This window comes from Oncorhynchus nerka, linkage group LG9a, assembly GCF_034236695.1.
Source record: "Oncorhynchus nerka isolate Pitt River linkage group LG9a, Oner_Uvic_2.0, whole genome shotgun sequence".
Lineage (NCBI taxonomy): Eukaryota > Metazoa > Chordata > Actinopteri > Salmoniformes > Salmonidae > Oncorhynchus > Oncorhynchus nerka.
In genome coordinates, this window is record NC_088404.1 from 32,975,152 (window position 1) to 33,119,330 (window position 144,179).

Below are 144,179 nucleotides of genomic sequence, written 5' to 3' on the forward strand. Positions count from 1 at the left end.
CTGTTTTAAACTTCTTCAGGCTAGGGTCTATTTTCCTCCACTTCCTGTCTGACTGACGTGACCAAAGTAAACTGCCTGTTACTCAGGCCCAGAAGCCAGGATATGCATATAATTGGTACCATTAGATAGAAAACATGAGACTATAACACAATTGAAATGCTAGGAGAAAATCCAAAGAAATACCAAGCAGTATTTATTTTTAGAGAGAGCCCATGCTCTTACAATGGAAAGCTATGGGTCATATGCAATTCCAGCTCCCAGATTGCAATTCCTATGGCTTCCACTAGATAACAACAGTCATTGTTCAAGGTTTCAGGCTTGCTTCTTCCCAAACGAGGAAGAATTTGGAGTTTTGGAACTGGGAGTCAGAGTTTGAAATCAGTCTGTGTGAGCGTGACGAAGAGGACATACACATGCTAATTTTACTTTCCTATTGAACATACTTCTTTCCGTATGAAATATTATAGTTTAATTAAATTTTAGAGTACCTGAGGATTAGATAGAAACACATTTTTACTTGTTTTAACAAAGTTTAGCGGTACCTTTTTGGATTCCTTTCTCTGCATGTTGAACGAGTGGATTACTCAAATCGATGGCACCAACTAAACTGACTTTTTGGGATATAAAGAAGGATTTTATCTAACAAAACGACCATGCATGTTGTAGCTGGGACCCTTTGGATTGCAAATCAGAGGAAGATTTTCAAAAAAGTAAGTGAATATTGTAACGGCATTCAGAGGTGGAAGAAGGATTGGACCAAAGCGCAGCGTGGTAAGTGTTCATGATGTAATATTTAATGAAACAAACTGAACACTGAAATACAAACCATACTAAAACAAAGAATAAACAACAGAACTATGGTCAGAACGTGACAAATATTTAATCAATATCTGTGATTTTATGAAGCCTGTGCTGGTTGATTTGGGGTGCCGTCCTCAAACAATCGCATGGCATGCTTTTGCTGTAAAGCCTATTGTAAATCGGGCAATGCAGTTCGATTAACAAGAATTTAAGCTTTTAACCAATATGACACTTGTATGTACCTAGATGTTTAATATCCATAGTTTTTATGATTATTTATTTTAATAATTTTATTCCAATTTATTTGAAAATATTCAAATTTCTCCGGAAGTTGTCGACAGGTGTCCCGCTATCCCAGAGAGGTTTTAAGCCATATACTGTTTTTATCTAGAGCTGCCACTTTCAAGGTGCGGGACTCTAACCCAAAAGCTTACAAGAAATCCTGCTATGCCCTGCAACGAACCATCAAACAGGCAAAGCGTCAATACAGGGCTAAGATTGAATCATACTACACCGGCTCCGATGCTCGTCTTATGTGGCAGGGTTTGCAAACTATTACAGACTACAAAGGGAAGCACAGCCGCGAGCTGCCCAGTGACACGAACCTACCAGACGAGCTAAATCACTTCTATGCTCACTTCGAGGCAAGCAACACTGAGGCATGCATGAGAGCATCAGCTGTTCCGGGCGACTGTGTGATCACGCTCTCCGTAGCTGACGTGAGTAAGACCTTTAAACAGGTCAAAATACACAAGGCTGCGGGACCAGACGGATTACCAGGACATGTGCTCCGGGCATGTGCTGACAAACTGGCAGGTGTCTTCACTGACATTTTCAACATGTCCCTGATTGAGTCTGTAATATCAACATGTTTCAAGCAGACCACCATAGTCCATGTGCCCAAAAACACAAAGGCATCCTGCCTAAATGACTACAGATGCGTATCACTCACGTCCGTAGCCATGAAGTGCTTTGAAAGGTTGGTAATGGCTCACATCAACACCATTATCCCAGAAACCCTAGACCCACTCCAATTTGCATACCGCCCAAACAGATCCACAGATGATGCCATTTCTATTACACTCCACACTGCCCTTTCCCACCTGGACAAAAGGAACACCTATGTGAAAATGCAATTCATTGACTACAGCTCAGCGTTCAACACCATAGTACCCTCAAAGCTCATCACTAAACTAAGGATCCTGGGACTGAACACCTCCCTCTGCAGTTGGACTTCCTGACGGGCCGTCCCCAGGCGGTGAGGGTAGGTAGCAACACATCTGCCACGCTGATCCTCAACACTGAAGCTCCCCAGGGGTGCGTGCTCAGCCCCCTCCTGTACTCCCTGTTCACCCACGACTGCATGGCCAGGTACTACTCCAACACCATCTTTAAGTTTGCAGATGACACAACAGTGATAGGCCTGATCACCGACTACGATGAGACAGCCTATAGGGAGGAGGTCAGAGACCTGCCAGAATAACAACCTATCCCTCAAGAAGTCAGGTGCAGGAGAGCAGAGTATGATTAAATAAAGCACACTTTATTATAGTTCCAAACCGGGAGCACAACAAAACAAACGCGCTCAAAAAACTGAACAATAAAGTAAAGCGCTAAAGGAACTTCACTTGACATGAAAATAATTACACACAAAACATGATGGAAAACAGAGGGTTAAATACAAGTAGATTGATTGGGGAAATGAAAACCAGGTGTGCATGAAAACAAGACAAGACAAATGGATATATGAAAAATGGAGCGGCGATGGCTAGAAAGCCAGTGACGTCGATCACTGAACGCCGCCCAAACAAGGAGAGGAGCCGCCTTCGGCGGGAGTCGTGACAACTACAGGAAAATGAGGACTGAGCATGCCCCCATTCTCGACGGGGCTGTAGTGGAGTAGGTTGAGAGCCTCAAGTTCCTTGGTGTCCACATCAACAACAAACTAGAATGGTTCAAACACACCAAGACAGTTGTGAAGAGGGCACGACAAAGCCTATTCCCCCTCAGGAAACTAAAAAGTTTTGGCATTGGTCCTGAGATCCTCAAAAGGTTCTACAGCTGCAACATCGTGAGCATCTTGACTGGTTGCAATCACTGCCTAGTATGGCAACTGCTCGGCCTCTGACCGCAAGGCACAACAGAGGGTAGTTCGTACAGCCCAGTACATCACTGGGGCTAAGCTGCCTGCTATCCAGGACCTCTACACCAGACTGTGTCAGAGGAAGGCCCTAAAAATTGTCAAAGATCCCAGCCACCCCAGTCATAGACTGTTCTCTCTATTACCGCATGGCAAGCGCTACCAGAGTGCCAAGTCTAGCACAAAAAGGCTTCTCGACAGTTTTTACCCCAAAGCCATAATCAAATGGCTACCCGGACTATTTGCATTGTGTGCCCCTCCAACCCCTCTATTATGCTGCTGCTACTCTCTGTTCATCATATATGCATAGTCACTTTAACTATACATTCATGTACATACTCCCTCAATCAGCCTGTCTAACTGGTGTCTGTATATAGCCTCGCTACTTTTATAGCCTCCCTACTGTATATAGCCTGTCTTTTTACTGTTGTTTTATTTCTTTACTTACCTATTGTTCACCTAATACCTTTTTGCACTATTGGTTAGAGCCTGTAAGTAAGCATTTCACTATATTCGGCGCATGTGACAAATAAACTTTGATTTGATCTGTGATTGAAATTCACTGTATACTACAAACAAAAAAACATCGTTTTTTTGTGTGCCTGTCACGAATTTCCTATAATTTCACAGTAATCTGTGATACTGTGTTGATAGTCTACCCACTGGACACACACTGGTTGAATCAACATTGTTTCCACATAGAAATTGTGTTGAACCAACGTGAAATAGAAGTTGATATGATGTCTGTGCCCAGTTGGTAGGCCTACTGGCTACCGCTGGTCAATGAGGAGAGTTTGCGCTGCCGGAAACACAAGGTGCACAGTCCTTATGCCCGAGCTTGCTGAGCACTGCTGTCCTGTAATAACCCACTGGGCAAAAACTGGTTCAATCAACGTTGTTTGCACGTAATTTCAACAACCCCAAAATATGTGATCACCTTGAACCAACGTGGAAAATTGAATGGATTTGAAAAAAGTTAGCAATATAAGGTAATTTCGTCTAATTTCACCCAACTTTTAACCTACATCCAATGACATGGTGATTTTTAAAATTGGTTTTATGTTGAATTCACGTTAGTTGACAACTCAACCAAATGTAAATCAAAACTAGACATTGATATGAAGTCTGTGCCCAGTGGGTAGCTAGATAGATAATACCAAGCCAGTGTGACAGCTAAAGCACATTTGTTGCTTTTGAAGTCTGATAAAATCTACATGATTCTGAACACTCTCAAGTCCTGACTTCGGCAGACAAGTTTCAAATTCTAGCCTCAAGCATAAACTAGTATAACTACCTAGCTGTGGATGGCTCATTAGGACGTCTGACTAAACTGACTAAACCGAATCCGTTCGTCCCCACTCAACTGGTATAGACCAGGCGTGTCCGTATAGCCTCCCCGGAGATAGAGAGCCTGCCTGCATCCAGATGTTTCGTGTTTCTGTGACGCGCATCGCTCGTTGACATCGGGGAAGAAGAGCTGAAGTCCGGGTGGACGCAGTTCAGATAGACCGTGTTGGAAATAAGGACATAACTTGTTGGCGCTTCTTTGTTTGTCAAATTAACGTTTCAAATGAATCGATTTGAATGTCAAATTATCGCATTTAACTAGGCTATTTAAATTCCTTGTCACTACTATGGAGTAACTTTTCAAGCGGATTTGAGGCGCGCAAAGTGTGAACCGAAGGGGAACTTTCTTTCTGCGGAGGTGTTCACACACTCACAACCAGCCGTGTGGGAATGGAGGTCCGCTGGCTGAAGACCCTGCTGTGTGTGTGGTTGAGTGTGTGTTCGTCCCTTCGAGCACACCCTATAGATACAAACCATGAGAACGGTATGTGTTTACGATATTGACTCCCGCAAAACTGTTTCTCAGAACAATGGTTAGGTTGCACGGTGTATGTGTGTGCGTGTGTGTGTATGTGTGTAACATGATTTGATGATAATATTAAAAGTATGTCTGCCAGGATCTGTTAGTCATTGTATCTAATCAATCAGTGACTGTGTTGAAATGTTAGACTACTTTTTGCATTAATTTAGGGTCAGTTACATCATTGGAACATTGACACTGTGTGTAGACCGCACAGTCTCTCTTTCTCTCTTTCTCTCTCTCTCTTTCTCTCTCTCTCTCTCCCTCTCTCTCTCTCTCTCTCTCTCTCTCTCTCTCTCATGACTTAGTGAGGTAAAACTATGGGTCCTATCGTAGGCTATGAAAAACAAGTATTATTTTAGATAGCGTCCCTTTTCATCTGTGCTATGACTATAGGACAGGGGGTTTTCTTGTTGGGTTATGTGAATTGGAAACACTCCTGGCCTCAGGTGGATGAAACCCTTTCAAACTACCAGAAACCTTGTTATTATTCATTCTGAATCTGATATCAAAAGAGCCAGAGACAACCACTTCAATAGACAACATACAGTACTCTGTAGTTTAGTGAACTACTTAGCAGGGTTGAATGTTATGCAAAGAATGGTTATAATGTCACATTAACTCTATACACTGTGCTTCTCTGCAATTATTCATTATGTAAGCTTTATGTGAGAAAGGGTTACATGTAACACTACACACAGTGGACTCTGTAACAAGGCAGGGTTACATGTAACACTTTACACAGTGGACTCTGTAACAAGGCAGGGTTACATGTAACACTTTACACAGTGGACTCTGTAACAAGGCAGGGTTACATGTAACACTACACACAGTGGACTCTGTAACAAGGCAGGGTTACATGTAACACTTTACACAGTGGACTCTGTAACAAGGCAGGGTTACATGTAACACTACACACAGTGGACTATGTAACAAGGCAGGGTTACATGTAACACTTTACACAGTGGACTCTGTAACAAGGCAGGGTTACATGTAACACTTTACACAGTGGACTCTGTAACAAGGCAGGGTTACATGTAACACTACACACAGTGGACTATGTAACAAGGCAGGGTTACATGTAACACTTTACACAGTGGACTCTGTAACAAGGCAGGGTTACATGTAACACTTTACACAGTGGACTCTGTAACAAGGCAGGGTTACATGTAACACTTTACACAGTGGACTCTGTAACAAGGCAGGGTTACATGTAACACTTTACACAGTGGACTCTGTAACAAGGCAGGATTACATGTAACACTACACACAGTGGACTCTGTAACAAGGCAGGGTTACATGTAACACTACACACAGTGGACTCTGTAACAAGGCAGGGTTACATGTAACACTTTACACAGTGGACTCTGTAACAAGGCAGGGTTACATGTAACACTTTACACAGTGGACTCTGTAACAAGGCAGGATTACATGTAACACTACACACAGTGGACTCTGTAACAAGGCAGGGTTACATGTAACACTTTACACAGTGGACTCTGTAACAAGGCAGGATTACATGTAACACTACACACAGTGGACTCTGTAACAATGCAGGATTACATGTAACACTACACACAGTGGACTCTGTAACAAGGCAGGATTACATGTAACACTTTACACAGTGGACTCTGTAACAAGGCAGGGTTACATGTAACACTTTACACAGTGGACTCTGTAACAAGGCAGGATTACATGTAACACTACACACAGTGGACTCTGTAACAAGGCAGGGTTACATGTAACACTTTACACAGTGGACTCTGTAACAAGGCAGGATTACATGTAACACTACACACAGTATGTGCAAGTCATAAAACCACTAACTTTGTGTTGTTGTCCTGGTCTCCATTTGGCCGCAGATTATCCATTATATTGACCAGATACTCTAGTGGCCACTCTAACAATGAAAATACATTTCTTAATAAATGGAAGGCAGTCAGGAGGAGGCTAGATCAGGTGGGACCATTTTAGCCAATGTGTCCTATTTATATTAGTATACTCGTAACAATCTAAACATTACAAAACTTACATTCGATCAAATAAGGCACGCATAGCAATAAGGTACACATTTACAAATGCTGTTTTGAATTAAAATACAATTTTACCTAAACACTGAAGAAGGCTGTAAAGCTGTAAAGTCTGAGAATGCTATCCCTGATGCGGGGAAAATAGTTAAAAACATTGAATAATGAAGTAAGCTTTATGCAACATCTTTTTGATTGCGAACCCATTAAGTGGTTAGAGCGTTGGGCCAGTAACCGAAAGGTTGCTGGATCGAATCCCTGAGCTTACAAGGTAAGTATCTGTCGTTCTGCACCTGAGCTAGGCAGTTAACCCACTGTTCCCCGGGCGCCGAAGACGTGGATGTGGATTATGGCAGCCCCCCGCACCTCTCTGCTTCAGAGGGGTTGGGTTAAATTCGGAAGACACATTTCAGTTGAAGGCATTCAGTTGTACAACTGACTAGGTATCCCCAGTTCATTACACCACTTCCTTTGTCTGAATTTGCAGTATTTACACACAGAGTGCAATGGTTCTCTTGATTACACATAGCAAATAAGCCATTCCATATTTTGTTAACCAAATTCGACACTCATTGACCATCACAAAAAAACTCCTCGCTTGGTGAAAGAAAAAAATGAATAAAATGCCAACAGCTGGAGTAGACAGATTTTGGGCCCAGTTATCTCTCTCGCTTCACCTCTTCCTCTCTGATTTGGCCCACCAGATTCCCTGGCGCTCACTGTAGGAACTGATTGCCTGTCAAATCCATATATTTAATCAGTCTGTTTGTCCCCACTTCCTTCAAGATGTCCTACATGGTTCCTGTACACAAAAAAAGCTAAGGTAACTGAACTAAATGACTATCACCCCGTAGGAGCTCATGTAACAGTATGACTTTAGACCGTCCCCTCACCCATACACGGGCGCGAACCAGGGACCCTCTGCACACATCAACAACAGTCACCCACGAAGCATCGTTACCCATCGCTCCACAAAAGCCACGGCCCTTGCAGAACAAGGGGAACCACTACTTCAAGGTCTCAGAGCAAGTGAAGTCACCGATTGAAACACAATTTAGCGCGAACCACCGCTAACTAAGCTAGCGTTTCACATCCGTTACACTCACATCTGTCATCATGATGTGCGTTGAGAGGATATTTAAGGACCATATCACCTCCACCTTAGCCAACAACCTAGACCCACTACAATTCGCATACCATCCCAACAGATCCAAGGATGAAGCAATCGTCATTGCACTGCACACTGCCCTATCCCACCTGGACAAGACAAATACCTATGTAATGTTCATCACTAAGCTCAGGCCCTAGGTCATAACCCCTCCCTGTGCAACTAGGCCCTGAACATCCTGATGGGCTGACCCCAAGTGGTAAAGGTGGTCAACAACACCTGCACCACGTTGATGCTCAACGCGGGTGCCCCACAGGGTGCCCCTGTTCATCTATAAGTGCGTGGCCACGCACATCTCCAACTCAATCATCAAGTTTGCAGATGACACAGCAGTGGTAGGCCTGATTATCAACAATGACGAGACAGCCTACAGGGAGGAGGTGAGAGCCATTGTGGAGTGGTGCCAGGAAAATAACCTCTACCTCAACGTCAACAAAATAAAGGAGCTGATCGTGGACTACAGGACACAGCAGAGAGAGAGAGCACCCCTGCATCCACAACGACGTGCCACAGTGGAAACGGTCAAAAGCTTTATGTTCCTCCGCGTGCACATAACTGATGACCTAATGGTCCCTTCACATAGACAACTACAGGGCACTCCAGAGGGTGGTGTGGTCAGCCCACAACATCATTAGGGGCACACTGCTTGCCCTCCATGACATCTACAACACCTGGTGTCACAGGAAGGCCAAGAAGTTCAAAGACTGACACCATTATGGCTGTCTCTCTATATATGGGAAAGTTATGGTGGTGCTAGAAAATAAATGATCTCTTTCTGCATTAGCCATCAATCTGTTATGGTTGGACAAATGCGTTTATATTGTCTGTGTAGACTGCTCTGTGGCGGAAGTTTTACGTTTTTGACTTTTAAGACAGTGAAATGTGCACCACAAACATTTGTAAAAGAAAAAAAAGACAAGTATTGGAAATAAAATAATATATCAACAAACATTACTGGACTAACAAACTGGCTGACTAACCTTTTCAGGAACTTCAGTATTCCTTGGCCTTGGGTAGCAGCAGCAGATCGTTTCATCTTCTTTATCCTGGGCCAAATACATTTATTCAGTGAGTCTAAATTATTAACATTAGCAGCTGGCTGCATGATTGTTTCAATCTAGCTGCTAATGTTAGCTAGCTATCTAGCTAGGCTACTCTAAAGCTAACATTAGAAGTTGTGTTAGCTAGCTATATGGGGCGGCGGGGTAGCCTAGTGGTTAGAGCGTTGGACTAGTAACCGGAAGGTTGCAAGTTCAAACCCTCGAGCTGACAAGGTACAAATATGTTGTTCTGCCCCTGAACAGGCAGTTAACCCGCTGTCATTGAAAATAAGAATTTGTTCTTAACTGACTTGCCTAGTTAAATAAAATAGACTAATAGCTAGTTTTAGAGGATGATTAAAATGCTTTTATTAACTGCAATTTTCCATTAAAATTTGTGTTTGCTCTCTCATAAGGCAGGCAACCAGGCATGCAGGATAGAAGGGTTTCTTCCACTAGATAACACACAGCTGATTCCACAGACCGGAGAGGAGCGTGATCGAAGAAAGAAACCAAGTGCAGAGTTAAACAACGAGGTGCTGGTGCAACCAAACAGCTGTTTAAAGGCGTAGTTGATGAGGCTCTGTATAGGGTGTAGCTAGGAGACCATTGTGAATCCACCTGTCGCAACGAGCGTGTGGGTTAACTGCTTTCTTTTCTATTGCAAAACGTTTTTCTATGATGTGAACTAATTCATGTCTGATAAACGCATTCGGGGATGCTGCTTTGAAATTGGTGTGGAGTTGCCCCACCAGATTGAAAAGTACAAGGGCAAAATCTGTCTCGCCACATGTTTTCTGGTGGCTCTGTCTCTTTCAGACCCAGAAATCTGTTTATCATGTTGTATCAGACATGGTCTGAAGCATGAGTGTGTATTAGCCAACCTGACAGTGTGTGTGTGTGTGTGTGTATACGTTTGTGTATATTTTGATTGGCTTGCTTGTTGATCTTTCTGTCAATTCTCATTCATTGTCTTGTCTGTCCCTCAGTGATCAATCTACTGGAGGCTCTCAACATGTCCCGCCCCTTAAAGGGTGTATCCAAAGTCCAGGGGGAGTGGCCTGGAACCCAGGCCTACAAACTCCGCCCCCGCTCACCTCACCTGACCCTTCCCGAACAATACTCCCACTACCTTGTTTCCTCACTGCAAGGCAGTCTGGGAATTCACCTGATGGCACGTCAGGGTGCAGACTCCAGTGGCACTCTGCTCTCTTTCTCCTCCTCCTCCTCTTCCTCGCCCCTCCTCCAACTCTACTCCTCTACCCGCTCCAAATCTCTGCGTCTGGACCACCAGGCTGGCTTGGAAGGCCAGGGACTTGCCAGTGTCCTGTTCCCAGGAGGAAGTCCCTTCTCTGGGGGAGGCTGGGTGCGGTTGGCCCTGGCCCTGGAGGCTGGCCGTGTGTCTCTGTTTGTGGACTGTAGAGAGGCAGTGGTTATACAGAGAGACAAAGAGGAGAGAGTCAAACTACAGCTGCCCCCAGATCTAGTCATCACACTGGCCAGCACACAGGGTGACATGGAGAGCAAGTTCACTGTGAGTAAACACACTCACACACATATATTCACATGTACACACATGCAAGTATGCACTCGATAACTGTTTCTCTTTCTCTCTCTCCCCTTCTATTGCTCCATCACTGTCTCTCTGTAGGGTTATGTGCAGACAGCTGAGATCTCTACCAGAGCGTATCAGAGGCGTCCGTGGCAATGTGACAACATTACAGGTACAGGTTTTTTAATCTGGCTTTTGGTTTTATGGCTACTTTGCCATTAAGACAAGTCCATGTCATTCTCTACGAATGAGGAACTGAGTGTACTAATCTATTACTGTAGTATTAGCCCTCCTTCAGCTTCTCACACTCCCTGTCATATAATAATCCAACCATTATGATTGGCTGGAACAGGGTCATGAATTTTGACCTCTTTGACCTCTAGTCCTCTCTGACCTCACTCTGACAGGACCACCCTGAGGCCAGACCACCCAATCACAGAAAGATGTGTGTGTGTGTAGGGGGGGATTGTATTACTATCCTTGTGGAAATCCCCAAAAGTCCCCACAAGAATAGTAAAACAAGGAAAATTCTCCCTCGTGGGACATTTACCAGGTTCCCACAAGGACAAAGGATATTTTAGGCTTAGGGGTTAGGTTTAGGGTTACAATTAGAGTTAGGGTTAGAATTAGGGTTAGGAGTTAGGGTTATAGGAAAATAGTGTTTTGAATGGAAATAAATGTTAGGTCTCCACAAGGATAGTAAAACATATGCTGTGTGTGTGTGGGCATGTGTGCTCGTGTGTGTGTCCTCTTGTACATGCTCGTGCGTGTGTGTGCACTGTGGGGCTCTGGGGACTAGTGTAGATATTATACGTGGTCCCCCGGCTACTTCCTATAGGTTGTATATTTATGAATTCTAAGTTTAGAGTCTAACTGTTAATTCACATTTTCAGACAGATTAACTACTGTTTTTGTATTATATCAACTGATTACTGGCTTCCTCCTCTCCCTCCCTCTTTCACTCTCGCTCCCCTTTCCCCTCATCCCCCCTCACTCACTCTCTTTCTCTGTTCTTCTCCCCTCACCCTTCCCCTCTTTCTCAGATTCTCTGCAAGGCCCTCCCCATGCCCAGCTCAATAACTCTGCTCCAGTAAACAGGGTTGACAGTGGACCTGGGCTGGAACCTCAGCATGATATAGCCAACTACCAGCCACATAACCCCTCTCTCCACCCCCATCATCCCCAGGGCGACCAGCCCCAGAGGGGTGGGGTGCTTCTGGGTCCTCCATCACCCCATGGGGTGAAACCTGTGTCTCAGTCCCAGGGCGAGGACTGGCTGAGGGGGTTGGAGGAGAGGCTAGAGGGCCTGGAGCGCATGCTGGACATGGTCAAGGCCCAGGTAGCCACAGCAAAGTCATGTATTATAATGTGATGTTTTTTTAAAGATTTCAATGGGCAATTGAGGTATACTCATCCTTATTCACGCAAGACTGACTATTGGCTATTTATTTCTGTGTGTGTGTGTCTCTGTGTGTGTGTGTAGAATGTGGACCTGCAGGCGCGTGTGCAGTATCTGGAGGGGTGTGAGTGTGTGAGGCGTGGGTGTGTGTGGGAGGGGAGACAGGTGGAGGAGGGGCATCGCTGGGAGACGCACCGGAACACATTCTGTACCTGCACCTCTGGACAGGTCACCTGCTCTGCTCCTACTGACGGTCGGTACCGTACTGCACACACACAAACACAGGCATACCAGTGTTTCCCACTAACATTTGTTTCAGCAGCAGTGGCAAAGTAAGTGCGGGTGGTGGGGAATATACACATTTAGCCATGGGGCAGAGATACATTTTCACAGTTTTAATGCTAGTTTCTTGCAATTCTACACATTTTGCCATGGTTTCACACTGGGCACAGACATCAATTCAATGTATTTCCACATTGGTTCAATGTCATTTCATTAAAATGATGTGGAATCAACGTTGATTCAACCACCGTGTGGATTTTGCCGTGTTCTTATGTTATCTGAGTCACTCAAACACATAACAAAATCAATGGGGGCCCCATGCCAGGACATTTTTGGTTTGTTTTTATTTTGGTGATTGTTAGGTCTCAAAGATGATCCTATTTAAAATATGTAGCTCCATTATATACTTAACAGTTCCTTCAGAAAGTATTCAGACCTATTGACTTTTTCCACACTTTGTTACGTGTCAGCCTTATTCTAAAATGGATAGAAAATAAAATGGTCCTCAGCAATCTACATACAATACCCCATAATGACAAAGGCAAAAACATAAAAACTGAAATAGCTTATTTACATAAGTATTCAGACCCTTTGCTATGAGACACGAAATTGAGCGCAAGGTGCATCCTGTTTCCATTGATCATTCTTGAGATGTTGATTGCAGTCCACCTGTTGTAAATTCAATTGATTAGAGATTACTTGGAAAGTGCATGTCAGAGCAAAAACCAAGCTATGAAGTCAAAGGAACGGTCCGTAGAGCTCAGAGACAGTATTGTGTCGAGGCGCAGATTTGGGGAAGGGTACCAAAAAATTTTCCAAGGTTCCCAAGAACACAGTGGCCTCCATCATTCTTAAATCGAAGAAGTTTGGAACCATCAACACTCTTCCTAAAGCTGGAGCAATCGGGGGAGAAGGGACTTGGTCAGGGAGGTGACCAAGAACCCAATGGTCACTCTGTCAGAGCTTTAGAGTTCCTCTGTGGAGATGGGAGAACATTCCAGAAGGACAAACACCAATCAGGCCTTTATGTTAGAGTGGCGAGACAGAAGCCACTCCTCAGTAAAAGGCCCAAAAGGCACCTAAAGAGTTTGCCAAAAGGCACCTAAATACTCTCAAACCATAAGAAACCAAATTCTCTGGTCTGATGAAACCAATATAGAACTCTGTGGCCTGAATGCCAAGCGTCACGTCTGGAGGAAACCTGGCACCATCCCTACTGGGAAGTATGGTGGTATCAGCATCACTTTGTGGAGATGTTTTTCAGTGGCAGGGACTGGTACTAGTCAGAGGCAAACATTAAAGGAGAAAAGTACAGAGAGATCCTTGATGAAAACCTGCACCAGAGCGCTCAGAACCTCAGACTGGGGTGAAGGTTCACTTTCCAACAGGACAACGACCCTAAGCACACAGCCAAGACAACGCAGGAGTGGCTTCGGAACAAGTCTCTGAATGTCCTTGAGTATCCCAGCGAGAGCTCGGACTTGAACCCGATCAAACATCTCTGGAGAGACCTGAAAATAGCTGTGCAGCAATGCTCCCCATCCAACCTGACAGAGCTTGAGAGGATCTACAGAGAAGAATAGGAGAAACTCTCCAAATACAGGTGTGCCAAACTTGTAAAAACATCATATCCAAGAAGACTCTAGGCTGTAATAGCTGCCAAAAGTGCTTAAGCAAAGTACTGAGTAAAAGGTCTGAATACATTTACATTTAATGTAAATGGTGATATTTCATTTTTATTTTTATTTATAAATTAACAAAAATGTATAAAAAAACGTTTTTGCTTTGTCATTATGGGGTATTGTGTTTGGATTGAAGAGGGGGAAAAATGATTTAATCAATTGTAGAATAAGGCTGTAACCTAACATAATGTGGAAAAGGTCAAGCGGTCTGAATACTTTCCTAAGGCACTGTACCGTATATCTGGTTTAAGTATCAGATTTTTTGGGAGTGGCGGCAACGATTTATGAATATGGGTAAACACTGCACACACGCACGCACAAGACACAAACAACACTCACCCACACAAGCATCCAATGTGTGAAACAAACAGAGGCATACATTGCTGCCCCCCCAGAATCCCGCCCCTGTCGTAATGGGGGTGTGTGTGTCTCTTTGACCTCTGACCTTGCTGGGTTCCGCTGCCTCTGCCCCCCCTATACCACCGGGACATACTGTGAAACACAGCTAACACAGGTACTACCACATAGAATAGACATTTAAACTATTCTAGATGAGTGTATTAGACTAGACAAAACTTGACCATACTAGTGGAGTGTGTTGGTGTGATCCTTGTGGCTGTTTGGTTTATCTGACAGGTCAGCAGAACATTTGACAGGCTTGAGGTGGGTCAGAACTCTGACAGGTTTGGACACCACTTTATAGAGTTTTGTGTTTTCTAGAGTTGTGTGTGTCATAGAGTTTTCTTGTGTCCTGCAGAGCTGTGTGTTTTCTAGAGTTGTGTGTGTCGTAGAGTTTTCTTGTGTCCTGCAGAGCTGTGTGTTTTCTAGAGATGTGTGTGAGTACTGTAGAGCAGCGATTCACAACTTTTTCCTTTCCAGGGAAATCACTGTCAAAAGCTCTTGAGGACCACCATTAACAGTCGCAATTTTTTTTTTACATAAAATATCTTAGCGGTCGAATTTAGAGTACATTTTTACAGCGAATGTAACAGATTAAACATGACCCCACTAAGCCACCCTTCTTCTTGACAGACTGCTTGCTTAATCCGGAAGCCAGCCGCACCAATCTGTCGTACAGCTGGCGACCGAAGTCAGCGTGCATTCGCCCAGCCGGCCAAACCCTCCCCTAACCCAGACGATGCTGGGCCAATTGTGCGCCACCTCATGGGTCTTCCGGTCGCGGCTGGCTGCGACACAGCCCGGGACACAAACCCGGATCTGTAGCGACGCCTCTAGCACTGCGAAGCAGTGCCTTAGACCGCTGTGCCACTCTGTATAGGCCCCAAAATGGATGTTTGTTAAACAATTTGCGAAATTGTTTATAACATCATTATGTTATTATTTTTGGAAGAAAAACAAATTAAAACAATTGAGGCCCACCTGCAGTACCTCCGCATACCACAAGTTAAAAACCACTGCTGTAGAGTTGTGTTGTAGAGTTGCGTGTGAGCTGCAGAGCTGTGTTTTCTAGAGTTTTGCTTCGCTGTAGAATTGCATGCTGAGTAGTTCGTTTTGTAGATTTTTCCTGAGATGTAAATAGCGTGTAGTGATCTGCTGTGGGGTAGTGCTGTGTTGGTAAACAATCTGGGTTGAGTTTCCCAAAGCCTTCATAGCTAAAGTTGTACTTATCTCTCAAGGACTGAGACCCAAATTACTCTGAAAGTCAATTTATGGTCAATCCGAGATCTGCAGTGGCCATATAGCATTTACAGCAATGCGGCCTCTGCAGAAGTCAGAACATTCATACTTCTTGCGCTTCGGGGAGCTGTCATACGCATCCAATAAATTGGTCTGCACCACACCACTCGTAGTGATTCAGATATAATCTCTTTAGCCATCCAGCTAATTACGAGCAACTGCCTAAACGAAAAGACAAAACATTAGCTCTTCTGAGATGTTGGAGTCCGTTTCCCAGCACTTGACATAGGAGCTCAGCCAAGATAGCATGAGGGTAAAAGGCTGCACAGTTTTCCCACCTGCATCTCCATCCCGAATCTCACAATTGCCCCCCAGCAAAAAATAGCATAGATTTAGGCTATTGTTTATATGTGTATTTCACACTATGTTGAGGTAACAATCAGAGTATAATGCTTGAGTGTATGTCAACCCCAACACATGTTCATGTCATCGTTATCAATCAACTGCATTACTGTTAAAACCGACTTTGACTGCCACCACCACTTTTTACAAACCTGAAAAGGGACAACTTCTAAATGTTATGCAGTGAAAACAGCCAAATATATCCAAATGGGATTTTGGTAACCATATACTGGGCCTGTTACAATATATCAATCATGATGGATTTGACAAATATCCACTTTGTTAGATCAGATTTGTTGAATGTGTGCCAATCCAGCATCCTTCTATCCCCCACTATCTGCTCTCCATTGACCTCTTTGCCACATCTATCCCCATTATCTCCCCGATCTCTTTCAGGCGTTCAAACTCATGTTGGTGTCTTTTAAATCCCTACACGAGGTATCATAAAGATGTATTTTATTTGTGAACTTGTTCTTAACAGTGGTGAGAGGAGGACGGCTCATAATAATGTCTGGAACAGTGTGAATGGAATGGCATTAAAGACATGGAAACCATGTGTTTGATACAATTCCACTGATTCCACTCCAGCCATTACCAGGGGCCTGTTCTCCCAATTAAGGTGCCACTAACCTCTTGTGGTTCTGATAGCCTTTCATAAAAGTTCTCCATGTTTTTTGTCAAGGAAGTTGTCAAGGAAGTGAGTTTGTGTTTATACAGGATGTACCACCCCCACCAACCATCAACCAATCATTTCAATGCGGCGCTATACGGAGCTATGCAGGGCCCTCTGCATTGTTGCTACATTTGGGAGGTGCACGGTGTCACCGTATGGAGCTCGATTTGGCCTCTGTAATCCTCTGGAATCTTAGCAATTGCAAATCACACCCGCCGTACGGAAACCTCCTGACCGCATTGCTGGATCAAGTACAAATCGTCTTTTAAACAAAGTGCTTCATTCATTGTCAAAAATACATTTCTCAATTGTTACTCCCTCAGGCCTGGTGCGGCTAGGTTGTTGAGAGAAAAACTCCACTTTATCTACGAGGTTTTCTGGAAACTCACACTGCTTTGTAGTACTTAATGCCTAACATTAGACTAGCATTGTCCTGATGTTTGATGGAGAATGCTGCACTGAGTTAGGGAGGGTTAAAGGCGCTGTGTGTGTGTGTGTGTGTGTGTGTGTGTGTGTGTGTGTGTGTGTGTGTGTGTGTGTGTGTGTGTGTGTGTGTGTGTGTGTGTGTGTGTGTGTGTGTGTGTGTGTAGGCATGCTGGCAGCCCCGTCCAGAGGGCAGCTGTAGAGGTCAGAGTTTGCCTCAGCGTCGCTGGTCCTTCAGCCCCGCCCATGGCCGCTGTGACCACTTCCTGTTCTGCACAGGAAACAGCAACAACAACTTCCTCTCCCTCGAGGCCTGCCAGGAGCAGTGCATGATGGGAGCCTGCTGCTTCCGCCTGCCCAAATGGAGCCCTCTCATTGGCTACGACAGCCAGGGCAATGGTCGCCATGGATACAACACAACCTCCAACCAGGAGCAGAGTGGAAGGGGCCAAAAGGAGGAAGAGGCATGGTTTGGAGAAATAACTGACAAGAGGACATTGGAGGAGGACGGATCTGATCACTTTGGTTACCAGTGGTTCAACCTGACCAGGCCAGACCAGCAGAGAGAAAGAAAGGAGGAGAGAGGGAGAGAGAAAAATGCTAGTGGGTTTGACGGGACAGATGCTGATTTCATCTACAGCTGTGAGTACCTGTCTGTGTCAGCCTGTCAGGCCAGGGTCAGGGACCTGCAGGGAGAGGGAGAGGCTGTGAGTTTCTCCCCCGGCCAGCGCTGCTCTGAGGTGGGTTGCGTCCACGCCTGTGGCTGCCTCTACCATAGCCTGCCACGGAGCTACGGGGAGAGGTTCAGGCATGGCTGTGAAGAGTGTTTGTGTGATCAAAGCGGAGCGGTGCAGTGTGGGTGTAGTCAACTGACACAGCGGAAGGAGATACGAGACCTGACCCTGAAAGAGAGGCGCCAGTACCAACGAGCCATCAGGAGGCTCTACGCACAGCCAGGTACACCTGTGTGCAGCTAAATCCCAACTAGATAGTTACACCTGTGTACAGCTAACTCCCAACCAGCTAGGTACACCTGTGTACAACTAACTCCCAACTAGCTAGGTACACCTGTGTACAGCTAACTCCCAACCAGCTAGGTACACCTGTGTACAGCTAACTCCCAACCAGCCAGGTACACCTGTGTGCAGCTAACTCCCAACTAGATAGTTACACCTGTGTACAGCTAACTCCCAACTAGCAAGGTACACCTGCGTACAGCTAACTCCCAACCAGCTAGGTACACCTGTGTACAGCTAACTCCCAACTAGCTAGGTACACCTGTGTACAGCTAACTCCCAACCAGCTAGGTACACCTGTGTACAGCTAACTCCCAACCAGCTAGGTACACCTGTGTACAGCTAACTCCCAACCAGCTAGGTACACCTGTGTACAGCTAACTCCCAACCAGCTAGGTACACCTGTGTACAGCTAACTCCCAACCAGCTAGGTACACCTGTGTACAGCTAACTCCCAACCAGCTAGGTACACCTGTGTACAGCTAACTCCCAACCAGCTAGGTACACCTGTGTACAGCTAACTCCCAACCAGCTAGGTACACCTATGTACAGCTAACTCCCAACCAGCTAGGTACACCTGTGTACAGCTAACTCCCAACCAGCTAGGTACACCTGTGTACAGCTAACTCCCAACCAGCTAGGTACACCTGTGTACAGCTAACTCCCAACCAGCTAGGTACACCTATGTACAGCTAACTCCCAACCAGCTAGGTACACCTGTGTACAGCTAACTCCCAACTAGCTAGGTACACCTGTGTACAACTAACTCCCAACCAGTCAGGTACCCATGTGTACAACTAACTCCCAACTAGCTAGGTACACCTGTGTACCGCTAACTCCCAACCAGCTAGGTACACCTGTGTACAACTAACTCCCAACCAGCTAGGTACACCTGTGTACAACTAACTCCCAACCAGTCAGGTACACATGTGTACAACTAACTCCCAACTAGCTAGGTACACCTGTGTACAACTAACTCTCAACTAGCTAGGTACACAATTGTTGCTGTTTTGGCTCTGTACTCCATCACTTTGGATTTACATTTACATTTACATTTAAGTCATTTAGCAGACGCTCTTATCCAGAGCGACTTACAAATTGGTGCATTCACCTTATGACATCCAGTGGAGCAGCCACTTACAATAGTGCATCTAAATCTTTTAAGGGGGGGTGAGAAGGATTACTTTATCCTATCCTAGGTATTCCTTAAAGAGGTGGGGTTTCAGGTGTCTCCGGAAGGTGGTGATTGACTCCGCTGTCCTGGCGTCGTGAGGGAGTTTGTTCCACCATTGGGGGGCCAGAGCAGCGAACAGTTTTGACTGGGCTGAGCGGGAACTGTACTTCCTCAGTGGTAGGGAGGCGAGCAGGCCAGAGGTGGATGAACGCAGTGCCCTTGTTTGGGTGTAGGGCCTGATCAGAGCCTGGAGGTACTGAGGTGCCGTTCCCCTCACAGCTCCGTAGGCAAGCACCATGGTCTTGTAGCGGATGCGAGCTTCAACTGGAAGCCAGTGGAGAGAGTGGAGGAGCGGGGTGACGTGAGAGAACTTGGGAAGGTTGAACACCAGACGGGCTGCGGCGTTCTGGATGAGTTGTAGGGGTTTAATGGCACAGGCAGGGAGCCCAGCCAACAGCGAGTTGCAGTAATCCAGACGGGAGATGACAAGTGCCTGGATTAGGACCTGCGCCGCTTCCTGTGTGAGGCAGGGTCGTACTCTGCGGATGTTGTAGAGCATGAACCTACAGGAACGGTCCACCGCCTTGATGTTAGTTGAGAACGACAGGGTGTTGTCCAGGATCACGCCAAGGTTCTTAGCGCTCTGGGAGGAGGACACAGTGGAGTTGTCAACCGTGATGGCGAGATCATGGAACGGGCAGTCCTTCCCCGGGAGGAAGAGCAGCTCCGTCTTGCCGAGGTTCAGCTTGAGGTGGTGATCCGTCATCCACACTGATATGTCTGCCAGACATGCAGAGATGCGATTCGCCACCTTGTCATCAGGTGATACAAGTGATACAATGACTATGAGGTTAAAGTGCAGACTGTCAGTTTTAATTTGAGGTTATTTTCATCCATATCGGTACACCGTGTAGAAATTACTGCACTTTTTGTGTCATGATGAGTGATCATGTAACAGGGGAGGTTAGCATATTTGTGGGAGTATGATATTCGTGTGTCTAACTTCGTCACTCATCATTATCCACGATTATTGTAGGATTATCCGTAATCATGGTAGCATCCACATTAATGTAGAAGTGTTTAGAAACATATTCTATTGTTATTTACAATAAAAGTTACTCCAAAATGACACAATACCATTTATCATTCACTTCTATAGGGCACAAAATAATCTGAAACATGACCAAAACAAAAAGCAAATGGATCCAACAAATTTGTAGAGTCACAAGCTTGATGTGGCTTTGCGTGCTATGAAAATGGGACCAAATACTTTTTACTTCATTAATACACATGTAAATGAATTTGTGCTAATACTTTTGGTCTAAAAGTAGTTTTTTCTAAACGGTTCAACCGATATGGTTGAAAATACCTTCAAACTAAAGCTGTCAGTCTGCACTTTAACCTCTTAGTCGTTGTATAATTTCAAATCCAAAGTGCCGGAGTACAGAGCCAACTACAAAAATTCACTGTCCCAATACCTCAGGATTTCCGTTAGCTAGTAATAGCCGGCTTTTGGCCCCCCAAAAAATAATGAAAAGCCGATTAAATAAAACTGCCGCCAGTCAATTGGCCGGGAGAAAAAAAATGTTGCATTACTAAATAATAATTTTTAGCCTAATCATTGATGGAAATACCAGTCGATGGAAATACATTTAACTGGTCATGCTTATCAGTCTATAGGTTCATTTACATAATTTAGTGGAATTAAATTGGTGCTTGTGTATTTTTGTTAGTCGTTATGTTTATCACACATGCACAGCATACAGCTACAGAGCCTATTCTGTCAGACAGTGCGAGCTGCTGCTACAGCTCCTCAAAAAGCTAATTTGTTACTGCAAGAGTGAAACATTGTTTTATAAGCCCAATCATTGCGCAACAATTATAAATTCAATCGTATGTTAAAAACTGCTTTGATGGCCACGATTAAAAAGCGCTGCTATTTAAATTTCTCAACTGATAATTCCAATTCGTAATTAAGTATATGTGTTCAAAATGCATACTGCCTCCAGCTCATTTCCAATTCGCTATTCAAGTGCATAGGCAACGGTAGGCAGGCTTCATCACGTCACACACCAACTTACAATGAGCTGGAGGCAGTATGCATTTTGAACACATATACTTAATTGTTTGAAACCTGAACATTTTAATGAATATAATGAGGCACGTCTTGCTTTGCTTCAAAGTAAAATCTGACCTTAAAAAAATACTTCCATATGCTATTGACACCAGAGCTTATTTGTGTCATGTTCTATTGGTTTTCAAATCAACTTTCTTTCATTGTCCAGTAGCCATAGGCACGATCCTAGCCATGCTAGTTGTTGCATCTTTAGATCTCCCCTCTTTCTAAATTTCGAACAGATATTTTCATCTCTCTCACATAAAACCTCTCGCATGTGCAGTGAGCTTTTGACAACAGTGTGTTCCCGCTAATTGCATTATGCAAAGAACTTTTGCGACTAAAAACAACAAGGTAACTAATGTAAAATATACTGTGTCTGTAAAATGTATATACTGTAGGTTCAGAACTTTTGTGAAACAACAGAGATAGATGGGAGGGGTTGAGGGTAGCTGAAGAATGAGATTCAAAACAAACAAAATATAAATATTGTAAATACTACTACTAATGTAACGGATGTGAAACGGCTAGCTTAGTTAGCCGTGCGCGCTAAATAGCGTTTCAATCGGTGACGTCACTTGCTCTGAGACCTTGAAGTAGTAGTTCCCCTTGCTCTGCAAGGGCCGCGGCTTTTGTGGAGCGATGGGTAACGATGCTTCGTGGGTGACTGTTGTTGATGTGTGCAGAGGGTCCCTGGTTCGCGCCCGGGTATGGGCGAGGGGACGGTCTAAAGGTCTAAAGTTATACTGTTACACTAAGATAAATACTACATTGTGTCTGTAAAATGTATATAGTATGTACAGTAGAAGCTGGAAGTAAAAGCCTAAGTGTTGTTGTCCATGAGTTAACTCCAATTAGGGGAGGGGTGGTAGGGTTCTGGGAAAATAATAACGGAAAATATATTTAAAAAAATATATATAATAATATATATATATACAGTTGAAGTCAGAAGTTTACATACACCTTAGCCAAACACATTTAAACTTCACAATTCCTGACGTTTAGGTCAGTTAGGATCACCACTTTATTTTAAGAATGTGAAATGTCAGAATAATAGTAGAGAGAATTACTTATTTCAGATTTTATTTATTTCATCACATTCCCAGTGGTTCAGAAGTTTACATACACTCAATTAGTATTTGGTAGCATTGCCTTTAAATTGTTTAACTTGGTCAAACGTTTCGGGTAGCCTTCCACAAGCTTCCCACAATACGTTGGGTGAATTTTGTCCCATTCCTCCTGACAGAGCTGGTGTAACTGAGTCAGGTGTGTAGGCCTCCTTGCTCGCACAGGCTTTTTCAGTTCTGCCCACAAATTTTCTATAGGATTGAGGTCAGGGCTTTGTGATGGCCACTCCAATACCTTGACTTTGTTGTCCTTAAGCCATTTTGCCACAACTTTGGAAGAATGCTTGGGGTCATTATCTATTTGGAAGACCCATTTGTGACCAAGCTTTAACTTCCTGACTGATGTCCTGAGATGTTGCTTCAATATATCCACGTACTTTTCCTCCCTCGTGATCCCATCTATTTTGTGAAGTGCACCAGTCCCTCCTGCAGCAAAGCACCCCCACAACATGATGCTGCCACCCCAGTGCTTCACGGTTGGGATGGTGTTCCACAGCTTGCAGGCCTCCCCTTTTTTCCTCCAAACACAACGATGGTCATTATGGCCAAACAGTTCTATTTTTGTTTCATCAGACAAGAGGACATTTCTCCAAAAAGTACGATCTTTGTCCCCATGTCCAGTTGCAAACCGTAGTCTGGCTTTTTTATGGCAGTTTTGGAGCAGTGGCTTCTTCCTTGCTTTCAGGTGATGTCGATATAGGTCTCATTTTACTGTGGGTATAGATACTTTTGTACCTGTTTCCTCCAGAATCTTCACATGGTCCTTTGTTGTTGTTCTGGTATTGATTTGCACTTTTCACACCCAAGTACGTTCATCTCTAGGAGACAGAACGTGTCTCCTTCCTGAGCAGTATGACGGCTGCGTGGTCCCATGGTGTTTATACTTGTGTACTATTATTTGTACAGATGAACGTGGTACCTTCATGCGTTTGGAAATTGCTCCCAAGGATAAACCAGACTTTTGGAGGTCTACAATTTTTTTTCTGAGGTCTTGGCTGATTTCTATTTCATTTTCCCATGATGTCAAGCAAAGAGGCACTGAGTTTGAAGGTAGGCCTTGAAATACATCCACACCGCCAATTGACTCAAATTATGTCAATTAGCCTATCAGAAGCCTGGAATTTTCCAGGCTGTTTAAAGGCACAGTCAATTTAGTGTATGACCCACTGGCATTGTGATACAGTGAAATAATCTGTCTGTAAACAATTGTTGGAAAAAGTACATGTGTCATGCACAAAGTAGATGTCCTAACCGACTTGCCAGAACTGTAGTTTCTTAACAAGAAATTTGTGGAGTGGTTGAAAAGTGAGTTTTAATGACTCCAACCTAAGTGAATGTAAACTTCCGACTTCAACTGTATATACAATACCAGTCAAAAGTTTGGACACACCTACTCATTCCAGGGTTTTTCTTTATTTTTACTATGTTCTACATTGTAGAATAATGCGTGTAACGTACTGCCTTGTGTGCGTTGCTGCACTTAAAATATGAAGAAATAATAGTTTGTCAACATTTTAAGCTAAACGATCTGATCTGTTGCATCAGCCTCATTTCTTTTCATGTAGCCTAGGCCTACTGGTTGCATAATTTTGGGATCTATCGTCCCACAACTGTCCCAGAGTCTGTTTGGAATAGGCTATTTTTTCTTACACAGAACAACAAGCTGACCAATAGAATAGGTAAACTTTTCTCCTATGGGGGATATTATATTGACATAGGCTAGTGATTTTGCTGTTCGTTACCCATCTTGTTGGCTGAGAAAAAGTAAATGTGGCAGTTATTTTAACATCTTCAAAGTGCGCACGCGAATTCGGACACCGCCGTTGCATCTTCTAGCTGCATATTCTGTTAAGATGAATAAACATAAATGTGATTTCTGTCATTCTAAGCATCGTGGGTGGACGCCCTAATCAGGTTAATGTATCAAATGTCCGTTAAATTAAAAGACTGACGGTCAAATGTCCGGCGCCACATCTTCCTAACGGAAACCCTGGATACCTGTACAGCTAACTCCCTAGCTAGCTAGATACACCTGTACAGCTAACTCCCTAGCTAGCTAGATACACCTGTATAGCTAACTCCCTAGCTAGCTAGATACACCTGTACAGCTAACTCCCTAGCTAGCTAGATACACCTGTATAGCTAACTCCCTAGCTAGCTAGATACACATGTACAGCTAGCTAGATACACTTGTACAGCTAACTCCCTAGCTAGCTAGATACACCTGTACAGCTAACTCCCTAGCTAGCTAGATACACCTGTACAGCTAACTACCTAGCTAGCTAGATACACCTGTTACGGCTAACTCCCTAGCTAGCTAGATACACCTGTACGGCTAACTCCCTAGCTAGCTAGATACACCTGTACAGCTAACTCCCTAGCTAGCTAGATACACCTGTACAGCTAACTCCCTAGCTAGCTAGATGCACTTGTACAGCTAACTCCATAGCTAGCTAGATACACCTGTACAGCTAACTCCCTAGCTAGCTAGATACATCTGTACAGCTAACTCCCTAGCTAGCTAGATACACTTGTACAGCTAACTCCCTAGCTAGCTAGATACACCTGTACAGCTAACTCCCTAGCCAGCTAGATACACCTGTATAGCTAACTCCCTAGCTAGCTAGATACACCTATACAGCTAACTCCCTAGCTAGCTAGATACACTTGTACAGCTAACTCCCTAGCTAGCTAGATACATCTGTACAGCTAACTCCCTAGCTAGCTAGATACACCTATACAGCTAACTCCCTAGCTAGCTAGATACACCTGTACAGCTAACTTCCTAGCTAGCTAGATACACCTGTATAACTAACTCCCTACTAGCTAGGTACACCTGTATAGCTAACTCCCTACTAGCTAGGTACACCTGTATAGCTAACTCCCTACTGGCGAGGTACACCTTATATATCTAACTCCGTACTACTCTATTATCCGTTTACAGCTTTAACTTAAAATGCTGGCAGTGAAATGTCCCTAACGCAATCCCTGGTACACCTGTATAGCTAACTCCCTAGCTAGCTAGGCACATCTGTATAGCAAACTCCCTACTAGCTAGGTACACTTGTACAGCTAACTCTACTAGCTAGGTACTCTGTACAGCTTACTTTACTAGCTAGATACACTTTTACAGCTAACTCTACTAGCCAGGTACTCATGTACAGCTAACTCTTTACTACCCAAGTGTATAGCTAACTGACATTTGTTCTCTATTATACCTTGGATCAGTCTTGTTTTCATGTTGGATTTTGTGTAGGTGTATGGGATGGTTTCACCAAGCTGAGAGCTGAGTTCTCCCCTCAGGCTGGTGGCCACACCTACTTCCTGCCCTGGCAGCGCTACTTCCTGCGGGTGGTGGAGCAGGAGCTCCAGACTGTGTCGTCATGCCAACTGGGTGTTCCGTACTTCGAGTGGACGGTCGACTCTGGTGATCTTTTGACCTCAGCTGTCTGGCAGCCCGAGATGTTTGGAGGGGACGGAGAGAGAGAGAGGAATGGCGAGAGGGAAAGGGATGAAGAGAGGGATAGAGCGAGTGAGGGGGATGGAGAGCAAGAGAGCAACTATGTCTCAGGCTGTGTCCCCCACCACTCCTTCCAGGGCTTGTCTGCACGGTTCCACTGGTCCCCCTGTCTACGACGGAGCTTCAACACCTCGGTTAGCCTCATGATTTTACAATTTTCCTCATGTTTTGAAGCTGTATACACTATGAAATGATTACTGTATGTCATTGCTAAAGGTCAATAAAGTGATCTTTATTTGTCTGTCATGTTTTCCTCTGACGTTGTCCCTTGGTCTCAGCAGGTGTCTGTGCCTGACGCGGTGAGCGTCCAGAAGCTACTGTCCCAGGGAAACTTCCTGTTGTTCTCCCAGGCTCTGCAGGGGCTGTCTGGGCTATTTAGGCTCTGGGTGGGGGGCCACATGGCTTCTCCTCTGGCCGCCTATGACCCCCTCTACCTCTCACACGCCGCTTTCATCGACAAGCTCTGGACACACTGGCAGGACAGGCACAGAGACGTGCACACTCATGAAGAAGCTCATGGGCACACTCACCTACACACCAAGTACCCGGTGAGGCAGCGTCTCGTCAAGATGAAGCCGTTCGGCATTGCTCCTGATGATGTGATGTCTTCACGGGAACAACTGTGTGTGGTGTATGTACCCATAACCCTCGGAGCTCCCTGCAATGTGACATCATCACTCTATGCCGAAAGAGGGAAGGGCCGCCACAGAGGAGCGAAAGACACTGCCAGCTATCACAGAAAGAGACAAGATACACAAAACAACCATAAACACAGCACCTATGATTACAATGCACAAGGCTATGATGGCTTTGACCACAGTGGTTACAATCGCAATGGATATGACAGACAAGGTTTCAACCGCATGGGCTGGGACCTGCTTGGTTACAGTAAGGATGGTTTGGACCGTGACCACATCGACAGAGAGGGCTATGACATTTCTGGATACAACCGCTATGGGTTTAACCGCCACAATGTTACATGGTTCGGGATGCGCTGGGATGGATTGTTTATGAGGGAGGAGGAGAGAGAAGAGGAGACTCAGGGGGAGAAAGAGAAGGAGAGTGAGGTGAGAGAGGAGAGTAGAGAGGAGGAGGAGAGAGAAAGAGAGAAGGTTATGTCAGAGCTCTTTAGCGACAGTGGCTACAGTGTTTATGGTTTCGACCCCTTTGGTTTGGACCGGGGTGGTTTTGATGCATTTGGATTTCGACCAGACGGATACGATAAGGACAGCTGTAACTGGTTCTACAACGGACCGCACTACCTACGGTTCTACTACCACACCCAACAGCAGCTAATTTCAACCAATCAACACACTCTTAACCACATTACAAGAACCTGCTCTCCAATCACAGCCCTGCCTCAGCACTGGCCTTTGCAGGATTGGATGGCTCTGGATCAAGAGGAGAGCCAAGCCCTGATTGGTCAGCTGGAGCGGGAGTGGGCGGGACAGAAGCATTCTGATGACTACTACACCCACAAGGTGATGTTACAGAGGGGACGGGGCATTTGGCTGCCAATCACCCCAGACAGCAGGTAACCATCAGTCAATTAGAGAGGGGGTGTAAACAGTAGCCAGTGAGTCGTGAATATATCTCTTTAGAGTAGAAGTTGTTATTGTATCTTCTCATTGGTTTGTGTGTGTGTTGTAGGTTTTGTTTTGAACTACACTGGTTTTCCGGTTGTCCTCTTGGCTCTGCCCCCATGACCTGCCCTGACCTCTGCCGTGAAGCACGTTGTCTTGGTAACCCGATGGCTGAGTGTCGTTTGCGGAACTGTGGCTCCTGCTTTACTGAGTGGCTTGACCCAACCACCGGAGCGTACGTCATCTGCCAGGGCTGGTAACCAGTGCTGACCGGCGCCCATATCATTCAGCGTAGTGGAAGATGACTAGAAAATGCTTTTTTTATCATGAAAAACGAATGCATTTCGACTTCAGAGCTTTCATTACCAAGGCTGGTTACCAAGTCTGGAGATAGGACACTTTTCTCTTTCTGGAATACACTTTGATGATGGGTTGGAATGAAAGTCTGCACACCCTGTAGCACTTCCTTTGAATATTTAACTGAAGTAGGAGATATTTAGACATTATGAGGTGTAATCAATGTACCACACTGTATTAGATAAAGGGAGTGAATGTTTCTAGTGTTCTTTGTTGCTGCTTTTACTCTTCATCTATTAAGCTGTTTACCCACCACATGATATTCACCACACACACACACACACCCTGGCATTTGTAAAATGTGTCTTTGTTCTGTCATGTTCCCTATAGAAATGAAAAGGTTACTTACTTTTAAAGCAAGTTCCATCTCCACACACACATATACACACAGTAGGCCGGTATATGTCGAATGGGTCTCTCTGTTCTGTCATGTTCCCTATAGAAACGACCCTGTTGGAATGTACTGTAAACATGATATTATGCCTTCAATCTCTCTCTCTCCCTCTCCCTCGCTCTCTCTCTCTCTCCCTCTATCTCTCTCCGTCTTCTCTTCATTTCTCTCTCCATCCCTCACACTCTCTCATTCCTACCTCTCTCTCTCTTATCTTCTGTCTTAATCAGTTTTTCTTTCTCTTTCCCCATTCTCTCTGTCTACTGTCTTTGTCTCCTCTTGTTTTTTTATGTCCATCTTTCTTTCTGTCCGGCTTTTCTCTCTTAATTGTTTCTGATGGCATCCAGCCGACACACACACACACACACACACACACAGTCAGTCACTCTTATGCAGACACAAACACGCACTCATACACTCTTTGATCTTTCTGCATTGGCCTGCATGCTCGGATGAGTGGCGGAAATGCTTCCTGGCATTGGTGGACAGCCTCACACACACACACACACAAACTGTTGCTCTGACAAGTAAATGGTGTGTTAATGTACTCACCGGGGCAGTCTCTAACTCTGTACCACCGCAGGCATCTCTGTTTATGGTTACAGCTGTAAAACATCTCTCTCTGTGGGTGTGTGTGTGTGTTTGTGCGCGTGCGCATGTGTGTGCGTGTGTGTGTTTGTGCGCATGTGTGTATGTGTGTGTGTTATATGAGCAGTATGCTGTTGTGTCATTACTAAAGAGGAAAGCCAGATGTTCTGGAGAGAGACAGAGAGAGAGTTAGAGGGAGAGAGAGGGAGAGAGAGGGAGAGAGACGGAGAGAGAGAGGGAGAGTGAGTTGGAGGGAGAAAGAGGGAGGGAGGGATATCACGCAGAAACACACATTCCAATTACCAGGGTATTATTTATTCTTAGGTCTGATTGTTTGTCAGATGAGTACATACTGCTGACAACTAGACACCCCCCCTCCTCAGCTCACTACCCCAGTATACCTTAATTAAACACATCCAACATATACACACACATACTTGCTAGCATGCGGACATGGACAGATACGAGTACACAGAACAAACATACACACCTCCCTAACCTCTCTCTCATTCTGTCTGTAGGGTGTAAGTTGGATGGTCATCCCTATAATTCCTCTGTCAACACCATCGACGGCTGCCAGACCTGCACCTGCAAGGTGAATATGCCATACACTGACACATACACTACGTACCAACATACACTTCAACACTTACATACATTGACTAAATTATGATTCTTTGCTCTTTCCTTCTGTGGGTTGTGCTAGGAGGGTAGTATGGTGTGTTCCCCACCTTCCTGCCCCCCCCTCGACTGCTCTGAACAGGAGACACTTCATGGAGAGTGCTGCCCTCGCTGTAGAGGTTTGTATAATTCCTACTCTGACAGAAGCAATCATGTGTTCTTATTACTGACATATGCATTTATTTGTAATGGGTGTCTGTAGGTTGTATCCATACAGGCATCCATTACCACCACAGAGCTAAATGGAGACCATCAGAAAACCCCTGTAGTCTCTGTTACTGTCTGGTGAGTCTCTCTCTCACTTGCTTCCTTTCTTTCTCCTTTTTTCTCTCTCTCTTTTGTTCTTTCTATTTCTCATAATCCACTAGAGATGGCTTCATGTGCTGACAGGAATTTACTTTTACTATAGATTAATTTCCTGACCTTTAACTTTTGCCAGGAGGGTGTTGTTAAATGTGAGACAGAGAGGTGTAGCCCTCCATGTCGGAACCCTTCCTCCCCTCCACCCAATACCTGCTGCCCAGTCTGCCATGGTGAGACACCCTGTCTGCGTTTGCGTGTGTCTGTCTCTGTGTGTCTGCGTGTGCGTGTCTGTGTGTGTGTGCGTAGAATTGAGTATACAGTGACAGTGTGTGATTATGTGTGTTTCAGGTTGTGGAATGAACGGCCAGGACTTCCTGAATGGAGCCCAGGTCCCTAGTGTAGACCGCTGTCAGGAGTGTGTGTGTATGGTAAGACTCAGAGAGAGCTCTGTGTCTCTGTATGTCAAATATTTGTGCATACAGGATGTGTCTAAAACAGACCCTGACGTGTGTGTGTGTTTCTCCTCTCTCTCCTCAGAATGGAGATGTCCTCTGCTCGCCTAGACCCTGCCCTGCGGTTTCCTGCCCCAACTCTGTCCGTCGCCCCGGAGACTGTTGCCCACGGTAACACACACATAAAACCTCCAGTATCATAGCTGTAGTAGCACATGTAGTTAAATATGCATCATCTTTCGCCTGTGTGTGTGTGTGTCCTAGGTGTGAGCAGTGTGAGTATGACTCTCAGGTGTTGATGTTCCCCTCCAGGACAGATCCCTGTCTCCGCTGCCATTGCTCTGTGAGTACTGACTATGTGTGTGGACGTGTTCAAGGCGGGAATCAGTATTGCCACAACAAAAAAGTGACATATTGGGAAGTCTATGAATAGGCTGTTGAGGTGTCATTTGATGCGTTTCTCTCTCTCCTATAGGCTGGAAAGTTGTCATGTGATGTGTATCTCTCTTACCAATAGGATGGAGAGGTGTCATGTGAGCGTATGGATGCATCATGTCCACCTCTGCGTTGTAGCCACCCTGCGACGCCTAGAGGACAGTGCTGTCCCACCTGTGATCGTGAGTTCAGCCTGCTGCAGTCCTTACACTCTAACTTCTAACCTTCACCACTATCTATCCATCCCACCTCTGTGTGTGTGTCTGTCTCTGCAGAGTGTGAATACGAGAGGAGAGTCTACGTTAATGGTAACGTTTTTAACCCAGCTGGAAGTGGACCCTGTGTCCAGTGCAGCTGCAAGGTGGGTCTGAACTCACACACATAGATAGACATACACACATTGATGCACATACTAACAAACAATACAGAAGTTCTGAGTGTGTGTGTGTGTGCATCAGGATGGAAATGTGGGGTGCCAAGAGGAGAGGTGTCCTCCGGTCCAATGTTCCAACCTCATCAACAACCCCCAGTTCTGCTGCCCCATCTGCAAAGGTACCACATATTATTTTGCAACAATGATAACATCCTATACATACAGAGATAAAGACAGGAATATATCTTTACATAATCAAGCCTACACCCACCCTCTCTCTGTCTCTGTTTCTCTCTCTCTCTTTTTCTATAGTGTGTGTGTTGGAGGGGTTGAAGTATGAGGAGGGTTCTCAGTGGCAGGTCAAGGGCTGCACCAACTGTACCTGTCTAAACGGAGAAGTGGTGTGCACACACACACACTGTCCCCCCACTGCCTGCACACACCCCACCAAGACCACCGGTAAGACTGTGTGAGTGTGCATGTCTGTCTGAGGGTATGTATTTGAAATGGCTATCTTTTTCCTTTCTCTCTAGGTTTGTGCTGTGCAGAGTGTGAGCGCTGTACCTTCGATCAGCGTATCTATAGCAACAGACAAACCTTTACACACCCCGATCAACCCTGTCATACCTGCACCTGTCTGGTGAGAGGACACACACACAGCCAAACATACACACACACACATAACATACTGCAACATAAAATTGCATAACATGGTCCTACCCCCCACTCCCCAGGAGGGTACGGTGCAGTGTGTGAGGAGAGCCTGTCCCCCCCTGAACTGTTCCAACACACACACACCACACGGAGAGTGCTGCCCTAAATGCCCAGGTACTCTTCGCCTAAAACACACACACATATATTAACACACATATATATTAACCTTGCAAATGCAAACGCCTGTGTGTTCTAAGTGTATTTTTGCCTGTGTGTTTGTTCCAGACTGTTCCTTTGAGAACCGTGTGTTTGTGGACGGCGAGGTGTTCCCCAGCCCGGTGAGTGTGTGTGAGGAGTGTGTCTGTGTGTCAGGGAGGGTTGACTGCCACGCATCAGAATGTCCCCGGCCTCACTGCACCACCCCCCTTCCAGGGACCTGCTGCCAGAACAACTGTAACGGTACACATACACACACATGTAGGCACACACACACACACACACACACATATGTATAGTGTCAAACCATGTCTAAGTAATGAACACCTTTTTGCAGGGTGTAGCTACGCTGGGAAAGAGTACCCCAATGGACAAGAGTTCCTCCATCCCACTGACAACTGCAGGACCTGCCACTGTATCGTAAGAACACACACATGAGCGCCAATGTTGAGGGTTAGCTGTAATCCCGTGTTTTGCCCATTCTAAAATGACCATCCGACTGTAGCTCAAGGTTTGAGTGACAGTCCCATATGCCTACAACCATGAACCTGTTAGGCCCATACCTTGTGTGTGTTGTAGAATGGTAACGTCCAGTGCTTGATGAGGAGGTGTCCACCACTGGCGTGCTCCATCCCCAACCTGTTGCCTGGAGAATGCTGCCCCCAATGCCCAAGTACGCAACTACAGCCAGGGACAAAGATTGACCAATTGAAATTAAAAGTAAATGTATTATTTGGTGTCATAAATTATGTGTCTGTGCAGTCCCCCCTGCTGACTGTGTGTATGAGGGTCGGCCCTACAGACACACTGAGCGTTTCTACGACCCCACTGACCCCTGTCGATCATGCCTCTGCACCAATGGGACGTCTCGATGTCAGCGCAAGCCCTGCCCCCTCGCTCACTGCTCACACCCCATACAGCAGGAGTGCTGCAGGACCTGTGACGGTACGACACTTCATAGAGTTTACATAACATGACATTATACTTCATACAGCCTGCATTGCATGACATTACATTTCATACAGCCTGCATGGCATGACATTACACTTCATACAGCCTACATAACATGACATTGCACTTCATACAGCCTACATAACATGACATTACTCTTCATACAGCCTACATAACATGATATTACACATATAGCCCACATGTGTGTGTTTCAGGCTGTCTGTATGAGGGTCGGGATCGGGCCAATGGGGAGTCGTGGGGTGATGTGTCGGACCCGTGTGGAGTGTGTGTGTGTCGCGAGGGTTCTGTCCACTGTGAGAGGAAACGCTGCCCTGCTGTCAGCTGTCCCTACCCAATACAGAGAGAGTGCTGCCTAGCCTGTGATGGTGAGACACCTTGTGGGATATTGTGTGTGTGTCTAAATCAGTCCCTGATTAGAGGGGAAGGACTAAATCCTTCTCTCCCCCTTCTCTCGCTCTCTCTCTGCAGGCTGTATGTATGGGGGTACGGAGTATCCTGATGGCTATGAGTTTCTCAGTGGGCAGGACCCGTGTCGAGTGTGTACATGTTACGTAGGTGATGTGGTGTGTAGCCAGCTACCCTGCTACCAGGACTGCACACACCCCTACAAGCCACCCGGCCAGTGCTGCGGAGAGTGTAACCGTGCGTACATACACACACCGTATGTCATTGTTCCTCTAAGTAACAGATTTGCAATGTTTCTCCTTTAGACATGGTTTCTATCCAATTTCTTCCTGTGACAGGTTGTTCCCATGGCAATGTGGTCCTCATCAGTGGCCAGTCAATCCTTGACCCTACTGACCCCTGCTCAGAATGTAGCTGCCAGGTAACACACACACACTATTTAGTGTTTAATACACAATGGAAAGAAAGTATACCCAAACAAGCATCAGCTAAGCTTGAACAAAAACGGAATCAGGTGCTCAACTGAGGGTCTTTAAAATCCCCCCAAAATGATTACCCCAGGACACTTCGACAGGTGACTGCCCAGGAAAATAAAGAAAAATGATCACTCTGCATAGATCTGATTATTTATTGACGGGACATACATTCAGGCTTACATTTCGGCGTAATCGCCTTCATCAGACACCTATTTCTACTTTGTATGTGTAACTTTATTTAAATATGTTTCTCTCTCTCCCACTCTCTCCTCTCTATATCTCTCTCCCTGTCTGTAGGGTGGATCAGTGAGGTGTGTGAAGAAGTTGTGTCCTCCAGCCTCCTGCTCTCATCCTGCCAACAGCCCCTGTGGCTGCCCCTTGTGTGACGGTACTCTACCCACTATAACATATCTGTCTGTCTTTATTTCTTTCTGTCTGACACTGACGTGTGTGTGTGTGTGTGTGTGTAGGCTGTGTGTTCCAGGGCGGGGCTTACGTTGATGGACAGGTCTTCCCTGGAACGAGAGGAACCTGTGAAACCTGCACATGCTCAGTGAGTGGTCAAGTATTAGGGTCAGAGTTCAGGGTGGGGTCAAGGTTAAGTGGCTGCATTTGCAATCCTGTTTCTGCGCATGTGCGAGATTCTCTACTTTACAACTCCCTCCCATATCAAACACAAGCAGGACTCAGACAGGCAGTCTAAATAGCAATGTGATGCTCTTTTAAAAAAATCATAATTGCTAACATTGGCTAAGCAGGAAGCAGACAGGGAGTATTAGTGTTCTTTTTTTCTTTTTTTAACAGTTGTATGTTATTTGTGGTTAAAACTCTGATTGTTTTTGCCCCAAAGCAATGTGTAGACTGTACTGTAAAACCGGATAAATTCTGGCTACTCAAACATTTTTAGGAAACCTATGACCTAAAAATTGACTGGTTAAGAAGGATAAATAGCTGAAGTGAGCAGTACTACCTTCATATGAGTAATACAAATGTCATTTTTTGATTAAGGTATACTTACATTTAATGCCCTCACTAAGCCACGACTCCAATAATTTACCAATGTGCCTTGCCTTTTCGATTGAATTGTAGAGTTACCACCCATGACTGTATTTGTTATTGACAGACATGGTTGTTGAATTTGTTCATTTAGTCTGGTGGCCTTCACCAAGTGAGTTCCTAGGTGAATTATTATCAGTATAATTGAACCATTACATACAGTACTTATACAGTGGCCTGAAACTCATAGTTCACAGGGCACATCAGGCCTGCAAAATTCCACAAACTTTCCCCAAAACAATTCCAGTAATCTTCCAATCAGGATTTCTGGAAAACCTGGGAAATTTACCAGAATTTTACAGCCCTAACTATAAATCACATTATGCTGGCTTGCAAATTGATGTGTAATTCCTAAGTTATATTCACCTGCAACCTGCATCCATAATGACTGCCAGGGTTAAGAACAGTGGGAGGAAACTACCTAAGCCATTTAAACTAGATTTCAGTAATGGGTGCAAAAATGTAATGATTGGATTCATTTAGGAAAAAAATATTTATCTTAACATTTAATTAATCAATCACTCAATGTACATGCAAAAACAAAGATGTAATAAATTATTCAAAAATAATCTACCTCCAGCTGAGCATGCTGGGGAAAAAGTTCATTTGTTATCATATCTTTAAAAAATGTAGTTGGTGTGACTTCTCATTTAGTTTTGAGTCAGTACCACATAAACATTTGAAGTAATAATGACTTTTCATTGACTTTTGAGTACAACTTACTAGAAGTATTTGAGTTAAAAATTCCTTGGGGTTTACAGTGTGCTACAACAGAAAGAGAAGGTTGCCTACAGAATATATATATATATTCTGGTACGTTCATTCAAATCGCTGTTCATGTCGGCTGTTCATAAATATGAGTCAGAGATGTAGGCTACATCAAGGTTTTCCAATCTCGGTCCTTGGCCCCCCCCCCTGGGTGCATGTTTTGTTTTTTGCCCTAGCACTACACAGCTGATTCAATTAACCCCCTCATCATCATCAAGCTTTGATTATTTGAATCAGCTCTGTATTGCTAGGGCAAAAACAAAAACGTGCACCCAGGGGGGGTCCTAGGACGAGTTTGGGAAACCCTGGGCTACATCATCATGTCCATCAAATTGGTTTATAGGAAGGATCCAGAAGAGGGTGAGAAACGTGAGAAACGTGAAGGGAGGGTGATGTGTGCGTAAAGTAACATGCGCAGCCTCCGTCAAACAAGTTACCGTGTGAAAAAAATACAAATAATTGCTCCATGTCAGTTAGACATCTGATCCAATTAAGTATTTGTGTGTTCATGTTTGCATTTATATGTTGTGTGTGACGGATGTCGGTGTGTTTTCTTGTGTTTGTGTGCGTTTACATTTGTGTGGATGTGTGTGTGTAGAGAGGAGAGGTAGTGTGTGTGAAGCGGAGGTGTCCTGCTGTGTCCTGTCCACACCCTGCGCTGGACGGTTGTGCGTGCGGTGTGTGTGACGGCTGTCGCTTCAACGGACGAGACTGTTCCAATGGAGAGCGCTTCCCACACCCCTCAGACCACTGTCAACGCTGCACATGCCTGGTACACACATACACACTTCATACACACATACACTGTATCTGTATGTGACCAACCTTCGATACTCCACTGAGATAAAACGTAAGGCTTTAGACAGGCTAACACAAATCTTCAGGTCTCTGGCGAGACACAATGTTATTACTATATTTGCTCTAGTTTTGGTCCATTTTTCCATGTGACTGTGTGTAGAACGGTGGTGTGGTGTGTGTGTCTGGGCCGTGCCCGCCCGTGGTGTGTGCGCGTCCTGTGGTCCCTCCAGGGGAGTGCTGCCCCATCTGCAGAGGGGTGTGCCTTTACCAGGGGGAGGAGTTTCAGTCTGGGGCCTCCTTCACCCCACCCATTGACCCCTGCTCCACCTGCAGCTGTCTGGTGAGAATACAGCTTTATCTCATCCCCTATCCCTCCCTCTAGCTCTGTGAAGTCTGTCTATCCTCTTATATCACTGTTTCCGTTCCATATTTGTTCTATCCCACATCCCTGTCCCATCTTTTTCTCCCTCCGTCTTTCTTGCCCCCCCCCTCTCTCTAGAACGAGGTGGTGACGTGTCATAAAAAGCTGTGTCCTGTTCAATGTTCTCACCCCCTCCCCTTTGAATCATCCAATGGCTGCTGTCCACTCTGTGAGGCCTGCCTCTACGGGGGTGTGGTCTACTCTAACAGGTAGGTCTAATTCCACACACCTTCACTGTTATGTCTAGGCCCTGTGACAAGCTGGATGTCTGTAAACACTCTCCTCACTCCCCTAACAGACAAACCTTCACCCCAGCAGCCACACCCCTCACCCCAGAGCTAGCCAATCCCTGTCAGCGCTGTACCTGTGTGAAGGGGAGTGTCTCTTGCATGCCTCTCTTCTGCCCCCCCACCTCCTGCCCCCAACCAATCACACTGCCAGGAGACTGCTGCCCCCAGTGTGCAGGTAAACCCACAAACTGAATGAAAACATGGAATATTTCATGTTTTCCAAAAATGAAATGAAATTTTATTGTTCACATACACATGGTTAGCAGATGTTATTGCGAGTGTAGCGAAATGCTTGTGCTTCTAGTTCCGACAGTGCAGCAATATCTAACATGTAATCTAACAATTCCACAGCAACTACCTAGTACCCACAAATCTAAGTAAAAGAATTGAATATATACATATAAATATATGGATGAGCAATGACAGAGCGGCATAGGCAAGATGCAATAGATGGTATAAAATACAGTATATACATATGAGATGAGTAATGCAATATATGTAAACATGATTAAAGTGGCATTATTAAAGTGACTAGTGATCCATTTATTAAAGTGGCCAATGATTTCAAGTATATATGTAGGCAGCAGCCTCTATCTTAGCGATGGCTGTTTAACAGTCTGATGGCCTTGAGATAGAATCTGTTTTTCAGTTTCTCGGTCCCAGCTTTGATGCACCTGTACTGACCTCACCTTATGGATGGTAGCAGGGTGAACAGGCAGTGGCTCGGGTGGTTGTTGTCCCTGATGATCTTTTTGGCCTTCCTGTGACATCGGGTGCTGTGGGTGTCCTGGAGGGCAGGTAGTTTGCCCCCGGTGATGCATTGTGCAGACTGCACCACCCTCTGGAGAGCCTTGCAGTTGTGGGCGGTGTAGTTGCCGTACCAGGCCGTGATGCAGCCCGACAGGATACTCTGTTGTGCATCTGTAAAAGTTTGTGAGGGTTTTAGGTGACAAGCCAAATTTCTTCAGCCTCCTGAGGTTGAAGAGGCACTGTTGCTGTTGCTCTTTCTTCACCACACTGTCTGTGTGGGTGGACCATTTCAGTTTCAGTGATGTGGATAGGGGGCTGCTCCCTCTGCTGTTTCCTGAAGTCCACAATCATCTCCATTGTTTTGTTGATGTTGAGTGAGAGGTTGTTTCCTGACACCACACTCCGAGTGCCCTCACATCCTCACTGAAGGCTATCTCGTCGTTGTTGGTAATCAAGCCTACTACTGCTGTGTCGTCTGCAAGCTTGATGATTGAGCTGGAGGAGTGCATGGCCACGCAGTCATGGAGAACAGGAAGTACTGGAGGGGGTTGAGCACGCAACCTTGTGGGGCCACAGTGATGAGGATCAGTGAAGTGGAGATGTTGTTTCCTACCTTCACCACCTGGGGGCGGCCCGTCAGGAAGGCCAGGACCCAATTGCACAGGGCGGGGTTGAGACCCAGGGCCTCAAGCTTAATGATGAGCTTGGAGGGTACCATGGTGTTGAATGCTGAGTGCTGTCAATCTACAGCATTCTTACATAGGTATTCCTCTTGTCCAGATGGGATAGGGCAGTGTGCAGTGTTATGGCGATTGCATCATCTGTGGACCTATTGGGGCGGTAAACAAATTGAAGTGGGCCTAGGGTGACAGGTAAGGTGGAGGTGATATGATCCTTGACTAGCCTCTCAAAGCACTTCATGATGGCAGATGTGAGTGCTACTGGGCGAAAGTTATTTAGTTCAGTTACATTTGCCTTCTTGGATACAGGAACAATGGTGGCCATCTAGTAGCATGTGGGGACAGCAGTCTGGGATAGGGAGTGATTGAATATGTCCATAAACACACCATCCAACTGGTCTGCGCATGCTCTGAGGACATGGCTAGGGATGCCGTCTGGGCCAGCAGCCTTGCGAGGGTTAACACGTTTAAATGTCTTACTCACGTTGGCCACGGAGAAGGAGAGGGGGGGACAGCAGTCCTTGGTAGCTGGCCGTGTCGGTGGCACTATTATCCTCAAAGCAGGCAAAGAAGGTGTTTAGTTTGTCTGGAAGCAAGACGTCAGTGTCCGTGAAGTGGCTGGTTTTCTTTTTGTAGTCTGTGATTTCCTGTAGACCATGCCACATACATCTTGTGTTGGAGCCGTTGAATTGCGACTCCACTTGGTCTCTAGACTGACATTTCGCTTGTTTGATTGCCTTGAAGAGGGAATAACTACACTGTTTGTATTCGGCCATATTCCCAGTCACCTTAACATGGTTAAATGCGGTGGTTTGCGCTATCAGTTTTGTGCAAATGCCGCCATCTATCCACGGCTTCTGGTTAGGGTAGGTTTTAATATTCATGGTGGGTACAACATCTCCTATGCACTTCCTTATAAACTCACTCACTGAATCAGCGTATTCGTCGATATTATTCTCTGAGGCTACCCGGAACATGTCCCAGTCCACGTGACCAAAACTATCTTGAAGCGTGGATTCTGATTGGTCAGACCAGTGTTGAATAGTTCTTAACATGGGTACATCCTGTTTGAGTTTCTGCCTATAGGAAGGAGGATCAAAATGGAGTCATGGTCAGATTTGCCAAAAGGAGGGCGGGGAGAGCCTTATATGCATCGCGGAAGTTAGAGTAGCAGTGATCCAGAGTTTTGCCAGCACAAGTACTACAGTCAATTTGCTGATATAAATTAGGTAGCCTTGTTCTCAAATGTGCTTTGTTGAAATCCCCAGCTACAATAAATGCAGCCTCAGGATATATGGTTTCCAGTTTGCATAAAGTCCAGTGAAGTTCCTTGAGGTCCGTCGTGGTATCGGCTTGAGGGGGGATATACACGCTGGTTCAATAACAGAGGATAATTCTCTTGGGTGATAATACGGTCGGCATTTGATTGTGAGGAATTCTAGGTCAGGTCAACAAAAGGACTTGAGTTCCTGTATGATGTTACAATTACACCATGTAACTATTTTGCAGGTTACGGTGCATTAGAAAACTTTCCTGTTAAACTCCCTATGTGTTTGTTTCTCTCAGTGTGTGTATACCAGGGTGAGGAGTACAGTGACAGACAGCAGTGGAATCCCAGCTCCAACCTCTGCACAGCATGTACTTGTCAGGTTAGACTATATCTCCTCTATCTTTCTTGCGTGTGTCTGCGGCGTATGTGTGTGTATAATGTGTGTTTGTTCCAGGCAGGGAAGGTGCAGTGTGTGGGTCCAGATTGTCCTAAGCTGACCTGTATGCACCAGCTGACAGAACCAGGAACGTGCTGTCCTCGCTGCAGAGGTAAAACACCAGCTTGGGCTTTGTATTTGCCTCCCATATATTTTAACAAGTTATTGGTCAGGTTTACACAATTTAGCTCACTCTGTGGATGTAAAATGTTGTGGGTGCGTGTATCTCAGGGTGTGTGTATGACGGAGAGGAGCATGCTGAGGGCAGTAGCTGGTTTGCAGACTCTACTCCCTGTATGAGCTGTATGTGTGTGGACGGAGTGACCACCTGCTCGGAGGTCCGCTGTCTGTCCCCCTGCATCAACACCATCACTGTACCTGGGGAGTGCTGCCCTGTGTGTGCAGGTAACTATAATAGACACCCTGTTTACCTTCTCTGTGCCTCTGTTTAGGTCAATATCTCTGTGTGTGTTTGGTCAGACTGTGATCAGTGTCTCTCTTTGTGCTTGGTCAGACTGTGTGTTTGAGGGCAGAGTGTACGGTCCAGGAGACAGCTTCCACCCTGCAGATGACCCCTGTCACATCTGCACCTGCGAGGTACCACACACACACACACACACAGCATGTCTAGATACAGTATTGTAGCAGGTGATGTCATTGTTTCCTGTGTCCAGGTGATGCCAGATGGAGAGCAGCACCTGAGGTGTTACCGTAAGCAGTGTCCCAGCCTGGTGGACTGTGTTAAAAGCAACATCCTGTTCTCTGGACCAGACTCCTGCTGCCCTGTCTGCGCACGTCAGTACACATACACACCAGTTTAACACACGCACACAAACACACTCTTTTTCTCTCTCTCTCTCTCCCTCACTCTAAAACTTCCAGTAACCTATGTTAATGAGGCGGGGGTTGACTTATAACGGATTTAGGATCATGAAATATTGTGTGGATGAAGGGTGGATGGCGGGCTGGTTGAATAAAGAGAAACAATTCTTTTAAAAAATCTAAACATTTATCAAATGTATATACATTATATGCTTCTACACCTGCATTGCTTGCTGTTTGGGGTTTTAGGCTGGGTTTCTGTACAGCACTTTGAGATATCAGCTGATGTACGAAGGGCTATATAAATAAATTTGATTTGATTTTAAATTTGATTTACTGTATAGACTACATTGAGGTTTTTCTTTCATTATTTTAGGCTTCTGGCATTAGGACGTAAGCCTAAGATTTAGGCCTAACTGTACGAGCGCCAAAGGACAATGTTCAATAAGAGAAAAGCTGCGAAATGAAGAGATGAAAATAAAGAGAAGGAAGGGCCAGAAAAGTATTGTTTTAGAAAGATTTGGTGAAATGGTAAAAGAGGGTGATGGCAGTGCCGGGCTACAGTATGTGATGATTGTGAGGCGATATACAAATTTGACAGTTTCAAAAAGGGGACTTTAAATGGGCCTATGGCACATCAAGGGAACTGCCTACTGATGGGTTAAATGGAAACTGAAATCTGGACACTGACTGTGGGTCTATAACCTCTCACATAGCCTTAATATTAACTTCTGCAGAATTAAGCATTTCTTGCTGTAAAATTCTAAGACAACTTTTACTCAGGAACAGGAGTGGAGAATTCTGATTTATTTATTTCAGCGTCGAGAGAATGTGAATGCACAGTTAGATACTGTCTGTAGAGATGCTATTTTTATCAGCATCATAAAAGCTAATAGTATTTCAACCACAGAAAATATTCACCCAAGCCAAACTGAAATCTTATCCAAAACATGTTGGGTTGTTTTCACAGCTTTCTATTTCCTGACAACCGGTCAAACTGATGTCATTTGGAAATGTTCCACCTAATTATTTTTTTGTTATTGCATGTTCTCCCTGGTCCCTAAACGTTTTTGCTCCACTTAAGAAGCAGATGATAGAGAACTTTATCGATGTCAACTAGATTGAAGCATTCATTCTATCAATTCATGACATTATTCTGGTGAGCAAAGGTTTATTTAGTCTACAAGGGCAACATACTTATATAATGACAGAAGAGAAGCTGCATGTATCTAATTAAGTTAACTAACAAATAGCCTACCAATATGTTGTAAATTATAAGCAGACATAGATCTATATCAGCCCAAAAAAATCATCCACTCTGTCAAAATATTGTTCCGCCGTCTCTGACTGTAGCCTGCAGGACATGTTTCTATCATATTAACGAGTTAGGGTTGGGTTCGGGCCTCAGAATTTCACTTTATCACATATAGTTGGGCAGTTGCGGATGGGTTATTAGCAATTGCGGACCGGTGAACAAACAGATGACCCGCGCACCACTAACCTGTGTGTTTGTGCACGCATGTGTGTAGAGCCCCTCAGTAACTGCACGGCCACTCTGATCGGTAACGAGGTCCTGGCTACAGACGACCCCTGCTTCACCTGCCAGTGCAAGGTACCATGGCAACAACCCCTGACCTGTGTTTGTCTGTTTAAAGCCGTATATTGTCTGTAGGAGTAGTGATATAATAATATAAAGCTGTGTATTGTGTGTTGGACTAGTGATATATAACCTGTATTCCTGTGTGTTATTGATCAGGACCTGACGTGGACGTGTCTACACCAGAGCTGCCCCCCTCTCAGCTGCCGCCCTGAAGAACACCACACACCCCCTGACTCCTGCTGCCCCGTCTGTGACGGTACACGCTCAACCCTACCCCATTTTTGTACACCCTAAACCCCATCTCTTAAACACCCAACCTTAACCTCCAAACACTATGTTGTCAAGTGTGTGTGTGTTTCTTTCAGAGTGTGTTATGGAGGGTGAGAAGAGGCATGTGTCTAATGGTGAGAGCTGGACAGACAGTGAGGATGAGTGCGTCACATGCACCTGTAATGTAAGTTACACAAACACACATGCACACGCACGCTAACGCACTCACAGAATTGCACGAATGGCACAAATTTCCATTGTTGTATGTGTGTGTATTCTAGCTGGGTTACATTGAGTGCAGTATAGAGGAGTGTGTTCCTGTGGAGTGTGAGCAGGGCCTGGTCAGAATGAAGACTCCTGGAAAATGCTGTTACGAGTGCCAAGGTACCACTTCTACAGTTCTCACTAACCACTAATATATATAACTATGCAATGGCCTCCCAAGTGGCGCAGTGGTCTAAAAGCACTGCATCGCATTGCTAGCTGTGCCGCTAGAGATTCTGGGTTTGATTCCAGGGCCTGTTGCAACTGGCTGCGCCCGGGAGACACATTTGGCCTAGTGTCGTCTGGGTTAGGGGAGGGTTTGGCCGGCAGGGATGTCCTTTTCCCATCACGCACTAGCGACTCCTGTGGCGGGCCGGGCGCAGTGCACTCTGACACGGTCGCCAGGTGTACGGTGTTTTCTCCGACACATTGGTGCGGCTGGCTTCCGGGTTAAGTGGGCATTGTGTGAAGAAACAGTGCGGCTTGGTTGGGTTGTGTTTCGGAGGACGCACGGCTCCCGACATTCGCTTCTCCCAAGTCCATACGGGAGTTGCAGCGATGAGACAAGACTGTAACTACCAATTGAATACCACAAAATTGGGGAGAAAAAGGGGTAAAAAAAACTATGCAATATCACCACTACGCAGCTAAACTGTTAACATACCGCTACATAATGTGTGTGTGTGTGTGTTTCAGACTCGGGGGCGCAGTGTGTCTACCAGGGCTCTGTGTACCAGTCTAATGAACAGTGGGAAGTGGATGAGTGTACCAGCTGTACCTGTGTGTTTGGAGACGTACACTGTTACAGCCAACGCTGTCCTCCACTAGGCTGTGCAGCGGTCAATATAACACACACTTGTCTCTCAGTGTTCTGTCAAGTCTCTCACTGCTCGGTCTGGTCTCTCAGTGTTGTGTCTGACTCAGTGTTCCGTATATTCTTTCTGTGTTCCGTCTGGTCTCGTGTTCTTTTTGTCTTTTAGTGTTCTGTCTGGCCTTAGTGTTCTGTCTGGTCTGTCAGTGTTCCGTCTGACTCCGTGTTCTGTCTAACTATGTGTTCCGTTTGACTCTTGTGTGTAACAGGATGAGACTCCTGCTGTGATCCCAGGTGTGTGTTGTCCCCACTGCATACCACGGCCAGCCACCTGTGTTGCGTTTGGGGATCCCCACTACAGGACCTTCGATGGCCGCATGCTCCACTTTCAGGGGGCCTGCACTTACATACTGTCCCAGGACTGTGACGGAGGGGACTTCAGGTACAAAGCAATGCTTTTTCTGTTACCAAACCTTGCATGAATCTTGTTATTTGGTTGATTTGAACTAATTTGTCTACACCTGCGCGTGTCCAGTATCCATGCGACCAATGATGACCGTGGTCGAAAGGGAGTGTCCTGGACCAAAGAAGTGACTGTTTTCATAGGAGATGTGGTAGTGCAGCTACTCCAGGACTGGGTCGTTAGGGTGAGTGGGTTTCTGGTTCTGGATGTTCTAGCCGCGAGCCAATCAGAACATGTTTATAAGAGGTGAGAGCCAATCTGAGCGGAGGTGTGTTTTTATTCCAGGTGGACTACAAGGTTGTCACCCTGCCTTTCCTCAAAGAACCATACATCTACCTGGAGCGCCAGACAAATACCATCCTACTCAACACTAATATAGGACTAAAGGTACTAAAACTACTATCTATTTACTCTAAGTTGTCTAAACCCTTACCTGTGTTAACTCTTACATGTCTGAACTCCTCAGGTGTTGTGGAGTGGGCGGTCACACCTGGAAGTGAGTATTCCGGGGTCGTATAAAGGTCACACTTGTGGTCTCTGTGGCAACTTCAACAACTACCCCCAGGACGACCTACGAACCCCTGCAGGAAAAGTCAGTCAATCAGAGGCCGACTTTGGAAACAGCTGGAAGGTGAGTGTGCGTCTGTCTACTTTGTAGGTAGAGTGTTAACCAAAACTCCTGTAGTTGTGTAAAATGACGCCGGAGAGGAAGGCAGACGTTTTACGTGTCCCCAACCGATTGTGTTTTTTTGTTTGTAACTTATTTTTTACTTATTTTGTACATAATGTTGCCGCTACCGTCTCTTACAACCAAAAATAACTTCTAGACATCAGGACTGTGAATATTCACCACGGACTAGCAGAATCCTTTTTTCCTTTCACGAGTCTGAAGAGCCCAACGAGAAGGATATACTGCTTTTTCAGGAACAGGCCCCAATCCCCGTGAAGAGGTAGAGAAAAGGGGGCCAAAGGGCGGGCTGCCTTCTGATTGGTAGGCGATCGAATAAACCCCCACTTCCTTACATTCTGCTAGCAAACGTGCAATCTTTCAAGAATAAAATCGATGACCTACGCGGAAGAGTAAACTACCAACGGGACATTAAAAACTGTAATATCTTATGCTTCACGGAGTCGTGGCTGAACGACAACACTATCAACATACAGCTGGCTGGTTATACGCTGTACCAGCAGGATAGAACAGCGGTGTCTGGTAAGACGAGGGGCTGGTGCACGATATCTAAGGAAGTCTCAAGCTATTGCTCGCCTGAGGTAGATTATCTCATGATAAGCTGTAGACCACACTACCTACCTAGAGAGTTGTCATCTGTATTTTTCGTAGCTGTTTACATACCACCACAGTCAGAGGCTGGCACTAAGACAGCATTTAATGAGCTGTATTCTGCCATAAGCAAACAAGAAATCCTAGTAGCCGGGGACTTTAATACAGGGAAACTTAAATCTGTTTTGCCAAATTTCTATCTGCATGTTAAATGTGCAACCAGAGGGGGAAAGAAATTCTGGACCACCTCTACTCCTCACACAGAGACGCATACAAAGCTCTCCCTCCATTTGGAAAATCTGACCATAATTCTATCTTTCTGATTCCTGCTTACAAATTAAAAGCAAGAAGCACCAGTGACTAGATCAATAAAAAAGTGGTGAAGCTGATGCTAAGCTACAGGACTGGAATATGTTCCGGGATTCCTCCGATGGCATTGAGGAGTACACCACATCAGTCATTGGCTTCATCAATAAGTGCATCAAAGACGTCATCCCCACAGTGACCGTACGTACATACCACCAACCAGAAGCCATGGATTACATGCAGCATCGGCACTGAGCTGAAGGCTAGAGCTGCTGCTTTCAAGGAGCGGGACTCTAACCCGGAAGCTTATAAGAATTCCCGCTATGCCTTCCGACGAACCATCAAACAAACAAAGCGTCAATACAGGATAAAGATAGAATCATACTACACCGGCTCTGACATTCATCGGATGTGGCAGAGCTTGCAAACCATTACAGACTACAAAGGGAAGCACAGCCGAGAGCTGGCCAGTGACACAAGCCTACCAGACGAGCTAAACTACTTTGATGATCGCTTCGAGGCAAATAACACTGAAACATGCATGGGAGCACCATCTGTTCCGGGAGACTGTGTGATCACGCTCTCCGCAGCAGATGTGAGTAAGACCTTTTAAACAGGTCAACATTCACAAGGCCGCGGGGCCAGATGGATTACCAGGACGTGTACTGCGAGCATGCGCTGACCAACTGACATGTGTCTTCACTGACATTTTCAACCTCTCCCTGTTTGAGTCTGTAATACCAATGTTTTAAGCAGACCACCATAGTGCCTGTGCCCACAAACACTAAGGTAACCTGCCTAAATGACTACAGACCCGTAGCACTCATGTCTGTAGCCATGAAGGTCTTTGAAAGGCTGGTCATGGCTCACATCAACACAATCATACCAGATACCCTAGACCCACTCCAATTTGCATACCGCCCCAACAAATCCACAGATGATGTCATCTCTATTGCACTCCACACTATCCTTTCCCACCTGGACAAAAGGAACACTTATGTGAGAATGCTATTCATTGACTACAGCTCAGCGTTCAACACCATAGTGCCCTCAAAGCTCATCAATAAGCTAAGGACCCTGGGACTAAAACACTTCCTTCTGCAACTGGATCCTGGACCTCCTGACAGGCCGCCCCCAGGTGGTAAGGGTTGGTAACAACACATCCGCCGCTCTGATCCTCAACACAGGCCCCTTAGGGGTGCGTGCTCAGTCCCCTCCTGTACTCCCTGTTCACGGTCAGGCACGACTCCAACACCATCATTCATTTTGCCGATGACACAACAGTGGTAGGCCTGATCAACAACGAGACAGCCTATAGGGTGGAGGTCAGAGACCTGGCCGTGTGGTGCCAGGACAACAACCTCTCCCTCAACTTGATCAAGACAATGAGATGATTGTGGCCTACAGGAAAAAGAGGACAGAGCATGCCCCCATTCTCATTGACGGGGCTGCAGTGGAGCAGGTTGGGAGCTTCAAGTTCCTTGGTGTCCACATCACCAACAAACTAACATGGTCCAAGCACACCAAGGCAGTCGTGAAGAGGACACGACAAAACCTATTGCCCCTCAGGAGACTGAAAGGATTTGGCATGGGTCCTCAGATCCTGAAAAAGTTCTACAGCTGCATCATCGAGAGTATCCTGACTGGTTGCATCACTGCCTGGTATGGCAACCGCTCAGCCTCCGACCGCAAGGCACTACAGAGGGTCGTGCGAACGGCCCAGTACATCACTGGGGCCAAGCTTCCTGCCATCCAGGACCTCTATACCAGGCGGTGTCAGAGGAAGGCCCTAAAAATGGTCAGACTCCAACCACCCTAGTCATAGACTGTTTTGTCTGCTACCACAGAGGCAAGCGGTACTGGAGCGCCAAGTCTAGGTCAGAAAGGCTTCTTAATAGCTTCTACCTCTAAGCCAGAAGACTCATGAACATCTAATCAAATGGCTACCCAGACTATTTGCATTGCCACCCCCCTTTTTTCAATGCTGCTACTCTGTTATCATCTATGTAGTCACTTTGATAACTCTACCTACATGTGCATACTACCTCAACTAACCGGTGCCCCCGCACATTGACTCTGCACCGGTACCCCCCTGTATATAGTCTCACTATTGTTATTTTACTGCTGTTCTTAATTACTTGTTAGTTTTATTTCTTATTCTTATTTGTATTTTTTAAACTGCATTGTTGGTTAGGGGCTCTTAGGTAAGCATTTCACTGTAAGGTATGTTGTATTCGGCACATGTGACTTATAAAATTTGATTTGATTTGTCAGAGCAGCCATACACAGACCCTAATATCGCTATCTCCCCCTGTAGGTGGGTAGTGGTAACGGCAGCCTGTCATGTCAGCCTGGGGAGGATATTGACCCCTGTAAAGCAGCAGGCTACCAGGCCAGGAAGTCGGCTAATGCACGCTGCAGGTAACACACACACCAGACTTTTCAAAAACATTAACTGCGCTTGAGCTTGCTAGATTGATTGACCTTTGTTCCTCAGGGTTCTGAAGTCTGCAGTGTTCCATACCTGCCACCACTTGGTGGCTCCAGAGCCCTGGTATGCAGCATGTGTCTATGACCTGTGTGCCTGCGGAGCCAACGCTGACGAGTGTCTGTGTGATGCCCTGGAGGCCTACGCAGCGCAGTGCAGAGAGGCTGGGGCTAGACTGTCCTGGAGGAGCTCCTCACTGTGTGGTAAATACAAACACAAAACCACAGTATAAAACATTATTTTACCACAGTAAAAGGCCCCATCTCTCTGTGTTGACATAATCTCTCCCTCTCTCCCTGCCCATTTCTCTCTCTCGATCTAGCGGTGGGCTGTCCAGTGGAGCGTGGTTTCGTGTTTGATGAATGTGGTCCCCCATGTCCAGTGACCTGTGTTAACCGTGACGTGCCACTAGGGGTGATAGAGAGTCACTGTTTTAAACCCTGTGTGCCCGGCTGCCAGTGTCCTGCTGGACTGGTATTACACAACAACCACTGTGTACCACCAGAGACATGCCCCAAGATCATACATGGCAAGTCCTAACACACACCCACACACATTCCTAAGGACTGCATGGACCTCTCCCAACTCTGACAGTGTGAATGAACTGTCTGAGGTGTCTCACTCACCTGTGGACTTTGTTGTTTTATATGAACATTCTGTGAAGTTGAATTCATTTTTATCAACATTGTAATGAATGCTCTGTATTTTATGACTCTACTGTTAAGTGTTTGTGATGTGACCATTCTGTGCCTCTAACGCTCAGGATAGGGCTGCTGATACACTATTGTGCTCTGCAGGGATGTAGTGGGAAAACACTGTTGAGAAAATAAAAAGGTGGGTTAACAGTGTTAGCATGTTGTTACACTCCACTACATCCCAGGTGCTTTTACTGTATAAACCTCATTCTCGGTTGTATCCACAGGGAATTATTACTGTATAAACCTCATTCTCGGTTGTATCCACAGGGAATTATTACTGTATAAACCTCATTCTTGGTTGTATCCACAGGGAATTATTTGAATATATTATGTTTCTTTGTCCCTTAAATGTAGGTATGTGTTATGCCAGATTACACAGACTTACAATATTGGACACATTCCCTCTGCCATTTCACAACAAATAAAGATAACTATCCAACGTGTGGTTTTGGGGTGTGTTTTACTACATTGTAAAGGCCAGAGGAACTAATTGCTCCTAGGTGAGACCAGTAACATGGTCAGGTGTCACCTGTCTGAGGCTGACAGACAACTTTCACTGTTGTTTCCTGGTAAACAAATCCATCTGTTGTCGGGGCGACTGATGTAACCATGCCAAGAGTGTGTATAATTCATCAGTCAATGGCGTAAACATGGAACAGCTAAGACACTGGCTGAGAATGTTTATTTTCCCCAGTACTGTCTTATTCGTGTTGTGTGTGTGTGTGTGTGTGTGTGTATCCATGTGTGCAATGTTTGATGTGTAAGCCAGTGTGTTCTCTCCAGGGTGTGATGGAGCAGTGTGTAGGTAGGCTTCACCAGTTTTTAGGTTGTTCTCTGGGAGGACAGCTTTCTCAGGATGTGTGTGTTCTGTTCCACAAGCTGTTGAATGAACATACTAGCATGGAGGACACACACAGCTATACAGAATTTGACACAAACACAAAAAGGTATAAAGTTAGGTTGTGTTTGTGTATAGTCCACTCTTGTTTCAATTCAATAGGTTTGACAGGCAAATCTGTTATTATTGCCAAGCTGTATTGTAAAAACCTCCCCTCTTTTTTGTTGATAAGCTATATGAGCAAAAAAATAATTGTAATGGACTGTTATCCTTTCCTGGGGGCAGAAACATAAAAGGCTACGCTAAACTGAACTAGCTGACTAAGCAGAACACTACCTCTTAATAATGCTTAATCATAAAATAAGAGTTAGCTAGCTAGGTCTCACATAGGCCAGTGAATAAGAAAATTATAACTTGCGTGGAGCCCCAGATCGAGGGAGATTGTCAGTGGTCTTGTATGTCTTCCATTTCCTAATAATTGCTCCCACAATTGATTTCTTCAAACCAAGCTGCTTACCTATTGCAGATTCAGTCTTCCCAGCCTGGTGCAGGTCTACAATTTTGTTTCTGGTGTCCTTTGACAGCTCTTTAGTCTTGGCCATAGTGGAGTTTGGAGTGTGACTGTTTGAGGTTGTGGACAGGTGTCTTTTATACTGATAACAATTTCAAAAACAGGTGCCATTAATACAGGTAACGAGTGAAGGACAGATGAGCCTCTTAAAGAAGAAGTTACAGGTCTGTGAGAGCCAGAAATCTTGCTTGTTTGTAGTTGACCAAATACTTAATTTTCCACCGTAATTTGCAAATAAATTCATTAAAAATCCTACAATGTGATTTTCTGGATTTTTTCCCCCTCATTTTGTCTGTCATAATTGAAGTGTACCTATGATGAAAATTACAGTCCTCTCATCTTTTTAAGTGGGAGAACTTGCACAATTGGTGGCTGATTAAATACTTTTTTGCCCCACTGTAGATCTAGGCTCCGAAACACCAAAATCACACAGATCTGAACTCTGTATTCTTTGTGTGTGTTGTGGTTCTGTACGTCATGTCTACTGCAGCAAAGGAACAGGAAGTCAGTGTGCAGGATGAGAGTGGTCACTGTGACACACACACTGCAACGACACAGCTGGAGACAGACAGTGTGAGGACACAGTCAGAGAGAGACCAAGTGGAGGTTTTGGACTCCGTCTCTGTTCCAGTCCAGCTCGGAGGTTGACCAGCGCCCCACCACTGGCCAGGGCGTCTACTATGTCTGGCTCTCTTAAGGTTTTGTCTGATAATACTGTAACTGTATGATAACTCTGGCTGCATTCCAAACACTTAAAATACACCCTCAGCCCTCAAATTAAGTGGACACTTCTGACGAGTTTACACTTGCAGGGCAAGGGGCGAGGGAGGAAGTAATTTTAAATGGACCGCACTTGCCCGGAAATTCATCCCTCGACGTTTGTTTTCAGCCACCGGTAGCTTGTGGGTGCTTTATATGCGCTACAGTCAGTCATTATGATTGCATGTCTACTTGTATTAACAATACAATTATTATATACATCTACCATATATTAGCTAACAAATTAATTAGCTAACTAACAGCCTGTCTAGCTGGAACTTCTGAAGGACATTAAAAAAAAAAAAAATCCAAAAGCTAACCAAACAAAAACATCCATACTTTTACGAGACGTGTTTGTGCCACCATGTGGATTAGCAGCACCATTTCTAATTTATTTACATTTGTTTTTACTTACACGTTGTGTATGTTAACTTATCCATATTGACGTTGAGGTTTTGGCTGACTTTTTTTAGCGGATGTACAATCATCGCAAATTGAATTATAGGGCGTTTCAGGGTGACGTGAACATAATTGTACACTCGCAATCTCGATCAAAAACAAGAGCTGGGGGCTTACGTTGCGAACTTCCTTTGCTTGGCTAATCGTTTGGACGATTCCCCAAGGGCATAAGGTTAGGGTGTGTCTTTTATGATTTGCAACGCAGCCTCTGTGTGTTGCAGAAGGAGCTAGTGATGGAGCAATCGGAGCGTTGGACTAGTTACCGGAAGGTTGAAAGTTCAAATCCCCGAGCTGACAAGGTACAAATCTGTCGTTCTGCCCCTGAACAGGCAGTTAACCCACTGTTCCTAGGCCGTCATTGAAAATAAGAATATGTTCTTAACTGACTTGCCTAGTTAAATAAAAGGTAATATATATATATATTTAAAAGACACCTGTCACACACACTGAGGACTCCAACATGGAGCATAGCCCAGTAGGAGGCTGAGGGGGCAGGGCAGTCCTCCTTTCAATGAGGAACACACTGATGACTTCACTGCTGTGGGAGCCAATGAGAGTGCTTACCTGGGCTCTGTGGGAGCCAATGAGAGCGCCTACCAGGGATTTGTGGAAGGAAGTGAGAGACAGAGCACTGGGCCATGAGTGGACTTGCTCCTCCTACATCAGACCAGGAGACCCACAAAACCCCACATGCTACTCTAGAGGGAGACAGAACGATGCGGAGTGTGATGGAGAGGACATTGGAGCCGTTCTCTGCAATGGAGAGAGAGAATGATGCGCAGCCTGTTGGACCTGCAGAGGAAACAAAAGAGAGACAGAGACTACTTGGGCGGCCGGTAGCCTAGCTGTTAAGAGTATGGGACAGTACCTGAAAGGTCACTAGTTCAAATCCCCAATCCGACAGGGTGAAAAGTCTGTGCCCTTTTCCAATTCACACATATAAATAATTGTACATGTATAAAATAGGAGAACACAATTTACATTACTGAGACAGGGGGTGAGAGACAACCACTGAGGGTGGGAGAGAGACATACTCTTGTGTTTTTTAGGAAGAGAGGCACAAGGGGGGAAAAAGGAGAGCAGCTTAGTTATTAAGAGATACTTCCTGTGTTAGGTCCAGGAGCGGCTGTCAATAATCCGGAACAGGAATTCCCATGAGGACCTAATGGGCCTGAGACTGATAAGACACCGCACACGCATAACCTACCACATCTAATATACCCTTTTGTTAGGCATTGGAGGTTGGTGCATAATTCTGGGCTGTATGAGTCTCTCTCAGGAGGATAAGAAGATCAGACAGAAACTGGAACAGCTGAAGAGGGAACACTCCTATGTCATGCAGTCTAAATGAGACAGTTAACACACAAGTAATATGTAAGAGATACAGGTAACAAGACAGGTGTAAATTTCCACCTCTTGCTCATTCTCCCTCCTCCCAGGAATACAGCAGGCTATAAGGAGCTGCTGGGTCCAGTGGAACTCCACAGCGCAGACAGTTGACACTGCTGACTCACTCAGGCTAGCCACCAACACTAACTAATATACTATCACTACCCTTTCCTTTAATTAAATACAGTGTACTTCAAAGAGCTATACTTTTTTTATTAAACTGTCTGTCATCGGCTTAAATACTGTAGCATGCTGGTAAGTGGATGAACAGAGGCAGAGAGCTGATGGTGACATGGTTTATTATACAGTTCAATTGTCATCCTGACAAATATGAGCATCAACAATAATATCACTTACTAAATAAAGCCTGTCTGTTGGTCTGAAGCATGTCCCTCCAGTGGCCTATTTCATATTTACAGTGACAGTCACATGACTACATCTCTACAGTCTAAAGCAGCCTCCTATCCTCTCCATCTGCACTGATCTCACAGAACTGGACAGGAAAAGGAAATAGGGCAGACTGTAGCTAAATATTTTGAAACTGGAAATTAAAGTGTTTTTTTAGGTTGTGATCAAAACATTTTCTAATTTGTGCCAACTAAACATGACCCTGCTGTTTTGTCCCATTAGTGCAGATGAAGGACAGGAATTTGGATTGGAAGGGAGGAGGCAGCTGAAGAGTACTGATATGCAACTGTGCACAGGGGATGGGGTTGCGGCTAGTATTTACAGAGCTGGAGATGGCATGTGACAGTTCTACTGGCATGGAGAGTTGTGTATAATACAGAGGTTTGGGGTCGAGGGTTAAAAGGTGACATGGTCAAGGTGTGACAAGTTCAACAAATTCAGATGTTTTTATCTTAAATTGAGCATAAACATGACTCACACTGCCACTACACACAGGATACATACTGCTATGAGTAGAGAAGCCAGCATCACACACACACACGCACACACGCCTTGCCTGAGTTTAGAAAGAGGAATAGAGTATGCTACTCAGACAAAAGCTCTGTGGTCACACACACAGATGCGCAAAAGCACACAATCCGCACGCAGAAGAAACATTTTTTTCTGACTGAAAGGTAAATAAGCCTAAAGATTCAAGCTATGTGATTGGTGGAGATAAATCTAAGCCAGGAAGTCCTCAGGTAACTCAGTGATGAGAGGAGTTTGAGCTTACAGAATGTGATGTAATCACTTCCTGTGTGGCTCAGCAGGCTGCCGTATAGGCCAGGGGCTATGGTAGGCCTGTGTTAAATGTCTTTTCAGCATGCGCTGATGTGACAGACTAGACTACGACACTGAAGAAGATAAATGAATGTATTTTTAAAGACAATATTTTCATTTTATACACAAGGTTCGCAAATGACGTTTCCAAAGACAGCTGTAGAGCCTAGAATCCTAGGATGTCAAATGGCCACCACACATCCAGCATAGCCTGCTGACCACACCCACACACTCTGATTGTGGAATGAAGAGGATGGAGGGTCCTGATGGGACCTGGGGCAGGGTGCAGTAGGGAGGTGCCCTTCCCTCACAACAGATGGGCACACAGACTGGAGAGAGAGGGTAGTCGGGGTGTGTATTCAGTCTACTGGTGGGCACACTGTACCCCTGGGCCGTGCGGCCCCCCCTCCTCATCAGAGCTATCATTGTAGGCCTCCCTTCTGGCCCCCGCTGACCCCTGACCTCTGACCTCACAGTCCTGGAGGTCAACCTCCTCTGCCTCCGACGAGATGACTGGTCCATCTGCACGCGCAGGCAGCAGGTCCTCCAACTCCTAAACACACACATGTAAAACACACATTCTGTAAATTACGTACACAAAGTAAAGGTTAAGACAATGTGTGATGCACCAGACACCTTAGGCGGGCTATTTGGTTCTCAGGGGTACTCACGGTGAGTTTCTCAGGGCTGATCCAGTTGTTGTCAGGGAACAGGACATCAAACTTGATGAACAGATCACCTTTCTCAAATGGGTTCCTGTACTGAGGCATACCCTCTCCCTTCACCACCCGGATACAACCTGACACACACGTAATGATACAAGGCAAGCAAAATAGATCAAGTTAAAGAGCGACTGCCCCTACAAAGCAACTTCTCGTTTTGAAAACGTCCTATTTGGCATCGATAGGAGTCAGAATTATCATGTCAAAATGTACTACAAAGTAGTATGATCATAAAGTCATTCTCCAAAAAATGGTATGTCACGGAATGAAGGGTACCGTAAGTGTTCCTTTGGTTGGGTTTATTTCAATCCTGCCCACAGCTGGCAGCACACAAGTAATCATGAATTCGGACCGCAGCTGCATGCGACCCGATCATAATGACCAAGGTCAATTTCTATTTGACATCCCTATGGGGCAAGTTAGGGACTATAAGTAAATTGCAGTGTACATGGGACAATATTTTAAAATGTCAATAGCTCCCAATTTCAATTATTTAAACACCTCAAACCATCTAGAAATTGTAGAAATATCGAAAGCATTTAAAAAGGTGTGCACCATGACAATATTGTCCCATTTTGCTATTTATTGACGGTCATTAACTAGCCCCAGAGTTAGGCTATCCGATGTCAAACCAACTTTGTCACGGTGGCACACCAGCCAGCTGAAGCTAATTGGCGAAAGAAGTTGGCTAGCACTAGCAAGCCTAAACGACTTCAAGACACAAGACCTGGTTAGACTGTTTCAAGTTATAAGCGTGAGTGAATACTGTGTGCTGTACAAACGCTTGCCACATCTGAACATACAGAGACGACCACATTAAACCACACCCCCAAAATATCTCTTGTTTGGCTTCAGTCATGGCTGCTGCATTTCTTAATGACCAAGCCAAAAAACTAGGCCACATGAGGAAGTTCAGGCCCCCTTTAAACTTGAAGCGGTGTGTGTGTTGTGGAGTGGTGAGTGTTTACCTGGGTCTATGACCTTGCCAGGGGGATATTTGACAGCGAGCTGGCGTCCGTCGAGGTGTGTGACCGCCAACTGAAAGCCACACAGAGCTTCCACCAGGCCGATACGCTGGGTCATGTGGAGGTCATGGCCATCACGACGGAACTCCTACAGAACACACTCAATAATTAACATTTTATCAGTACTTTGACTCAACCTCTCTGGTCGGCAAGAGCGTTTAAGGATTGTCTCAAACTCAGGAGATGGGAATTGAGGGCCACCTTCAGGTGTTACGACCATGATGTTTAATCAGCTTCTTGATATGCCACACCTGTCAGCTCGATAGGCTAATCTGGCAAAGGAGAAATGCTCACTAACAGGGACGTAAACACATTTGGGCACCACATTTGAGAGGAAGAATATTGTGTGAATATGGACAATTTCTGGGATCTTTTATTTCAGCTCATGAAACCAACCTTTTACATGTTGCATTTATATTTTTGTACAAGCACACACCAAAAGTTTGGGCACACCTACTCATTCCAAAGGTTTTCTTTATTTGTACTATTTTCTACATTGTAGAATCATAGTGAACACAAACTATGAAATGACACACGTGGAACATTGTGGTAACCCACAAATTGTTAAACAAATCCAAATATATTTTTATATTTGAGATTCTTCAAAGTAGCCATCCTTTGCCTTGATGACAGCTTAGCACACTCTTGGCATTCTCTCAACCAGCATCAAGAGTATCAACCTGGAATGCATTTCAATTAACAGGTGTGCCTTGTTAAAAGTTAAAGTGGAATTTCTTTCCTTCTTAATGTATTTGAGCCAATCAGTTGTGTTGTGACAAGGTAGGGTTGGTATACAGAAGATAGCCCTATTTGGTAAAAGACCAAGTCCATATTATGGCAAGAACAACTCAAATAAGCAAAGAGAAACAACAGTCCATCATTACTTTAAGACATAAAGGTCAGTCAATATGGAAAATTAAGAACTTTGAAAGTTTATTCAAGTGCAGTCGCAAAAGCCATAAAGCGCTATGATGAAACTGGCTCCCTCATGAGGATCGCAGCAGTTACCTCTGCTGCAGAGGATAAGTTCATTAGAATTACCAACCTCAGAAATTGCAGCCAAAATAAATGTTTCAGAGTTCAAGTAACAGACATCAACTGTTCAGAGGAGACTGTGTGAGACTTGCTTGAGTCAAGAAACACAAGCAATGAACATTAGATTGGTGGAAATCTGTCCTTTGGTCTGATTAGAGATTTTTGGAGCCAACGGCCATGTCTTTGTAAGATGCAGAGTAGGTGAACGGATGATCTCTGCATGTGTGGTTCCCACCGTGAAGCATGGAAGAGGTGGTGTGGGGGTGCTTTGCTGGTGACACTATCAGGGATTTATTTAGAATTCAAGGCACACTTATCGAGCATGGCTACAACAGCATTCTGCAGCGATATGCCATTCCATCTGTTTTTTGCTTAAATGGGACTATCATTTGTTTTAACAGGACAAATGATCCAACACACCTCCAGGCTATGTAAGAGCTATTCGACCTCAACCCAACAGATGGTTTGGGATGAGTTGGACCGCAAAGTGAAGGAAAAGCAGCCAATGAGTGCTCAGCATATGTGGTTGAGATAATGCCAAGAGTGTACAAAGCTGTCAAGGCAAAGGGTGGCTACTTTGAACAATCGCAAATATATTTTGATTTGTTTAACAGTTTTTGGGTTACTATATGACTCCATATGTGTTATTTCAGAGTTTGTCTTCACTATTAATTCAACAATGTAGAAAATAGTACAAAATAAAGAATGAGTAGGTGTGTCCAAACTTTTGACTGATACTGTAATATAAATACACTACTCAAAAAAATAAAGGGAACACTAAAATAACACATCCTAGATCTGAATGAATGAAATATTCTTATTAAATACTTTTTTCTTTACATAGTTGAATGTGCTGACAACAAAATCACACAAAAATGATCAATGGAAATCAAATTTATCAACCCATGGAGGTCTGGATTTGGAGTCACACTCAAAATTAAAGTGGAAAACCACACTACAGGCTGATCCAACTTTGATGTAATGTCCTTAAAACAAGTCAAAATGAGGCTCAGTAGTGTGTGTGGCCTCCACGTGCCTGTATTACCTCCCTACAACGCCTGGGCATACTCCTGATGAGGTGGCGGATGGTCTCCTGAGGGATCTCCTCCCAGACCTGGACTAAAGCATCCGCCAACTCCTGGACATTCTGTGGTGCAACGTGGCGTTGGTGGATGGAGCGAGACATGATGTCCCAGATGTGCTCAATTGGATTCAGGTCTGGGGAACGAGCGGGCCAGTCCATAACATCAATGCCTTCCTCTTGCAGGAACTGCTGACACTCCAGCCACATGAAGTCTAGCATTGTCTTGCATTAGGAGGAACCCAGGGCCAACCGCACCAGCATATGGTCTCACAAGGAGTCTGAGGATCTCATCTCGGTACCTAATGGCAGTCAGGCTACCTCTGGCAAGCACATGGAGGGCTGTGCGGCCCCCCAAAGAAATGCCAACCCACACCATGACTGACCCACCGCCAAATCGGTCATGCTGGAGGATGTTGCAGGCAGCAGAACGTTCTCCACGGCGTCTCCAGACTCTGTCACGTGCTCAGTGTGAACCTGCTTTAATCTGTGAAGAGCACAGGGCGCCAGTGGCGAATTTGCCAATCTTGGTGTTCTCTGGCAAATGCCAAACGTCCTGCACGGTGTTGGGCTTTAAGCCAACCCTCACCTGTGGACGTCAGGCCCTCATACCACCCTCATGGAGTCTGTTTCTGACCGTTTGAGCAGCACATTTGTGGCCTGCTGGAGGTCATTTTGCGGGGCTCTGGCAGTGCTCCTCCCGCTCCTCCTTGCACAAAGGCGGAGGTAGCGGTCCTGCTGCTGGGTTGTTGCCCTCCTACGGCCTCCTCCACGTCTCCTGAGGTACTGGCCTGTCTCCTGGTAGCGCCTCCATGCTCTGGACACTACGCTGACAGACACAGCAAACCTTCTTGCCACAGCTCACATTGATGTGCCATCCTAGATGAGCTGCACTACCGGAGCCACTTGTGTGGGTTGTATAATTTTTTATATATATAATTTTTGGGGATGTGTGTATTGTTACTGCACTGTTGGAACTAGAAACATAAGCATTTAGCTGAAACTGCAATATCTGCTAAATGTGTTTGCAACCAACAAAATTAGATTGAGAATTTCTGAACACTGGGTGGTTTCCTGAGCAGTTTATTTAAATCTTTGAGTACTCTCTGCTACAGTGTGTGTGCATTTTACCTCATGCTCCTTCTCCTGCAGGACCAGTAGGATGTCTCCAGGCTCAGTGCCTGGGGCTTGGTCAGCCTCTCCAGTGAAGCTTATTTTCTGGCCATGCCTCATGCCTTTATCAACATGGACCTCCAACAGCTTGGTCTCCTTGTTCACCTTACGACCCTCACACTTCTTACAGCGGTCCTTCTCACTGATCACCTCCCCTATACAAAACACAAACAGATTAGTTTCCTAACAAAAAAAATATTTTTATAGTGTATTCATTATTGCAGACCATGTGTGTGTGTGTGGTCCTACCCTCTCCGTTGCAGTCTGTGCAGACTGACTGCATCTGTTGGACCATGCCAGGAGCCAGCTGTCTGATCATGATCCTCATGCCTCTCCCTCTGCAGGCCACGCACTTCTGCACCGCCCCCGCCTTACCCCCGGCACTGGAGACCAGAGAGAGGAGAGTCAAGTATCACATTAAACAATATATATCTCATGTTAAAGGGGCAATCAGCAATCACACCTACATTCATTTTTGGACTTGTACCCATTGATTCTAAAATATTATAACTTATAAATTAACTTTGTTCAATTGTCATATCCCATCGCAACCCAAAATATAACCTTGTTTTACAAACAAAGTAAACAAACGGTATACAGCTTCAAAATATGGTAAAAACTATACATTTTTATATCATGAATGTTTAGTCCTGCATCCATATCTCTGTCCACTAAAGATATTTATACAGAACAAAAATAAAACGGAACGTGTTGGTCCCATGTTTCAAAACCTTTCCAGGTGCATAAAAAGCTTACCTCTCTCAATTTTTTTGAAGAAATGTGTTTACATCCTTGTTAGTGAGCATTTCTCCTTTTCCAAGATAATCCATCCTGACAGGTGTGGCATATCAAGAAGCTGATTAAACAGCCTGATCATTACACATGTGCACCTTGTGCTGGGTACAATAAAATACCACAAAAAATGTGCATTTTTGTCACACAACACAATGCCACAGATGTCTCAAGTTGATGGAGCTTGCAATTGGCATGCTACTGCAGGAATATCCACCATAGCTGTTGCCAGATAAATGAACATTAAATTATCTACCATAAGCTACCAACGTCATTTTAGATAATTTGACAGTACGTCCAACTGGCCTCACAACCGCAGACCACATGTAACCACGTCAGCCCAGGACGTCCACAACCGGCTTCTTCACCTGCGGGATTGTCTGAGACCAGCCAACCAGACATCTGATGAAGAAACAGGGTTTGAACAACCAAAGAATTTCTGCACAAATTGTCAGAAACAGTCTCAAGGAAGCTCATCGTCCTCACCAGGGTCTTGACCCGATTGCAGTTCGGCGGCGTAACCAACATCTATGGGTAAATGCTCATCTTCGATAGCCACTGGAGAAGTCTGCTCTTCACAGATCAATCCCGGTTTCAACTGGTACCATGCAAATGGCACACAGCGTGTACGATGTCATGTGGGCGAGCGGTTTGCTGATGTCAGCGTCGTGAACAGAGTGCCTCATGTTGATGGTGGGTTTATGGTATGGGCAAGCATAAGCTGCGGACAACGAACACAACTGCCTTTTTTATTGATGACATTTTGAATGCACAGAGATATCGTGACAAAATCCTAAGGCCCATTGTCATGTCATTCACCCGCCACCATCACCTCATGTTTCAGCATGATAATGCACGGCCCCATGTCGCAAGTATCTGCACACAATTCCTGGAAGCTGGAAATGTCCCAGTTCTTCTATGGCCTGCATACACACCCATTGAGCATGTTTGGGATGCTCTAGATTGACGTGTATGACAGCGTATCCAGTTCCCACCAATATCCATCAAATCCGCACAACCATTGAAGAGGAGTGGGACAACGTTCCACAGGCCACAAACAACAGCCTGATCAACTCTATGCGACAGAGATGTGTCGCGCTGAATAAGGCAAATGGTGGTCACACCAGATACAGACTGGTTTTCTGATCCACGCCCCTACCAACCCACTTGATATCTGTGACCAACAGATACATATGTCTGAGTATGTGAGCGGAATTGAAAATGGAAATGCCACTCATGGGGGGCCGCACCACGTCCTTTCCAACTGCTCTGACAAAAACCGCTCCGAGCTCAAAAAAAAAAAAAATTGCAGGTCCAAATCCAATCCCTTCATTAAAAATCACAATTTATCCAACACCCATCTATTTCTGTGACTACCTGGACCTTTCATTTATTTTTTAAGTATTGAAAACAAACCATATGATTTGAATGAAAAGTATTTTAATAAACATTAAAAGGTGAATGTAAGTGCTCAGAACTTCAAATAGGCTACATGTCATTAAAACAGCATAAAACACTAAATAGGTCAGGAGCCAGACAAGCCTAAGAAGGAACTAAAATGAATTATTTAAGTTATATCCTACAAAGAAACACATTGTGATGAATTGTGTACAGATGAAGCAGATGCTAAACTATCAGACTGTTTTGCTAGCACAGACTGGAATATGTTCCGGGATCCTTCCGATGGCATTGAGGAGTACACCACATCACTCATTGGCTCCATCAATAAGTGCATCAATGATGTCGTCCCCACAGTGACCAGTACGTACATACCACCAACCAGAAGCCATGGATTATAGGCAACATCTGCACTGAGCTAAAGGGTAGAGTTGCCGCTTTCAAGGAGCGGGACACTAACCCGGAAGCATGCTCTGGTCAACTGCAAAGTGTGTTCACTGACATTTTCAACCGATCCCTGACTGAGTCTAATACCAACATGTTACAAGCAGACCACCATAGTCCCTGTGCCAAAGAACACGAAGGTAACCTGCCTAAATGACTACCAACCCGTAGCACTCACGTCTATAGCCATGAAGTGCTTTGAAAGGCTGGTCATGGCTCACAACACCATTATCCCAGAAACGCTAGACACACTCCAATTTGCATACCGCCTCAACAGATCCACAGGTGATGCAATCTCTATTGCACTCCACACTGCCCTTTCCCACCTGGACAAAAGGAACACCTACGTGAGAATGCTATTCATTGACTACAGCTCAGCGTTAAAAACCATAGTGTCCTCAAAGCTTATCACTAAGCTAAGGACCCTGGGAATAAACACCTCCCTCTGCAACTGGATCCTGGACTTCCTGACAGGCCGCAACCAGGTGGTAAGGGTAGGTAACAACACATCCGCCACACTGATCCTCAACACAGGGGCCCCTCAGGGGTGCGTGCTCAGTCCCCTCCTGTACTCCCTGTTCACTCATGACTGCACAGCCAGGCACGACTCCAACACCATCATTAAGTTTGCCTATGACAACAGTGGTAGGCCTGATCACCGACAACGAGACAGCCTATAGGGAGGAGGTCAGAGACCTGGCAGTATAGTGCCAGGACAACAACCTCTCACTCAATGTGATGATTGTGGACTACAGGAAAAGGAGGACCGAGCACACCCCTATTCTCATCGATGAGACTGTAATGGAGCAAGCGGAGAGCTTCAAGTTCCTTGGTGTCCACATCACCAACAAGCCAACATGGTCCAAGCACACCAAACAGTCGTGAGGAGGGCACAACAAAACCTATTCTCCCCTCAGGAAACTGAAAAGATTTGGCATGGGTCCTCAGATCCTCAAAAGGTTCTACAGCTGCACCATTGAGAGCATCCTGACTGGTTGCATCACTGCCTGGTATGGTAACTGCTCGGCCTCCGACCGCAAAGGCACTACAGAGTGTAGTGCGAACGGCCCTGTACATCACTGGGGCAAAGCTTCCTGCCACCCAGGACCTCTATACCAGGCAGTGTCAGGGGAAGGCCCTAAAAATGGTTATGGACTCCACCCACCCTAGTCATAGACTGTTCTCTCTGCTACTGCACAGCAAGCAGTACCGGAGCGCCAAATCTAGGTCCAAGAGGCTTCTAAACAGCTCCTACCCCCAAGCCATAAGACTCCTGAACATCTAATCAAATGGCTACTCAGACCATTTGCATTGCCCCACTCTACCCAACTGTACATATTACCCCAACTAACCAGTGCCCCCGCACATTGACTCGGTACCCACGTGTAGTGTCACGCCATTGTTATTTTACAGCTGCTCTTTAATTACTTGTTACTTTTATTCCTTATTCTTACTCATTTTTTTCAACTGCATTCGTTTTGTTATACATTTTTATTTAATACATTTTGTTGTATTAAATCATTTGTACATATACAGTGCATTTGGAAAGTATTCAGACTCCTTGACCTTTTCAACATTTGGTTACATTACAGCCTTATTCTAAAAACTGATTAAATATTTTTTTTATCCCCTCCATCTTCACACACTACCTCATAATGACAAAGCCAACAGTTCATACATTTTTTGCAAATGTATTTAAAAAAAAACATTTTTTAAATACCTTGTTCATTAAAAAGTATTCAGACCCTTTGGTATGAGACTTGAAATTGAGCTCAGGTGAATCCAGTTTCCATTGGTCATCTTTGAGATGTTTCTACAACTTGATTGGAGTCCACCTGAGGTAAATTCAATTGACTGGACATGATTTGGAAAAGCACACACCTGTCTATATAAAAAGGTCCCACAGTTTACAGTGCATGTCAGAGCAAAAACCAAGTCATGAGGTCAAAGGAATTGTCCGTAGAGTGCCGAGACAGGATTGTGTCGAGGCACAGATTTGGGAAGGGTACCAAAAAATGTCTGCAGCATTGAAGGTCCCTGAGAACACAGTGGCCTCCATCCAAACTTCTTCTATTTCAGAAGGAACCACCAAGACTCTTCCTAGAGCTGGCCACCTGGCCAAACTGAGCAATCAGGGGAGGAAGGCCTTGGTTAGGGAGGCAACCAAGAACCCGATGGTCACTGACAGTGCTCCAGAGTTCCTCTGTGGAGATGGTTGTCCTCCTGGAAGGTTCTCCCATCTCTGCAGCACACCACCAATCCAGCTTTTATGGTAGAGTGACCAAACAGAAGCCACTCCCCAGTAAAAAGGCACATGACAGCCAACTTAGATGTTCCAAAAGGCACCTAAAGGACTCTCAGACCATGAGAAACAAGATTCTCTGGTCTGATGAAACCAAGATTGAACTCTTTGGCATGAATGTCAACGGTCACGTCTGGAGGAAACCCGTCACCATCCCTTCGGTGAAGCATGGTAGTGGTAGCATCATGCTGTGGGGAAGTTTTTCAGCAGCAGAGACTGGGAGACTAGTCAGGATCAAGGGAAAGATGAACGTAGCAAAGTACAGAGAGATCCTAGATGAAAACCTGCTCCAGAGCACCCAGGACCTCAGACTGGGGTGAATGTTCACCTTCCAACAGGACAACAACCCTAAGGACACAGCCAAGACTATGCAGGTGTGGCTTCGCGACTATAATCCATTTTAGAATAAGGCTGTAACGTAACAAAGTGGAAAAGGTCAAGGGGTCTGAATACACAATAGGCTGTGACATATAATTAAATACAAATTAAACAAAAAATGCCTTATTAGTGCCTTTGAATTCATTTTTAGAAAGAAGAGTTTAGCCAGTCTGACTTCAGGCTCATGCGATGGTGCCTAGAGAGCAGGCCAGCAGCGATGCATGTCTTTTCAAATGATTCTTTAGTTGTGGACACTACATCACCGCACTCGCTCTCTTGGTCCTCATCTTTGTAAATTACCTTCATTTTGCAAGTGTGTGTTTTTATCCGTTTCTTTATGAAAATATTTAGCAAACTCAATGACAGTAGTTAAAGAAAGAGGCTATAGCAGCACTTTTATTTAACCTTTATTTAACCAGGTAGGCTAGTTGAGAACAAGTTCTCATTTGCAACTGCGACCTGGCCAAGATTAAGCATAGCAGTGTGAACAGACAACAACACAGAGTTACACAAGGAGTAAACAATAAACAAGTCAATAACATAGTAGAAAAAATAAATAATCTATATACATTGTGTGCAAAAGGCATGAGGAGGTAGGCAATAAATAGGCCATAGGAGTGAATAATTACAATTTAGCAGATTAACACTGGAGTGATAAATGATCAGATGAACATGTGCAGGTAGAGATACTGGTATGCAAAAGAGCAGAAAAGTAAATAAAATAAAAACAGTATGGGGATGAGGTAGGTAAATTGGGTGGGCTATATACCGATGTTGGCTGACTTGTTGGCTGACCCTCATTACATATTCGTCACCAAACCCACTGGCTCCAGGTCATCTAAAAGTCTTTGCTAGGTAAAGCCCCATATTATCTCAGCTCACTGGTCACCATAGCAACCCCACCCGTAGCACGTGCTCCAGCAGGTATATTTCACTGGTCATCTCCAAAAGCCAACACTTCCTTCGGCCACCTTTCCTTCCAGTTCTCTGTTGCCAATGACTGGAACAAATCACTGAAGCTGGATGGAGTCTTATATCTCACTCTCTAACTTTTAGCATCAGCTGTCAGAGCAGCTTACCGATCATTGCTCTTGTACACAGCCCATCTGTAAATAATAGCCCACTCAACTACCTCATCATCTGCACATATATCACTCCAGTGTTAATGCTAAATTGTAATTATTTCACCTCTATGGCCTATTTATTGCCTACCTCCCTGCATTTGCACACACTGTACATTGATTTTTCTATTGTGTTATTGACAGCACGTTTGTTTATTGACAGCACGTTTGTCACACTGCTTTGCTTTATCTTGGCCAGGTCGCAGTTGTAAATGAGAACTTGTTCTCAACTAGCCTACCTGGTTAAATAAACGTGAAAAAAAACCACAAAAAAACAAGTAGACTACAAATGCATGGTGAGCCAGGCATGCCCTGACCTCGTGAAGTGAGCACTACTGGAGCCAAATTGGTGCGAGCGAAAAGGTTGACGCTCCAGCTCGGCTCACATACTCGGGGCGGCAGGGTAGCCTAGTGGTTAGAGCGTTGGACTAGTAACCGAAGGTTGCAAGTTCATATCCCCGAGCTGACAAGGTACAAATCTGTCGTTTGAAAATCTGGACGTCATTGAAAATAAGAATTTGTTCTTAACTGGTAAAATAAAAAAATACTCTTATCTGTATTCCAAGACATGTAAACTCCATAGATAGGTCCTAATGAATTCAATTGACTGATTTCCTTTTATGAACTGTAAATCAGTAAAATATTTGAAATTGTTGCATTTATATTTTTGTTCAGTGCATTTCAAAAAGTGTAGTAGCTCAGCAACTACCAACATTGATCTCCATGCGAATTATATTATTTTAAAGTGTGTGTGTAGACTCACCCATTGCAGGAAGCACACAGGACATTCTTGCTGAGTTGTAGTTTGGTTGTTTTACCATTGTAGAGGTCTTCCAGTGAAACTCTGTTAGACAGGTAGGCAGGGTAAGGAATAACTAAAATAATATGTCTGGATGAGGACCATAGATGTGAAGGGAGAATAACTGTCACTCACTTGAGGGGATGCACCATGTCCTCGCCTCTCCTGCGCCCTCCATTGCGTCCTCCCCCTCCGCGTCCCTGCCCCCCCATGAAGCCAAACAGCCCCCCTCCAAAGATGTGGGAGAAGATGTCATCCATGCCAGCCCCTCCACCACCTCCCTCCCGCAGCCCCTGCTCTCCATAGCGGTCATAAAGCTCCTTCTTTTCTGGATTGGTCAACACCTCATACGCAAAACTTATCTCTTTAAACTGGGAGAGATGGGGGGGGGGGGTCATTAGGGAGGAACCTGACATTGTCCATCATAACTACCTCCCACAGACATTCTACATAATCAGGTGACATTTTTCATACTGTTAACTTTAAATCCACATGAACAATCATCACGTTGTTGTCTCACAGATCCTCTCATCTCAATAGTCTAGGTTTCCTCTCATTCATCTGCACTGATGTTACACAGGTCAGATGATAGCGATGAAGAAGAAGATGCTGGTTGGGGCAGTGCTGCAGATGAACCAAAGGAGACCAGGAAAGAGGGTGCCTCAACAGACTAGCTGGTGCATTCTTGCTATGGAGAGGAGGCCATTTGAGTAATACCAAAAGTGATTGATACCAGCCTCTGTTACTGCACAATACAGATAGGCCCATGTGATGGTACTACCATGACTAGTGGTCATGATGTGGCTTGATCAGTGTTATGTGCTGCTGTGAATCGTTTTGTGTGTACTGTGTCATGTTTTGATTGTGTTATTTGTGTAACTGCCCGTCTCTTACCTTGTCCCCTGCATCTGGGTTCTTATCAGGGTGAAACTCTTTGGCCAATTTGCGGTATGCCTGAACACAAGAGAGACAGACCTACATTATCAGTCACTGTCTGGGAGTGGGCTGTTGTAGGGCCAACATTTTCTAACTGCGTAGCTTTACCCTGCTGCTGCGGCAAGAGAAACACTTGGTGAATCTGAAAACATTCTAACGTTAGCTAGCTAGCATGCTTAACATAATCATCCTCCTCATGACAATCCCTAGTAAAATAGCAATCTGTAGTATCTGTCAAAAACATGACGACAGAGTAACTAACTTTAGACCATATTAGCTAACAATAATATATGTAGTTAGCAAACATTACCAGACAAATGAGATACATCCCGAGCTCATTATGTACTAACTGGCTATAACTAGCAAATAACATACCTAGTACCTCTATATGGTTTTACTCTGTCAGCTTTGTTTTACTCACGCCAGCTAGCGCAGCATCTTACGCTAATGTTAGCTAGCTCCTGCAGCTAACTTCGCGCAGCAGTCTGCACTGCCTAGCAACGATCGGCCGCTGCCTGTGCTACGTTTCTATGCGTAAGGACGGTAGCCCTAGTTTCTCATGTATAAAATACATATAACCAAATTTCCAACAGGTAGTTAACTAACTAGTTAACTAGCTGTCTTAAATCGCGCTTTTCAAATCAGAGAAATACTTACTTTTCATTAGATATTTGCCCCAGAATATGCACTGGCTAGCTCGCATGATTAGCTAGCTAACGTTAACTAGCGATAGTTTAACTAGCTGGGTTAGCTTAGCATCTGAATAGTGTTGGTAAGGCCACATCAACCCTGTTTTGCGGTCATATAATTTCCTGTAGGCGCTGATTGTGTATTATTTATTTACATAACACCAGTCACTTACCTTCTTTAGGTCGTTTTCTGAGGCGGAGGGTGAAACTCCGAGGATGTCGTATAGCTTGGTATCCACAACGTTGGCCATAATGCTAGCTAACGTTAGTCAACTACAGACAGAAATACCTTCTGCCGAGGAAAGGAAACGAGAGAAGATAAACAAGCCGGGTGGGAACGTCATAAGCAATGCGTCAATATGGGTCAGTGCTGACAGTCAGCTGATAGGCTACAGAGAGCAGCAGAGATTATGGAGGCATGTAGCTACAAATATTCATATTTATTTGTATAAACCTATCTCTAGGCTAGTTGCAGTTTTGAATAACGCCGGCTCGTCAATGTTGGAAGTACCCTTCTGACTGGGCCACCTAGTTAGCATTTTAATAATCTCCTGTTATTTTTTTACTAGGGGCATGCAGTCTGTGCTATGTTTTAAGGGTGCTACACATTTTGGAGGGACTTGTCAAGAATATTCAAGAAGCGCAGTATCTTTGGCACACCAATAAACCACACATGCTCGGCGTAGATTTGATTGCTCGTTCCCGCAATAGTGTCCGCCATTTTGATTTAAAATATGTGAGAATCCTTTTCTTTCTTGCTCCAATCTCCAGGATAAAAGCGACAACTAATTTACTGAACCTGGGATTGTCCTATACACAGTTGGAAGGGTCAGCCAGCTGCTGGTGAGTTGACAAGGAAACACTCGACAGATAACTGATATATTTGGTTAAATAACCTGGACTTGCATCACCAGTTGACTGGTTTGGAACATAAACAAATTGCTCAGCTAGCAAGTTAACAACACTGACGCACTGAAGCTAATGTCAAGGTAGGTGCTTGTCGTAGCTTAGCTGAGAATTCTCAACCCCACGATATCGTGGAGATGATAGTTCCCAGAGTCGTAGCTGTGACATGGCAAGATTGCAATAATCAGCCTGGCTATATACGCAGTCTAACGTTAATTAGCAGCGCGTAAACTAGCAACAACATCCGGATTCTACTAGCTAGCTAATATATGCTCAGACATTTGACAGTCATGGATAGCTAGCCACCTTGTTACGCAGCACTGCATCCTAAAGATGAGGAGAGTCAGCTGTGTGTGCTGGAACGCACTAATTACTGTTCTCTCTCTATCACTTTCAGGTTGCAGAGGTAGTGATGGCTTGTGTGTGAGGGAGTGTGTGTGTGTAATCATCCATACAGATTCATGACCGTTCCTACCTGCATATTTGAAATAAATGACTGAAGAGGTCTGACCTAGGACACACATTTTACTAAGGTAAGAAGAAAACACACTCACACCTGACACATTATGCTCAGTCTAGATTATATCTTTAAGTATCTGTTCACTTCAGGTTTAAAGTGCTTCCCCTGTAAACTGAGAGTGTGTGTCTGACTGTCACTCCCACCCCCCCCAATCATACCCCCTCCTTGCATCCTTCTTTAGTAAGACAATGGGAAACCTCATAAAACACAAGACCAAACAGAAAAATTAAAGTTGCAAAACCTATGATACACAGTGAAGTTGGTGTTTTCTATTCACTGTGTCTCTCCTCCCAGCAGTAGCAGCCATGTTCTGGAAGTTTGACCTGCACACGTCGTCCCAGCTGGAGGCCCTGCTTGAGAAAGACGATGTCACGCTCACTGAGCTCATGGAGGAGGAGGACGTACTGCAGGAGTGTAAGGCCCAGAACCGCAGGTTAGCCTTTAACATTAGCCCCTGCACACTTTTTATTAGCATTAGCTTTAGCATTTCCAATGCTAACAAGTGTCTGTTGGCTCCTCTCTGGGCCCCAGGTTGCTGGTCTTCCTGTCCCAGGACACCTGCATGCAAGAGCTGCTGCACCTCATCACCACAGAGCCACCTGCTGGTCTGGAAGAGATCAAACGCTTCAAGTGAGTCGATACACACACATGCACGTACGTCCAGTCAGTCACTGGGATGCTTCAATGAGCGTGTGTGTGTTCCAGGCATCCTAACATAGCATGTGAGCTGCTGACGAGTGATGTAGGGGTGATAAATGATAAGCTGGGGGGAGAGAAGCCCCTTCTGGACATCCTGTACTCCTTCCTGGAGCAGCCCCCTCCCCTCAACCCCCTCCTCGCATCCTTCTTCAGCAAGACCATTGGAAACCTCATCACACGCAAGACTGAACAGGTACAGTAATAAACACATCTTACACACAGTTAAAGGGATACTTCGGGGTTTAGGCAATTAAGCCTTATTTCCTACTTACCCAGAGTCAGATGAACTCATGGATACCATTTTTATGTCTGTGTGTGCATTTTGAAGGTAGTATATCGTTAGCTTAGTGCTTTTGTTGGAAGTCTCCACAAACTACTAGCCAGCTCCTCTCAAAAGCAGAGAAATGGACCTAACTACTCCAAAGCTTGGTGGTTGGTCATTTATATTCTTACAAAGCTATACATAGTAATCAATATTTTATAAATTCGTACATTTTTCTGATAATCACAAGAAACAAGGATCTATCCACTTCCTCATTCTGTCCCCTTGTCACATAGAGATTGCAATTTTGAATCTGTCTGTGTCACTACCCATGCGCTCACAGGCGCAATAATGGGACAGATACAGCATTGCGATCTCTGTGACAACGGAGCAGGATGAGGAATTTGATATAATCTTGTTTCTTATGATAATCAGTCAAATGAACACATAAAACATAAAAATGGTATCCATGAGTTTGTCTGACTCTCGGCAAGTAGGGGGGAAAAGGCTTAATTGCCTAAACCCTGAAGCATCCCTTTAATGGTTCTAATCTGGTTGTTGTGTTCATTTCCTGCAGAGCAAGGAGATTTCGTCTCTCCAATGTAGATTAATACATTTGGTTATAATAATTTATATTGTTGAAATATAGGTTTTCAGTTGATCTGGGTGACCGGTGGTTGTGTTGTGGTCTCTGTAGGTGATCTCCTTCTTGCGGGGAAAGGAGGGTTTCCTGGGTCTGGTTCTTAAACACATCAACACATCGGCCATGATGGACCTCCTGCTACGCCTCATCAGCTGTGTAGATCCTGCTCCTCTCCGACAAGACACACTCAATGTATGTCTCACACACACACACACACACACACACCCTCAGTGAGACTTAAAATATGTAATGGTGTGTTTGTGTTCTCTCTGCAGTGGTTGAATGAAGAGCGGCTGGCCCAGAGGCTCATAGAACTCATTCACCCTGGGAAAGACACGGAGGTGAGACACACACACACACACACAATCTACTGATGACTAGAGTGCTGTCAGAGGAGTAATGTAGCCAAATGTGTTTCAGAGACAGTCGAATGCGTCCCAGACTGTGTGTGACATCATCCGTTTGAGCAGAGACCAGACCAATCAGCTCCAAGAGAACTCTGAGGCTGACCCTCTGCTTGCCGTGCTGGAGTCGTAAGTCACTCTCTCACACTCTCTCGCTCTCTCACACACACCTACCTGTAATTCCCTCTGTCCTGTGTGTTCCTGCAGGCAGGAGTGTGTGAGTCAGCTGCTGGACAACATGTTTGTGGGAGAGAGCACAGAGAGCTGCATCGTCTACGGAACTCAAGTCCTTCTCACCTTACTGGAGATCAGGAGGCCGGGGTTGGTGTTCCATTCTCACATTCCTATAAAGCCTACCGAATAGGATGTATAGGAATTTGGTCATAGGCTAGCCCCTCTTTGACTCACAGATTTTCACAAATCCTAACTGTGTCTTTGGTGTGTGTGTGTGTTCCAGAGTGGAAGGTGTGCTGGATGTGTGTGTTCTGGAATATGAAAGGTGTGTCGTCAGCAGCATCCTGCAGGCTGTCCAACCCCACCTCAAACACTACCACCAACTACTGCTGGATCCTCCCAGGGTAAACTCGCAAACACACACACAGGGTTGGGTGGTATCCAGATTTTCATATTGTCCTTTTCTCATCCTGGGATTTACGGTATTAGTGCACAAGGTGGCACCAAAAAAACGTTTTAAAAAGCCCATCGGGTGTCTATTACCAGAATGCTACCAAAATTAGCACAAGTAATAGTGAACGAGCACAAATGAAAATAAAAAATTGCAAAGACGACTATCCAGCTCATAAAGTTATAGATGTGTGTGTGTGTGTAGGCGCTACCGAATGTCCTTTTTGGTGAGTTTGGACATTACAAAGCGAATGTGAACAGGAGACATTGTGCAAAGGAACAAAGTTTTGATGCGTACTTGTCTGAAGGAAGGACAGTACTGGCTCTGGAGCAGCATGTGAACAAGCTGTGTTTGTGTGGTATCTGGAGTCGCTAGGGCAACTGGGCCTGCCTGCTCTGCCCGGTGAAGAGGGGGGGAGCAGACAGGCCTAGAATGGAGAGGAGAAAAAATTGCAAGGACATTAAGATGGCACTGGCAGCTGTACAGATAACCCATCCAAAGGGCTTTGACTTCTCAAACATGGCAGAAAGCTAACACGATATGATGCCCCAATACCTTATTAATTCAGCCACTTACTTACATAACTAGCAAGTTAGACTTAGGGGTTGCTATCAAATCAAAGTTTATTTGTCATGTGTGCTGAATACAACGGGTATTACAGTGAAATGCTTGCTTACAAGCCCTAACCAACAGTGCAATTTCTAAGTAAAAAATAGGTACTGGGTAAATAATAGACCAGTGGAGAAAAAAAGGAAATGGCCAGTGAAAATAACAGTAGCGAATCTTTATACAGGTGGTACCGGTACAAAGTCGATGTGCGCAGGCACCGGTTAGTCGGGCTAATTGAGGTAATATGTGGGTGTATAGTTAAAGTGACAATGCATAGATGATAAACAGAGTAGCAGCAGTGTAAAATAGGGTGTTTTTCATGCAGGAAAAAAAGATACAACGCAGAAATATCTTGCTGCGTTTTTTCGACGCAGATCTAAAATTCTTCTTATTGTAATTTCTGCATCAGTTGTACTTCTCCACTCGGATGAGAGTTCACGAATGAACTGGAATTCTATCACCAGACTGCGCTCTGACTGATGTGTAGCTACATTTACCGGTACCTTTCTCTGTAGCCAGCTAAATTTTCTCAGGTAAAATGCTAGATTAACTTAAAACAAAACATTAGGAAATGTAGCTGGCTACATTCTTTCTATAAATAAACTTTAGAAATATGGCAGCCATGCATTGTTTTTGCAAAAAAAAATACCATGCTTTTTCATTGTAAGCTCATTTATTACTTATGCGGCTGCCAGCCAAATAGAGTAGCACTTCTGTTGTCATCTGATGAAAATTAAGCTATTTTCTGCCGAATGTGTTGCACTAATGTATTTTCTGTGATGGGTAACTTTAGTTGCATGTCCCTGATCACTCTATTGAAGCAAAAAAACACAACTTTCAATATAAAACACGACCCCTGTCAATACACAGCTGGACTCAACCTGCTCCCGCTTTCTCCCATTGTGCTATTTACAAACAAACAGGATATGGCTCAACTGTTCTGTGGAACTAAGGTAAGCTTCATAATGTAATGTGACCGGTGAAATGAAGAACGAGATCTGCTTTATCTCTTAACATATTGCACAAGTTGACTGCAGGTATTTACTTAAGTATATATAAAAATGTATTGGAAAAACTTCCAATAAATAGTTGTAATGTTGACGCTATTGAAAAACCATTCTGTGGCTATTTCCAAGTACCTCAGTATACCGTGCAAGCCTACACACACATGCACACCTTCAACATACACACATCCTGTATTCTCTATGTCACCCTTCCAGTCTTGCGGTGTTATACATTCTTGGAGCTGTAATGTCAGCTATTCATCACACCATAAAACTAAATTACACCGGTCTATGTGCGTGTGTTTCTAGCGGACCCCCATGCTGACCAGTCTAGGTGTGTTGGAGGTGCCACTGGGTAACTGTCGTCTCCATGTGGCCAGACTAATGGCCTCCCTACTACAGACCACTAACATGAGTTATTACACCTGTTTTGACGACACGATTTATAACAACACCGTCACACTGGAGCTCTGCAGACTCCAGACCATAAGCCTCCTACTGGTGAGTATACTCGCACACAGCATGTCCTGGTTTGTATACATATTTTTATCTGTTAACCTGTTTGTGTTGTCTGTTGCAGGACCTGTTCTTTAAGTACACCTGGAACAACTTCCTGCACTTCCAAGTGGAACTGTGTGTGGCAGCCATTCTCAGCCACTCTGCTCAGGAGGAGAGGCCCCAGGTTAGCCTGGTTATCCAGGAAAGGCCCTTGGTTCCCCTGGAGGACATTCCCCAGGCCAGCTTTGTGGCCCAGGAAAAACCCATGTTTCCCCAGAAGGAGAATCCTCAGGGCAGCCTCCCGAACCAGGAAAAGCCCAGGCTTCAGCAGGAGCCCCAGGAAAACCATGCCTTGCCTGGCCCCAAACCACCACTGCCCTCTGTTCCTCCTGACATCTCCACACATAACCCACTGGTGACTCATGTACGTGTTTCTGTCTGCCTGTGTTTCTCTGTAACATATTCTCTCTCAAGGTCTCCCTCTCCTCACTCTCTTTCTTTCTCTCTCTCTCCATCTGTAGTTGTTTCAGGACTGTCGTCTGGTTCAGAGGATATTGGAGGCCTGGGAGGAGAATGATAAGACTCAGTAAGACACTCCGTGCCGGAGAAAATAGAGCCCTAAGGAGGCGCAAGTGTGAAACGCACATTAGTTTGCAATTTTGTAATCTAAATACTGGTGCGGTGGCATTTTCCAGCCCTAACGCCAGGTTCGGCAATTTACCTGTCTAATATTAGCGCGAGGAGGGGTGGCAATATTTGAGGTGTGTCATTAAAAACAAGCGCAAAAGTGAAAGCTTCATGCAGCGCTAATGGGAAGTTTTAAGACTCACAAAAAGCATGTCTTAACGGTAATGCAATTAATACTGACATGAATGTTGAGAATGGAAGTGCAGCCTTACCAGCCATAATGCACAGTGCCCATGGATGTGCCCGTGAATCTCGTATTTACAAACATTTAATAAACAGATTGCTTTTTTTGTTTGATATCAAGCCCTCAATAGGCTGCCTTTACCCGAGGCTACTAAGGCTGGTTCAACAGCAATGCGTTGTGTTTTTTATCCTGGCATTGCAAAGTAGCTCTCCATGAAAGGTGTTTAAATGGTCTATTCGTTCGGAGTTAATTTTGCTTGTTCGAGTATCCATCTCCAAAGAGTGCCTCATCTGGTTACCAAAGACGCACTCCTCTAGACTTAATTAAATTATTCTGTCCTATAATGCAATATCAACAGTATGCCTAGGCTATATTGAGAACATGCCTCACACATACAATTTATGGGAGCCTAGTATTTTTTTTATTTTAGGAGAAGTGCAATGCGTAAGGACATGTAGGTGTGGTTAGGCACGTTGAAGAGAATTGCAACGTTGACCAGCAACACTCCAAACAGGCTATTGAGCAAACACTGGATTTAAAATTAAAACATTTCTGTTGCTAATTGTTACTGTAGCCTATGCTATTTAAAAACTGTAGGTTCAATCCACAATGGACCAGAATGAGAATATTCTGTACTCCAAGACGAATTGGTGTTGATGACAATGCAAATACTGTCAATAACCTACAGAACTTGAAACAAAACTCATTCAGTATTAAGCCATGGAACATGTTGATTCATCAAAACCCAGCCATTTCATGCCACTGCCAGCTATTGCGCTCATATTTCCCTCTGTGAAAATATAACAAATATTTCTGGCACACCCTGAACCTATTAAGCTCTGCCAGCGCTTAGATTTACCACTGCGTTAGGTTTGTTAATAGAGCCCTCAAACTGTTGAAGTTAAACAGATTCAACAGTTCAGCTGTTTTTGCTCTTGTTTTGTCATCTGTGATTGGTGTGTAATAGTGTGTCACGAGTGTAGGTTGTTAACGTTTCTAAATGTAATTGTGCATGTTACATTTTCTCATGAACGTGTGTGTTCTCAGGGCAGAGGGGGGTATGAGGAGAGGCTACATGGGTCACCTGACAAGAATCGCTAATACTGTAGTCTGTAACATGGAGAAAGGACCAGTCCGCATCCAGATCAGCAGCCTTATTACAGGTAGGGCTGTGTGTGTTACTTAGGCCTACGGACATAGCAAGCTTATTGTAGAGTAAATGTATGTGTGAAGCTCTACTGTCTGTGTTGCAGAGCTGCCTAAGGATTGCAGGGGGCGCTGGGAGAGCTTTGTAGACCAGGCCCTGACAGAGACCAACAGGAAGAACACTGTAGACCTGGTAAACATACCTGCTCACACAAATGCACACCAGTGTTTCCCATAGCATTTTCTTCAGGAGTGGTGGCAAGGGTAGCCGGGGGGTGTGCATTGGTACAAGCAGGGGACTTTGCCAATAAGCCAACGACTATCCATTTAAGTGCGCGTCTCGTCATTAAAATATATATATATAGTGTGTAGATTGAGGAACAACAACAAACTTAATCCATTTTAGTATAAGGCTGTAGCGTAACTTTTTCCACATTTTATGTTACAGCCTTATTCTAAAATGTATTAAATAGTTTCTCAATCGATGCACAATACTCCATAATGACAAAGCTAACACAGGTTTTTTTTATGTTTGCAAAAATGTTTTTTTTTTTTTATACTGAAATATGACATTTACATTAGCATTCAGACCCTTTACTCAGTACTTTGTTGAAGCACCTTTGGCAGTGATTACAGCCTTGAGTCTTCTTGGGTATAAGCTTGGCACATCTGTATTTGGGGAGTTTATCCCTTTGCAGATTCTGTCAAGCGCTGTCGGGTTGGATGGGGAGCGTCGCTGCACAGTTATTTTCAGGGCTCTTGATCGGGTTCAAGTCTGGGCTCTGGCTGGGCCACTCAAAGACATTCAGAGACTTGTCCTGAAGCCACTCCTGTGTTGTCTTTGCTGTGTGCATAGTGTCATTGTCCTGTTGGAAGATGAACCCAGTCTGAGGTCCTGAGCTTTCTGGAGCATATTTTCATCAAAGATCTCTGTACTTTGCTCCATTCATCTTTCCCTCGATCCTGACTAGTTTCTCCAGTCTCTTCCGCTGAAAAACACCCCCCGAGCTTGATGCTTGGAGTGGCTTCCGTCTGGCCACTCTACCATAAAGGCCTGAGTGGTGGAGTGCTGCAGAGATGGTTGTCCTTCTGGAAGGTTCTACCATCTCCACAGAGGAACTCTGGATTTCTGTCAGTGACCATCGGGTTCTTGTTCACCTCCCTGACCAAGGCCTTCCTCCCCTGATTGCTCTGTTTGGCTGGGTGTCCAGCTCTAGGAAGAGTCTTGGTGGTTCCAAACAACTTCCATTTAAGGATGGAGGCCACTGTCTTCTTGGGGACCTTCAATGCTGCTGAAATGTTTTGCTACTGTTTGCCAGATCTGTGCCTCGACACAATCCTGTCTCGGAGCTCTACGGTCAATTCCGTCGACCTCATGGCTTGGTTTTTGCTCTGACATGCACTGTCAACTGTGGGACCTTATTATATAGACAGGTGTGTGCTTTTCCAAATCATGTCCAATCAATTGAATTTACCAGAGGTGGACTCAAAGTTGTAGAAACATCTCAAGGATGATCAATGGAAACAGGATGCACCTGAGCTCAATTTCTAGCCTCATAGTAAAGGTTCTGAATACTTATGTAAATAAGGTATTTTTATCAATTTACAAAAACATTTAACCTGTTTTCGCTTTGTCATTATGGGGTATTGTGTGTAGATTGTTTTTAAAAACATTTAATTAATTTTAGAATAAGGCTGTAACGTAACATTTTGGAAAAAGTCTAGGGGTCGGAATACTTTCCGAACACTGTTTTTTATTTTTTTTATTTGATATATAATATTTTATTTTGCAACAGTTTAGCAGCTAAATGAATATAGGGGGGAACTCTGCATACCACAAATATAAACGCAACCATTTCCAAGATTTTACTGAGTTTCAGTTCATATAAGGAAATCAGTCAATTTAAATAAATACATTTGGTCCTAATCAATGGATTTCACATGACTGGGCAGGAGCGCAGCCATTGGTGGGCCTGGGAGTGCATACACCCACCCACTGGGGAGCCAGGCCCAAGCAATCCAAATTAGTTTTTCCCCACAAAACAGCTTTATTACATACAGAAATACTCCTCAGTTTCATCAGCTGTCCGGGTGGCTGGTCTGAGAGGATCCAGCTGGTGAAGAATCCAGATGTGGAGGTCCTGGGCTGGCGTGGTTACACGTGGTCTGCGGTTGTGAGGCCGGTTCACCAGATTCTCTAAAATGACGTTGGAAGCGGCTTATGGTAGAGAAATGGCTTATGGTAGAGAAATGATCATTCAATTCTCTGGAAACAGCTCTGGTGGACATTCCTGAAGTAAGCATGCCAATTGCACGCTCCCACCAAACTTGAGACATCTGTGGCGTTGTGTGACAAAACTGCACATTTTACTGGCTTTTATTGTCCCCAGCACAAGATGTACCTGTGTAATGATCATGCTGTTTAATCAGCTTCTTGATATGCCACACCTGTCAGGTGGATAGATTATCTTGGTAAAGGAGAAATGTTCACTTGCAGGGATGTAAACACATTTGTGCACCAAATTTGAGAAATAAGAAATAAAATAAAAAATTCTAGGATCTTTTCAGCTCGTGAAACATAGGACCAACACTTTACAACTTACGTTTAGTTTTTTGTTCAGTGTATATACACGTGTAAAACCCCTGGCTTCTGTATGTTCCAGGTGTCTCACAACCTGCGCTCCTCCAGTGAAGACGATGACCGACAGAGTCCCTTCCCCAAAGAGCTGTCACTGCAACAGGTACACGAATTTAGAGAGTCATCTACTGCTCCTACTCTGTCCTGGTAGCTACCATGATCTAGGTCTGTTTTATATGACTGATATCTTACAGACATTCTCAGACTACCAAATCCAGCAGATGACTGCTAACTTTGTGGATCAGTTTGGCTTCAATGACGACGAGTTCTCTGAACACGGCGACAACATCAGGTAAGACGCACAAACGTGACATCAAGTAAGTTCAATCAAACAAATGTATTTGTCACATACACATGGTTCGCAGGTGTTAATGCAAGTGTAGCGAAATGCTTGTGCTTCTAGTTCCGACCATGCAGTAATATCTAACAAGTAATAAATAAATAAAAGTTGCTGGAGATGAGTCAGTATGTTGGCAGCAGCCACTCAATGTTAGTGGTGGCTGTTTAACTGTCTGATGGCCTTGAGATAGAAGCTGTTTTTCAGTCTCTCGGTCCCAGCTTTGATGCACCTGTATTGACCTTGCCTTCTGGATGATAGCGGGGTGAACAGGCAGTGGCTCGGGTGGTTGTTGTCCTTGATGATCTTTTTGGCCTTCCTGTGACATCGGGTGGTGTAGGTGTCCTGGAGGGCAGGTAGTTTGCCCCCGGTGATGCGTTGTGCAGACCTCACTACCCTCTGGAGAGCCTTCCGGTTATGGGCGGAGCAGCTGCCGTACCAGGCGGTGATACAGCCCGCCAGGATGCTCTCGATTGTGCATCTGTAGAAGTTTGAGTGTTTTTGGTGACGAGCCAAATTTCTTCATCCTCTTGAGGTTGAAGAGGCGCTGCTGCACCTTCTTCACCACGCTGTCTGTGTGGGTGGACCATTTCAGATTGTCCGTGATGTGTACGCCGAGGAACTTAACTTAACTTCCTTAAGTGGTTCTGACTTGATTATGACTGAGTGTGTATGTTCTGTGCTGCAGCGCCACCTTTGACCGGATCAAAGAGATCAACTTCAACGTGGACACAGAGGACACTGTGAGTGACTGAGTCAATAGTATCTACCTCATACGAGCTTCCAGTTTTGAAATTGACTGTCTGTCATTACCTAAAATGCTCTTGGAGTACAGTCATGCAGGGAATCTATACGTATACATTGTTGTGTTTGCGTTCGCTCACAGGCTAAGACTGCAGCATTTGAGGCCTGCACTAAAGAGAAGATCCAGTTGTTTGATGACAGCGAGGAAGAAGACATCTGGGAAGAGAGAGAGATCAACTATACTATGCACACCAAGTCTAGGACCAGGTACACAGAAACGCATTAACAATACAACACACCAGGACTTTGTACACACACACACAGGCCTACATATATGCTATCTTAATTTGAGCCTGCTTCTCACGGCAGGAAAATAATCCTTCAACAGGGAATGTGGATTATAGTTAATGGAAATGTTTGTGTGGGGTTAATGCATCTTTTTTGTTAGGGAAAATCAAATCTGATATTTTAAAGTTACAAACTTTAGGAGCCTTTTAAACCTTGAATATACTAGAGATATTCTTTGAAAACAGAGTGATCCAATTTAGACCGGAGATCTACACACACACACACACACACAAGTAATGCTCTCTCTTGGTTTCTCAGGTTTGGGGGGCCACAGACGTCTGTTGGATCGGTTCAGAGTGATGGGATGAGCGATACTCCTGATAAGTCAACAGGTTCTGACACAGAGGGGGAGGTGCCTAATGAGGTCCCAGGTCAGACTGAACACAGCAAGAACATCAGCCAGACTGAGACTGCACAGAGTAAGGATGACTATTTGACCCCAGGTTTGCTTGTGGGGGTATTTCATGGGTTTGCTGTGGAGTGTTTTTGTTTGTGGGGTGTTTTTGTGGTTGTGTGTGGTTCTAGTTTTCTTTGGTTGTGTGTTGCTGTGGTAGTATAAGTTTTTGTGGTTCTGGTGCTTTTTTTGAGTTGTCGTTTCTCTCAGGCCCTGGCTGGGCGGCTAGTTTCGGGGAGGTGAACTTTAACTCCCCCTCATCTGGAGTGGACCCATGGGGTAGCCCCGCCCCCAAGCCTGGAGTGGGCGTGGACCCATGGGGTAGCCCCGCCCCCAAGCCTGGAGTGGGCGTGGACCCATGGGGTAGCCCCGCCCCCAAGCCTGGAGTGGGCGTAGACCCATGGGACAGCCATGCCCCCAAGCACGGAGTGGCCGTAGACGCATGGGGAAGTCCCGCCCCACAGCCTGTAACTACAGAGGCTGAGAAGGGCTGGGCCAAGTTCACTGACTTTCAGCCCTTTTGCTGGTGAGTGCAGCCATGTTTCAGCCCATCTTTTTTAACCTTCTGCTGCTTATGTATAGGATTATGTTATGACACGTGTGTTTGTGTGTGTTCAGTTCAGAGACAGGTTTGAGATGCACTTCTCCAGTGGACTCGGAGATCTGTGGGTCAGACAAAACTAAACCCAGCCAGGGAATGAACCGTAAGTCTGTGTGTACTCTCCCTGCATTGTGAGTTGTGTTTGTGTACACTGAGTGTACAAAATATTAGGAACACCTTCCTAATATTGAGTTGCACCCCCTTTTGTCCTCAGAACCGCCTCAATTCGTCGGGGCGTGGACTCTACAAGGTGTCGAAAGTGTTCCACAGGGATGCTGGCCCATGTTGACTCCAATGCTACACACAGTTGTCAAGTTTACTGGATGTCCTTTGGGTGGTGGATCATTCTTGATACACACAGGAATTGTTGAAAAACCCAGCAGTGTTGCAGTTCTTAACACACTCAAACCGGTGTGCTTGGCACCTACTACCATACCCAGTTCAAAGGCACTTCAATCTTTTGTCTTGCCCATTCACACTCTGAATGGCACACGTACACAATCCATGTCTCAGTTGTCTCAAGATGTAAAAATCCTTATTTAACCTGTCTCCTCCCCTTCATTTACACTGATTGAAGTGAATTTAACAAGTGACATCAATGAGGGATCATAGCTGGTCAGTCTGTCATGGAAAGAGCAGGTGTTCCTAATGCAAAGTGTGTTCACTTTGCAGAGCATGTGTGTATAATTGTGTGTTTTCTCTGCAGCATGTGTATGGAGTGTGTGTGTGGCGAGGAAGGCTCCCCTGGTAGCATCAGACACCTCTTCATCAGGAGGCTCAGACAGCGAGGAAGAGGAAGAAAAGACTGAATCTGTTACTATGGAGATAGTATCCAAGGAAATGGTCACTACAGAGACCATCGTCACAACCGCCGGACTGGAGACCATCAGACTTAACATGAATGTCAAGAACGAGAGAGCTGGCTTCAACAGGTATATACAGTGCATTTGGAAAGAATTCAGACCCCTTCACCTTTTCCGCATTTTGTTACGTGACGGTCCCTCGTTAATCTACACACAATACACCATAATGACAAAGCAAAAACAGGTTTTAGACATTTTTGCAAATATTTTTTTAAACTGATCACAATTACATAAGTATTCAGACCTTTTACTCAGTACTTTGTTGAATCACCTTTTGGCAGCGATTACAGCGTTGTCTTCTTGGGTATGATGCTACAAACTTGGCACACCTGTATTTGGGGAGTTTCTCCCTTCTCTGCTGATCCTCTCAAACTCTTGTCAGGTTGGAGGCTGCCACCACCATGCTTCACCGTAGGGATGGTGCCAGGTTTCGTCCAGACATGACGCTTGGCATTCAGGCCGAAGAGTTCAGACCAGAGATTCTTGTTTTTCATAGTCCGAGTCCTTAAGGTGCCTTTTAGCAAACTACAAGTGGGCTGTTTAGTCAATTCAAATTGTATTTGTCACATGCCAAATATAACCGTACAGTGAAATGCTTACTTACAAGCCCTTAACCAACAATTAATTTTTAAGAAAATACCCCCCCCCAAAAAAAAAGTAAGAATAACAAATAATTAAAGAGCAGCAGTAAATAACAGTAGCGGTGCTATAAACAGGGGGTACCGGTGCGGAAGCAGGTAGGTAGAGTTATTAAAGTGAGGGGTGGCTTCCGTCTGGCCACGCTACAATGTATGCCTGATTGGTGGAGTGCTGCAGAGATGATTGTCCTTCTGGAAGGTTCTCCCATCTCCACAGAGGAGCTCTCTGAGTGACCATTGGCTTCTAGGTCACCTCCCTGACCCAAGGCCCTTCTCCCCCGATTGCTCAGTTTGGCCAGGCGTCCAGCTCTAGGAGTCTTGGTGGTTCCAAATGGAGGTCTACCGGAAGGGACGATTTCAAGTTTTTTTATATATATATATTTTTTTACACCTTTATTTAACTAGGCATGTCAGTTAACCTCTCTGAACCACCCATCTGGGATAATTGGCATCAGCAATGCTGAATAGCATAGCGCAACAGTCAAATAATATTACTAGAAAATATTCATATTCATGAAATCACAAGTGCAATATTTTGAAACACAGCTTAGCCTTTTGTTAATCACCCTGTCGTCTCAGATTTTGAAATTATGCTTTACAGCGACAGCAATCCAAGCGTTTGTGTAAGTTTATCGATACCGTAGCATTATGTACACTTAGCATCAGGAAGCTTGGTCACGAAAATCAGAAAAGCAATCAAATGAACCATTTACCTTTGATCTTTGGATGTTTTCACTCACGAGACTCCCAGTTACACAGCAACTGTTCCTTTTGTTCCATAAAGATTATTTTTATACCCAAAATACCGACGTTTGTTTGTCGCGTTATGTTCAGAAATCCACAGGAAGGAGCGGTCATGACAACGCAGACGGAAATTCCAAATAGTCTTCATAATGTCCACAGAAACATGTCAAACATTTTTTATAATCATTCCTCAGGTAGTTTTTAAAATATATATTTGATAATATATCAACAGTGTGTAGCTTTTTCCATAACAGCGGGAGGAACAATGGCCGTTTTACTCAATTGAGCACCAACTCACTCTGAGAGTGAGTTGTGATCCTTCACGCTCATTTTTTCAAAATAAAAGCCTGAAACTATGTATTAAATGAAGAACAGGCACGCATAGGAACAGAAGTTTCAAAATAAGAGGCACTTCCTGATTGGATTATCCTCAGGCTTTCACCTGCAATATCAGTTCTGTTATACTCACAGACAATATGTTTACAGTTTTGGAAACTTTAGTGTTTTCTATCCTAATCTGTCAATTATATGCATATTCTAACATCTGGTCATGAGAAATAAATAGGCTGTTTACTTTAGGAACGTTATTTTTCCAAATGTAAAAATAGTGCCCCCTAGCTTCAAGAGGTTAAGAACACATTCTTATTTTCAATGACGGCCTAGGAACGGTGGGTTAACTGCCTTGTTCAGGGGCAGAACGACAAAATTTTACCTTGTCAGCTCGGGGATTTGTTTTTGCAACCTTCCGGTTACTAGTCCAATGCTCCAACCACCTGCCTTACATTGCACTCCACGCGGAGCCTGCATGGCATGCTGACTACCTGCTACGTGAGGGCAGCAAGAAGCCAAGGTAAGTGGCTAGCTAGCATTAAACTTATCATATAAAAAAAACAATCTAATCATAATCACTAGTTAACTACACATGGTTGATGATATTACTAGTTTATCTAGCGTGTCCTGCGTTGCATATAATTGATGCGGTGCCTGTTAGTTTCTCATCATAATCACAGCCTACTTCGCCAAACGTGCGATTTAGCACTGTCATTGCACCAAACCTAACCATAAACATCAATGCCTTTCTTTAAAATCAATACACAAGTATATATTTCTAAACCTGCATATTTAGTTAATATTGCCTGCTAACATGAATTTCTTATAATTAGGGAAATTGTGTCAGTTCTCTTGCGTTCCGTGCAAGCAGTCAGGGTATATGCAGCAGTTTGGCCCACCTGGCTCGTTGCGAACTGTGTAAAGTCCATTTATTCCTAACGAAGACCGTAATTAATTTGCCAGAATTGTACCTAATTATGACATGACATTGAAGGTTGTACAATATAACAGCAATATTTAGACTTAGGGATGCCATCCGTTAGATAAAATACAGAACGATTACGTATTTCACTGAAAGAATAAACTTTTTGTTTTCGAAATGATAGTTTCCTGGATTTGACCATATTAAATCAAATCAAATTTGATTTGTCACATACACATGGTTAGCAGATGTTAATGCGAGTGTAGCGAAATGCTTGTGCTTCTAGTTCCGACAATGCAGTAATAATAAAGTGAAACTTTGAGCATAGGAAACACATTTTAGATCGTAGATGATACATGTTTTTACTCCATGGAGGAAAGTGTCTCCAGCGTTAAGTTGAGATCCTGTAGTCCTGAACATACTGCCTCTAACCACTGAACTGAACATGGTGCTTGCCTACGGAGCTGTGAGGGGAACGGCACCTCAGTACCTCCAGGCTCTGATCAGGCCCTACACCTAAACAAGGGCACTGCGTTCATCCACCTCTGGCCTGCTCGCCTCCCTACCACTGAGGAAGTACAGTTCCCGCGCAGCCCAGTCAAAACTGTTCGCTGCTCTGGCCCCCCATTGGTGTAACAAACTCCCTCACGACGCCAGGACAGCGGAGTCAATCACCACCTTCCGGAGACACCTGAAACCCCACCTCTTTCAGGAATACCTAGGATAGGATAAAGTAATCCTTCTCACCCCCCTTAAAAGATTTAGATGCACTATTGTAAAGTGGCTGTTCCACTGGATGTCTTAAGGTGAACGCACCAATTTGTAAGTCGCTCTGGATAAGAGCGTCTGCTAAATGACTTAAATGTAAATGTAAATGTAAATGACCAACGAGTAATCTAACCTAACAATTTCACAACTACCTTATACACACAAGTGTAAAGGGATGAAGAATATGTACATAAAAATATATAAATGAGTGATGGTACAGAACGGCATAGGCAAGATGCAGTAGATGGTATCGAGTACAGTATATACATATGAGATGAGTAATGTAGGGTATGTAAACAAAGTGGCATTGTTTAAAGTGGCTAGTGATACATTTTTTACATCAATTGTTCCATTATTAAAGTGGCTAGAGTTGAGTCAGTATGTTGGCAGCAGCCACTCCATGTTAGTGATGGCTGTTTAACAGTCTGATGGCCTTGAGATAGAAGCTGTTTTTCAGTCTCTCGGTCCCTGCTTTGGTGCACCTGTACTGACCTCGCCTTCTGGATGATAGCGGGGTGAACAGGCAGTGGCTCGGGTGGTTGTTGTCCTTGATGATCTTTATGGCCTTCCTGTGACATCGGGTGGTGTAGGTGTCCTGGAGGGCAGGTAGTTTGGCCCCAGTGATGTGTTGTGCAGACTTCACTACCCTCTGGAATACCTTACGGTTGTGGGCGGAGCAGTTGCCGTACCAGGCGGTGATACAGCCCGACCGGATGCTCTCGATTGTGCATCTGTAAAAGTTTGAGTATTTTGGTGACGTGCCACATTTCTTCATCCTCCTGAGGTTGAAGAGGCGCTGCTGTGCCTTCTTCACCACACTGTCTGTGTGGGTGGACCAATTCAGTCTGTCCGTGATGTGTACGCCGAGGAACTTAACTTACTACCCTCTCCACTACTGTCCTGTCGATGTGGATAGAGGGGGTGCTGCCTCTGCTGTTTCCTGAAGTTCACGATCATCTCCTTTGTTTTGTGACGTTGATTATGAGGTTATTTTCCTGACACCACACTCCGAGGGCCCTCACCTCCTCCCTGTAGGCCGTCTCGTCGTTGTTGGTAATCAAGCCTACCACTGTACCACCACCGTCTGTAGACTTGATGATTGAGTTGGAGGTGTGCATGGCCACGCAGTGGTGGGTGAACAGGGAGTACAGGAGAGGGCTCAGAACGCACCCTTGTGGGGCCCCAGTGTTGAGGATCAGCGGGGTGGAGATGTTGTTACCTACCCTCACCACCTGGGGGTGGCCCGTCAGAAAGTCCAGTACCCAGTTGCACAGGGTGGGGTCCTATGTTATAATTAAGTCTATGATTTGATATTTAATAGAGCAGTCTGACTGAGCGATGGTAGGCGGCAGCAGGATCGTAGGCATTCATTCAAACAGCACTTTCGTGTGTTTGCCAGCCGCTCTTCGCTGTGCTTCAAGCATTGAGCTGTTTATGACTTCAAGCCTATCAACTCCCGAGATTAGGCTGGTGTAATCGGTGTGAATTGGCTAGCTAGTTAGCGGAGTGCGTGCTAATAGCGTTTCAAACGTCACTCGCTCTGAGACTTTAGTAGTTGTTCCCCTTGCTCTGGGCCGCGGCTTTTGTGGAGCGATGGGTAACGATGCTTCGAGGATGGCTGTTGTCTGTGTTCCTGGTTCGAGCCCTGGTAGGGGCGAGGAGAGGGACGGAAGCTATACTGTTACACTGGCAATACTAAAGTGCCTATAAGAACGTCCAACAGTCAAAGGTATATGAAATACAGATGGTATATAGAGAAATAGTCCTATAATTCCTATAATAACTACAACCTAAAACGTTTTACCTGGGAATATTGAAGACTCATGTTAAAAGGAACGACCAGCTTTCATATGTTCTGAGCAAGGAACTTAAACGTTAGCTTTTTTACATGGCACATATTGCACTTTTACTTTCTTCAACACTTTGTTTTTGCATTATTTAAACCAAATTTAACATGTTTCATTATTTATTTGAGGCTAAATTGATTTTATTGATGTATTATATTAAGTTAAAATAAGTGTTCATTCAGTAGTGTTGTAATTGTCATTATTACAAATACATTTCAAAAAATCGTCCTATTAATCGGTATCGGCTTTTTTGGGGTCCTCCAATAATCGGTATCGGCGTTGAAAAATCATAATCGGTCAACCTCTAGTTCCAAACTTCTTCAATTTAAGAATGATGGAGGCCACTGTGTTGGAAACCTTCAATGCTGCAGGCATTTTTTTGGTACTCTTCCCCAGAGCTGTGCCTCGACACATTCTTGTCTCGGAGCTCTACAGAAAATTCCTTCGACCTCATGACTTGGTTTTTGCTCTGACATGCACTGTCAACTACAGTACCAGTCAAAAGTTTGGACACATGGTTTTTATTTATTTTGACTATGTTCTTCATTGTAGAATAATAGTGAAGACATCAAAACTATAAAATAACACATGGAATCATGTAGTAACCAAAAAAGTGTTAAACAAACCCAAAAATATTTGATATTCTTCAAAGTAGCCATCCTTTGCCTTGATGACAGCTTTGCACACTCTTGGCATTCTCTCAACCAGCTTCATGAGGTAGTTACCTGAAATGGATTTGAAATAAAAAGGTGTGCCTTGTTAACACCCCTTAAGGATTGGACCCTTTTTTTTTTCAAATTTTCCCCTTAAATGACACTCAAATCTAACTGCCTGCAGCTCAGAACCTGAAGCAAGGATATGTATTTTCTTGATACCATTTGAAAGGAAACACTTTGTAGTTTAGAAATGTGAAATTGATGTCGGAGAATATAAATCAATTTCAAATCAAATGTATTTATATAGCCCTTCGTACATCAGCTGATACGTTTCTAGGGAGTTTTTCCTAGCCACCGTGCTTCTACACCTGCATTGCTTGCTGTTTGGGGTTTTAGGCTGGGTTACTGTACAGCACTTTGAGATATCAGCTGATGTACGAAGGGCTATATAAATACATTTGATTTGATATCTCAAAGTGCTATACAACATTTCTAATCTGTTTTCGCTTTGTCATTTATGGGCTGTGTGTAGATTGATGGAGGGAAAAAATAATTGAATCCAATTTAGAATAAGGCTGTAACGTAACACATTTTGTTAAGTCAAGGGGTCTGAATACTTTCCAAATGCACTGTATGTATGAGAGTACTCATTTGGCACTGTCTTATTTCTGATTATTTTGACTCACCATGTGCACCACTTATTTATTTTTCTTCACCTCACACAAGTCAAGCAAGTTTGTTTTTTAGCATCCATTGCGAATGATCGTTCCTCAGTATTTGAAATATCTTTCAAACACTCCTTGCCTCGCTTATCACCAAGCCGCGTGAAAGAGCTAAATATCACGATCTGATGATCCCAGTGGAAACATCATAAACAGCTTACTGTCCCGAGCTCACACAACTCTGCGGTTAGAGATAAGTGCCTTGCTCAATTGGCAGATTTTTCACCTAGTCAGCTCGGGATTTGAACCAGCAACATTTCGGTTCCTAGAATGTTCCACTTCACTAGCAATAGTTCAAGACAGACAGAAAGGGAGGCAGAACAAAGAGATTAATTTGATTTGACAACCAGAATTTTCATCAGGATATTTTCTGCTGTTTTTATTTGTCGGCCAATGTATTTGACTTGACGATGGAACTTATAGGCCTACTGCTACATCTGATTTATGCTCTCATTTCTTTAGCTGCAAGTGGATCACAGTATCAATGTGTCCATATGGCAGAGGCTTGTGCTCTCCCAATAGTGTCATTTACATTTAAAAAAAAAAAAAAAATCATTTTACTTTATTAACCACGTGACAATGATTTTGAGATACAAACATTTTTTTAATTAAACTGTTCCATGAAAAATGCGCATGTAAAAATAATCCATAACTGGTTCGCAGATTGGTAGAAATGGTAGGATAAATTGTAAGCTTCCCCAGACTTGAAACTCACCAGCTGCCTATGGTCTTTACTATTACATCTATTCAAAAAATTGTGAACGCACGTGCACAGATGGGAGGTCCCGTGAAAAAACGTGCCCTCTTATGGAAATCTAAGGCCCCTCCCAACTGATTCGTTCTGGTGCCTGGTCTAAGTATGTTCCCCTCCCTGCCTTACTGTCTACACCACTCATCTCATCTCACCTTCTCTCCCTCCCACCTCTTTTCCTTTCCTTCTCTTCCTCTCCTCCACTCTCTAATTTTGTCTCCTCTCTCGTCCAATCCCACATTTCCTCCCCTCTCCTCCTTATGTAGTGTATGAGGTCTCCAACCACTGAGTGTGTTGCCTGTGTTTGTTGCATTGGGAATGTGTTAGAGTGTACAACACTTTGCAGACCAAAAACCAATGGTATGTGTTGGCCACATGTTAATTCTGTTAATAAGGCATTGAACTTTGTGTGCAGCTGCATGATAACTAACTGTTTGTGTGTGTGACCTTTGGCTGGACATCCCTCTGTTCCTCTCTGACCCTATCACTATGCCTCTCTACTCTAGGTCTACAAGGAGAACATCTGAAAAGGCTTAGAAGTCCTATATAGTGCACTACTTTTGGCCAGAACCACATAGGCCTGCCGCATAGGGCTCTGTCTAATAATAGTGCCCTCTACAAGAAATAGGCTGCTATTTGAGACACAAACAAGATGTTCTTAGTTGTGCCTTTCTACTTTTACAGTGAGGTTGACATGAAAGAGAAGGAAAAGGAGAAAAAGAGGGTGATGGGTGGAGAAGACCTGCTTAATGCCACAGCTGCTCCTCTCACAGATCGCCCTGCCACCGTCACAAAGTAAGTGTGTTTCTGTCTGTCTGTGTTGTGTACCTGCTTCTTCACTGACACCACCCCCACCCTCCACTCTCCCCACAGAGAGACACCCTCCTCAGCAAATGGACCGGCCTAGTACTGCGCTACCACAACACTTACCCACTCCATTCCCTAGCTAACACAACCACACTCCACTTCCCAACAACACTCTATGACATGCAACATCCTGTATTTGTGAGCAGTGCTGTCCTGTCATTGGTCCATGTCAAGGACATCTATGGTGGTTGAGCAGGACAAAAGCAGAAGAGAAAAGCCAGTTCAGAATCCAGACCACAGCTCTTTAACACCAACAACCAATAAACAGATTAATGTGATGTTTGTCCCTGCCCTTCTGCTGAAGTCTCTCCTACACACCTATCACCACTCTACACACTGGGACATGACGTGTGTGTGTGTGTGTGTGTGCGCGCATGTTAGTGCTGCACAATGAATCAAATTCACATCGACATCGCAATATTGACATGTGCAATGTCCTTGTCTCAACATCCAAAGTTGCAACAATAGTTTTAAAACGCCACTAAGCCGCGTAAGGAAAGTTTTTATAGTTTACTCTGTCGTCCCTCTTGCGGCATATTCACACTCACACCAAGACTCTACCCCTGTCAATCAAGCAGCGCATTTCCTTCTCCTCCTCGGTCAATGCAGTCAACAGATTGTTCTAAACAAGAACGATGCTTCTTTCCACTTTGCTTCCTAATATACAGTACCAGTCAAAATTTTGGACATACCTACTACTTTTCTTTATTTTTACTATTTTCTACACTGGAAAGCTCCAACAGGTGCTTTGCATATGTGGGTACTCCTTCAAGATTGTTGGAAAGGTATTCCAGGTGACTACCTCCATAAAGCTGGTTGAGAGGATGCCAAGATTGTGCAACGCTGTCATCAAGGCAAAGGGTGGCTACTTTGAAGAATCTAAAATATATTTTGATTTAACACTTCTTTGGTTACTACATGATTCCATATGTGTTATTTCATAGTTTTGACGTCTTCAATGTTATTCTACAATGTAGAAAATAAAGGAAACCCTTGAATGAGTAGGTGTATCCAAACTTTTTACTGGTACTGTACGTGTTTCTATGATTCCAACAGTTCACCCAAGTGTTTTGATCTTCATCACGAGTCAAATTGCTATTCATTTTTGAGGGTTATCATGCAGCTCTAGCACACGCACATGATCCAGCTTTATGTCGTCTTGTTAGTTCTTATCTCTCCAGCTGTGTTTATTTATTTATTTTGCACTTAACTTAAGCTCTTTGTTGAGTAGAGAGACGAGATACTCTACTCCCGCTGTAGTCATCCTCAGCCCAGAGCAAAGTCTGAGGCCTGGGGAGGAAGGGAGTGGGTAGTCAAGTACTGACTGTAAGATCCTCAAAGCCAAAATGTGTTCCTAGTTTAATTTATTTGACTCAATCATTTTATTATAGAAAATCCAGAATGATTATGAAAATCAACCACTATCTTTCTCTCTCTTTGTGTGGACTATTATAAGTAGTGAAGATATTGGTTGTGTCTGTGCGGTCTCTTTGCTTGCGTGTGGGTGTGTGGAAGATTTGGGATATATATTCTCAAGTTAAAAGAGCATTCCTGTGGATGTGATGAAAGCACACCTGTGTGACGTCACATAAACACACAGCATGATTACACACACATACTCAGTGTGAGTATTCGCACACATAGAAAAGACTATATATACACACACACACAAACACAGCGTGAGGCATACACACACACACACACACACCACTACCTGAGTGTGCGCACACACACACACAGTGTCAGACATACACTGCTACCTGAGCGCAAACAGTCACACCCTTCCATATCACCCCTCCACAGAGCTGTGTAAATGTAATATTGTGACATTTGAACTTGTATTAGGTTGTGGTATAATGTAAACGTATTATGTAAACAGTATATAAATAAACACATCTATTTTTGGTATCAATTCAGATGTATTGGAAAGCGGTTTGCTGTGTGTTGAAATGAGGCAATAATGACGTCTGTGTTTTGGTTTTTACCCCAGCATCAGACGCTGTAACCCTGCTACATGCTTTCACGTGGGGGGTGGGGGGGTGCACATGTTTGATATATTGGAAATGTCTTCCATATACATACAGTTTTGGTAAAGGAGGAAATGGAATGCATATGTTCCATTGACCAGATTGGCGCACATTCAACAAATTGATCTAACGAAGTGAATATTCGTCAGTTACAAATATCATGATTTTTTTTTATTGCAACAGGCCCACAATGTCGGTGCTTAAGTCCGATTTTTGTGTTATTTCGCTGCATGGAATGCAGATGATTGCTAAATGCTAACTCACATTCGTATATAAGCTGGTTAGCAGAGCTAGCATACAGAAAACGGAGGTAGTCAAATTTGTTTTTAACTGTAATGCAGTTGATTGGTAACGATGACATGAACATGTGTTGGGGTTGACGTCCATACCAGCATTATACTCTGGTTTTTAGAGACTTGTGAACTTTTCCCCACGCATTCCCATGGCAATTCCATTATTTTGGTCAAGTTCGATTGATCTCTTTACTGCATCTATGCTATAATCATGATCTATCATACCATCAGTTTAAAAATAGATCTCTCTCCCTCCTTTCTCTCAGAGCATAGCATGTCCTTAATGTTATGTGGTTTTATGTTTTTAAAGCACTTTGATGGTGTCACAACCACCAAGGTTTTTCCTCACAGCTGAGGAGATGTTTGACTTAAAGGAATCAGTTTGAAATATTAAGATTTTTAAATAACTATGTTATATGATGGGTTTTTATCCACAGATCGTGATGCCAAAGTCTCTTCCAGAGTGGGCTGGGTCTCAATCCTATAAGAGATAGTCTTCTTCCTCAGAAGTGTCCAGGGGATTAAAAAGGGGTTGTGTAAGTGGTAAAGGCTTAGGTTCAGGAGAAGCGTATAGGGTAGAGACAAATGAAATAGGCTAGATTTGGGACTGGGAGAAGGATCCACCCTGAGTCAGGGTCTGAAAAAGCTAACTAGTTGTACAGGGTTACCTCATACCTTCACCCCAACACCACACTGCATCTGACCCATACGTGTGTATGTGCTTTCTGAGGTCAGAAGCCTTTTGTAAAGGGCGCGGCTGCTGGTGGTTCATTTCTGTATAAGTAATAGGTATGTTACTGTTGTCAAACCCTAGCCTGTATGTTAAGATATCAAACTAATAAATATGTCAATCATCAATACTGGCTTCTGAATGTCATTGCTTAATGTGCTGAATATGATTTATGAGTGGCGCGCGCAAGCAGCACCCAGCACGTTTATCTTTAGTTCAGGTGAGTAGTGTGGTTGGGTTCCACTTGCAGTCCAAAACACAAAAACATTATACACACGGTTATTTAGGTTAGAAAGAGTCAATAACCCCTCGACTTCCACACACAGCTACTCGCAGACAGGAAACACCTGCATTCTTTCTGATAGATCTCCCTCCCTCAGTCTCTGTGATATGAGACACACAGTACAGACACTGCTGCTCTCAAATCAAATTCCTGATGAGTTTGAGGCCAAACACCATACCGTCTCTCACACACTGTCTAAAACAGACATTCTGTCTTTCTGTTAGTCTTCCTCTCTGTCTTTCACACTCCGTGCTGCTCTGCTGTGGAGAAGCACCGCCACAATGCGTAGGCTACATTAAGTCACCAGGAAGCTGTGAAGCGCTGGGGAAGCTGTGGAGCGCTGGGGAAGCTGTGAAGCGCTGGGGAAGCTGTGGAGCGCTGGGGAAGCTGTGAAGCGCTGGGGAAGCTGTAGACTTGCAGGATTGTATTTGAGTCTGTTATTAAATGTGTATGTTTACTGCTTTTCATTAAATCATGTATGGCTACAAATATTGTAGCCCAGGCCTGTATAGATTTGTTCATATGAGCAGAATATTGTATATTTGTTAATGTGGTTATAGAAGGGGCCGAAGGCTAAAAACAGCCCATATCTAGTTTCTAAAATGTATTTTTGTTCTATCTATTTTTCTTACACTGTCCATTAACATCAATTCACTATAAAACCTTTAATCAACAAAAAAGCTGACCAAAATACAAAAAAGAAATGGGCCTGAAACATTTGATTTAAAATAACCAAAAAATACAGGTTACATGGCAATGAATCGCCATTAAAAACTAGTTCAGGTCCAAATCTTTCAAGAATGTGCTTAACATTCTGGTCTCATACGGATTGTCGTTGAGACCAACATCCATTTTGTTGAAATGGATGTGTCATAAAGAAGTGTCCAAGTAGGCTAGGTGCTCATTTTTCTCAGATTAATTTTGCACATTTGTGTGGTATAAAAAAATATTATTAGAATGTATCCAGTCATGTAGAATTTCAGGAAATTATTTTAGAAAGGGCTATGTTTTTCTCAGTATATGTCCCCGTCAGTCCCTTCAGGGCTGCGTTCCTGGTTATGAAACTCTGGTGAAGTCCCTGTTGCTTGTTCTGACCTAAGAATAATGAATGCTGAGGGTAGCAATGCAGATTAGCATATGAACGACTTGCAATTCGATTGCTGGACTATCAAAGCCATCCATCGAACCCATTTATTCAGATCTGGTAGTTCAAAGAGGATCGGTTCAAAGGTAATTGATTGGGCCTATTTATTGTTCATTAGCGGCATACATTTGTATTCATTCTCTCTTAAATCTCTTAAAATAGCCTTACTCGTCTTGTGCAATGTATAGCCTTCTGCACTGTTGGTGAGAATCTTAAGTTAATAATTATTTAGACATGAGGTGAATATAAAAAGTTTTTTTTTTTTTAAAGATGCTGGGTAGATCTTTTAGTATAATAGCCTATAGAGTCAACTCAAATATGGTAAAATATTAAATAGCCTACATTTTCCATATCATAATGAGACTAAATTAAATTACATAGACCAAATGGATTTGGTCATGTTTTCCTATATTACATGGACTTATTAGACTGTTTAAAATGTAGGGGGGAAAGCATTGTATATAAACATTGGATTTCTGTGTCTGAAATGTCATCATTTTAGTTTTCAGACGTTTTCTTTTGGTAGGCCTACCCATGTCTCTCCTCACCCAGATAGCCTGCTCACTGAAAGCTGATAATTGTGACTTCATTAAATTGGAATGATGTGAATAATGATTGTGATGATGGTGAGTGCCCAGTATAGCCTAACACTTTGATAATAGGCTATTGTTACTTTGTCTCTCAAATCACAATGTTTCAAATTCTAGTCGTGATCGATTATCGTAGATTTATCGGTGGTGAGTGTTTCCTAGCCTCAGTGCATCTGGGAGGAGGTGATCTTATTCTCCATGGACTTTACAGTGTCCCAGAAGTTTTGGGAGTTTGAGCTACAGGGTGCAAATTTCTGTTTGAAAAAGCTAGCCTTTGCTTTCCTAACTTTGTGTATGTTGGTTTCTAACTTCCCTGAAAAGTTGCATATCGCGGGGGCTATTCGATGCTAATGCAGTACGCCACAGAATGTTTTTTTACTGGTCAAGGAGTGAACCAAGGGCTATATCTGTTCTTAGTTTCATTTTTTTTTAAATGTGGCATGCTTATTTAACATGGTGAGGAAAGCACTTAAAAAAATAACCAGTCATCCTCTGCTGACAGAATGAGATCAATATCCTTCCAGGATACGCGGGCCAGGTCTATTAGAAAGGCCTGCTCAGTGATGAGGGGTGGTCGTTTAGATCCTGGTTCATCGCAGGCAATGAGGCAGTGATCGCTGAGATCCTGGTTGAAGACAGCAGAGCTGGTCAGGATGATATCTATGAGGGTGTCCATATTTACGGATTTAGGGTTGTACCTGGTGGGTTCCTTGATAATTTGTGTGAGATTGAGGGCATCTAGTTTAGAGTGTAGGACGGCCGGGGTGTTAAGCATATAGGTCACCTAGCAGAACGAACTCTGAAGATAGATGGGCGGCAATCAATTCACATATGGTGTACAGGGGGTCTATAACAGGTGGCAACAGTGAGAGACTTATTTCTGGAGAGATTCATTTTTAAAATTAGAAGCTTGAACTGTTTGGGCATAGACCTGGAAAGTATGACAGAACTCTGCAGGCTGTCTCTGCAGTAGATTGCAACTCCTCCCCCTTTATCAGTTCTATCTTGATGGAATATGTTGTAGTTGGGGATGAAAATCTCTGAATTTTTGGTGGCCTTCATAAGCTAGGATTCAGACATGGCAAGGACATCAGGGTTGGCGGAGTGTGCTAAAGCAGTGAGTAAAATAAACTTAGGAAGGAGGCTTCTGATGTTAACCAAGGCTTTTAGGGTTACAGAAGTCAACAAATGAGATCGCCTGGGGACACACAGGGCCTGGGTTAACCTCCACATCACCCGAGGAACAGAGGAGGAGTAGTAGGATGAGGGTATGGCTAAAGGCTGGTCGTCTAGTGCGTTGGGGGCAGAGAATAAAAGGAGCAGATTTCTGGGCATGGTAGAATAGATTCAGGGCATAATGTACAGACAGGGGCATGGTAGTGTGCGGGTACAGTGGAGGAAAACCCAGGCATTGAGTGACGAGAGATGTTGCATCTCTGTAGGCACTAGTTATGCTAGGTGAGGTCACGGGATGTGTGGGAGGTAGGACAGAGGTATCTAAGGCATGTTGAGTGGGGCTAGGGGCCCCGCTGTAAAATAAAACAATGATAACTACCCTAAACAATAGTATACAAGGCATATTGACATTAGAGAGACATAAAGCAATCACAGGGGTTGATTGGGAGAGCTAAGACAACGGGTAAGACAACAACCGGTAAAATGGCGATGAATGGGCAGAGAGGGTCAGTTAACTACACACAGGGCCTGAGTTCAAGGCTGGGGAAGACAGATAAACTAAATGGAGTACAGTGATTAATGAACAGTCCAGCAGGCATCAGTTATGTAGCCAGGTGATCATAGGGTCCAGTGAACAGCAATAGATGAAACAGGGAAGCCGTTAGTTAGTTGTTACTACGCTAGCAAGCGGGTGACACTGCGTACATAAAGTTATGTCCGTTGTGCCCTCACCCGGCCTTTGCCGGAAGTCGATGAAGACGCTTCTGCTAGCCCCGGCCTGCTATCTTTATGCTATCTTTACCTCGGCAGACCAGTTGTGGTGGATCGGCAGGGCTCCGTGTTGACAAGGGGTCCAGGGTAATTGGCAAAAGAGGTATTGTAGCTGGAGTAATTTTGTTTGCTATCCGGGAGATGCGCCTGGCTCGAGGCTAACTGGTGAAAGCTTCGGGACAAGGGCGTTAGCTAGCTGCTACCGAGTGGCTATCTACGATGCAAAGGTCAAATAAAATCACATTTATTTGTCACATACACATGGTTAGCAGGTGTTAATGCAAGTGTAGCGAAATGCTTGTGCTTCTAGTTCCGACCATGCAGTAATATAACCTAACAATTTCACAACTACCTTATACACACAGGTGTAAAGGAATGAATACGAATATGTACATATTATATAAATGAGTGATGGCCGAACAGCATAGGCAAGATGCAGTAGATGGTATAGAGTACAGTATATACATATGAGATGAGTAATGTAGGATATGAAAACATTATATGAAGTGGCATTGTTTAAAGTGGCTAGTGATACATTACATCAGGATGGCAAGATGCAGTAGATGGTATAGTGTACAGTATATACATATGAGATGAGTAATGTAGGGTAAGTAAACATTATATAATATAAAGTGGCTAGTGATAAATTGATTACATACATTTTTCCATTATTAAAGTGGCTGGAGTTGAGTCAGTATGTTGGCAGCAGCCACTCAATGTTAGCGATGGCTGTTCAACAGTCTGATGGCCTTGAGATTGAAAAACAGCTTCTATCTCTAGGTCCCAGCTTTGATGCACCTGTACTGACCTCACCTTCTGGATAATAGCGGGGTGAACAGGCAGTGGCTCGGGTGGTTGTTGTTGTCCTTGATGATCTTTTTGGCCTTCCTGTGACATCGGGTGGTGTAGGTGTCCTGGAGGGAGGGCAGGTAGTTTGCACCCGGTGGTGTGTTGTGCAGACCTCACTACCCTCTGGAGAGCCTTCCGGTTATGGGCGGAGCAGCTGCCGTACCAGGCAGTGATACAGCCCGACAGGCTGTGCATCTGTAGAAGTTTGAGTTTTTTTGGTGAGGTTGAAGAGGCGCTGCTGCACGATCTTCACCACGCTGTCTGTATGGGTGGACCATTTCAGTTTGTCCGTGATGTGTACGCCGAGGAACTTAAAACTCTCCACCCTCTCCACTACTGTCCTGTCAATGTAGATAGGGGGCTGCTCCCTCTGCTGTTTCCTGAAGTCCACGATCATCTCCTTTGTTTTGTTGACATTGAGTGTGAGGATATTTTCCTGACACCACACTCCGAGAGCCCTCACCTCCTCCCTGAACAGCATTCGTACATAGGTATTCCTCTTGTCCAGATAGGTTAGGGCAGTGTGATGGCGGTTGCGTCGTCTGTGGACCTATTGGGGCGGTAAGCAAATTGGAGTGGGTCTAGGGTGTCAGGTAGGGTGGAGGTGATATGGTCCTTGACTAGTCTCTCAAAGCACTTCATGATGACGGAGGTGAGTGCTACAGGGCGGTAGTCATTTAGGTCCAGAGCTTATGGAAGGAATCCGGTGATGTAGTAGCTTCTAGTCGTGTTGCTGAAGAGTCCGTGAGGCATCAGCTGTGTAGCCAAGTGTTCATAGGGTCCACTGAGCAGGCCGGGATGTGGGCCTGGCTCAAGGCTAGCTTTGGGGCTGGGCCACTCGGGAGCAGCTAGCTAGCTGTGATGATCTGAAGTAATGGTCCAGAGCTTACGGCAGGAATCTGGTGATGTAGTGGAGAAGAGCAGTCCGGTATGCTCAGGGTTGATATCGTGCTGTGCAGAATGGCGAGTATTATCCAAGCTAAAAGTGGCTGGTGTCTGAGCTAAAGGTAAAGGCCTAGCAGTGGCTAACAATTACTAAATAGCGAGTAGCTAATTAGCTGGTTAGCATCTGATGGCTAGCTCCTGATGGAGGTTCTAGCTATAAGGTATAAAAATAGCAGATCCGTATCACATTGGGTGAGGCGGGTTGCCGGAAGGTAAATTTAATTTTTTTAAAGAAAAATATTTAAATATATACAATAAAAGACAGGGGGGGAAATTATATATCAGTTTAGTGCTAACAGTAACTAAATAATATGTATGAAATGCTTGATAGTGTATGTGACGTAAACAAGAGAGGTCTACTTTCTTGAGGACCTGAATATTGACTGGTTTTCATCAAGCTGTCTGCTCAAGAGGAAGCTTCTCACTGTAACCAGTGCCTGTAATCTGGTTCAGGTTACTAATCAACCTACCAGGGTGTTTACAGACACTACAAGAACCAGAAAGTCCACATGTATTGATCACATTTTTAGTAATACTCTAGAACTTTGTTCTAAAGCTGTATCCGTACCCATTGGATACAGTGATCACAATATAGTGGCTATATCGAGGAAAGCCAACATTCCAAAAGCTGGACCTAAAATGTGTGTTTAAGAGATCATACAAAATCTTTGGCTCTGACTCTTACGTAGATTAAAATATTTGTTGGTGTGATTAATAAAATCATGTAGATGCTGCACTTGATGAATTTATGAAATTGCTTCTTCCAATTAATGATAAACATGCACCTGTTAAGGAACTGATTGTTAGAACTTTTAAGGCTCCATGGATTGATGAGGAATTGAAAAACTGTATGGTTGGAAGAGATGGGGCAAAAGGAGTGGCTAATACATCTGGCTGCACATCTGACTGGCTGACTTACTGCAAATTGAGAAATGATGTGACTAAACTCAGCAAAAAGAAGAAGAAACTATTATGAAGCCAAGATCTATTATACACTGCTCAAAAAAATAAAGGGAACACTAAAATACCACATCCTAGATCTGAATGAATGAAATATTCTTATTAAATACTTTTTTCTTTACATAGTTGAATGTGCTGACAACAAAATCACACAAAAATTATCAATGGAAATCAAATTTATCAACCCATGGAGGTCTGGATTTGGAGTCACTCAAAATTAAAGTGGAAAACCACACTACAGGCTGATCCAACTTTGATGTAATGTCCTTAAAATAAGTCAAAATGAGGCTCAGTAGTGTGTGTGGCTTCCATGTGCCTGTATGTCCTCCCTACAACACATGGGCATGCTCCTGATGAGGTGGCGGATGGTCACCTGAGGGATCTCCTCCCAGACCTGGACTGAAGCATCCGCCAACTCCTGGACAGTCTGTGGTGCAACGTGGCGTTGTTGGATGGAGCGAGACATGATGTCCCAGATGTGCTCAATTGGATTCAGGTCTGGGGAACGAGCGGGCCAGTCCATAGCATCAATGCCTTCCTCTTGCAGGAACTGCTGACACACTCCAGCCACATGTCTTGCATTAGGAGGAACCCAGGGCCAACCGCACCAGCATATGGTCTCACAAGGGGTCTGAGGATCTCATCTCGGTACCTAATGGCAGTCAGGCTACCTCTGGCGAGCACATGGAGGGCTGTGTGGCCCCCCAAAGAAATGCCACCCCACACCATGACTGACCCATGCTGGAGGATGTTGCAGGCAGCAGAACGTTCTCCACGGCGTCTCCAGACTCTGTCACGTCTGTCACATGTGCTCAGTGTGAACCTGCTTTCATCTGTGAAAAGCACAGGGCGCCAGTGGCGAATTTGCCAATCTTGGTGTTCTCTGGCAAATGCCAAACGTCCTGCACGGTGTTGGGCTGTAAGCACAACCCCCACCTGTGGACGTCGGGCCCTCATACCACCCTCATGGAGTCTGTTTCTGACTGTTTGAGCAGACACATGCACATTTGTGGCCTGCTGGAGGTCATTTTGCAGGGCTCTGGCAGTGCTCCTCCTGCTCCTCCTTGCACAAAGGCGGAGGTAGCGGTCCTGCTGCTGGGTTGTTGCCCTCCTACGGCCTCCTCCACGTCTCCTGATGTACTGGCCTGTCTCCTGGTAGTGCCTCCATGCTCTGGACACTACGCTGACAGACACAGCAAACCTTCTTGCCACATCTCTCATTGATGTGCCATCCTGGATGAGCTGCACTACCTGAGCCACTTGTGTGGGTTGTAGACTCCGTCTCATGCTACCACTAGAGTGAAAGCACCGCCAGCATTCATAAGTGACCAAAACATCAGCCAGGAAGAATAGGAACTGAGAAGTGGTCTGTGGTTATCACCTGCAGAACCACTCCTTTATTGGGGGTGTCTTGCTAATTGCCTATAATTTCCACCTGTTTTCTATTCCATTTGCACAACAGCACAACAGCATGTGGAATTTATTGTCAATCAGTGTTGCTTCCTAAGTGGACAGTTTGATTTCACAGAAGTGTGATTGACTTGGAGTTACATTGTGGTGTTTAAGTGTTCCCTTTATTTTTTTGAGCAGTGTATAAAGAATGATGAAAAATAAAAAACTTTGGAGTACTTTAAATTAAATAATGGGAAGAAAGACATTCAACTCCATCTTTCATCAAATCAGATGGCTTATTCATCACAAAACCATTTGATGTTGGCAATTATTTGTATGATTACTTCAGTGACAAAGTGCACAAACTTGGGCAGTAAATGCCAACAACGAACAGTGAGCCATTGTACTCATGCATTAAAAAAACGAATAATGAAAGAAATGCATTGTAATTTTGTAAAGTGTGGGAGAGTTTGTTCAAAAATGACAAACCTCCTGCCGTTGACAACTTAGATGGAAAGCTACTGAGGATGGTAGCTGAGTATCCTATCTGTCATATTTTTAATCTGTGTCTAGACTAAAGTCTTTGTCCTCAGGCCTGGAGGGAAGCTAAAGTCATTCCGCTAAACAAGAGCGGTAAAACAGCCTTTACTGGTTCTAACAGCAAACCTATCAGGTTGCTGCCAGCTCTTAGCAAACTGTTGGAAAAAATGGTGTTTGACCAAATACAATGCTACTTCTCTGTGAACAAATTAACAACACTTTCAGCATGCTTATAGTGAAGGACACACAACATGTACTCCACTGATACAAATAACTGATGATTGGTTGAAAGAAATGGATAATAAGAAGGTTGTGGGAGCTGTACTGTTAGATATCAGTGCAGCATTTGATATTATTGACCAAAACCTGTTGTTGAGAAAACATATGTGTTAAGGCTTTTCAACCTCTGCCATGTCATGGATTCAGAGCTATCTATTTAATAGAACTCAGAGGGTTTTCTTTAATGGAAGCTTCTCTAATGTCAAACATGTAAAGTGTGGTGTACTGCAGGGCACCTCTCTAGGCCCTCTACTCTTTTCTATTTTTACCAATGACCTGTCACTGCCATTAAACAAAGCATGTGTGTCCATGTATGCTGATGATTATTGACCATAACCTGTTGTTGAGAAAACATATATGTTACGTCTTTTCAACCTCTGCCATATATTATACAATGGCGCCGGATCAATTGTGCTATTGTGATTTTTTTCATGTTATTTATTACTTATTTTATACATAATGTTTCTGCCACCATCTCTTATGACCGAAAAGAGCTTCTGGATATCAGGACAGCGATTACTCGCCTCGTACTGGACAAAGATTTTTTCTTTAACGAGTTGGATGCCAAGGATTTACTTCAGACACCGGACAAGGCCCAAATCCCCATCATTCGCATGAAGAAGAGACAGAGATATCGGGGATGTAAACTCAGAAAAAAAAGAAACGTACACTCACTGTCAACTGCGTTTATTTTAAGAAAACATAACATGTGTAATTATTTGTATGAACATAAGATTCAACAACTGAGACATAAACTGAACAAGTTCCACAGACATGTGACTAACAGAAATGGAATAATGTGTCCCTGAACAAAGGGGGGGTAAAAATCTAAAGTAACAGTCAGTATCTGGTGTGGCCACCAGCTGCATTAAGTACTGCAGTTCATCTCCTCCTCATGGATGGCACCAAATTTGCCAGTTCTTGCTGGGAGATGTTACCCCACTCTTCCACCAAGGCACCTGCAAGTTCCCGGACATTTCTGGGGGGAATGGCCCTAGTCCTCACCTTCCAATCCAATCCCAGACATGCTCAATGAGTTTGAGTTCTGGGCTCTTCGCTGGCCATGGTAGAACACTGACATTCCTGTCTTTCAGGACATCACGCACAGCAAGAGCAGTATGGCTGGTGGCATTGTCATGCTGGAGGATCATGTCAGGATGAGCCTGCAGGAAGGGTACGACATGAGGGAGGAGGATGTCTTCCCTGTAATGCACAGCGCTGAGATTGCCTGCAATGACAACAAGCTCAGTCTGATGATGCTGTGACACACCGCCCCAGACTATGATGGACCCTACACCTCCAAATCGATCCCGCGTCAGAGTACAAGCCTCGGTGTAATGCTCATTCCTTCGACGACAAACAGTTGCCTCCGGTAAGACAAGGGGTAGCGGTCTGTGTATATTTGTCAATAACAGCTGGTGCATGAAATCTAATATTAAGGAAGTCTCTAGATGTTGCTCCCCTGAGGTAGAGTATCTCATGATAAGCTGTAGAGTACCTCATGATAAGCTGTAGACCACACTATTTACCAAGACAGTAGTCATCTATATTTTTCATATCTGTCTATTTACCAGCTGTATAAGTCCATAAGCAAACAAGAAAATGCTCATCCAGAGGTGACACTCCTAGTGGCCGGGGACATTAATGTAGGGAAACTTAAATCCGTTTTACCTCAATTCTACCAGCATGTTACATGTGCAACCAGAGGGGATAAAAACTCTAGACCATCTTTACTCCACACACAGAGATGTGTACAAAGCTCTCCCTCGCCCTCCATTTGGAAAATCTGACCATAACTCTATCCTCCTGATTCCCAATTACAAGCAAAAACTAAAGCAGGAAGTACCAGGGACTCACTCAATACGGAAGTGGTCAGATGACGCAGATGCTAAGCTACAGGACTGTTTTGCTAACACAGACTGGAATATGTTCCGAGATTCTTCCGATGGCGTTGAGGAGTACACCACATCAGTCACTGGCTTCATCAATAAGTGCATTGATGACATCGTCCCCACAGTGACCGTACGTACCCCAACCAAAAGCCATGGATTACAGGCAACATGAGCTAAAGGGTAGAGCTGCCGCTTTCATGGAGCGGGACTCTAACCCGGACACTTATAAGAAATCCCGTTATATAAAACAATGCAGGATTCAAGACTTCATGCTTTTCAGCTAAAATTATTATATAGAATTATTGCCACCAACAAAATGTTGAATATTTGGGGCATAAAATCATCGCAGCTCTGCAGATTTTGTTGTGAGGATAAAGAATCAGTAGACCATTTATTTTGGTATTGTCCTCAGGTAGCCTGTTTCTGTTCTCAGGTTCAGGAGTGGCTGAAAATGCATAGCATTGATCTAAAATTGACCCTAGAAATAGTACTGTTAGGAGATCTGGAGAGACCGGGTCAGACAATTACTAATATACTAATACTTTTCGTAAAAGTATTTATCTTCAACACACAATCTGTAGATTCTATTCGATTGATTGAAATTGTACGCTAAAAGATATGTGTTGCATAGAAACACGAAGTAGGTGGCCAGCAGAGATAGATGGGATGGGCTGAGAGAAGCTGAGGGTTGGTATGTGGAATTGGAGACAAGTGGGAGTGGAGTTGCTGTGTGTGAGAGAGAATGATGATCAAAAGATAAAGGGGGAAAAAGTCCAAATAAAACATAATAAAAGTACATTTGAATGACACTAAGTGGCAGTGTTTTTACAACTAATGCCGGTTTGCCTGAGGCTGATGCCGTGCAGGTGTTTGTACACATGCATATACACACACTCATAAACTCATAAACACATACAAGAACGCACACATACATGTAATAGTGCCAGACATGCACACAAACATATAAAGTAGGCATTGCTGTTATGATTTCAGTTGACCTTGATGTCCTTTGATTTAAATGTATTATTATTATTATTATTTATTTTTTGCATTGCTGTTTGCTGTTTTCTTCTGTCTTTCATTTTTTCTCTTTAGTTCATTCTCTTAGTTGTTGGTGCATTGGGGGTTCTTGGGGGTGGGGAATGGAATTATTATTATTTATATTTTTTCTTCTGGGGGGGCTGTGGGAGGGGTCTCGAATAGTTGAGGATCAGCTTTTGGGGAACTGTGGGGGGATCTTAGAGGGTTCGGGCTTCACAAGATTGTGATCATGAAAAAGGAGACTATGACATATATTTTATATCACTACCATGCACACGCACCCTCACACATAAGGATGGCTCTGTTGCAGAAAGACTGATATATGTTTGATAGTGTCTTGATGCTGTATTATTTGTCCTTCATGTTCCAATAATTTAATGTTATCCCTTCCTTGTGTTTTTTGTAATAAATAATTATAAAAAAAGAAGAAAAAAAGAAATCCCGTTATGCCCTCTGATGAGCCATCGAACAGGCAAAGCGTCAATACAGGACTATAATCTAATTGTACTACACCGGATCCGATGCTCGTTGGATGTGGCAGGGCTTGCAAACTATTATGGACTACAAAAGGAAGCCGCAAGCTGCCAAGTGATACGAGCCTACCAGACGAGCTAAATTACTTCAATGCGAGCTTTGAGGCAAGCATCACTGAAGCGGGCATGAGAGCACCAGCTGTTCTGGGTGACTGTGTGATCACGCTCTCCGTATCCGATGTGAGTAAGACATTAAACAGGTCACCATTCACAAGGCTGCAGGGCCAGACGTATTACCAGGACGTGTGCTCCGAGTATGTGCTGACCAACTGGCAAATCAAATCAAATCAAATTGTATTTGTCACATACACATGGTTAGCAGATGTTAATGCGAGTGTAGCGAAATGCATGTGCTTCTAGTTCCGACAATGCAGTAATAACCAACAAGTAATCTAACTAACAATTCCAAAACTACTGTCTTATACACAGTGTAAGGGGATAAAGAATATGTACATAAGGATATATGAATGAGTGATGGTACAGGGCAGCATACAGTAGATGGTATCGAGTACAGTATATACATATGAGATGAGTATGTAGACAAAGTAAACAAAGTGGCATAGTTAAAGTGGCTAGTGATACATGTATTACATAAGGGTGCAGTCGATGATATAGAGTACAGTATATACGTATGCATATGAGATGAATAATGTAGGGTAAGTAACATTATATAAGGTAGCATTGTTTAAAGTGGCTAGTGAAATATTTACATAATTTCCCATCAATTCCCATTATTAAAGTGGCTGGAGTTGGGTCAGTGTCAATGTCAGTGTGTTGGCAGCAGCCACTCAATGTTAGTGGTGGCTGTTTAACAGTCTGATGGCCTTGAGATAGAAGCTGTTTTTCAGTCTCTCGGTCCCAGCTTTGATGCACCTGTACTGACCTCGCCTTCTGGATGATAGCGGGGTGAACAGGCAGTGGCTCGGGTGGTTGATGTCCTTGATGATCTTTATGGCCTTCCTGTAACATCGGGTGGTGTAGGTGTTCTGGAGGGCAGGTAGTTTGCCCCCGGTGATGCGTTGTGCAGACCTCACTACCCTCTGGAGAGCCTTACGGTTGAGGGCGGAGCAGTTGCCGTACCAGGCGGTGATACAGCCCGCCAGGATGCTCTCGATTGTGCATCTGTAGAAGTTTGTGAGTGCTTTTGGTGACAAGCCAAATTTCTTCAGCCTCCTGAGGTTGAAGAGGCGCTGCTGCGCCTTCTTCACGACGCTGTCTGTGTGAGTGGACCAATTCAGTTTGTCTGTGATGTGTATGCCGAGGAACTTAAAACTTGCTACCCTCTCCACTACTGTTCCATCGATGTGGATAGGGGGGTGTTCCCTCTGCTGTTTCCTGAAGTCCACAATCATCTCCTTAGTTTTGTTGACGTTGAGTGTGAGGTTATTTTCCTGACACCACACTCCGAGGGCCCTCACCTCCTCCCTGTAGGCCTTCTCGTCGTTGTTGGTAATCAAGCCTACCACTGTTGTGTCGTCCGCAAACTTGATGATTGAGTTGGAGGCGTGCGTGGCCACGCAGTCGTGGGTGAACAGGGAGTACAGGAGAGGGCTCAGAACGCACCCTTGTGGGGCCGCCGTGTTGAGGATCAGCGGGGAGGAGATGTTGTTGCCTACCCTCACCACCTGGGGGCGGCCCGTCAGGAAGTCCAGTACCCAGTTGCACAGGGCGGGGTCGAGACCCAGGGTCTCGAGCTTGATGACGAGCTTGGAGGGTACTATGGTGTTGAATGCCGAGCTGTAGTCGATGAACAGCATTCTCACATAGGTATTTCTCTTGTCCAGATGGGTTAGGGCAGTGTGCAGTGTGGTTGAGATTGCATCGTCTGTGGACCTATTTGGGCGGTAAGCAAATTGGAGTGGGTCTAGGGTGTCAGGTAGGGTGGAGGTGATATAGTCCTTGACTAGTCTCTCAAAGCACTTCATGATGACGGAAGTGAGTGCTACGGGGCGGTAGTCGTTTAGCTCAGTTACTTTAGCTTTCTTGGGAACAGGAACAATGGTGGCCCTCTTGAAGCATGTGGGAACAGCAGACTGGTATAGGGATTGATTGAATATGTCCGTAAACACACCAGCCAGCTGGTCTGCGCATGCTCTGAGGGCGCAGCTGGGGATGCCGTCTGGGCCTGCAGCCTTGCGAGGGTTAACACATTTAAATGTCTTACTCACCTCGGCTGCAGTGAAGGAGAGACCGCATGTTTTCGTTGCAGGCTGTGTCAGTGGCACTGTATTGTCCTCAAAGCGGGCAAAAAAGTTATTTAGTCTGCCTGGGAGCAAGACATCCTGGTCCGTGACTGGGCTGGGTTTCTTCTTGTAGTCCGTGATTGACTGTAGACCCTGCCACATGCCTCTTGTGTCTGAGCCGTTGAATTGAGATTCTACTTTGTCTCTGTACTGACGCTTAGCTTGTTTGATAGCCTTGCGGAGGGAATAGCTGCACTGTTTGTATTCGGTCATGTTACCAGACACCTTGCCCTGATTAAAAGCAGTGGTTCGCGCTTTCAGTTTCACGCGAATGCTGCCATCAATCCACGGTTTCTGGTTAGGGAATGTTTTTATCGTTGCTATGGGAACGACATCTTCAACGCACGTTCTAATGAACTCGCACACCGAATCAGCGTATTCGTCAATATTGTTATCTGACGCAATACGAAACATGTCCCAGTCCACGTGATGGAAGCAGTCTTGGAGTGTGGAGTCAGCATGGTCGGACCAGCGTTGGACAGACCTCAGCGTGGGAGCCTCTTGTTTAAGTTTCTGTCTGTAGGCAGGGATCAACAAAATGGAGTCGTGGTCAGCTTTTCCGAAAGGGGGGCGGGGCAGGGCCTTATATGCGTCGCGGAAGTTAGAGTAACAATGATCCAAGGTTTTACCACCCCTGGTTGCGCAATCGATATGCTGATAAAATTGAGGGAGTCTTGTTTTCAGATTAGCTTTGTTAAAATCCCCACGTAAAAAAACTAAAAACTGCATAGTTTCCTAGGAACGCGAAGCGAGGCGGCCATCTCTGTCGGCGCCGGAAGTCACATTGACTTCACTGACATTTTCAGACTGAGTCTGTAATACCAACATGTTTCAAGCAGACCACCATAGTCCCTGTTCCCAAGAAGACCAAGGCAACCTACCTAAATGACTACAGACCCGTAGCACTCACGTCTGTAGCCATGAAGTGCTTTGAAAGGCTGGTCATGGCTCACATCAACACTATTATCCTAGAAACCCTAGACCCATTCCAATTTGCATACCGCCCCAACAGATCCACAGATGATGCAATCTCTATTGCACTCTACACTGCCCTTTCCCACCTGGACAAAAATAACACCTACCTGAGAATGCTATTCATTGACTACAGCTCAGCGTTCAACACCATAGTGCCCTCAAACTCATCACTAAGCTCAGGAACCTGGGAAAAAACACCTCCCTCTGCAACTGGATCCTGGACTTCCTGACGAGCCGCCCCCAGGTGGAAAGGGTAGGTAACAACACGTTTTCCACACTGATTCTCAACACAGGGGCCCCTCAGGGGTGTGTGCTCAGTCCCCTCCTGTATTCCCTCTTCACCCATGACTGCATGGCAAAGCACGACTCCAACACCATCATAAAATATGCCAACGACACACCAGTGGTATGTATGCCTGATCACCGACAACGATGAGACAGCCTATAGGGAGGAGGTCAGAGACCTGGCAGTGTTGTGCCAGGATAACAACCTCTCCCTCAACGTGATGAAGACAAAGGAGATGATCGTGGACTACAGGAAAAGGAGGGCCAAGCACACCCCCATTCTCATCGACAGGGGTATAGTGGAGCAGGTTGAGGGCTTCAAGGTCCTTGGTGTCCACATCACGGTGGTCCAAACACACCAAGACAGTCGTGAAGAGGGAATGACAACACCTACCACCCCCCCCCCTAATTTCTGTGTTCTATTCACGTGCTGTTTTAATAAGCAATTTCTTTGTTCAAGCAAGTGACTGATTGAACGAATCCTCACTTATCAGTATCTGTAATTTAGCAATACGCCCTGACCTCGTTTCGAGAATTAAATATATTTCAGTTTCAAGGTCTCAGCTTCGAGAAAAGAAGCTTCGTGAGGTATTGGTCTGTCTACATGTGATTCATGTTCTTCTGACAGACGTTCACTATGGTGCATTATGTTTGTTGGAACCTATCCAGCACGCTGGCAATAAACAATGATTAATTTAAGATTGACTTTGAGCGTCCCTGTGTAAATATTTCCACAACATGGTGGTGAATTTTCACAACACGTGATATGTTTAATATATATACTATATACCATGTCATGTTGATGATGTTCTTGTTGTTGTATGTTTATTGAAAATCTGAGGTCAAATTTCCCAAAGGTCTTGTTCTTAACTGACTTGCCTAGTTAAATAAAAGTTACATTTAAAAATCATGTACTGCATTGTGAGCATGCCATTCCAAAACCACCCACAGGGTGGTGGCAGTTTCCTACTGTAGTACAAAGGCACCAATCCTATTGTAGCTATCACACTAATCCAGTGTCAAATGTATACACCATTGCAGATCTACGCACCGAGTGAGTGAGTGTAAATGTATAAAGGCTTTAATGGATATGTTAGTTCTGTTCTTTCAGTGGAACTGCCACTGTTGATCTTATAAATGTGAACTGCTACAGGCTTAGCCAGTCACAGCCTTGTTATAAACGTCTGATAAAAGTTTTACTGTTGTTCTTTGGTCGGTCCAGAAGCGTGTGTGCATGCTTGTGTGTGCATCTGAGCCAGACAGACAGACGGATGGATGGAGACCTCAGCCAGACAGAACACTCATTGAGTCTGAGCTCAGCCTGAGGTGGTAAACTAAGATACATTCTATTTGACTTCATTACTGAAATGCAACTCCTCCATGGTGTACTGAAATTTAGGAGATCAGAGAGATGGGATAGATACACAGACTCAGACACTTACTTGCACGCACACACACACCTACACACAGTGGTCTGTGCTAAAAGCAGACTGAAGGTGTGCTAATGCACATATTGGACTGTGATGGGGCTCCCTGAGTTAAGAGCAGAGCTAAGAAGGTATTACTGTAGACTGCTGAGTCACACACGTGCACGCGCGCACACACACACACACACACACACACACAAAGCATTCTTTTAATCAGGGCCAGACACTGATCCTCTAATCTCTTCACACCGTATCACTCCATCTTTCCTCCATCCAACCATATCTTATCCCAACATATCTCTCATATCTCTCCTCTCCATCTCTCAACTTCTCCTGACTTCATACCGGTCTATTTTTTATTTCGGTTCTTGAGTGAAAGAAGCCAAGCTTTCTCTTTCATTCGCTCTCCATCCCTCAATACAGAGAACCCGGTTCTGAGCTGTGTCCACATCCCTCCACCCTGACATGATGCCAAAGACAGCCTGGCCTACAAATCCAGGCCAAGAGGTTGCCTTTTATTCCTGGTAGTCTATTGATTGATTAATGTCATTGTTTGACCAGACAGTCCAGTCACCTATTGTCTCAGATCTGAATCCGTCTGAATAGAGGGAAAATTGGAAAAATGTTGCTAAATGTTGTGAAGAACTGTGATAAATCACGGTGTCGTAAATCAGACCCAGTTGATGATGGTAAGGCCGTTGACATACTGTAGTTTACATGTCAACTATTGTTGTGGTTTGGCTATGGTTTACCGCCACTGTCTCTGTGGTCTGCTCAGCTCTTCTGGATCACCATCAAGATTTTCCCAGAACTGTTGTTCCATATGTTCCCACTTTCGCTCTGACTGGATTGGGAATGCCCTGGCACTGGCCGACACTGTCAACTAACAGCTGCACACAGTTTTAGGGTGGATTGCACCAACATGGTTTAAATAATAATGACGAATACCAAAATGAGTTTTGAACAATATCAAATCAAATGTAATTTATTTATAGCCCTTCGTACATCAGCTGATATCTCAAAGTGCTGTACAGAAACCCAGCCTAAAACCCCAAACAGCAAACAATGCAGGTGTAAAAGCACGGTGGCTAGGAAAAACTCCCTAGAAAGGCCAAAACCTAGGAAGAAACCTAGAGAGGAACCAGGCTATGTGGGGTGGCCAGTCCTCTTCTGGCTGTGCCGGGTAGAGATTATAACAGAACATGGTCAAGATGTTCAAATGTTCATAAATGACCAGCATGGTCGAATAATAATAAGGCAGAACAGTTGAAACTGGAGCGGCAGCACAGTCAGGTGGACTGGGGACAGCAAGGAGTCATTATGTCAGGTAGTCCTGGGGCACGGTCCTAGGGCTCAGGTCCTCCGATAGAGAGAAAGAAAGAGAGAATTAGAGAGAGGATATGTGGGGTGGCCAGTCCTCTTCTGGCTGTGCTGGGTGGAGATTATAACAGAACGTGGCCAAGATGTTCAAATGTTCATAAATGACCAGCATGGTCGAATAATAGTAAGGCAGAACAGTTGAAACTGGAGCAGCAGCATGGCCAGGTGGACTGGGGACAGCAAGGAGTCATCATGTCAGGTAGTCCTGGGACATGGTCCTAGGGCCCAGGCCAGTTGAAACTGGAGCAGCAGCATGGCCAGGTGGACAGCAAGGAGTCATCATGTCAGGTAGTCCTGGGGCATGGTCCTAGGGCTCAGGTCCTCCGAGAGAGAGAAAGAAAGAGAGAAGGAGAGAATTAGAGAACGCACACTTAGATTCACACAGGACACCGAATAGGACAGGAGAAGTACTCCAGATATAACAAACTGACCCCAGCCCCCCGACACATAAACTACTGCAGCATAAATACTGGAGGCTGAGACAGGAGGGGTCAGGAGACACTGTGGCCCCATCCGAGGACACCCCCGGACAGGGCCAAACAGGAAGGATATAACCCCACCCACTTTGCCAAAGCACAGCCCCCACACCACTAGAGGGATATCTTCAACCACCAACTTACCATCCTGAGACAAGGCCGAGTATAGCCCACAAAGATCAAAGAACAATACACAAACATTATTACATTACATTTATATTCAGTAAATTCATAATGTTTTTTCTTATATCATTAACACTTAGCAAGTGCAAGCAAACAACCTGCGACGAGGTAGGCCTATTCATTCAGCATTTTCAAAATGGACACAGACAGAAATTCAGATAGATGATAGTTCAGATAAATTCATCAACATGATGAGGCCTTAACTTGACTCTTCTTCAAGTCACCACAGACAGACAGACAGACAGACAGACAGACAGACAGACAGACAGACAGACAGACAGACAGACAGACAGACACTCGGTTAACCTACCATTTGAAGTATTTTATTAGGCCTATGTGGTCTAAAAAGGAAGGACAATACAATCATGAGGATCCACTTTTAAATGCACAGACAGCGCATTGCGCAAACCAGACCCTGGCAATATCAACTGGAATTACATGTCTCTATTACTGAACTTTTTTTGAAAAAAAATATTGGAATGTTTGACTGTCACTGGCAAACATGGTTAAAGACCCAACAACATTATATAGTATCTCATCCTCGTCAAGAAAAGCACATTTATAATAAACAAAGTGAACAAAACAATGAAATCATTCCAACATTGGCAAAAATTATGAATAAGATACTAATGACAATTGAGATGTACAAACTATGGCATAAGGGAATGATCAGCGTATAAGAAGCAATCCGTAATTTCGATTAAGACGTTACAATAATGAGTGAGCTAAGTAGGACGTAGTCAAAATAACTGTTAGTACTTTGAAATGTACAGAGACATAATTCAGAACATGGGCCATTCTTACAGTATCTTACAGTATTCTCCCTGTACACCAAGTCAAAAACATATAATAAATAAAGCAGATAATGACATTTCTCTAAAACAGGCTATAGGCTACATGTGCACCACCTAGTCAGAACAGTAGGCTAAGTTGAGGGGGAAAGGGACCAAGTAATAAGGGTGAGGCACATGAGCTACTAACTTACAACACAACATACACTTAGTATTACTTTCTTAGCTTCAGTGTACATATCCCTGGCATAGTACATAATTTATGTAATATCTAAGTCCGTGGGGATGTAGATGCGGTCCAGAGGGTAGGTGGCAGGAGTGGGTTTGCTCTCCAGAGCCTGCTGGATGTCCACATCTATATCCCAAAACACAGGGCCAACAATACAGGAGGAACGATTGATGAGCTGGTGGACACTCACAGGGCCCTCCATCGATATGGAACCACAGGGTGCGGGAAAGCAGGTCCTCCAACATCCTGGTCCCCAGGTGGTAATCCTCCTCTCTGAACAGGAGATGGTGGAAATATGGCGTTGGAGCCATGTGAGGACAAGGATGACTTTGTGTACCGGTGCAGAGGATGAGAAGGAAAGACTTTCCTGGTGCTTGGGTCCCACAGTGAGGGTGAGTGGACCTGTGACGTGCGTAATAGTGCCGGATCCCAATGGTCGCATAGCCAACACTTGGACTAGAAACGGAGAGGAGAATGGGTATGAAGTGATGTGCAGGGAGGAAGAAAGGGCCTGATCAATAAAATTCCCTTCGGCACCGAAATCCACTAGAGCTGTCCCTCTGCTCTTGTGGATTCCGGGTTGGGACGTACCGGACACCCTCCTAGCCACAATAGGGACAGAGCCCTAACTGTCTCCGACAGCGTCGCTCAGCTGGGGAGGGGTATTTGGCCCCTACGTTCATAGGTTCAGACTTTGACTCAGAACGGTCAACGTAAGCGGTAGAGAGGCAATTGCGGTGCCTACGCTCCCGAAGGAGGATTGTCTCCTTGGCACGCCAACTCCATCTGGACCTCTTAGCTTAATCCTCTTCTGAATAGGGCGCAGAGCGCAGCTCATTCCATCCACTGTCCAAAAGGTGAGCGCATACTCCGGTGTGGTCTGACCCTATTGCCGTAGTTGAAGTAGGCGCTCACCCCCCCTCTGCCCTCTGGTGGATGGTCAAAGACTGCCCTGAACAGAGCCATGAACCCCTCATAGGAACCCAGCTCCTCCTCCTCTCTCCCACAAGGCTGTAGCCCACTCCAACGCCCGTCCGGTCAGAAGGGAAATAACCGTGGCCACCTTGGACCTCTCGGCGGTAGGTGCTCCCATCTGATGAGTGAAATAGAAGGAGCACTGGAGTAGGAAGCCACAGCATTTGGATAGAGACCTGTCATATTTGGGCATCACTGTCACATTGGGCGTCGCTGACCTGGGTGGACTGTTGGCAGGGCTGGGGTGCTGACTCGCTGGGTTAACTTGTATTAGAGAATCCTCCGCTTGTTGGAGGTGACACTCCTCTGGAAACTTTGAACGTGGAGGACCTCATCCATATGTTAAGATAATGGGAATAATGTCAACCCAGAGATGGCGCTAGTGGGGCGCCCATCTAGGATATATAAACAGGTGCATTATCAGTGTCTGATTAGGATGTTGTGACATGTTATACCTGAGTAAAGGACCATGTTTGATCTCTACCTAACTCTAAGACATGAGTTATTCGCATACAAATAAAAACACATTGCCGTCCCCAGTTATTCCAGCTGGTTTCGGGGTTGGTGAAGTAGGTGTCCCTGTTTGCTGACCATCTGGGAGATGTCCTGATTAACTGCTGCTTCCATTTGTTGAGGTAGTATTCTGTAATGTTGACATGGGGAGTCAGGAAGTAGGTGCAGTTAGTGAGTTTAATAATAACAAACATAAAACGATACAGAACAACAGAAATGTAAGACAAGGAAACTGAACTGATAACAAAAGAGTGCTATATAAAGTGTAAGTAATCAGGGAGTAATGAAGTCCAGGTGTGACTGATAATGAGACGCAGGTGTGCGTAAAGATGGGTTGCCAGGACCGATGGTTAGTAGACCGGCAAGGTCTAGCACCAGAGAGGGGGAGCAGGAGTAGACATAACAGCAGTGCCTGGATATTGTACCAGCCATGGCACCAGCAGCAAAAACACCAGAGAGACCAAGCAAACACCCCAGAACTGACGTGAACCAAGCTCATATTGGTGTTTTGGAGAGAGCTGGAGTGAGAAAAAACATTTTAGGTCCTGAATTTACAAAAATAGCTACTGCAATTTCAGGAACAGAAACTTCTTCAGGGAAACAAATGCCCACTGTGTAAAGAATGCTGATCTTTTTAGTTATTTAAACAATTATTTATTAAAACAATGCTTTCCAAGCAATTTGGTGTCCTCCAGTCTTGTCCCCACTCTTGTGTTTTGGTGCTTCCAGTTCCACCCTGTATGTTATTGAGAATAACAATGTCGTAATAATACATTTTAATACAGATAGCCTAATTAGGAATTGTACTTGTCTATTAAAATATACACCTTAGGCTGCAAAATGGTTCTCAATCAAGGTTCTCCTTACAGCATTCCAGTTGCATTGGCAGCATGTTGCCATCTTCTCCATTCTCTTCAGGTAGGTCCTCCTCAGCCTACTCGGTCGGGTAACTCGTCTCCTTGTCTCTTGCAAAAGTTATACAAAACTGACACTGCAATAATGATTGTTAGTGTAGTGCCCATCTTCGTTGCGGAGCCCCTCCTGTAGGCACAGGAATCTTTTTTTCCACACTCCAAAAACTCTCTATGACACCTCTTGCCAAGAGTGTGCAAAGCTGTCATCAAGGCAAAGGGTGGCTACTTTGAAGATTCTCAAATATAAAATATATTTTGATTTGTTGAACACTTTTTTGGTTAATACTTTATTCCATATGTGTTATTTCATAGTTTTGATGTCTTCACTATTATTCTACAATGTAGAAAATAGTAGAATGAAGAAAAACCCTTGAATGAGTAGGTGTGTCCAAACGTTTGACTAGTACTGTATAAAAAAATATTGAAAAATTGAGCAACGGGCTTAAAATTAATCTAGGTTTAAAGTGAAAACTAAATTTAGATTAGAGAAAGGATTTACTTTAACTAGGATTAATTTAAAACTAGGTTTAAAGTTTGGTGCAACAAATTCCTGTTTCCACTGACACTTAAAACTTTTGCCAAATTAGGGTTAAATTCAAGGTGGCTCGAATGTATTGCCAAATTCGAACCTGGGTTGACTTCAAAGTACCAATGGAAACAGGGCTCAAGATTAATAGATACACCTTGATTTAACCCAGTTTAACAGTTAATCCATGTTGATGCTACCCATCCACAGTCTTTAGTCAGAGTGTGTGAATGGGGTATCTTACCATTATGTGATATCATACTGAAGTCATATATCACTGTAGGCTCTAACACTAACGGGTGTGACTGCCTGGGTTTGAACTTGGGTCAACTGTGTGTTTCAGGCAAGATTACTCATCATGTAAGTGTAGTTCACTAAATCAACTCCATAACAGAGGTTTTGTTACTAAAGCTTTAAATGGGCATGGTGACACTGGACTAGGAGCCACTTTTCTTCTGTACCTCACAATAAACATTTTTTAATAAATGTCACATCTTGCAGCTTGTTTTACTGAATGTCACCAGGCCAGGTTCTGGTTTAAAAAGGCCAGAGAGGAGATTGGAGGAACAGAATACGCTGAGAGTCCCGCTGACCAATAGAGACAGCCCAGAGTGACCACTGAGACAGGCCAGTAAAACAAGACTTTTTACTGTCTGTGGGGTGACCCATCTCACATCCAGTATATCTCTAATCTCTCTAATATCAATCTCTATATCATCATAGAGAATTAACACATTAGTCATTTACAACACTTCACAAATGATGCTGTACACTCTGGATCTCTAACCATTTATTGCAGCTCATAGCTCCTTTACAACGGCCTTTATACAGTGGGTAAGTGGGTGAGTTAATACAGAATGCATATGGGTCTATAAAGACATTTATAGATAGAAATGTATAGGCAATTTCCTATCGACTCAGCCGACTTTTTCATAGTTTAACGTGAATACAGTTTCCACCAACACAGGAACTTTGCCTTTAAAGCCCCCATACAGTCTTTGTAGTTATTTTTTTAATCATCACTCTATGTCTAATAAATCACTGTGTGTGTTTATTTTTTATTTATTTTTTACTCAAGAACATATTTTTTACCATTTATTTCCCTGAGCCTCCTTTGGTACTTGAAATGCTCAGAACTGAATGTGTGGGCATTAGGAAACACATTTGAAGATATTTTCATACACAGTCCCGATTGGCTGATAAGATGGTCTAGAGCCCACCCCCTTACCCAGATGAACAGACATTGGTCTAGTATAATCAGATCACATTGTGACATCATGACGTGTGCCAAGAATTTTTTAAAACAGCTCTTACACAAAAAGGCCGTTATTGTATTTTTCACGATTTCAGAGCTCTAATTCGACCTCATAGTGTGGAATAGCCAATGGTGAAAAAAGTACTATATTGTCATACTTGAGTAAAAGTAAAGAAAAAATGACTCAAGTAAAAGTGAGTCACCCAGTAAAGTACTACTTGAGTAAAAGTGTAAAAGTATTTGGTTTTAAATATATTTAAGTATAAAAAGTAAATGTAGTTGCTAAATTATACTTAAGTATCAAAAGTAAAAGTATGAATAATAAAAACAATCCTTATATTAAGCAAACCAGATGGCACAATTTTCACACGCCAACACTCAGACATAATTTAAAAACAAAGCACTTATGTTTAGTGAGTCCGCCGGATCAAAGGCAGTAGGGATGACCAGGGATGTTGTCTTGATAAGTGTGCAAATTGGACCATTTTCTGTCCTGCTAAGTATTCAAAATGTAACGAGTACTTTTGGGTGTCAGGGAAAATGTATGGAGTAAAAATAACATTATTTTCTTTAGGAATGTAGTGAAGTAAAAATAAAAAGTTGTCAAAAATATAAATAGTGAAGTACATATACCCCCAAAAACTACTTAAGTAGTACTTTAAAGTATTTTTACTTAAGTCATTTGGAGTAACTGGAAATAGCCTATAAAATATCTGGAAAATCAAGTTTTAACTCCATTGCTCCTTTAAGGTCTAGCCTGGCGATAACTAACACCCTGATGTTTTGGCGATGTTGGAGGTGTAAATGTGTTGGCGCTGTCAAAAATGGGAAAAGCTGACCATGTGTTCATTGTTATGTAGTCACACCCATCCCACTCGTTCTGAACTACGTCAAGTTCAGAATGAGAAAGTATAGGTTATATAGAAAAAAAAATCCCTGTATTTAGCACTATCCATCATTCCTTAAATTCTGACCAGTTTCCCAGTCCAATGCCTGAAGAAAAACATCCCACAGCATGATGCCACCACCATGCTTCACTGTGGGGATCGTGTTCTCGGGTGATGAGAGGTGTTGGGTTTGCGCCAGACATAGCGTTTTCCTTAATGGCCAAGAAGCTCAATTTTAGTCTCATCTGACCAGTGTACCTTCTTCCATATGTTTGGGGAGTCTCCCACATGCCTTTTGGCGAACACCAAACCTGTTTGCTGAGACAGGAGGGGTCAGGAGATACTGTGGCCCCATCTGATGATACCCCCGGACAGGGCCAAACAGGAAGGATATAACCCCACCCACTTTGCCAAAGCACAGCCCCCACACCACTAGAGGGATATCTTCAACCACCAACTTACCATCCTGAGACAAGGCCGAGTATAGCCCACAAAGATCTCCGCCCCGGCACAACCAAAGGGGGAGGCACCAAGCTAGACAGGAAGATCACATCAGTGACTCAACCCACTCAAGTGACGCACCCCTCCTAGGGACGGCATGAAAGAGCACCAGTAAGCCAGTGACTCAGCCCCTGTAATAGGGTTAGAGGCATAGAATCCCAGTGGAAAGAGGGGAACCGGCCAGGCAGAGACAGTAAAGGCGGTTCGTTGCTCCAGAGCCTTTCCGTTCACCTTCCCACTCCTGGGCCAGACTACACTCAATCATATGACCCACTGAAGAGATGAGTCTTCAGTAAAGACTTTAAGGTTGAGAACGAGTTTGCGTCTCTCACATGGGTAGGCAGACCATTCCATAAAAATAGAGCTCTATAGGAGAAAGCCCTGCCTCCAGCTGTTTGCTTAGAAATTGAAATTGGGAGTAATATGGTCAAATTTTGGGGGTCTAGTCAGGATTCTAGCAGCCGTATTTAGCACTAACTGAAGTTTATCTAGTGCTTTATCCGGGTAGCCAGAAAGTAGAGCATTGCAGTAGAATAACCTAGAAGTAACAAAAGCATGGATAGATTTTTCTGACTTTTGCAATGTTACGTAAATGGAAAAAAGTTGTCCTTGAAACAGTCTTGATATGTTTGTCAAAAGAGAGATCAGGGTCCAGAGTAACGCCAAGGTCCTTCACAGTTTTATTTGTCAGATTCAACAGAAGATCTCTTTGTTTCTTGGGACCTAGAACAAGCATCTCTGTTTTGTCTGAGTTTAAAAGTAGAACATTTGCAGCCATCAACTTCCTTATGTCTGAAACACAGGCTTCTAGCGAGGGCAATTTTGGGGCTTCACCATGTTTCATTGAAATGTACAGCTGTGTGTCATCCGCATAGCAGTGAAAGTTAACATTATGTTTTCGAATGACATCCCCAAGAGGTAACATATATTGTGAAAATAATAGTGGTCCTAAAACGGAACCTTGAGGAACACCAAAATGTACAGTTGATTTGTCAGAGGACAAGCCATTCACAGAGACAAACTGATAACTGACAAACTGATAAGATCTAAACCAGGCCAGAACTTGTCCGTGTAGACCAATTTGGGTTTCCAATCTCTCCAAAAGAATGTGGTGATCGATGGTTTCAAAAGCAGCACTAAGGTCTCGGAGCACGAGGACAGATGCAGAGCCTCGGTCTGATGCCATTAAAAGGTCATTTACCACCTTCACAAGTGCAGTCTCAGTCCTATGATGGGGTCTAAAACCAGACTGAAGCATTTCGTATACATTGTTTGTCTTCAGGAAGGCAGTGAGTTGCTGCGCAACAGCCTTTTCTAAAAATGTTGAGAGGAATGGAAGATTCGATATAGGCCGATAGTTTTTTATATTTTCTGGGTCAAGGTTTGGCTTTTTCAAGAGAGGCTTTATTACTGCCACTTTTAGTGAGTTTGGTACACATCCGGTGGATAGAGAGACGTTTATTATGTTCAACATAGGAGGGCCAAGCACAGGAAGCAGCTCTTTCAATAGTTTAGTTGGAATAGGGTTCAGTATGCAGCTTGAAGGTTTAGAGGCCATGATTACTTTCATCATTGTGTCAAGAGATATAATACTAAAACACTTGAGTGTCTCTCTTGATCCTAGGTCCTGGCAGAGTTGCGCAGACTCAGGACAACTGAGCTTTGAAGGAATATGCAGATTTAAAGAAGAGTCCTTAATTTGCTTTCCAATAATCATGATATTTTCCTCAAAGAAGTTCATGAATTTATTACTGCTGAAGTGAAAGCCATCCTCACTTGGGGAATGCTGCTTTTTAGTTAGCTTTGCGACAGTATCAAAAATAAATTTTGGATTGTTCTTATTTTCCTCAATTAAGTTGGAAAAATAGGATGATCGAGCAGCAGTAAGGGCTCTTCGATACTGCACGGTACTGTCTTTCCAAACTAGTCGGAAGACTTCCAGTTTGGTGTGGCGCCATTTCCGTTCCAATTTTCTGGAAGCTTGCTTCAGAGCTCGGGTATTTTCTGTATACCAGGGAGCTAGTTTCTTATGAGAAATGTTTTTAGTTTTTAGGGGTGCAACTGCATCTAGGGTATTGTGCAAGGTTAAATTGAGTTCCTCAGTTAGGTGGTTAACTGATTTTTGTCCTCTGACGTCCTTGAGTAGGCAAAGGGAGTCTGGAAGGGCATCAAGGAATCTTTGTGTTGTCTGTGAATTTATAGCACGACTTTTGATGCTCCTTGGTTGGGGTCTGAGCAGATTATTTGTTGCAATTGCAAACATAATAAAAAAGTGGTCCGATAGTCCAGGATTATGAGGAAAAACATTAAGATCCACAACATTTATTCCATGGGACAAAACTAGGGCCAGAGTATGACTGTGACAGTGAGTAGGTCCAGAGACATGTTGGACAAAACCCGTCGATGATGGCTCCGAAAGCCTTTTGGAGTGGGTCTGTGGACTTTTCCATGTGAATATTAAAGTCACCAAAAATTAGAATATTATCTGCTATGACTACAAGGTCCGATAGGAATTCAGGGCATTCAATGAGGAACGCTGTATATGGCCCCGGAGGCCTGTAAACAGTAGCTATAAAAAGTGATTGAGTAGGCTGCATAGATTTCATGACTAGAAGCTCAAAAGACGAAAACATATATATTTGTTTTGTAAATTGAAATTGGCTATCGTAAATGTTAGCAACACCTCCGCCTTTGCGGGATGCACGGGGGATATGGTCACTAGTGTAACCAGGAGGTGAGGCCTCATTTAACACAGTAAATTCATCAGGCTTAAGCCATGTTTCAATCAGGCCAATCACATCAAGATTATGATCAGTGATTAGTTCATTGACTATAATTGCCTTTGAAGTAAGGGATCTAACATTAAGTAGCCCTATTTTGAGATGTGAGGTATCACAATCTCTTTCAATAATGACAGGAATGGAGGAGGTCTTTATTCTTGTGAAATTGCTAAGGTGAACACCGCCATGTTAAGTTGTGCCCAACCCAGGTCGAGGCACAGTGGCAGACTCCACTAAGCTGGCAGGCTGGCTAACAGGCCTGCACACTATTTCATTGTGGTACTAGAGGAGTTAGAGCCCTGTCTATGTTGGTAGATAAGATGAGAGCACCCCTCCAGCTAGGATGGAGTCCGTCACTCCTCAGCAGGCCAGACGTGGTCCTGTTTGTGGGTGAGTCCCAGAAAGAAGGCCAATTATCTACAAATTCTATCTTTTGGGAGGGGCAGTTTTCAACCAGCGATTGAATTGTGAGACTGCTGTGGAGCTCATCACTCCCCCTAACTGGGAGGGGGCCAGAGACAATTACTCAATGCCGACACATCTTTCTATCTGATTTACACGCTGAAGCTATGTTGCACTTGGTGACCTCTGACTGTTTCATCCTAACATCGTTGGTGCCAACGTGGATAACAATATCTCTATACTCTCTACACTCGCCAGTTTTAGCTTTAGCCAGCACCATCTTCAGATTAGCCTTAACGTCGGTAGCCCTGCCCCCTGGTAAACAGTGTATGATCGCTGGATGATTCGTTTTAAGTCTAATACTGAGGGTAATGGAGTCACCAATGACTAGGGTTTTCAATTTGTCAGAGCTAATGGCGGGAGGCTTCGGCATCTCAGACCCAATAACGGGAGGAGTAGAGACAAGAGAAGGCTCGGCCTCAGACTCCGACTCTCTGCATAATGGGGAAAACCGGTTGAAAGTTTCTGTCGGCTGAATGAGCGACACCGGTTGAGCATTCCTACAGCATTTCCCTCCAGAAACCATGAGAAAGTTGTCCGGCTGCGGGGACCGTGCGAGGGGATTTATACTGACGTTACTATCTGTACTTACTGGTGGCACAGACGCTGTTTCATCCTTTCCTACACTGAAATTACCCTTGCCTAACGATTGCGTCTGAAGCTGGGCTTGCAATACAGCTATCTTCGCCGTAAGGCGATCGTTCTCCTGTATTTTATGAGTACAGCGACTGCAATTAGAAGGCATCATGTTAATGTTACTACTTAGCTTCGGCTGTTGGTGGTCCTGACGAACCGCGTCCAGATAAAGCGTCCGGAGTGAAAATGTTGAATGAAAAAAACTTGAGTGAGGGAAAAACCAAAAATATAAACGGTTATTAAAAAGTAAAAAACGTAAAGTTGTCAGATAGCAAAGTAAGGTTGGCAACAAAACGCACAAAACGGACAGCAACACGTAAACAAGTCTGCAAGTTGTGACCATTTATTCCATTCAAATTCCCTGACACCCAAAAGTAGTCATTACATTTTGAAGGAAAATGGTCCCATTCACATACTTATCAAGAAAACATCCCTCTGGTCATCCCTACTGCCTCTGATCTGGCAGACTCACTAAACACACATGCTTCGTTTGTAAACGATGTCTGAGTTTAATCTTTATTTAACCTTTATTTATCTTTATTTAAAAGGATCCACCCCTTTTTTTCAATTTTCGCTTAAACTGACATACCAAAATCGAACTGCCAAAGATAAACCAACTGTTTTTTTGTATTTTTTTTGTACCATCATCTTTGAAATGCAAGAGAAAGGCCATAATGTATTATTTCAGCCCAGGCGCAATTTAGATTTTGTCCACTAGATGGCAGCAGTCTATATGCAAAGTTTTAGAATGATCCAATAAACCATTGCATATCTGATCAAAATGTTGTATCAAGACTGCCAAAATGTGCCTAATTGGTTTATTAATAACTTTTCAAGTTCATAACTGTGCACTCTCCTCACACAATAGCATGGTATTATTTAACTGTAATAGCTACTGTAAATTGGACAGTGCAGTTAGATTAACAAGAATTTAAGCTTTCTGCCAATATCAGATATGTCTCTGTCCTGGGAAAATGTTCTTGTTACTTACAACCTCATGCTTATCCCATTAGCGCACATTAGCTCAACCGTCCCACGGATGGGAGACCAATCTGTAGAGATCCTTAAGAGGTTTTTAACTGAGTGTTGGAGTGTGCCCTTGGCTATCCATAAAAATAAAAATAAATGTAATGGTTTTGTCTGACTTGCTTCATTTAAGGAATTTTAAATTATTTATACTTTTACTTTTGATACTTAAGTATATTTTAGCAATTACATTTACTTTTGATACTTTTTTATTAAAAAATTAAACCTTTATTTAACCAGGCAAGTCAGTTAAGAACAAATTCTTATTTTCAATAACGGCCTAGGAACAGTGGGTTAACTGCCTGTTCAGGGGCAGAACGACAGATTTGTACCTTGTCAGCTCGGGGGTTTGAACTTGCAGCCTTCCGGTTACTAGTCCAACGCTCTAACCACTAGGCTACCCTGCCGCCCCAAACCTATCAGTCTTAGACTTTTACTCAAGTAATATTTTACTGGGTGACTTTTACTCAAGTCATTTTCTATTAAGGTATCTTTACTTTTATTGAAGTAAGAAAATGAGGTACTTTTTCACCACTGGCTTTAGGTATAATGGTGGGAGCCGCTTGTGGATTTGACAGCTCTACCGCAGTTCCACATACGACACAACAAAAAAACAACCACTACGCGGGTATCGGCTAGGATGGTTCTAATAGAATCTAGCCCTAAATTTCAATCACGATGTAATGCTGAACTTCCACGATACGGTTTGAATAGAGCCCTTTACACATCAGGTCTTAATGCACAATGAACAAAAATATTAAACCAGCATGCAACAATAACAAATATTTTTATGAGGTACAGTTCACAAGGAAATCAGTCAGTTGAAATAAATTCATTACGCCCTAATCTATGGATTTCATATGGCTGGGAATACAGATATGCATCTGTTGGTCACAGATACCTTTAAAAAAAAGTAGGAGTGTGGATCAGAAAACCAGTCAGCATCTGGTGTTACTGTCTGCCATCATGCAGTGCGACACATCTCCTTCGCATAGAGTTGATCAGGCTGTTGATTGTGGCCTGTAGAATGTTGTCCCACTCCTCTTCAATGGCTGTGCGAAGTTTCTGAATATTGACGGGAACTGGAACACGTTGTCGCACACGTCGATCCAGAGCGTTCCAAACGTGGGTGGTGAGTATGCAGGCCATGGAAGAACTGAGACATTTTCAGCTTCCAGGAATTTTGTACAGATTCTTGCGTCATGGGGCCGTTTATTATTGTGCTGAAACATGAGGTGATGGCGGCGGATGAATGGCATGACAATGGGCCTCAGGATTTTCAAATGGCCAATGATAAAACGCAATTGAGTTTGTTGTCTGTAGCTTATGCATGCCCATACCATAACCCACCACCACCGCTGGGCATTCTGTTTACAAAGTTGACATCAGCAAACCACTCTCCCACACACGCTGTCTACCATCTGACATGTACAGTTGAAACTGGGATTCATCCATGAAGAGCACACTTCTCCAGCGTGCCAGAGGCCATTGAAGGTGCGCATTTGCTTAAAGTTGGTTATGACACAGATCTTCAGTTAGGTCAAGACCCTGGTGAGGACAACAAGCATGCAGATGAGCTTCCCTGAGACGTTTTCTCTAAAATCCTGTTGGAGATGGCTAATCGTAGATAAATCAAGATTAAATGGTCTGTTAACAGCTCTGGTGGACATTCCTGCATTCAGCATGCCAATTGTACGCTCCCTCAAAACTTGAGACATCTGTGGCATTTTGTTGTGTGACAAAAATGCACATTTAAGAGTGGCTTTTTATTGTCCCCAACCAAAGCAGGGTCTCCCCACGTCCTCTCCTCCCACAGCTGATGATTAATTAGCAGGAGCAGGCTATCTAAATTCATTGAAAGCGGGCTCCTGTGGTTGGCGGTTGCAGTAAAACATTTTTTTTTCTACATTTTTCTCTGCCTCAAGGGCCCCCTACGGGCTGGGTCCCGGGGCTTCAGCCCTTTAAGCCCCTGCATTAATCAGGCCCTGCTCCCGAATTATAAAGGCGCGCCATGCCAGCGCACTATCATCTCCAGAGTTCTGTCCGAACCCGCAAGACGCAACCGAGACTACACTGATAATTATTAACACCAAACTGGGTTAGTAGCCTACTAGGACTGTTAATATAATCTTGTTTAGGTGATTTTCAATCAGGAAAGCAATATTCTGAATAATTTAAACATTTGAAAAGTTGATTTAAATGTTTTTGTCATGAAATCTTGATGCATCGTTTTTCCATTGAATTTCGCAAAATTGCTGCTATTTTGTCACGCAATTAGCTTACAACTAAATACCGTAGTTATGATATACTGCTTGTTATTTAATTTAAGGAATTCCACGTATGTTTCTTTTAGACTGCAACAGGTGCGCTGACTAAACCATTCCTCAGTGAGGGGAGATTCTGCCTTTGCCTGAGAACAGTGGAGTTTTTCTTCAGTTGAGCTTTTCTGGCCTGTTCTAACCTGTACCCGAGGGTTGTGACTCCCGCTTGCCGCCATGCCCTCACTGTTCCCGGCATGGCTCTGCTGCCTTAGCCTGCTAACCGTGGAGACACACACCCTGGCCCTGCCGCGGCCAGTCCGGACACAGCCTCACAGGTACGGCCACTTCACACTATCACTGTAACTGATATAACATGGTTTTGCTGCAAACCTCTAGACTACTGTAGTAAATCAATCAAATGACAGTATGCGAGTCCTAGGGTTTAGGAGGTGAGGGTGCAAGGCAAAATAAGGCATCATTACTTTATTATTATTTTGAAGGATGGAGATCAAGCAGTCCATAATGCAACATATTTAAGAAGAGACAGTATGAGCTAATGATATTGATCCAGACAGAGCTGTGGGCCAATCTCTGTGTTCACTGTTTGGTTCATCATATCTGTCTTTGGGATGTGTGTGTCTGCTTCAGTGTATTAGGTGGAAGGGAGAGATGGAACATCTTCTTCATTTTATACACACCCTGCCCCTAACCTCTCTCTGTCTGGCCATTTTATACACACCCTGCCCCTAACCTCTCTCTGTCTGGCCATTTTATACACACCCTGCCCCTAACCTCTCTCTGTCTGGCCATTTTATACACACCCTGCCCCTAACCTCTCTCTGTCTGGCCATTTTATACACACCCTGCCCCTAACCTCTCTCTGTCTGGCCATTTTATACACACCCTGCCCCTAACCTCTCTCTGTCTGGCCATTTTATACACACCCTGCCCCTAACCTCTCTCTGTCTGGCCATTTTATACACACCCTGCCCCTAACCTCTCTCTGTCTGGCCATTTTATACACACCCTGCCCCTAACCTCTCTCTGTCTGGCCATTGTATACACACCCTGCCCCTAACCTCTCTCTGTCTGGCCATTTTATACACACCCTGCCCCTAACCTCTCTCTGTCTGGCCATTGCAGTGGCAGTAAATTATGTGTGAAAAGGTTACAACAACAGAATGAGGTAATTCCTCTAAAAGCCCCCGGAAGAATGACCCTGTATAATGAATGAGAGGGAGGTGGAGGGCTATACGGGTGTGTGCGTGTGTGTTTGTTTCCATTGTGATTTAATAAGGATTGGGAACACTGATACACAATATTAACACCTCAGTTTGTGAGGGAAGGTTGAGGGGCAGTGTGTTGCTCAGTGTGTGTGTGTTTACAGTAGGAAGTAAATTGCTTTATCAGAGATCTACTGTAGTGACCAGTATCTCTCTGGAAGCTGTGTTTTGAATGCTAACTAATGGAGCAGGTGCTAGTTATGGTATCTTACCACCGTGTTTCTCAACTCCAGTCCTCCACCCAACATTACATTACATATTTTTATTAGAACCTGTCACATGTGTATGTGGTGTGTGTCTTACAGTGTTACAAGTCCTGTGTGGCTCGGTTGGTAGAGCATTACACTTTCAACGCCAGCGTTTTGGGTTTGATTCCCACGGGGAACCAATCGCTCTAGATAAGAGTGTCTGCTAAATGACTAAAATGTCAAATAAATGAGACATGTAACGAGTTGAAAAGGACAGGCGGAGGAGAGAAAGGAGAAGTAGGGAAGTAGTGTTTCTCTCATCTGAAGTGGTTGTGAGGGGGTTGGTGTGTGAAAGATGGTTGGTGTGTGCTTCTCTTTGGTTCAGGGCTCATGCTGGGCTCTAACCTGGGAGGAATGCAAGAGTAGCTCTTTATTCACACAAATGGATGTATGCACACGCACACACACAGCCCTTCCATATTCAGAGGTAGTGATCAGGTACAGTAGTCTGATGCTAGAATCAGTATTTCATCAGATCTCTGCAGACTTTATCATTTGATCGGACACAGTAGCGGTTTCTCATTCTCTCCACCCAACCTTTATCTTTATTTCCACACCAGTCAATCGTTATTAGTCACATAGAGGGAGCCGTCACCACCTCCTCTCTCGTTCTCGTTCTCGTTCTCTCTCCCTTTCTCTTTCTTTCTCTCTCTCTTTTCTCTCTTTCTTTCTTTCTTTCTTTCTTTCTTTCTTCTCTCTCTCTCTCTCTCTATTTCTCTTTCTTTCTCTCTCTTTCTTTCTTTCTCTCTCTCTCTCTCTCTCTCTCTCTCTCCTAATAGATATGATAGTTTATCAAAATGTTATTTGTTTTCAAATTCTTTGTGGGTTTGTGTAATCTGAGGGAATCTTATGACACACACACACACACACACACACACACACACACACACACACACACACACACACACACACACACACAGAAGTAGCGGGTGGTGGATGGTCAGTGGCCTACATTTTGGTGCCAAGCGCCTTTTTCTTCAGGAGACGACCTTGTTCTGACACGATCCCCAGGTGGTCCTGGCGCTCCAGAGGTGTGTGTGTGTCTGTGTGTGTGTCTTAATGGTGCATGGAGCATAAGAAAACACTATAACTGCCAGGAAGTCAGGTGTAGGGTGCACGTGTTTGTCCTACTAATGTACAGCTAACGTTTAACATTTCACTGATGTCCAGAGGGTCTGGAAACAGAGACAATGTGTGTGTCTCTGTGACCGTTGACCTGTGTGGTTTAATATGGCAGCCGTTTTACACGGGGTCATGATGTCCCTTCAGAGAGGACTGAATAACACACTGGATTACTGGATATTAAAGATAGGCCTGCATACCAGCCTATATTACCTCACATACACTATAGTTTGGGCAGATGGTGTTGAAAATGATTTGAGCTCATACCTAAAGCTTGTTTTTCTAGAGTGTGACAGTAAAACTTAACAATAACAGTGAAATCTGCATTTTGTTAACTAATGCCATAAAATAACAGCTACAGTACACATGCAAATGGAATAGAGAGTAATGAGAACATGGAATGTCCGTAATCCCTCCATGAGTTGATACAGCTTATGCACACTCGTCACATTAGAATGACGGCATCTGTAGGAAGACAATTGAGGGATGGAAGGGTGCAAACTAGGTGGGGTTGGCTAGCCCATCATACAGTGGAGTCACCTGATCCAAGACCTGAATTAGTGTCACCCACCTCCAACTAAGTCTTGCTAAAACCTACCATAGTTTCTGAGGAGGTGCTGATTGGACCATTTACTTTCTGCATTATTCAAAATGGCCTTCTATTGGAGGAAAGCCAGACTGAATCAGTGAAGTGAAATAGTAGTGAAACAGGGAGACATTCACTTTGGATTCCAGGCTAGGTCTCTTTTACATAGAACTAAACCATGGACTTTCATGTTACCAGTCAGAGTTGCTTTTACTTTTTTTGTGTGTGTGTGTGTGTGTGTGTGTGTGTGTGTGTGTGTGTGTGTGTGTGTGTGTGTGTGTGTGTGTGTGTGTGTGTGTGTGTGTGTGTGTGTGTGTGTGTGTGTGTGTGTGTGTGTGTGTGTGTGTGTGTGGTCAGGTGACAGAGATGAATGAGACTCTGAAGCAGACACTGTGTCTCCTGTCATCAACACGCACACTCACAGGCCATATACCCATTCATGACTAATATTTTTTAGTGTGTAAAAGGGTTCAGGTAACATAAACACTAATGTTGCAACACGCTGTGTGATCCACGCACGCACTTACTAACACAGGCTGACAGATGGATAGACACAGAAAAGGACTGTTTTAGCAGTATAGTCAAAGTGAATTATATCATGACATTTGGAGGGGCCTCAATTTTTTCACGGGACCTCCTATGTGTGGACCCATTTTTTTATGTACCTAATAAAAATGGCAATTTAACTGTAAAAATGTAATAACTTTTAATGTGGCATGAACGCAACCAGTCATGATGTCTTCATGTGATTCTCAAACAAATTCCTTCAAAAACTAGGCTACTTGCGCACATTCGTCCACTGCAAAATAATTCCAGCATCCAAACAGTGCACTGTGCACTCGCCGTTTGATGAATGGAAAGACACAGCTGTTACACAACACCATAAAGTGTAATGACATTCAACGATTGTAACCTGAATTAATTTATGCGTCTTTTTTGTAAGTCGGGAAACATGAAAAGTGGCCGAAATACAGTTTAAACCATGACAGAGAGGTGGGGGTGTTCGTTCAATTTAGAATACGTTTTTATTTTCATATTTACCACTGTAGCAGTACAAAATTGCATTTCAATCAAATTAGCATTATTTAGAGACCCCGACCCAAAGTTAAACTTTTGTTGCCTTTATGGGAGCTCATGGCTCATTCAGGGTAATTCGTACACTGAGTACAGTGTGTGTGTGTGTGTGTGTGTGTGTGTGTGTGTGTGTTGCATAATCGCTCAGGCAGGTCACCCAACTCATCAGACAGCCTCTTACTGCCACTCAGACTGCTGGATAAAGGAGGGAGGGAATGAAGAGAAAGCGTGGGGGGAAAACGAGGGGAGAGGCCATTGTAGTAGAGTGAGAGACAAGAAAGGAGAGGAGGGAGGGAGGTGAAAAGCCTAAGTATAAAAGATGAAGCATTAAAATAGAGAAGAGGAGTAGAGGCTCTTGACTGAGTAGGTCTCAGGAAGTCTCTCCCCCTCCTCTTTCTCACTCTCTCTCTGGTGTGTGTTGTTTAGACATTTCTTAAGACTTAAAAAACAAAGAGGTGTTGTTGATTAACTCTAAATACATTACTAATCATACGAGACTGCAATCATTGAATGAATCCCAAGAAATGTCTCGTAAGGCTTTAACTTAAATATAGAAACATTAATAAGCATGACTGTCATTTCTGTATGAGTTGTATAACTGGACATTTTCTCCTATACAGTATATTTAAAAAGCCAAGTTCATTTGTGTCTGGAATATGATGTTCTTGCACAGCATATTTCTGGAGCCAGGTCTCTCGCTCTCTGCCTCTCTCAGTTCTCCTCAGGTTACCTGTTCCGAGTGTGTCTGTGAAACATTCCTCCTCGTCTCAATGCTCAAATTACACTCAGAAATCCAAGTAGTAATTGCTGTACCTGACTGCTGTACCTGACTGGGGTGTGTGTGTTTCTGTGTGTGTGTGCGTGCGTGTGTGTGTGTGCGTGCGTGTTTTTGCGGCATGTATGCGACTGTCTCTCTCTTTCTCTCTTAGGTTTATATTATCCAGAACCTCCTGGACACCTAGGTCGTCTTCGTCTCTCACTATGGCGACGGTTGTCACCCCGACTGTTGCCCTGGACGACAGCATTGCCCTTAGAAACAGATGGGCCGTCTGGAGGGGCCTGCTCCCTAAAGGACCCCTGAGGCAGTCTAACCTAATGCCTGACCATGAAGGCCCACTGGCCAAGCCATCCAGTCCATTGCCTGACCAAAACTACCACCTCTCTAGAGTGGGGACGTCACGGGGTCGCCGTCATGCCAACGGTAGCGGTGGGCGTGGCCAGGGTCAGCTGATGAGGGTGGGGTGTGTCCTGGGAACCTGTCAAGTTCAGAACCTCAGTCACCGACTCTACCAGCTGATTGGACAGAGTGGGAGACAAGACTCCTCCCCCATCAATCCCCGTAGCCCGCACAGCTACGGCTGAATAACTTTATCAGCAACCAACAAACAGGCACAGTCACTGTTGAATAACATTATCGTCAACCAATATACAGACACAGCTACAGCTGAATAACGTAATCAACAAGCAACACACAGGCAGGGCCACATCTGAATACATTCATGAACAAGACAACAACCTATACACAGACACGGCTAACGGCAGAATGTGGGTCAGATGCAAAGTGGTGGAAGGAACTTAGAGTTTTAAGTGCTGACTGTGGGTAGGGTGGAAGGAACTTAGAGTTTTAAGTGCTGACTGTGGGTAGGGTGGAAGGAGGTCTGTAATACCTTGTTGTTCAAGTCATTATTCCTGTCCCCAATGAGCTGAGCTGATCTACAATCCCCCATGATCATCCCTATATTCTTGTGTCTCTAAACTCTCAATTTCAATTATCTCTCTCTCTCTCGTGTCTAGTGAGCTACTTGGTCAAGTGTATTAGAAACCCGTGAAGCACTTTAAAGTAAATACTGTTTTATGTTTGCTATGACTTGAACGTTTAAAGATATGTTGTTTAATTTAAAATTTATTCAAGCTTATTTGTTGTAAATATTTCACTGACTAAACCAGTGAAACGAATGTGGCCGAAATGTTTCCCCAAATGTACATTGTCTGTTTTATTCATCTTAGTCTATATCTTTGTATAAGCTGTCATATTTAATAAAGAGTATGTGTTTAAATGTGTCTTGTGAGTGTGTTGTGTCTGTGTGACAGAGAACCAGCCACCACTTTCCATGTCCACAATAACATTTCCTGCACAAGCTAATCAATGACTACTGTAGATACAGAACACACACATCTGTACTGCTGTCAAGGTCAAAGGTCAGTGTGACAGGAGGTGACCTCGCTCCTCTTGCGTGATCTAGTTCACTGTGACTCATTATTGGGGTCATCACAGCTGCATCGCTGTAGGTCACTTTCTCAATCTCCAATCACCATTAGTGTATAAGGTGGTCCAGGGCTGCATGGAAACAAGCCTCACACACTGTGGCCTCTAGTCTGTGTGCGTGCGTACGTCCAGTATCCTTCTTTCTCAGTCTCTGATAAAATACTGCTGACAGATCAATACCATAGACATAAAGATACTCTGATAGAATACTGCTGACAGATCAATACCATAGAGATAAATATACTCTGATAGAATACTGCTGACAGATCAATACCATAGAGATAAATATACTCTGATAGAATACTGCTGACAGATCAATACCATAGAGATAAATATACTCTGATAGAATACTGCTGACAGATCAATACCATAGAGATAAATATACTGCTGACAGATCAATGATAGAATACTGCTGACAGATCAATACCATAGAGATAAATATACTCTGATAGAATACTGCTGACAGATCAATACCATAGAGATAAAGATACTCTGATAGAATACTGCTGACAGATCAATACCATAGAGATAAAGATACTCTGATAGAATACTGCTGACAGATCTATACCATAGAAATAAAGATAGAATACTGCTGATAGATCAATACCATAGAGATAAAGATACTCTGATAGAATACTGCTGACAGATCAATACCATAGAGATAAAGATAGAATACTGCTGACAGATCAATGCCATAGAGATAAAGATACTCTGATAGAATACTGCTGACAGATCAATAACATAGAGATAAATTAAGGTGTTAGAGCAGGACTTTCGTTCCAGACCAGCACTAACACATTTCAACTGATGCAGCTACTAAATTAAAGTGTTAGAGCAGGACAGGAGCAGAAGCTTCTCTGGGGACAGAATTGAAGACCACTGCTCTATGGGAACCATAATCACAATTCTGCAAGAAATGACTTAAATATGATATCATCGATTTCTCCTATGCTATTTTTATTATTCATGGAACCTATGGCCCAGACAATTTGCCAGTCGAAGGAAATAACATCAATTTACCTAAAATCTAGTGATCACTTCATCTCATTATACGTGGACAGTGTTTTGCTAGACAATGTATCTCAATCGCTTCCAAACGCACTGAAGATCATAGAGAAATTCAGCTTAATCTCAAATTATAAAATGAATCTAACCAAATCAGCCTATTGCCTCTCAAGACCCCAACGGAGGGCTCCACCTCTACTTATGGAATCCTAATCGTTTCCCCTTTAAAATATTTGGGAGTATATATATTTCCTTCCTTAGATAAAACTTTTACAGAATGCCCAAATCAACTCAATCCGACCTCAGTAGATGGACTAACATCCCAGATGCTTTAACCGTCAGAACACCTATTGTCAAAATTAATATATTGGGCTCATTTGAGTGGTAAGGGGTGGCAGGTAGTGGGGTGACAGGTAGCCTAGTGGGTAGAGAGTTGGGCCAGTAACCGTAAAGGTTGCTAGATCAAATCCCCGAGCTGACAAGGTAAAAATCTGTTGTTCTGCCCCTGAACAAGGCAGTTAACCCACCGATCCTATGCTGTCACTGTAAATAAGAATTTGTTCTTAACTGACTTGCCTGGTTAAATAAAGGTAAAAAATATATTAAAAAACATGCACATACACAGCCAACATCTCAAATGGTGACCCCGTGGCCCCATAATAAATCAGTTGTTGACCTCTGACCTTGACAGTAACCTGATCCCCAGTGGTCAAACCCAGATCTCATCAACATGTCTGTTTAACAGGGATATAACCAAAGGAGGTTGGTGGCACCTTAATTGGGGAGGATGGGCTTGTGGTGATGGCCGGAGCAGAATGGATGGAAGGGCATCAAATACATCAAACACATGGGTCCCCAGATCTTCAAAAAGTTCTACAGCTGCACATCGAGAGCATCCTGACTGGTTGCATCACCACCTGGTATGGCAACTGTTCGGCATTCGACCGCAAGGTGCTACAGAGGGTAGTGCTTACAGCCCAGTACATCACTGGGGCCAAGCTTCCTGCCTTCCAGGACCTATATACTAGGCGTGTCAGAGGAAGGCCCACAAAATCGTCAAAGACTCATCACCCAAGTTATAGACTGTTCTTTCTGCTGGCGCACGGCAAACGGTACCGGAGTGCCAATGTAATGAATGTGAAACAGCTAGCTAGTTAGCGGTGGTGCGCGCTAAATAGCGTTTCAAGTGGAGATAAAGAGTAGCAAAATATGTATTTATTACCTAAAGCAACTAAGTATAATAGACAATGGTGTGTGTAATCAGTAATCAGTAGTGTAAGTGAGTGTTTTGCATGCATGAATGTGATAATGCAGGGTGATGAAAGGTGCCAAAGCAAACAAACAAACAAACGGCCACCAAGAACCACAACACAATCTACAAAGGGTGTCTGCATGGAGAGAGTCTCCTCCATGAATGGGGAAGTGGTGTATTTATCCTTGGAGACACCGGGCCCAGGTGTTTCCCATGTAGCTGACGACCCTCCCAACTCCGCCCACCAGCATCCTAATAAGGAAATAACAGAGAGAATACGGCAGACAGAGTGGGAGGGTCGTCACACCACCCCTTCTCCGGGGGCCTAAAAGCAAAGAAAGTTAAAAAAAGATGAAAATAGGTGTGGACAGTGTGTTTGGAAAAATTTAGACCCTGGATTTTTTTCAACATTTTGTTACTTTACAGCCTGGATTAAATTTTTAAAAATAGATGTTCGATCAGGTTTAAGTCTGGCTGGGCCACTCAAGGATATTCAGAAACTTGTCCCGAAGCCACTTCTGTGTTGTCTTGGCTGTGTGCTTAGGGTCGTTGTCCTGTTGGAATGTAAACCTTTGTCCCGAGAGCTCTGGAGCAGGTTTTCATCAAGGATCGCTCTGTACTTTGCTCTGTTCATCTTTGCCTCGATCCTGACTATTCTTCTAGTCCCTGCCACTGAAAAACATCCCCACAGCATGCTGCTGCCACCACCATGCTTCACCGTAGGGATGGTGCCAGATTTCCTCCAGACGTGATGCTTGGCATTCAGGCCAAAGACTTCAATCATGGTTTCATCAGACCAGAGAATCATGTTTCTCATGGTCTGTGAGTCTTTGGGTGCCTTTTGGTAAATTTCAAGCTGGCTGTCATGTGCCTTTTACTGAGGAGTGGCTTCCGTCTGGCCACTCTACCATAAAGGCCTGATTGGTAAAGTGCTGCAGAGATGGTTGTCCTTCTGGAAGGTTTTCCCATCTCCACAGAGAAACTCTGGAGCTCTGTCAGAGTGACCATCGGGATCTTGATCACCTCCCTGACCAATGCCCTTCTCCCCTGATTGCTCAGTTTGGTCGGGTGGCCAGCTCTCAGAAGAGCCTTGATGATTCCAAACTTCTTCCATTTAAGAATGATGGAGGCCACTGTGTTCTTGGGGACCTTCAATGCTGCAGACATTTTTTGGTACCCTTCACCAGATCTGTGCCGTCGAAACAATCCTGTCTCGGAGCTCTACGAACAATTTCTTCAACCTCATGTCTTGGTTTTTGCTCAGACATGCACTGTCAACTGTGGTACCTTATATAGATGTGTGCCTTTCCAAATCATGTGCCTTTTCAATTGAATTTTCCACACGTGGACTCCAATCAAGTTGTAGAAACATCTCGAGGATGATCAATGGAAACAGGATGCAACTGAGCTCTATTTCAAGTCTCATAGGAAAGGGTCTGAATACTTATGTAAATAAGGTATTTCTGTTTTTATTTGTAATACATTTGCAAAAATGTCTAAAAACCTGTTTTCCCTTCATCATCATGGGGTATTGTGTGTAGATATACAGTGCCTTCAGAAAGTATTCAAACCCCTTGACTTTTTGCACATACATTTAAAATGGATTAAACTGAGGTTTTGTGTCCTTAGTCTTCACACAATACCCCATCATGTCAAAGTGGAATTATGTTTTTAGTCATTTTTACAAATGAGTTAAAAATGAATAGCTGAAATGCCTTGAGTCAAGTATTCAACCCCTTTGTTGTGGCAAGTATAAATAAGTTCAGAGGTAAAAATGTGCTTAACAAGTCACATAATAATTTGCATGGACTCTGTGTGCAATAATGGTGTTTAACATGAACCCCACACATAAAATTAACTGTATGGTCCCTCAGTCGAGTAGTGAATTTCAAACACAGATTCAACCAGAAAGAACAGAGAGGTTTTCCAATGCCTCGCAACGAAGGTAAATGGGTACATTGGTTTAAAAAAAGGCAGGAAGGCTGTACAGAATAAAAATATTCCAAAACATGCATCTTGTTCGCAACAATGCATTAAAGTAAAACGGCAGAACATTTGTCAAGGCAAGTAACTTTTGTCCTGAATACATAGTGTTATTATTGGTGAACAATATTAGGACCAAAGTGTAGTTTACATTGTTTAAGGGATATATCGGTGAAGGTCACCTCTACCAGGGCAATAAGAGATACCATATGTCTCTCTATACTCAGCCAAGGGGACGGAAGAATCATGTCTAAACCAATTTAGAATAGGGCAAAATGCTAGTGCCTGGAAATACAATTTATCGTTTGATACGGATAGTCCTGTTCATTTTATCCAGGAGAGCTTAGCTTGCCAACACAAACATCCCTGATTTATTTGATTTATATGTTTGGTTGTAGGCCCACCACTTTTAACAACAATTCTGAGTAGTCTGTATGTTTTGACACTTCCCGGGAACCGCCAAGTCTGACAGCAAAGAAATCTCCAGTCCTTCCCAGCTCAAAGGTGTGCTTACTGCACCCTGTGTTGCGTGGTGACTTCTCGAAGTTGTAGCAGCTCAGCCATTGTTGCTGTGGCACTTCAGGGAGTCTTGGGTCATCTGATCACAGGATAATTCCCCTTGGTAGCCCCAATTGAGAGCCCAATCTTCTCAACACTTCTCTCTGAAGCTTTGGGATGTCAATGTAGTCATTTGTAGTTTTCAATGCATAGACACTTCACCTTCGAGGCTTGCTATTGTAGAGTCTTCTTTAGCTGAAAGATATAACAACATTTGATTACTTTGTCTATAGAATTGTATTACTATCAGTGCAGAAATGTAGTGTGTAGAGCACCAAATGAAAATATAACAGCGATAACATGTATTATATTGTATTGAGTTCTAGTAAATGTAATTGTTTTAGTTTTACATCATACAAATCATTTTCACAATCTAGAGGACAACTCACACTTACATCATGTTGCCCTACACATTCTCCAAGGCTGGATGATGGTTACAAAGGTTGTAGTCAAGTGCTGCCAGTAGGGTTCCAGCCTCAGGCTGGAGAAGGGAAAGCAAACTGTCTACATGAGTATGTGATTCTGGAATGTCTCCAGCTCCGATTTTAGACCTAGATCTGGGTAGGCCTACTCCAGTCCTCAGGGGCCTGATTGGTATCATCCATCCCCCAGCCCTATAACTGTCACACCTTATTAAACTAATTGCATTCTAAACTGAAGATGATAAGTTGATTATTGGAGTCAAGCTAGCTGGGGCAAAAGTGTCACCAATCAAGCCCCCGAGGACTGGTCACAACATGTAGACTTGTTTACGTGCTGCTGTGCAGTTTGTTGGTAACCTTACTTTGCTACCTGCCAATATTACGTTTTTTACTTTTTAATTATGGATTTATATTTACATTTTATCCCTCGCTCAACTTTTTCATTCAACTTTTTCACCCCGGATGCTTTATCTGGACATGGTTCGTCAGGACCTCCAACAGCCAAAGCTAAGTAGTAACATTAACATTATGCCCTCTAATTGCAGTCACTGTACTCATAATACAGGAGAACGATCACCTTACGGCGAGGATAGCTGTGCTGCAAGCCCAGCTTCAGACATAATCGTTAGTCAAGGGTAATTTAAGTGTAGGATAGGATGAAACAGCGTCTGTGCCACCAATAAGTACAGATAGTAGTATAAATCCCCTCGCACAGTCCCTGCAGCAGAACAATTTTCTCATGGCTTCTGGAAGGAAATGCTGTAGGAATGCTCAACTGGTGTCGCTCATTCAGCCGACAGAAACTTTCAACCAGTTCTCCAACGTTGAAAGTCAGGTCAGAGTCTGAGCCTTCTCTGGTCTTTCCTCCTCCAGTTACGGGGTCTGAGACACTGAAGATTCGCACCATTAGCTCTGACAAATTGAAAACCCTAGTCATTGGCGACTCCATTACCCTCAGTATTAGACTTAAATCGAATCATCCAGCTATCATACTCTGTGTACCAGGGGGCAGGGCTACCGATGTTAAGACTAATCTGAAGATGGTGCGGGCTAAAGCTAAAACTGGCGAGTGTAGAGAGTATAGGGATATTGTTATCCACGTCAGCACCAACGTTGTTAGGATGAAACAGTCAGAGGTCACCAAGCGCAACATAGCTTCAGCGTGTAAATCAGCTAGAAAGATGTGTTGGCATCGAGTAATTCTCTCTGGCCCCCTCCCAGTTAGGGGGAGTGATGAGCTCTACAGCAGAGTCTCACAACTCAATCGCTGGTTGAAAACTGTTTTCTGCCCCTCCCAAAAGATAAAATTTGTAGATAATTGGCCCTCTTTCTGGGACTCACCCACAAACGGGACCAAGACTGGCATTCTGAGGAGTGATGGATGGAGTCCTAGCTGGAGGTGTGTTCTCATCTCATCTACGAACATAGACAGGGCTTTAACTCCCCTATGAGATAGGGTGCAGTCCAGGCAGCAGGCTGTTAGCCAGCTTAGTGGAGTCTGCCACTAGCACAGTCAGTGTAGTCAGCTCAGATATCCCCATTGGGACCGTGTCTGTGCTTCGATCTTGGTTGGGCAAAACTAAACATGGCGGTGTTCGCCTTAGTAATCTCACTGGATTAAAGACCTCTTCCATTCCTGTCATTATTGAAAGAGATATTGATATCTCACATCTCAAAATAGGGCTACTCAATGTTAGATCCCTCACTTCCAAGGCAGTTATAGTCAATTAACTAATCACTGATCATAATCTTGATGTGATTGGCCTGACTGAAACATGGCTTAAGCCTGATGAATTTACTGGGTTAAATGAGGCAATTACCTCCTGGTTACACTAGTGACCATATCCCCCAGGCATCCCGCAAAGGCGGAGGTGTTTTTAACATTCATAATAGCTTTTTCTGTGGAATAAATATTGTGGATCTTAATGTTTTTCTTCATAATCCTGGACTATTGGACCACCATTTTATTACGTTTGCAATCACAACAAATAATCTGCTCAGACCCCAACCAAAGATCATCAAAAGCCTGCTATAAATTCTCGGACAACCCAAAGATTCCTAGATGCCCTTCCAGACTCCCTCCACCTACCCAAGGACGTTAGAATACAAAAATCAGTTAACCACCTAACTGAGGAACTCAATTTAACCTTGCGTAATACCCTAGATGCAGTCGCACCCCTAAAAAACAAACATTTGTCATAAGAAACTAGCTCCCTGAAATACAGAAAATACCCGAGCTCTGAAGCAAGGTTCCAGAAAATAGGAATTTAAATGGCGTTACACCAAACTGGAAGTTTTCCGACTAGCTTGGAAAGACAGTACCGTGCAGTATCGAAGAGCCCTCACTGCTGCTCGATCATCCTGTTTTTCCAACTTAATTGAGGAAGAACAATCCAAAATGTATTTCTGATACTGTCGCAAAGTTAACTAAAAGCACCATTCCCCAAGGGAGATTGGCTTTCACTTCAGCAGTGATAAATTCATTAACTTCTTTGAGGAAAAGATCATGATCATTAGAAAGCAAATTACGGATCCTCTTTAAATCTGTTCATTCCTCCAAAGCTCAGTTGTCATGAGTCTGCACAACACTGCCAGAACCTAGGATAAAGGAAGACAGTTTTTTAATACTATATCTCTTGACACATTGATGAAAATAATCAAGCTGCATACTGGACCCAATTCCAAGTAAAACAACATGAACTTGGCCTTCCTATGTTGAACATAATAAACGGCTTTCTATCCACCGGATGTGTACCAAACTCACTAAAAGTGACAGTAATAAAGCCTCTCTTGAAAAACCAAACCGTGACCCAGAAAATATAAAAAACTATCGGCCTATATCGAATCTCCCATTCTTTTAAAAAATGTGAGAGCTGTTATGCAGCAACTCACTGCCTTCCTGAAGACAAACAATGTATACAAAACGCTTCAGTCTGGTTTTAGACTCCATCATAGCACTGAGACTGCACTTGTGAATGTGGTAAATTACCTTTTAATGGCGTTAGACTGAGGCTCTGCATCTGTCCTCATGCTCCTAGACCTTAGTGCTGCTTTTGATACCATCAATCACCACATTCTTTTGGAGAGATTGGAAACCCCAATTGGTCTACAAGGACAAGTTCTGGCCTGGTTTAGATCTTATATGTCGGAAAGATCTCAGTTTGTCTCTGTAGATGGTTTGTCCTCTGACAAATCAACTGTAAATGTTGGTGTTCCTCAAGGCTCCGTTTTAGGACCACTATTGTTTCACTATATATTTTACCTCTTGGTGATTTAATTCAGAAACATAATGTTAACTTTCACGGCTATGCGGATGACACACAGCTGTACATTTCGATGAAACACGGTGAAGCCCCAAAATTGCCCTGTGTTTCAGACATAAGGAAGTGGGTAGCGGCAAATGTTCTACTTTTAAACGCAGACAAAACAGAGTTCTAGGTCCCAAGAAAGAAGGAGAAGGAGATCTTCTGTTGAATCTGACAGTTAATCTTGATGGTTGTACAGTCGTCTCAAATAAAACTGTGAAGGACCTCGGCGTTACTCTGGACCCTGATCTCTCTTTTGACAAACTTATCAAGACTGTTTCAAGGACAGCTTTGTTTCATCTACGTAACATTGCAAAAATCAGAAACTTTCTGTCCAAAAATGATGCAGATATATTAATACATGCTTTTGTCATTTCAAAGTTAGACTACTGCATTGCTCTACTTTCCGGCTACCCGGATAAAGCGCTAAATAAACTTAATTTAGTGCTAAACATGGCTGCTACAATCTTAACTTGAACCCAAAAATTGTGTCATATTACTCCAGTGCTAGCCTCTGTACACTGGCTTCCTGTTAAGGCTAGGCCTGATTGTAAGGATTTATTGCTAACCTACAAAGCATTACATGGGCTTGCTCCTACCTATTTTTCCGAATTGGTCCTGCCATACATACCTACATGTACGCCATGGTAACAAGACGCAGGCCTCCTTACTGTTCCTAGAATTTCTAAGCAAACCGCTGGAGGCAGGGCTTTCTCCTATGGAGCTCCATTTTCCTATCCATGTGAGAGACGCAGACTCGGTCTCGACCTTTACGTCTTTATTGAAGACTCATCTCTTCAGTAGGTCCTATGATTGAGTGTAGTCTGTCCCAGGAGTGTGAAGGTTAACGGAAAGGCACTGGAGCAAATTACCGCCCTTGCTGTCTCTACCTGCCGGTTCCCCAATCTCTACTGGGATTCTCTGCCTCAAACCCTATTATGGGGGCTGAGTCACTGGCTTACTGGTGCTCTTCCATGCTGTGCCTAGGAGGGGTACGTCACTTGAGTGTGTTAAGTCACTGACGTGTTCTTCCTGTCCAGGTTGGTGCCCCCCCTTGGGTTCGTGCCGTGGGGGAGATGTTTGTGGGCTATACTCAGCCTTGTCTCAGGATAGTAAGTTGGTGGTTGAAGATATCCTTCTAATGGTATGGGGGCTGCGCTTTGGCAATGTGGGTGGAGTTATATCCTGCCTGTTTGGCTCTGTCCGGGGGTATCGTCGGACAGGGCCACAGTGTCTCCCGACCCCTCCTGTCTCAGCCTCCAGTATTTATGCTGCAATATTTTATGTGTCGGGGGGTTAAGGTCCGTCTGTTATATCTGGATAATTTCTCCTATCTTATCCAGTGTCCTAAGTATGCTCTCTCTAATTCTCTCTCTCTCTCTTTCGCCCTCTCTCTCTCTCGGAGGACCTGAGCACTAGGACCATGCCTGAGGACTATCTGGCCTGATGACTCCTTGCTGTCCCCAGTCCACCTGGTCGTGTTGCTGCTCCAGTTTTAACTGTTCTGCCTGTGGCTATGGAACCCTGACCTGTTCACCAAACGTGCTACCGTGTCCCAGACCTGCTGTTTTCAACTCTCTAGAGACAGCAGGAGCGGTAGATATACTCTGTTTATTCTGTAAACTGACATTTACTCCTGAGGTACTGACCTGTTGCACCCTCTACAACCACTGTGATTGTTATTATTTGACCCTGCTGGTCATCTATGAACATTTGAACATCTTGGCCATGTTCTGTTTTAGTTTCCACCTGGCACAGCCAGAAGAGGACTGGCCACCCCTTGTAGCCTGGTTCCTCTCTAGGTTTCTTCCTAGGTTCCGGCCTTTCTATGGAGATTTTCAGAGCCACCGTGTTTCTACACCTGCATTTCTTTGCTGTTTGGGGTTTTAGGCTGGGTTTCTGTACAGCACTTTGTGACATCAGCTGATGTAAGAATGCCTTTATAAATACATTTGATTGATTGATTGATTGGAGTTGACCATCCTAGACCTAGGTCAGAGATAAAAC

General features: G+C 44.1%; 5 protein-coding genes across 10 annotated transcripts; 4 read left to right on the forward strand and 1 right to left on the reverse strand.

Annotated features, from left to right (window-relative positions):
* Positions 1-4,370: 4,370 nt before the first annotated feature.
* kcp (kielin cysteine rich BMP regulator) lies at positions 4,371-49,842 on the forward strand. Its single transcript, XM_029643425.2, has 48 exons — positions 4,371-4,772; positions 10,033-10,577; positions 10,695-10,767; positions 11,639-11,934; positions 12,079-12,247; positions 29,488-29,561; positions 29,673-29,766; positions 29,850-29,932; positions 30,087-30,180; positions 30,299-30,378; positions 30,488-30,573; positions 30,667-30,745; positions 30,920-31,019; positions 31,113-31,198; positions 31,296-31,389; positions 31,523-31,669; positions 31,744-31,850; positions 31,945-32,038; positions 32,150-32,323; positions 32,418-32,500; positions 32,660-32,753; positions 32,843-33,025; positions 33,247-33,417; positions 33,521-33,694; positions 33,796-33,878; positions 34,231-34,321; positions 34,404-34,486; positions 36,356-36,529; positions 36,716-36,895; positions 37,055-37,185; positions 37,275-37,441; positions 40,263-40,345; positions 40,421-40,514; positions 40,634-40,807; positions 40,917-40,999; positions 41,077-41,197; positions 42,754-42,836; positions 42,981-43,080; positions 43,190-43,278; positions 43,376-43,478; positions 44,055-44,197; positions 44,439-44,611; positions 44,705-44,816; positions 44,918-45,019; positions 45,099-45,263; positions 48,535-48,638; positions 48,715-48,908; positions 49,028-49,842. Exons 1-48 carry the CDS (start codon positions 4,679-4,681, stop codon positions 49,243-49,245), a joined length of 6,324 nt encoding a protein of 2,107 aa, XP_029499285.1. The 5' UTR covers positions 4,371-4,678; the 3' UTR covers positions 49,246-49,842.
* On the forward strand, positions 14,602-28,191 carry LOC115114968 (uncharacterized). The gene is made up of 4 exons (XM_029643426.2): positions 14,602-18,051; positions 25,784-26,181; positions 26,329-27,581; positions 27,698-28,191. Exons 1-4 carry the CDS (start codon positions 17,424-17,426, stop codon positions 27,888-27,890), a joined length of 2,472 nt encoding a protein of 823 aa, XP_029499286.1. The 5' UTR covers positions 14,602-17,423; the 3' UTR covers positions 27,891-28,191.
* A 3,859-nt stretch (positions 49,843-53,701) lies between the features above and the next one.
* LOC115114969 (dnaJ homolog subfamily A member 2-like) lies at positions 53,702-68,851 on the reverse strand. Its single transcript, XM_029643427.2, has 9 exons — positions 68,715-68,851; positions 67,811-67,870; positions 67,052-67,287; positions 66,881-66,961; positions 59,932-60,065; positions 59,641-59,837; positions 56,337-56,481; positions 55,318-55,445; positions 53,702-55,199 (listed from the first exon to the last, which is right to left on the reverse strand). Exons 1-9 carry the CDS (start codon positions 68,790-68,792, stop codon positions 55,011-55,013), a joined length of 1,248 nt encoding a protein of 415 aa, XP_029499287.1. The 5' UTR covers positions 68,793-68,851; the 3' UTR covers positions 53,702-55,010.
* Positions 68,852-68,880: 29 nt separating this feature from the next.
* Positions 68,881-94,076, forward strand: LOC115114970 (serine/threonine-protein phosphatase 6 regulatory subunit 2-like). Of its 6 annotated transcripts, XM_029643428.2 has the most exons (26): positions 68,881-68,957; positions 69,313-69,384; positions 69,845-69,980; positions 70,262-70,400; positions 70,499-70,597; positions 70,673-70,859; positions 71,626-71,763; positions 71,847-71,912; positions 71,992-72,104; positions 72,183-72,296; positions 72,433-72,553; positions 74,523-74,714; positions 74,794-75,135; positions 75,233-75,297; positions 76,630-76,745; positions 76,836-76,921; positions 79,392-79,469; positions 79,561-79,658; positions 80,392-80,446; positions 80,590-80,714; positions 81,054-81,214; positions 81,400-81,715; positions 81,808-81,893; positions 82,497-82,722; positions 90,716-90,826; positions 90,905-94,076. In XM_029643428.2, the coding sequence occupies exons 4-26, from the start codon at positions 70,273-70,275 to the stop codon at positions 90,936-90,938; spliced, it is 3,057 nt and encodes a 1,018-aa protein (XP_029499288.2). In that variant the 5' UTR covers positions 68,881-68,957; positions 69,313-69,384; positions 69,845-69,980; positions 70,262-70,272; the 3' UTR covers positions 90,939-94,076. The 6 variants fall into 6 exon arrangements, with proteins under 6 accessions (XP_029499288.2, XP_064878567.1, XP_064878563.1 ...); XM_065022491.1 differs by lacking the exon at positions 68,881-68,957 and having other exon boundaries at positions 69,011-69,384; positions 70,265-70,400; XM_065022493.1 differs by lacking the exons at positions 68,881-68,957; positions 90,905-94,076 and adding an exon at positions 83,036-83,163 and having other exon boundaries at positions 69,011-69,384; positions 90,716-90,742.
* A 32,725-nt stretch (positions 94,077-126,801) lies between these two features.
* On the forward strand, positions 126,802-133,442 carry adm2b (adrenomedullin 2b). Its single transcript, XM_029643429.1, has 3 exons — positions 126,802-126,905; positions 127,161-127,403; positions 132,311-133,442. Exons 2-3 carry the CDS (start codon positions 127,303-127,305, stop codon positions 132,741-132,743), a joined length of 534 nt encoding a protein of 177 aa, XP_029499289.1. The 5' UTR covers positions 126,802-126,905; positions 127,161-127,302; the 3' UTR covers positions 132,744-133,442.
* The last annotated feature ends 10,737 nt before the right edge of the window (positions 133,443-144,179 follow it).

Coding starts and splice junctions, on each gene's coding strand:
- LOC115114970 (XM_029643428.2), top strand. CDS start 70,273: ATGTTCTGGAAGTTTGACCTGCACACGTCGTCCCAGCTGGAGGCCCTG. Junction 71,764..71,846: donor TCCGACAAGACACACTCAAT/GTATGTCTCACA, acceptor TTCTCTCTGCAG/TGGTTGAATGAAGAGCGGCT. Junction 80,447..80,589: donor ACGTGGACACAGAGGACACT/GTGAGTGACTGA, acceptor GTTCGCTCACAG/GCTAAGACTGCAGCATTTGA.
- adm2b (XM_029643429.1), top strand. CDS start 127,303: ATGCCCTCACTGTTCCCGGCATGGCTCTGCTGCCTTAGCCTGCTAACC. Junction 127,404..132,310: donor GTCCGGACACAGCCTCACAG/GTACGGCCACTT, acceptor TTTCTCTCTTAG/GTTTATATTATCCAGAACCT.
- LOC115114969 (XM_029643427.2), bottom strand. CDS start 68,792: ATGGCCAACGTTGTGGATACCAAGCTATACGACATCCTCGGAGTTTCA. Junction 56,482..59,640: donor TGCAGGAGAAGGAGCATGAG/GTAAAATGCACA, acceptor TGTGTTCTGTAG/GAGTTCCGTCGTGATGGCCA. Junction 55,200..55,317: donor TCAGCCCTGAGAAACTCACC/GTGAGTACCCCT, acceptor GTGTGTGTTTAG/GAGTTGGAGGACCTGCTGCC.
- LOC115114968 (XM_029643426.2), top strand. CDS start 17,424: ATGATGGGAGCCTGCTGCTTCCGCCTGCCCAAATGGAGCCCTCTCATT. Junction 26,182..26,328: donor GACGGAGCTTCAACACCTCG/GTTAGCCTCATG, acceptor TGGTCTCAGCAG/GTGTCTGTGCCTGACGCGGT. Junction 27,582..27,697: donor CCAATCACCCCAGACAGCAG/GTAACCATCAGT, acceptor TGTGTGTTGTAG/GTTTTGTTTTGAACTACACT.
- kcp (XM_029643425.2), top strand. CDS start 4,679: ATGGAGGTCCGCTGGCTGAAGACCCTGCTGTGTGTGTGGTTGAGTGTG. Junction 32,039..32,149: donor GTGCTGCCCTAAATGCCCAG/GTACTCTTCGCC, acceptor TGTTTGTTCCAG/ACTGTTCCTTTGAGAACCGT. Junction 32,754..32,842: donor ATGCTGCCCCCAATGCCCAA/GTACGCAACTAC, acceptor GTGTCTGTGCAG/TCCCCCCTGCTGACTGTGTG.